A 144,179-nucleotide genomic window follows, 5' to 3' on the forward strand; every position below is an offset into this window, starting at 1 on the left:
GCAGATAATAAGATTAAAACTATATGGAATATTGTCAAACGGGAGACAGGGCAGCCTGACAGTGCACAGCATACCATAACAGTAAAGCTAAATGACGATGTTGTGAGTGATAATTCAAAAGTTGCAAGTATTTTTAACAATCACTTTCTGAATGTAGCAGCAAAAATAGGTTTAAAGGGTTCAGTTGAAGAAGCAAAAAAAATGTTAAAGGTGTCATTCCCCAAGACTTTAGGCCTGTAGGAATAGCACCAACATTCTCCACTGAAATTAAGGGCATTATAAATATACTGAAAAACAAGAGCCATGTGGTGTTGATGGAGTCTCTAACAGAATTTTGAAGTGTTGTTATAGTTTAATAAGTGGAGTCCTTAGCGATATATGTAATGCTTTGCTGGCACAGGGAATTGTTCCCAGACAGATTGAAATACACAATTGTTAAATCTCTTCATGAGAAAGGGGACAAGAGTGACTTAAGTAATTATATACCAACCTCATTGCTAACTTCATTTTCTAAAATATTCGAAGAGTTATGTTTTCAAGAGTAGTCTCACATTTAAGTGAAAATAGTTTACTCAGCATGTCACAGTTAGGATTCCTGAAGGGCTACTCGACTGAGAATGCTATCTACACATTTACCCATCAAAAAGTACAAGCCCTAAATAACAAATTATCACCAGTTGGTATTTTTTATATCTCTCCAAGGCATTTGACTGTGTGGATCATGTCACACTCTTAGAAAAACTCAGGTTTTATGGAATTGAAGGATATACACACAGCTGGTTTGAATCGTACTTAATGAACAGAAAGCAAAACGTTGTGCTGGAAAGCACAAATAATGTTGGGAGGGTGGTAAATTCTAGTGAATGGGGTGTTATCACAAAGGGAGTTCCACAGGGTTCAATTTTATGTCCTCTGCTGTTCCTTATTCATGTGAATGACCTCTCACTTAACTTTTAGTAAGCGGAACTAGTACTTTTGCAGATGACACGACTGTTATAATAAATCCCATTCCAGAAAAAGCAGCTGAAGATATTGTTAAGGATGTCTTTCAAAGAATTATTAAGTGTTTCTCAGAAAATTGACTCTCCCTTAATTTTGAAAGAACTCACTATATCCAGTTCTGTACACCGAATAGAGTCATATCGACAATTGATGTAGCATATGAACAGAGCTCAGTTAGCAGGGTAGATTTCTCCATATTACTGAGCTACTCAAACAACTAAGCTCAGCTTCTTTTGCTCTTCGTATAGTTGCTAATCTTGGTAATAAACAGATCAGCCTCCTAACGTACTTTGCATATTTCCACTCAAAAATGTCTTATGGAATAGATTCTGGGGTAACTCACCACTTAGATATAAAGTATTGATTGAACAAAAGAGAGCAGTGAGAATAATTGGTAGTGTTCACCGAAGGACGTCATGTAGGCACCTTTTTAAGGAGTTCGGTATTTTAACTGCACCATCAGCGTACATATATTCGCTAATGAAATTCGTTACAAATAATCCATCTCAATTCGCGAAGAACAGTGATGTTCATACGTACAACACTAGAGGGAAACATGACCTTTCCTATCCGCTATTGAAGCTGCTAGTTGCTCAAAAAGGAGTACATTATTCAGCAACAAATATCTTTGATCATTTTCCCAATAACATAAAGTGTTTGGCAGGTATCAGATCAAGTTTTAAATCAGGCTTAAAATCATTCCTTTTGGACAACTCCTTGTATTCCATGGACGAGTTTCTGTTTCGGAACTAGTAAACAAAATGTAGCTCTAAATGTAGTTGCATTTGTAGGAGTAAAAATTTCAGTAATATTAATGTTAGCACTATTCATGTATGTATATATATCTTGTAATCTTACTTGTTCCACAACATATCCATAAAGTATCGGGAAAATGATCGACGAAACATGACGTGTCCTACATCGTTTGTGCAAAATATGTACCTAAACACGATTTACAGGACCAATAAAGAAATACAAATACAAATATATAACTAAAACTAAACTAAAACGAAACTGGTTTTTGGAGAAGTGATTATGCATAGCTGATTATAGGCCTACACAAGACTCAACGAAATTATTATTTCTTCGTTGACTTTTAGTATATGTGAAACAATTTATAAACACTAGAATTACGGATATTTTATTTAATGAAGTGCAAGTGATGTATGGTGTGCTGAGAAGATGAGGAGATGATGTTCACTTTTGAGCCAGGTGCAGCTGTTGATCAGAATGATCGTCTTAAGAAATCTTCTGTATAAATACGGTAGGCTATTGGCAGTTCTGAATTGCTGAAGAATGCATTTAGCTATAGAACCTATTGGGGGTTCTTGAACCCGAACTGATGTTTGATCTGTGAAAGGTGACGTATCCGACAGTATTTACTTAGTTTAAAGACTGCTGGTCATTGGATGAAGTTATAGGCTGTAATTTTGTTCATGTCAGATAAGAAGTTAATGCAAGTTCGTGAAAGATTTGCTCTTTAATATTTTAGATTTAATGAAACCTTGAAAGCATATTTCACGCTCACTGATCGTAGGCCAATAATTGTATCGTCTTTGAACAAATGCTTTGAAGAGCGTCTGTTGGGAGCGACGTTTGGATTTTTGGTAAGATAAAGAATGACAAATTTATCACTGACAGATATACGCTAAATGGCATAGCTGCTGATATCTCATTTGCTGGAAGCTGCTGAGATAGCAAGCATGCGCCGGTACTGAGAAAAAATATATATTGTTGTGATGTGAATTAGTGGTAAAGGGTCAGGATAATAACAATAAGAAAATAAATGTCATTTATGATTGTATTCTAAGCTATGCTGGGACATTTTAACTATCAGATGGTTTTTTTCGAATACGCCGAATGCAATTAAAAAATGAATCGGACGTACAGAAACCTTTTTTTTTATATGCGATAGATATGCATTGTGAAATGAAGCGAAGGGCCCATCATAGGGGTTGCTGGAGGTGCTTATTACTATAACAAAGAAGGAAATGGAATCAAAATTAATTTCGTTATACGTACGTGCTACAGATACAGAATAAAGCTGTATTGTTTACATATTTGTTTTGGAGAAAATGAAGTAGTAAGGAACAAAAAAATCTATGTATAAAAATTAAGAGAAGGAATTTGTGCGTCTCCTGTGGATAGAACGATCTTTTGTGAAGACCTTTTGCTTTTAGCAACTTTAATTTATTATCCAACATTACATCCGAATCTGTGTTTTGTGGAGAATTGGAATATCCATTGTTCGATTGAAATCCTCAAAGGAGTTTGCTTTCGATCATGTCAGAACAGTGCTTTCATAAAGTGCTTATAGATCATCATAGGCTACTGCAAAACTGTATATGTACAATAAATTACCTGGAAATCGACACATTTTACAATAATGTTACCATTTAGAGATAAAAGTGCTAAATAGGAAATATATCTTCAATGTAGGACATTGATGATTAAACGCTTCATTATGTAGGTATTTTAGTATTCATTTACGGCTTCATTCTTTATTCATTAACTGTTTTGTTATTTACAATTTAGTTCATACTCTCATTGTCATCATCCATATGTGAAGGAGGGAGGGCAGTGTGGTTGGCAGCGGAAGCTGTTTGACTGATAACAGAATCTGATTTCAAACTTGATTTTTAGCTTTTGTGATTTAGATATTGCCTAAATAACTCTGTGTGACTGTCTTTTCATAATTCATATTGGCCTAAATGCCAACTATTCATTAACACTTAACAGAATCGAAAAATGTTTACATCAGCCAACTACTGATACAATTTAATGAGATGATGGTTCTGGATACATCTGGGATGCTATTATTATGTTTCAGTTGACCAATGAGATAAATACTGATAATTTTTTCTTTCACACCTTGTGACAAGACCTTTATGCCATTTTCCATTGGTTTGGATCCTTTTATACAAACTTATATGGACTTTTGGGCTCTGAATAGACATGTCAAATGAATAAAAATGCCAATAATTATGATTGTCAGTATTCCTGTATAAATAAAATGGTGGTGAAACTGGGCCTTTTAGATAATTTCAATATTGCTTCATGTATGCCTTTAGGCTAGGCTCGCATTATTTATTAATTTTTTTTTGGGGGGGGGGGGGGGTAGGAACAATTCCTTACAACCTTTTTGAAGTACAAACTTTTTTGTAGGAAGTGTGATCAGTCAAAGGGCACCATGAGTCGTCGAAAAAAAACGAAAGTTGAAATTCATGAAATGGAAGAGAAATATGGACAGTTAGTGGAGGAAGAGGAGGTTCCTGATACTCCAGAAAAGCACAAAGTTAGTGCTGCATTAGACAGTAAGCCTGTAATAACAGATACCTCCAGTGCGACATTTAAGAAGAAGACTGGGGGCTCTGCAACTGCTGAAGCAGCACCAAATGCAACACCTTCACAGGGTGGTCAGTCAGTGAAAGAAGTGAAAGAGGAAGAAATGGAAATGGATTCAGAATTAGATGACCCTACAGGTAAAGCTTTCTTGCAATAACTTATATTCTCTCTCTCTCTCTCTCTCTCTCTCTCTCTCTGTCTGTGTGTGTGTGTGTGTGTGTGTGTGTGTGTGTGTGTGTGTGTGTGTGTGTATTACGATGTTAAGCTGGTGGTTATATGTAAATAGCCTACTATTACAATTTTAAGAATAAGTAACTCGTTCCTTTAACTAAAACAATCAAGATAATAAGAAATTTGTACTTACATCATTGTAGGCCTATTTTATTTTGTAAAACGTGTGATTGAGCATTATATTTAATATTACATAAAAGGAAAGGGATATCCTTAATACTTTTTTTTTTTTGCAAAATAATTATAATCGCTTGGGCTAAACAAAATTAAGAAAGCTTTTGTTTCTTAATTGTGCTTCTCATTGTGTATTGGGAATTTTAGGTATTTATTTGATGATAAAATTCTCACTTTAGTGGTACTATTTATACTTTTAATACTGGAATAAAACGTGTGGTTATAATTAATGTTTGTTTTATTTAACTCTTAACTGAATGGTGTGAGAAGTGATCCAAGTTAAATGATGGAAGAGAAACCTTCATTCACACTTCCTAAATTAAGGTTGTGACAAGCTATGGCATAAAAATATGTGATTAATGACTACTATATATTAACCTCCTCTTTGTTACCACACGACAATCATTGATCCCATTTGTTGTGAGAACGCAGTACATGTGAGGTGCCTGGTTGTTTTCATCGCCCTGGAATACCACAAGGCACTCATAAACTACTAACTTTGTCCATTACCTAATAGTTTGAATCTCAAGCTTTCTTCTAAATATTTACAAACAGAAGAGGTACTGTTCACGTTCAAAAACAAGGTAAATATTATACCATATTTGTTTTTCTTGTTCTTTTAAGTATTTTTTTCTGCTTTCCTGTGAATTTCAACTCGTCAAGATTAGCCTTACATTGTGGATGACCATTTGCCAACAAGAGTCACAGAACTCAGGTTGTTGCTTTTGAAAAACACCAACCTTTGTAAGGAGTCTAGTTTTGAGGCCTCGTAACGTGACAGTAGATTGCAGATGGTGTTGACAATGGGTCTGTAAAAGAAATCATCCCAACATTTCATCTGTAGTGACACCGGGTGGGTCTGGAGAGGAACATTTGGAGAGCAATAGCAAATGATACTAATGTGTAAAAAAAAAAAAAAAAAAAAAAGGGGGACAGGTAGGCCTAAAAATGAGAAGTATATTGTTCTGTTATTAAAAGTATATTTCAAATTACGGTGAGAGTGAGTGAGTGAAAGAGCTGCAAGGATTTTCTAGCTTTTTTAGTCGTGTTACAAACATCACAAAGGTTTGGAAAGTAATTGCACATAATTTTTACCACAGATTTACTTCTGATGGAGTAGGTAAGGTACTGATGCCTAGTTCATAATCACTGTCTATGTAGCAATGCCCTGAGTCAAAGCTTGGATTTTTCCATGGTTCTAAGCGAGCAGCATGAGGGTATGATTGAGATGATGAAATCTCATTCTGAGGACTTTGAAATCCACACGTGACTACCCAAAATTATGCTTGCTGCCATTTCCATTGCTCTCTTACAACGACTGGCAGGATGGTGTCCTTGAAAGTGACACAATCAAATTCCTGTCCCATCATTTGTTTAGTCTGAATCACTGCTGTGTCAAATGGCCTTGTCATCCAAGTCTTCCATCCTTTCTATTTCTTAGTTTCTTTTTCAGTGCGGCATTGAGGGCATAATCTGTTATGGATAATTATTTGTCTGTAATATGGGGATTTTCAATTTTGTGGATCTTTTGACAGCTTTTGTTTTAGTTTTGTCCGTAGTAGACTATTATAGCACTTGATTTCAGATTGACCGATTTACGTAACATGCAATGATCAGGCATCATAGAGCTCACTTACATAGAAAACTCCATTTTAATTGCACAAAGGTAGGGAAGGCGTGATCATATTAATCAGAATTTTAGTTAGGACTACAGTGTGAGAGTGCTACATCATTTTTTTAAACAAAGTGTGGGACAATTGCTTTTATATTTGATATGTGTGCGACTTGTTTCCAGAAAGGAGCATATCAACATGAATGAAGGTGCATTATGGAAATGTCGTATAACTTTTACAATTCACTGTTAATTATAATGTTATGATAACTCTGTCAATCTCTCTGTGAGTTTTAGTATGAACATATTTTCTGTAAACATGTATCGGTTTACGACTTGATTAATCTATGATGCCAAGACTCACTCTCAGATAACTTTTATGAAGGTGGAGTTGTGGTGGTATCCATTGCTGTACTTCATAATTGCAGCTTAACTGTACTGAATGAAATTGATCGTTTTCGTTGGTATTTGCAGTATGTAAGCAGTAATGCAAGACATGAAATTTATTTGAAAATGTGAATATTGACGAACATCAGCTGTATAATGGAATGACAACAATGAAAATTTGTGCCAGACTAGTACTCAAACCCGAATTTCTCTCTTTATGTGAGTGACTGCCTTAACCATTTTGACTATTTGTGCATGACCCATGGCTTCCATATGGCATCGTTCCTGCATCGCAGCCTGTACTTGTATACACATCATGTAATCCGTATGTAGAGGAGGAAGTCACTACCTAGTATTGGTGGATAAATACAATACTGCAGTGCCTGTTTTGTTAAGAAGAAGGATGCAGTGTTCCTTTGGCCATGGCATGCATACTTTGTATTGATGGATAAATATGAATTTTCATTGTTGTCGTTCCATTATACAGCTGGCGGTTGTTAATATTCGCAACTGCGACTACATTTCATTATTTAATGCCAGCTGTAGTTGCTGCAGTGCCTGTTCCTTCAGACATGCATTTGTGTCCAAAGGAACATTGCATCATTCTTCTTAACAACACAGGCACTGCAGTATCATAGTAATACTAGCACTCTGAGAACAGCACTTTCTGATATGAAACAATCTCACAGCAAAACTTTGCTAGACAGATTCAAACACAGATCTATGCCATTCATGACATGTTTTAGCACCTGAGCATCCCTCTTGGCCTAGTGCAAAGCTTCAATCTGTCAGTATTCTTTTTCTAATTTGTTTAAGCTTGACAGAGTGCACCTTACTGGATTAGCACACCTGGTGAAAGGACATGACAGAAAAAAAAGCTTAGCCAATGCCTAATTGTCATCAATGGGACATTAACTCTAAATCTCTCTTCCTTCTGTCTTGAAGTGTAATTCAGAAGCAATCGTGTACTTTTTATTGTTTCTGAATTGTCCTCGGAGTGGCTTATCTTTCATTCTGATTGCTCTTTATCATTATTTGATTTCATTTCAGTTGGCTTCTCTTTGATTTGAGTTGACGAACATGTTAGGCATAATAGCCCCTATTTCATAAATTTCTGAGTGGAGGATTTTCCCATAGATAAATATTTATTTATAACTTATTTTATAATTATTTTCAGATATGTAATTAGTTTTTATTGTATTGTAAATAACTGCATCACATTATCAGTTTTTATCTCTTTGATCAATTTGATTAACCAAACGATTAATGCAGCAGGATTGGAAGGCGCAGCATTCCAGAGTCGCTTGCCATTTGACAAACTGACAGCAAATGAAGCATCTTGCTTCCCAGATGTAGCTCAAGGTCCTCCACAAACACAAAAAGTTTTTCTTCACATTCGAAATCGCTTGCTACAGCTTTGGCTCGAAAATCCTAAGCAGCAGCTACTTCTGGAAAATGCTCTACCAATGGTAAGTGAAGTTTATTGAATAAACTTTTCTGATCTGTTCATGTCAGTAAATAAGTTGTTTCCCAAGTAACTTTCATACTACATATTCCCTTTGAGTTATTGTTCGTTGGCCATTTTATGAAACGTTAGTGTCAATATATTTTATAGAAAACTCCTGCTTTGAAAGAAAAAATAAATGAACTTATTATGGGTCCAACAACCCCCCCCCCCCCCCCCCCCCCTCTTAGGCTTCCATGCTATAGAAAATTTCCCTTAGTAGGATTTCGTATTTCTCATCTCCACAACAATGCAAGTTAGTTTCTTGTTGGTTGGTATTCATGATATTCACAACAATAGGTTTACTTTCAGAGGAAGTGATTGTTGATGTCAGTCAGCTGTTATTTATCTTGTAAACTTGCAGTGAGTTAGTGCAGTTCCCAACACGTAGGCCTCCAGTAGCTTTGGTGTCCTACACATCAAAAACGAAACCAAGTAAGAACTTACTGATGTTGTCAACAAAACACCAAGATAAAGGCACTGTTGGAGGAGAGAAGAACAAAACCGAGATAAATGCATATTATAATTCCACTAAAGGTGGAACTGATACCATTGATCAAATGGCGCGTATGTACACCTACAAGAGAGGAATAAAGAGATGGCCTCTATCTGTATTTTACTCTCTCATCGACATTTGTGCTATCAATGCAACCACCAGATTTATCCAGCAACATCCAAGATGGAATGAAGAGAAACACAACAAACTGAAACTTTTATCTTCTGCAAGCTGGGATGGAACTAGTGAAATTGCAAGTAGAAGAAAGAAGTGCCAATGCAAGAGGGTTGTCTAACCAAATTGTTCAATCAATGGAGACTATTCTACAAAAGAAAATCAAAGAAGTGACAACAGAAGCACCTCATCCTCCTGCAGGGAAAGGTCGGTGCCATGTTTGTGTAAGAAAAGCTAAAACAAAGAAGCAGAAGTGCAACAATCTAAGTAAACCAAAACAATATTGTGGACAGTGTCATAAAAATGTGTGTAACCCATATTCAGAAAAAATTGTGAAGTGTGTCTCTTGCCTTGAAGTTGAGGCCTATCTATTGTATTTTGTATTGTAATATGTCAATTTTTTATTCACTCAATCCACTATTTATAACAATTAACAACATTTATGAACCGATGCCTTAGTTAAAATACGTAAACCATTTTGAAAGTTGTAATTTTTTGTCAGTAAACTTATTTAATACCTGTGGGCTCACCGAACCCCCCCCCCCCCCCCAGGCATCCAAGTTAGAAAAAAAGGCATGGGCGTCCTAGGGTTAATATTAATTGATTGATTTGTAATTTTTTTTCTTACCAAGACTGGAAAATCAGAATGAGAAAAAAAATATTAATGCTGTCTTAAGTAAAATCTACATCTTCTTACCAATTGCTGAATCGTGAACAATTGCGAGAGCATTAGTACATACATAAATTTGTTGTTATCTCCAAATCCTTAGCAGTGTCTTATGTTTCCACTGACCTTATCTTAAGGTGGATTAACAGCCTTATGGATAAAGTTATGGCAGGGGTAGGAGTATGATGTTTTTATGCTCTGCTGTAAGCTGTCACATTGGAATTTACAGCAGGCAACAGTTTTTACTCCAAATATCAGTATGACGTCACAAAGTGTTGATAGTTTTTTGCGCTGCTCATGAGTAGAATCTGTTAGTCTTAAGTTGCTGTGCTGCTACAGCTTTGTACTATCTAATTACATTCTGACTTCTTATAATGTAAGTGATTTCATGAATTTGTAAAATACTGAATTCACTGTGAATCTCAAAGGTTATTGAAAAAACATTCAGAATAAAAACTGGTGTACACCTTGATTCCTTGCATTAATTTGTTTCGAGCAGAGCAGATGTGAAACAAGTAGATGTGTTGAAGATTTTTTCTGAAAAGTCCATATACAGAGATAGATACATATGGACTCACACTTTAGCAGAAGGTGGCAACCCATCAATAAAGAGCATCCAATAATCCCCAGTGGTCTTGTAATTTCTTAATTATGACTAGATGAGTTGTTGAACATACAAAAAGTAATAAGAGTTCTAGAAGGGTGCACAAATTGTGATTGTAGCAGGAAATGAGTTGTTCTGTACAAAATGAAGCTTCTGTTAACCCTGCCTAGAGTCTTCAAAAATTATCACACAATGAATTACTGATTTAAAGACTTCTTTCAACAGCTGAAAATGTTGTGGTGGATATGTGAGTTGGCTGAATTAAAAAAGAATGGAACAAATTTAAGGGGAAAAAATCATACTGTCCATACATACAATTATCTGTCAGAATAGAATGTAATAAAAATCAGCAGCCTCCACATAAAAATCTGACATGTATTGTATAGTGTACATACACAAATGGAAGAATCATTTGTTATAACTTTTAATTCACTAATAATTTGCGTGGATATGCAAACATAGAAACAATAGTGAGTTTCATGCTACCAACTCCGTATCCCGCGGAGAAACACGAGAATATGGTCGAAAATGTCCAGGACGGAAGCTTGTGCGTGGAACGTCCCTCCTGGACGAGATGATGGGTGAAAACTCCGGAGCAGCCGTGCCGTGACATGCGGCTGGCGCCGTTCATAGCTAGGTGGCGCTCCCGCGCTCAGCCGAGCTGCGGAGCGCCTCTATCGCCGTGCTTGCGTACTGACGTAGCGGCACTTTTAAATCTCATGGCACTGTCACAACACTTTTCCCCCCTTGAAAAAAAAAAAGACACACTTCCTTGGAGACACGGACAGTGCGGAGACATCCATGGCCTCTTGGGAGACCCCGAGAAGATCCCGCGGAGAAACACGAGAATATGGTCGAAAATGTCCAGGACGGAAGCTTGTGCGTGGAACGTCCCTCCTGGACGAGATGATGGGTGAAAACTCCGGAGCAGCATCCATAGGTGTCGTGGACCTGGGGGTGTACTCCAGCGAGATGGGTCCTGGAGAAGGCGGCGTCGCGACTGGGGCCGGTTCCGGCGTACTCGGAAGCGGCAGCGATGTTGGCTGCAGCAACACGCACGGGAGATCGGCAGCAGCGACAGGACTGGCTTCTCGGGCTGGTGGAGGCGAAAGAAGGGGCGGTGGCACCGGTGTGGCCACCACTCGTGGGCGCATTTGGTCGTAATGGTGAACGACCATGCCGTCGTCCGTACATATTTCACAAAGCCGGCGGCCGCGAAGAGCCTTGACCACCCCTGGGATCCATTTAGGGCGAGATCCATACCCTCGTGCCCACACGTCGGCGCCCACCGAGTATTTTCCCGCACTAGGGGACACAGTACTAGGCCTGACAGGGTGAAGCAGGTGCAGTAGAGTGCGCGGTTGGCGGCCATGCAAGAGTTCAGCAGGGCTGCGATCACCCAGAGGCTTGAAGCGATAAGAACTCAAAGTGCAACAGAGCGTCATCGGTAGAAAAATCAGTAAGGAATTTTTTCATCTGGCTTTTGAAAGTGCGGACAAGGTGCTCGACGTCCCCATTCGATTGGGGATGGAAGGGCGGTGCTGTAACATGATGAATCCCTTGTCCAGTACAAAAATCACGGAAGGCCTGCGAAGAGAACTGAGGGCCGTTGTCCGTGACAATTGTGGATGGAAGACCTTCTAGCGCAAAGATTTTGGACAAGCCAGTGTCGTCGCCGCAGTGGTGGGCAACGGACATCGAACAACAAACGGGAACTTCGAGAAGGCGTCAATCAACAGTAGCCAATAAGTGCCGAGGAAGGGGCCGGCAAAGTCGGCGTGCACCCGTTCCCATGGCTGCGCTGGATCAGGCCACGGAGAGGGCATTGTACGGGGTGCAGCCAGTTGTTGAGCACACTGACCACACGCAGCGACCATGTGGGTGATGTCCGAATCGATACCGGGCCAATAAACATGCCTGCGGGCCAGGGACTTAGTCCGAGAAATCCCCCAATGGCCTTCATGCAATAGTTTGAGAACATCTTCGCGAAGAGAAGCCGGCACCACGACCCGCGGAGATGCGCCATCTGTGGCCAGAACAACAACCCCCTCACGAACAGACAGACGAAGGCGCAAGGCATGGTAGTTGCGAAGGGGATCCGATGCCCGGCCCTTGGTCCTGTCCGGCTAACCCCGTTGAACAAAATCGTTCATCTGACACAGGACCGGGTCCTGCGCAGTAGCCGACGCGACCTGCGAACCTGTAAGCGGAAAACCCTCGACCACACGACGTTCTTCCTCATCAATGTGGAAACAGAGTAGTTCATCTCGATCGAAAACCGGGTCGGGGCCCATCGGCAAACGCGACAACGCGTCAGCGTTGGCGTGCTGGGCCGTGGGGCGATAGTGAATCTCATAGTGAAAATGAGACAAGTATAAGGCCCAACGTTGCAGGCGGTGAGCTGCCTTATCCGGAAGCGACGCCGAGGGGCTGAACAGAGAGACCAGCGGCTTGTGGTCGGTGATGAGGTGAAACTTAGAACCATACAAAAAAACGCTGAACTTTTTTAGAGCATAAATGATAGCGAGCGCCTCCTTTTCGATTTGAGAGTAACGCCATTGGGCATCGTTGAGGGTCTTGGAAGCATAGGCGATGGGTCGTTCCGACCCATCCTCATACCGATGGGCGAGAACAGCCCCTAGGCCATACTCTGACGCGTCAGTCGCCAGAACCAAGTGCTGACCCGGACGGAATGTGGCAAGACAAGGCGCCGACTGCAAATGAACCTTCAGGTGGACAAAAGCCTGCTCACACTCGTCGGACCAACAGAAAGGAACGTTTTTGCGTAACAGCTGATGTAGAGGATGAGCCACCGCCGCCGTGGATGGAATGAATTTGTGATAATAAGCAATCTTGCCTAGAAACGCTTGAAGTTCTTTGACCGTAGACGGCCGGGGTAGAGCGGTAATGGCCGCAACGTGCTGACGTAGGGGACGTATACCCTCACGGGACAAGTGGAAACCAAGATACACAATGGAGGGCTGGAAGAACTGTGACTTGTCCAGATTGCACTTCAACCCAGCCGAATGTAGAACCCGAAATAATGAACGCAAATTGCGAAGGTGCTCCTCAGTGGAGGCCCCCGTGACAACAATGTCATCCAGGCAGTTGATGCAGCCAGGAACGGAAGCCGTGAGCTGTTCCAAAAACCGCTGAAAAATGGCCGGCGCGCTAGCGACACCAGATGGTAACCGCTGGTACTGATACAACCCACAAGAAGTGTTGATGACGAGAAATTCCTTGGAAGACGCATCCAACGGCAACTGATGGTACGTCTCCGATAAGTCAAGTTTGGAAAAGAACTGGCCCCCAGCGAGCTTGGTAAATAACTCCTCAGGACGGGAAAGAGGATAAGTGTCAGTGAGGCTCTGAGCGTTGACAGTGGCTTTAAAATCGCCACACAATCGCAGACTCCCGTTTGGTTTGGAAACCACCACGATTGGCGATGCCAATTCGCTGGAGGTAACAGGAAGGAGAATCCCTGAAGCTGTTAACCTGTCTATCTCAGCCTTGACAGGTGCACGCAGCACCATCGGAATAGGGCGTGCCCGGAAAAACTTAGGGCGAGCTGTAGGTTTAAGAGTAATGTGGGCTTCAAAATCCTTGGCACGACCCAGACCAGCAGAGAACACGGACGAGAATTCAGAACACAATCCATCCAGCTGTTGATACGGAATATCCTCAGATATGAGGTGCACATCATCATCAATGGAGAACCCAAACAACTGGAAAGCATCATAACCGAACAGATTTTCAGTGCCCGCATGATCCACCACATAAAGCGTGAGGGGCCGAACAACAGACTTGTAGGCAGTGGAAGCATCAAACTGACCAACAATAGGAATTTTCTGTTTATTATAAGTTCTCAGATTTCGCGTAACTGGAGACAAGGGAGGGGAGCCCAACTCCAAATACGTGCGAGAATTAATGAGGTTACTGCAGAGCCAGTGTCCACTTGCATGCGAATGTCTTTATCCAGAACACGAACAGTAACAACCAACTTATTTGTTTGAGGAAGCACACAGTTAACATCCATGTCCGATGCCTCATCCTCGTCGACAGGAACTTTAGCGGACTGACACACAGAAGCAATGTGGCCTTTTTTCCTATATGAATTACACTTGGCCCAACGTTTTGGACACGCGGCCCTGTCATGCTGTACGAAACAACGTGGACAAGAAGGGAGTGCGGAACAAACCTGCTTCTGTGGCTGCTGTTGTCGCTGCGAGCGTGGCGCTCCAACGCGACGTTGTTGACGTGAGTGAACTGCCGCCACATCGTCGGTCCCTTGGGAAACAGGCAAATTGTCCGTGTCGAAAGTGGTCTGTATAGCGCCTACATCACACCACGCGTCTACTTGCGCACCAGCAGCGTGAGACACTTCAAAAGATTGAGCGATGCTTAGAACTTCCGACGACGACGGGTTTGGCAGTTGTAAGGCACGTTGTCGAACTTCTTTATCAGGAGCATGCCGTAGAATAGCATCCCTAACCATTGAATCAGCATAAGACTCATGATGAGTGTCCGTGACAAACTGACATTTCCTACTCAGACCGTGTAGTTCCACCGCCCAAGCCCGGTAAGATTGATGGGGCTGTTTACGACACCGGTAGAACGCCACGCGGGCGGCAACGACGTGTGTGTTTTTTTGGTAATAGTTAGACAATAAGTCACACATTTCTTGGAAGGACAGAGAGGCAGGTTCCCGCAGAGGGGCTAACTGAGATAGCAGCTGATAGATCCGTGGGGAAATCCAAGATAGAAATAACGACTTACACATAGGAGCGTCGACAACGCCGAAAGCCAAGAAGTGTTGCCGCAAACGCTTCTCATAATCCTCCCATTCTTCAGCGGCCTCGTCGTAAGGAGGGAACGGAGGTGGAGAAGCGGAAGACAGACGATGAGTAAGTGACGTCGACAACACCTGAATAGCAGCCGTCAGCTGTATTTGTTGTTCAGTGAGCGCTTGCAGAAACTGTTCCATGTCTGCCCAGACACGAACGCACAATTCCCCAACACAGGAAAAAAAATATCCGACCTCGTTGCCAAAAAGTGTTATAACTATTAATTCACTAATAATTTGCGTGGATATGCAAACATAGAAACAATAGTGAGTTTCATGCTACCAACTCCGTATCTGTCACTCAACTGCCGTGCCGTGACATGCGGCCGGCGCCGTTCATAGCTAGGTGGCGCTCCCGCGCTCAGTCGAGCTGCGGAGCGCCTCTATCGCCGTGTTCGCGTACTGACGTAGCGGCACTTTTAAATCTTGTGGCACTGTCACAACATCATTGAAGAATTGTTAGAAAGTGTACACTTTTGATAGAAATAATTTGGTGAGTCTCAGACTGTATCATATCCTAAAAACTAAAATTTGCAGGACATGGATAAAGCAGCCCTCGTCTCCATAATTTGGATCATTAGTGTGTGCAGCCATGCCAACTGGACACCAGGATTTGTGCCACAGTGGCATGTTGTGCTGCACTCCACCTTGTAGACTTTAAGATGATCCCAGTTCCCTTTGAACGTTTTCACACTTTAGTTTTTCTTGTCTCGACTGATGCATTGCAGTGAGCAGATGAAGTATATATTTGTACACCTACAGTGTAGTGTGGCTACAGCGTAGTGCCAAAAGCTATCAAGTTTTCTTTCTTTTTGTGTGTGCCTGTTGCTGACTCGACACTTCTGCTTTTTGATAAATGGTCTTCTTTAATCCAAATGTGTTTATATTCTACCAAAATGTCCACATCATTCCATTATTAAGGTGTTTGACTATACCACAGCTGTGCGGGAGGTGTTAGTAAGAAATGTGAAAGAGGTAAAAGAACTTGAAGGTGAATTTAGTGAAATACTTGTAACTTGGGGTCCACATGGGGAATGTGTGCTATATCCATTGATTCAGTTAAGTGTAAATTTGAAAAATTACGGCATGTTAGGCCAGCCTTCACTGTTTAATTGGAAAGCTGCAATTGATGTGAGAAGGAGGCATTAAGTACTGGCTGTGTTTACAGTTCATCTGGCTCCCATGTGTTCCAGACAGACTAGCAAAACTCAAGAATGATGCATATAAGTGTCTTGTAAGCTACTTCATTTGCAGGATTTCCCAGAACTTTTTAATGAATTACTGCCTTGTGTTTGCAGTCTTGTCTAATTATTGTCTTAAGTTTTCTGTTTTCATATCACACTCAAGAATCCTACAGAAGTACTGAAATAATGACACTGGTTTGGTAAGTTATAATTGATTTGTTCTTTTCAACAAAAAAAAAGAAAAAACAGCATTCATGTATACTTCTGTGCAGTATTTTGACTTGGCTTGTGGTCTCCATATAATTCCTCATCTCTCTTGAGTCAGCTAATCATTCACTGTACATATCCTGTGTACACTTAATTATATATCTGCAACACTATAGTTCTTTAGTTGGTTGCAGTAGTGAACCATTTTCCAATATGTAATGATAAATGACAGTAACATTGTGTGATATTTAAACGTTTAATACCTTTTACCATTTCTGCTTCAGAAATTACTGAAAATATTCAACATTGAATTTTTTATATGCAGGTATTTCAAATTATTTTTTGTCAACGTAATACATTTTTACAGATGGAGCCACCGTACAATAGTGATGGACCTCTTGTAGCTCGGGTACATGCATTTCTGGAAAGGCACGGATTCATCAACTTTGGAATCTTTAAGCGGCTGCGCCCATTGCCTGCAAAGAAACTGGGCAAAATCATTGTCATTGGTGCTGGAATAGCTGGCCTAGCTGCTGCCCAACAGCTGCAGCAATTTGGAATGGAGGTGCAGTTGGTTACTGTTCCAGTCTTTAATTTACTAAAAATTATAATGCAAATGTGAGTTTGCCAAGGTGTATAATTGCAGGAAGCCTTCTGGTACCATATAAATGTTTGTCTGAATATTTCCCATTAAGAATGTAAAATTTTTATGGTCGAAAACACAAAACTCTGATTATTTTGGTTTTATTAGTTTCAGATTATGAAAAAGTAGAAATCGAAACTGATAAATCAGAAAAGTGATAATCCTCTTATGTGTTCATGTAAGACCTTTTTGCAAATGGTTGTTGTTGTTGTTGTTGTTGTTGTTGTTGTTGTTGTTGTGGTCTTCAGTCCAGAGTCTGGTTTGATGCAGCTCTCCATGCTATTCTATCCTGTGCAAGCTTCTTCATCTCCCAGTACCTACTGCAACGTGCATCCTTCTGAATCTGCTTAGTGTATTCATCTTTTGGTCTCCCTCTACAATTTTTACCCTCCACACTGCCCTCAAATACTAAATTGGTGATCCCTTGATGCTTCAGAACATGTCCTACCAATCGATCCCTTCTTCTAGTCAAGTTGTGCCACAAATTTCTCTTCTCCCCAATTCTATTCAATACCTCCTTCTAAGTTATGTGGTCTACCTATCTATTCTTCAGCATTCTTCTGTAGCACCACATTTCAAAAGCTTTTACGTAGTGTCAAATCATTTTAGGCTTGATATAGTAATAGTAAATTATGAAATTACGAATTTGGACATAGGTGGCCAGGGATTTGGGGAAGGGGGAGTGGGTTGACAGGTGACTCTACGTCATTCCTATCCTCCAAATGCTGCTACGGTTCTTAGTCAACATAAGCTACTTTCAAATACACATGCACAAGGAAGATTTTATCGCCTTCCTTTGGATTCAGTCAAGGAGAGATGTAGGGAGTGGGATGAAAGTTGCTCATATGGCAGAAATAAAGAAGTGTGGGTCACGAGAAATTATCAGTTCCAGTGAAAAGAAGTAGTATTTCTAACTAGCCTCTCTGTATATTTAGTCTGCTGTGGCACAGTCAGGGAGTGCATCGTGCAGTTGTGGTGTGTCCCAGCAACCAGATCCTGCCCTGAGGTAACCACATAGAGCACCTACTGCAAGAACTTCTGGCTGACAGCTGATGATGCTAGATTACATGCAGAAGGTTGCTGTATTGATGGAAGAGATCCATTTTTGTCTGTTGACTGCTGTGAGACAATTTTCTTCCTGGGATATTGGCAGCTTGTTAATCTCTTACCAGGTGTGTTCTCAGACAGTAAATGCAGCTCCACAAGTGAAAAGTAAATTATAGCTTTGTATTTGGACTGGAGCCATTTTTCACTAAACCACTAAAGGATATAGTTGCTACCTGTGACATGGTAGTGATTGAGTGTGATGTGTTTGTATGTTTTTTTGAATAGTGCATTGGACAAGGTTTCACACTGGTACACTGCAGTGTTTGTGAGGAAAGTGCTGCAAAAGATTTAGTTGGATTTGAAGGTGGTGCATCCCAACATAAAGTACATTTGAAAAGGCAAGTTGTTCAGGTGTCCACTAATGTTAGTAACACTTTCCTAAGAGAGCTGAAAAGCAAGTGCAGAGTCAAGGGTAATTCAGAGGGTCCTGTGTTTTTGGATTTTGGGACTATTGCTTATATACAGTGTAAAGAAGTTTCTCTTGCAACTCTTTTCTGGTCAAAAATTTGAAGCCTCTCTCATAGCTGTTCATGATGCAGTCCAAATCACGGTGGGGGAAGGGGGGTGTTGGAGTTTTATCTGTAACTATCACAAAGCTGTTAATACAGAGCTTCCGAAATGCACATGGTAGGTACAGTGAAACAATAACAGACAAAAGGGCAATTGAGAAGTCTTCAAAATATAATAAGAGAGAGTAGAAAGAGAGTAGAGAGAAGCTAAGAGCACTACAGAGTATGAAAACAAAACTCATGGAAAGTACTGAGAAAGAGGCATTTCAGGTTGAAGTAGTGGATCTATCACTAAAAACTACCTGCTTGTGACTTCACTTGATGTTCATGTGCATATCCTTATCAGACTAGTCTATTACTATTCCTTGCATAATCGTTTTGTTCAAAGTATATTTGAATTTTATTCTTAAGTCTCTTTGTAAGCATTGTACTTTTTTACTGAAATAGTAGATTATGTTCTTTGTTTTCATGCTGATGGCTCGTAATGTAAATGTTTATCAGTTATGTTATTTCCTTTGCAACCTAGTCTAATTCCAATTTTCCTGCAATTTATTTGTTCAAATTACATTTTACACTTAATTCTTTTGTCAGATACAGGTATGTTTATTTATTAGTTCATAAACCATGCTCAAAATTGGTTAGATACTAAGCACAGTATGACCCTGAAAAAATCAAAAATTGGCCTGAAAAACATGGGGCTTTTTATTTTTAGAAAATTGCTGGACAACCTGGCAGTAGTAGCTCAGCTACAAAGCCCTTCAATCCTTCCACAGTTTGATGGTTTAATTTCTGATGCTAATGTATCTGGCACATGCATTAAAGTTAGCTTCGGTACTCTTCTGCCTAGGCATCTTGGAGCCTTATAATTAGCTCCCATGAAAAAAGAAAAGTCAGTAGTAATAACTGTATTGTAATGTTCTTGGGGAAAGATTCTTAGAACTGGTCTAGGACTCCTTGAGTGATTAATATAAAGTGGCAATTTTTTTATACAGGCAGCATTTTTGATCAGTATAACAAGCTGTGGATGAAGCTCCTGTTTACTGTGCAGTTGCAGAGCTCAGACACACAGCTGGGAAACCCAGCATGGACATGCAAGAGTGAAATCTTCCAATGCTCATTTGTGTCACACACAGTGTAGTTTACATCTTTAAACTTCTTATAAGAGGATACTTGCACAGATAACTGCCTATAGCATTCAGTGCAATCTTATTGCTGTGTATTTGGTAGTGTTGTGATGTCCAGTGCAGGGTGAAACATTTCTGTGGAAGTGCGAATTTATGATATATCTCTGATATACATTGTAACATATATAGAATCTCAGATTTGTTGAACTTAATGTGACTACCATCCAAGTCAAGCACAAGCACTCTTCTACAGACCAATACACTCTGTTCAACATATGAGGGGAGATTTTATCAGCTGTGTCTCTAATTCATTATTAAAATTGGGTTATGTTGTTGATCTTTATGCCATGCACTTCAGCCTTGATAAACCTCCTAACAAAGCAATTACAGAGGGTCAAATCTGAGGAATGAGGGGCCCAAAGACTCTGAGAACGACATCCAATCCATCCACCAAGAAATGCTGCATCCCGGAAATTAGTCAATTGAAGTAAAATTGGGTGATGATTCATGCTGCTGAAAAAAAGAAAGGAAAAAAAAAAAAACTATGGCTCCAGAAAGATTTGAGATGTATCAAGGTATGTCTCCAGTACTTGTTTACTTTTCAAACCTAAAGGGTCCAGAGACAGTGGTCCTGGTTGTCTCTGATCACACATTCACATTTCATCTCTGAACGATATAGGTACTATTTTCCAGAGCCTGTAACAGATCATGTAACATGTAGCCTGTTGGACTGTGAACTCCCCATTTCTAGCTTGTACTGAATATGGTTGTTGTATGCAATTTCTTCGTTCTGTATCACAGGGTTTTCCAAACTGTGTGTTGTGGAATATCTAGTGTCTACTCAGTTTTCTGATAGATTCAGATATGCTTTGTGCAGTCTCATTCTACATCTGCCCCATTGTTTCTTGAGTTATGTGTGACCTCTCGGAATGTTCACCACCAACATTTGTTTACCAAATTCTTGATTTGTACTTTGTGGCACTGCCTTTCTTTCACTAGACTATTTTCAAGACTTACGTTTCCAAATGACAGAGCTACAGAACTATGTACACAACTGAGAGAAATACCACAAAACAAAGCACATAAACTTGAATGAGATGAGAGCTATTAATACACATGCATTAAGTGCATTTCATAAAGGCATAAGAAGCCTCTGAAATAAGGTAATGGATTTTTATTGCTGTTGACGCTGGAAAATGAAATGTCAAAAAGTAAATCTGTGGATGAGGTATGCTTTTTAAGACAGTAATTGAACCTCTTTGTGATCTGAATATTGTGATGTATTAATGGAGTTTGAAATGCTGAAGTTAGTTGTCCCAGCTTTAGATATGGCATCAGTAAAATAACTTTATGATATAGTAAGAAAATTAAGTTACATATTAGTAAATATTTTGTAGCAGCTGCATATAAAATAAATAAAAGAAATATGTGTTGAGTGATAATCAGTACAAGAGCAAAGAATAATTTACAATTCTTAACCTTTTTTTAATTGATTCTCTGTTTCTGCAACAGAAATGTGATGTAGATGAGTCTTTTATGGGAGTCACTCCATGTCAAGATACCCTATCTCAACCATCTTCCGTTTTGTTATGGTTTGCACAGAATGTAGCTAAGGTACTTCTACTGAGTTTAAGCTCCATCTGTAATATGATGCATGTACTGAGGCTGTTTTCACAAGAACCACTTTCTTTGAAACTGAAATTGTGCCAAAAAATTCCAAGTTCAGGAAGGTACTGTTGCTAATCTATAGAGCTACAATCCTGAAAATTGCCAACTTGACACAACTTTCAACGTAGAACACAGAAACAACTTAATTGAAGATCAGGAAATAATGCACATGAGAAAATCTCACTTTGCTGACAAATTCAGTCACAGAAATTTTTTTCCCATCAATATACAAGGAGTGGGTATTGAGTAAAAGATTGTTCGTCAGTTAATTTTGTGTCTGCTTGTCAGAAAATTAGTGAGTTACGAACTGTCTTACAATTATATTTTTTAGCAGCTTCTAAAGTTGCCAAAAATGCAAGATACCAAATTTTGCTTACCTTTAATACCATTTTCAGTGGTAACACCAGTTCCCGTCAGATCATTGAAGTTAATCACTGTCGAGATTGGCTAGCACTTGGATGGGTCACCTTCCAGGTCTGCCGATTGCTGTTGGCAAGCGGGGTGCACTCAGCCCGTGTGAGGTCAGTTGAGGAACCACTTAACTGGGAAGTAGCGTCACTGGTCCTGAGAACTGACAACAACCAGGAGAGTGATGTGCTGACCACATGCCCCTCCATATCTGCATCCAGTGATGCCTAAGGGCTGAGTATGATACGGTGGCCAGTCAGTACCATTGGGCCTTCAAGGCGTGTTTGAAAGGTGTTTGTTTAATACCATTTTTAAATTGACATCTTATTTTATAATTGTTAACGTTACTGAAAGACTACATTTGAATCTGTTAGAAACTTTTTCTTACCTCACTATATTTACAGTTGGTATTTACATCTGTTGATAAAAGCCCAAAATTTAAGCCCAGTTTTTGCACCTTAAGTGACATGACAAAAAATCAAATTAAGTGTTCGAGATGGGCTTGAGATATGCACTTCTCATTGGTGTAACTAATATAAAATCAGTGATGTCAGTTTTAAGACATGTGATATCAAATATAGGTAAAACATGCCCCCCCCCCCTCTTTTTTAGGCTGACAACATAGCAAAATTGGGCACACTTGCATTTTTGGTAACTTTAATGGGTGATGACACAGGAAATATATTTGTAGGAAACTCATAGTTTTCTGACAGGCTCACAGACAATGCATTGAGCAATGATTATGGTTCCAGTGTCTTTCACTCACTACCTGTTGTTAAAAGGAAAAAGTAGTTGTTAACACGTTTCAAGAGAGGAGCATTCTGGTCTATTGTTCTATTTCTGTATTGTGCACATAAAGTTGTCAGTATGGCAAATTGCAGGATGGTAGCTCTATAAGGTCAGGAATAATAGCTTGCCAAATTTGAGTTTTTTTCCATCTTTTTCCAGTTCGGAAGAAAGTGATTTTTTTGAAAATGGTTGTACCTCCTACAGCAAGTCACACAGAGACTCCTAGATCACATGATTGTAACATTCAGTTTAATCAAATCAAACTTCAGAAAAAGTGTTGAGTAGATTTTTATTGGTTTTCTAGGTGTTGGTACTAGAGTCACGAGACAGGGTTGGGGGACGCATAGCAACATTTCGGAAATCATCATATATTGCAGATCTAGGCGCTATGGTGGTGACGGGGCTTGGTGGGAATCCAGTTACAGTACTGTCAAAGCAGATTAATATGGAACTTCACAAAATACGACAGAAATGTCCATTGTATGAATCTTCTGGGTGCACTGTTCCTAAGGATAAAGATGAAATGGTGAGTATAAAATTTACTAACTAATCTGCTAAACTTTATCAGCTGAAATACTGTAAAATGTGTGTTGTGTTTTGCATTATTACTTGAATTAGCTATCTCCTCCCTTCTTAAGCAGTTTTTCTTTCTTTATTGTCTTAAAATTCTGTAAACATTTTAAAAAATTTCTGCTATTTTGATTTACAAGATGTAATGTATAATGGTAACTACTTGTAGAGAATCAGTTTCAAGTGAAATAAAAAAAGGATTGCTTTAGAGTACATATAGTTCTAACACTAAAATGAAAAGTTTCAAAACAAAGCAAGAATAAAAAAAATGTTCCTCTCTCCAGGGCTTTTTTTAGTGTGGGCAGGTCATTCGACATGGAGTTCTAACTGAGCTGTACAAGAACAAGGATGGTCCTCTGCAGATTATGTAAGGAATCGTCCTTACATATTTCTATAATTAGGAGCAACAAGAAACCTAAATTAGGTTGACCATAGGTGGATGTTAACTACCCCATCACCCTAATCTTTTTCATGTGCATTCATTCTCTTTAACTTCTGCTCTTTTTTATGTAGTTGCTGCTGTAGGAAAACATTCAGCAGTATGGTACAAATATACATAAAATATGTTAAACCTTATTATTGTAAATGTACATGTGACAAACATTGGAGTTACTACTATTACTACTACTACGAATCTTCATACAGCTTCTTGTATTGATTTTCTGTAACTTGTGTAGCTGCAGCATTTATATGAATTGTGATGGAATGCTTCTTGATAGACTATGTTTCCACAGTCAGCAACTTTTGTTAGGTACAACTATTTGTAGAACACTGTTGTCAAACTGCGATGTGAATCATTTGATAAAATTAAGAGCTTTCTGAAGGACTGAGTGGTGACAAAGATGAAAGGCAAGGGGATGTCATAGAGAGTAGGAGGTCAAAGAAAGTATACTTGTAAGTACTGTGACAGCTTCAGTCCAGAGGCAATGATGTAATGTGAAGAAAATAAAATAAAGGGAACAGTGATGTATGCACTCACTGCCAAAAAAAGTGAAGCACTCAAAGGGACACGGTTGGTTGCTAATGTAACTTCATACACATACACACCGTCGGCAGAACGTAACATGAACAGCGTCAGATGTTGAGTGATGACAGTGGAGGATACAGAAATGCTGCATACTGGTGTGAGATAGCATTATCAGCAACTGACAGAGTTTGAAAAGGGCCTCACGGTGGGTCTCCATTTGGTGAGTTGGGCAACATGTGCCGTATGGGTCATTCCATGTCAATTCAACCAATTTGAGAAAATGTTCCAGCCGATAGTCTCAGATTTGGCTGAACTTTAGCACACCAATGCTACCAAGTATGGAACACTCATGTACAAAATTTTAAGTTCCCCTACCAATTAGTTCCAGAATTATGGCTTGTGAAAGAAGGTGGCGTGACACGGAAATTGCAACCCGCATCTGGAAATCTATCTTCAGACCCAACTTCAGGTCTTAATAACTTTGGAACTATTCCGCACAGTCCAGTGAAATTTTTACAATCCAGTGGCATCCACTTAGAGAACACACACTATGAATCAAAACACCAACAACATATTTCTGAGGGAAAATAAAAAATTCTAAAATGTGATTTAAAAAATGTAATATGTTAAAAGGTACATATTGTACGTGCCCTTTATGCCTAATATAATTCACTCAAAAAGGTTATAAATTTTTTTGTGGTAAGCTTAATGTGGCCGAAACACACGCAGAACTCATCTTGCCCATATCAGTCACACAAACAGTTACATGCACACGAAAATACAAAAATTTGAAAAATTACCTGAAAAACATGGATTTTCTAAGTGTGGTAGCACAAAAGGGACAAGTGATATCCAAGCCAAATTTCAAACACTGCATAAGTAGACCATAATATAATAAATGGCAAAATTTCAACTTGTTATTGCAAGACATTTGTGTACAATAAAAGTTGACAGAGATGTATTTGGTTACGTTTCTTTTAACACGATTTAGCAAGTAATAGTGATGATGCAGAGAGCTTGTTTCAGATAAAGCTGCAGCAATTGTTGGGAACCATTAGGCAACAGAAAGTTAAACAATGGTAGTTTTCAGGGATAGAATGAGTCATTGTTAGGCAGGAACAACAAAGGAAACAAGCAACAATTATAAGTTACTCATGTTTTTAACATTCTAGTTCAGACTGGTCAGTACTGTTGTGGAAAATCAGTATGGAGGCAGAACAGTGTACTAGTGATGCTTTTGTTCAAAGAAGTTGCAGTATTTGTAGAGCACAAGCATCTGAATGTCATAAAACAACATATGGAACAAAATGTGGCATTCACTTTGTTCTGTATGGATGAATCGGACCAAGATTTGTTGCTATCGAGATCCAGGATACACCCTGTGGGCACAAGAAGTACAGTTCCAGGAAACTTTAGTGTTTGTTATCATCATATGAAAGTGTTTCTGGATAAGTATTCTTTCCTACAAAGAAGTTCTTTTGATCCATTTCGGAAGACAGTGAAGTGTAGCCTCAGAGAAATTGATATAAAATCAGTATTGAAAGTGAATCATTGCATGGGACTTAACATGAAACCAGGACAAAAGTTATGTTCCAGGTGTGTTACACTGCTAAAAAATGAAGAATGTTCTGATAATTTACATGACAGTGATGAAGAGTATCAGCCACCTACAACCACAGCGGATGCGCAATTAAATACTTCAGTGCCAGAGATATTGCTCTTGGTGTGTCTCCCATAAAGACACACAAAGTTGGAAAAAGAGACAGGCCCAGCTATGGTAGAAGATACTTACAAGAAGCTCAAATAGAATTAAAACACAAAAAAGCTGACACACTAATGGTGGAAGAGGAAGAACTATCTGCTCCAAAGGAACAGAAACCATGCCAGAAATGCTCTGATTTGGACAAAATTGTGCATGATTTGAAAGAAAAATGTGCCATATCCACACACCAGAAAAAAAAGTAGCTATTCTTACCCTTGCACCTTCCAGCTGGTCTATTGACAACACTGCAAAGGAATTCAGTGTTTCTACATATATGGTAAAGCAAGCCCCAGGAGTGCTTCCACAACTTCAGCAGGCTCAGGGCAAGTAATTGCATTCAGAAATAAAGGTGCTAGTGTCGGAGTTTTATGAAAATAATGACTACAACCAAATAATGCCTGGAAAAAAGTCTGTGTAACAGTGAAAATGGGAAATGTACGTGTATGTGTACAGATGCAAAAAAGACTGTTGCTATGCAACATATCAGAACTATATGTAGAATTCAAGGAAAAGTATCCCAATACCAAAGTAGGTTTATCATCTTTTTTCAATCTTCAGCGAAAATGGGTTGTGCCTGTAAGTGCAAGGGCACACACAATGTTTGTGTATGTGAAACCTATTAAAATGCTAAGCTGATGTTTGCTGCTATAAACAATTCTGGCCTGGATTACAAAGGTGCAACGAAGCTGCTAGTGTGTGACATCAGTTCCTACCAGTGCATGATACACAGGTGTGAAAAGTGTCCTGGTAAGGCAAATCTTGCAGAACACATGAATAACAAACTGTATGGTGAACTCCTTATGGATGACGACAAACTTGTTTCTTATAAACAATGGACACACATGACATGAACCTGTGCGTTTTTAGTGACTGTTTAATTCATGATGCCATTGCAGTTAATGCCCACATTCACACTGCCATGGCATTTGTGAAAAACAAGCTGCCTCACATGCATCTTGCGAAATACTTCGGTAAGGGGGCAGCTAGTCAGTACAAAAACTGTAAAAATCTCAAAAATTTATGCATGCATTACCATGATTTTCAGATTCACGCGGAATGGAATTTTTTCACAACAAGTCATGGTAAAAATGTATGCGATGGTGTTGGTGCTACCATGAAGCGCATGGTATCATGAGCTAGTCTGCGGCACCCTACAGAAGGTCACATTTTAACACCTCTTCAATTATTTACCTGGGTACAGAAAAATATCTCTGGCATACAATCATTCTATGTTTGGAAAGATGAGGTGAAATCAGTCGAAGAGTTGCTAAAAAGCAGACTAGAACATGTTAAAACTGTTGCAAGCACAAGGAGCCATCATCACTTCTCTCCAGTGGACGCTGACAAAGTGTAGATGAGCAGACTGTCCGGTTATAACTATAGGTTCATGCACATGTGTCTTCACAGTGTGTCTGACTCAGGATTCAGAGGCAAAAGCAGCAACATACAACCAGGTTGCTATGTTATTGTTGTTTATGATGACAAATGATACTTAGGATGTGTTGCAGAGTGCTGTGAAGCAGAAGGTGATGTATTTGTGAACTTCATGGCACCAGCAGGACCACTAAGATCATTTCATTGGCCACGTTTGGCAGACATATTCTTATGACAGTTTCAGTTCCTACCACAGTGTTAGGAAGACAGTACAATTTGCCACTCAATGTACAGAGTACAGTAGCTAAAGTGTGGGAGTACGTCTGTTCGAAGCACAATCGACTGGTTTTTAGCAGTTAAGGTGTAGTAAACATTAATGATAGGTTGTGTAAATCTGTCTATATGTTGTTGCTTAGTGATTAAACAGTTGTGGGAGAGGATAGGAAGAGGCTGAACAGTTTACGATATGTTTTCACAAAATTGTGTTGTGGAACAATGGCCACATCACCAAATACATCTGTCAACTTCCATTGTACACAAATGTCTTGCAATAACATGCTAAAATTTTGAGATATATATCATTATGGTCTACTTATGCAGTGTGTGAAATTTGGCTTGGGTACCACTTGTCCCTTTTGTGCTACCACACTTAGAAAATCCATGTTTTTCAGATAATTTTTCAAATTTTTGTATTTTAGTGTGCATGTAACTCAGTTTTTGTGACTGATATGGGCATGATGTGTTCTGTGTGTGTTTAGGCCACATTAAGCTTACCACAGAAAAATTTATACCCTTTTTAAGTGAGTTGTATTTGGCATGGAGGGCACCTACAATATATCTTTTAATGTATTACATTTTTTAATCACATTTTCTAATTTTTTATTTTCTGTCAGAAATATGTTGTTGGTGATTTGATTCATGAAGTGTGTTCTCTAAATGGATGTTACTGTGTTTTAAAAATTTCACTGGACTGTGTGGAATAGTTCCAAAGTTATTAAGACCTGAAGTTGGGTCTGAAGATAGATTTCCAGATACGGGTTGCAATTTCCGGGTCACACCACCTTCTTTCACAAGTAATAATTCTGTAACTAATTGGCAGGGGAAACTAATTCTTTGTACACGAGTGTTCCACACATGGTAGAATTAGTGTACTGAATTTCAGTCAAATCTGATACTATGAGCTGGAGCCCCTGGTTGAACTGACATAGAATGACCCAGGGTCTCCATTTGGTGAGTTGGGCAACTTGTGCCGTATCTCAATTTGTGGGGTGTTCGGATATGGCCCATAGAAGGGCTGCTTGGGAATGTGAGGGCAGGCATATTCTCGGTCAAAGTTCTGATCGACCATATCTGACCACCACAAGGGAGGATGTTTTGTAAACTGAGCACATGGTAACCACATCTGTGCCTGGAACCTGAGATCAAATGTTAGAATCCCTCCAAGATTCTGTGCTATCTTGCACCATTGGTCAGAACCTGGCAGCAGCCAGATTAAGGAATTGTCATTCTGTATGCAGGATGCCATTAACACCACTACACAAATGTCTGTGCTGGAGGGGTGACATGAGCAGGAAGCGTGCACTGCTGATGAGTGTCACACTGTGTTCAGTGATGAATTGTCTTCTGCTCTATCCTGGTACCCTGGATAATCATTGTTGCTGAATATGGTGGTGACTTGGAGAGTTGTCCCATTCTCTCAATGTTTTGGAGAGGCCCAGCAAGTATTACTCTTTGTGTCATGGTGTGGGGAACCATTGGACATTACTCCTGGTAATGGTTGGTAATAATTGAGGGAACTGTGACATCAGAACAGTACATGTGGACACCCTATGTCCTCAGTATTTCTCAACAGGGCAGTGCTCGTCCACACATGGCACGTGTGTGTGTGTGTGTGTGTGTGTGTGTGTGTGTGTGAGTGTTACCAGCAAGATCTTTATATCTGTCACAATCCATGAAGTTTCATTTCACTTCCTCCTCCCCATCTGGATGCTCCCCATTTTTTGGCAGACTGTGAGTGTACGTTTATGTTTTTCGAGGTGGACTGTTATATTATGCTCATTCATGTAAATAAACAGTATATAGTTTTCCAGTTTTGAAAGTACGATCCATTCATGTAAGATATTTGTAAAATGCTCTGATTGGCAGGTGGAGCGTGAATTTAATCGTCTTCTTGAGGCTACAAGTTACTTGTCTCACCAACTTGACTTCAACTATGCTGGAGGAAAGCCTGTGTCTTTGGGTCAGGCTCTTGAGTGGGTTATTAAACTTCAAGAGAAGAATGTGAAGGAGAAGCAGATACAGCACTGGAAGGCAGTGATTGCATTGCAGGTACTACAGAATTATAAATTTCAGTATTAAAAAAGGGCAGTTTGGTACCATGAATAAAGATGAGAAAACAAAGACATCAACAAGGTCAGTCAGTACTCATAACAATAGCCATTTGGGTGTTGAGATTCACAGACAATGCAGAATTCTTAAGCTTTTATTTATTTATTTTAACTGCCTTCAAAGTCATTTAAAAGTAAAAAGCAAAAAGAAGTAGAGAATTAATCCTTCAGTAAAATACAATTTCACATTTCTGTATAATGTGCTTTTATTTTTTAATATTATGAAGTATTTTATTGTGTGATTGTTATAGATTTCTTGCATTTTGGTTATGAGAAATACAGGGTGTATCAAAAAGAACCATCCGATTTTAAAAAATCATAACTATTACGTTATTTGAGATATTGGCATTAATAATGTACTGTTGGAAAGAGGAAACTCACAAGTTTTACATGGTTCCCGCTAGGGAGCAGCAGTGTGTCCGCTTCAGTTCTAGTAAAGATGGTGTCAGGGCAATGGAAAGCATTTTGTGTTCCACGTTTTGCACAGTGCGGGTAAATAACTGTTCAGCGTGACTTTCGTGCTAGGTATGGTGTGGATCCTCCTACAGCACAGAGCAGTAGACGATGGCATGAACAACTCTGAGAAACAAGTTGTTTGTGTAAAGGCAAATTGACGGGCCACCCCTGAGTGTCTGCATCCACCATAGTTTCACAAGTAGTGCGCAGACATCCATTCGCTATGCAGCTCAACAGCTTAACATGCTCCCAATGTCCGTCTGGTATGTGTTGCATCGACATTTACTCATGAAACCGTACAAAATTCACCTACTGCAAGCTCTTTATGAAGGTGACAAACAACAACATGTGGAGTTCTATAATTTTGTTCTTGGCAACATGGAGGATGACAGGTTTCTTCCACACTTAGTGTTTAGTGACAAGGCAACATTCCATTTAAAAGGAAACATGAACCATCATAATGTGAGAACATGGGGGTACAGAACAACCAAATGAAGTTGTACAACACGAGAGGGACTCCAAAATTTAATGTGTTTTGTGCAGTTGTACGGGGAAATGTGTATGGTCCGTTTTTCTTTGCTGAGAACACTTTTTCGGGAAGCACATATCTCTAAATGCTTGAGAACTTTCTCTTCCCAGCATTGGAGACTGATTTGAATGACTTCATTTACCAACAGGATGGGACACCGCCACATTGGCATAAGGAAGTTAAGGAATTTTTAAATCAAAGGATTACTGAATGATGGATCGGATGCTCTGGATCAAATAATTCAGCCTTACAATAATGGCCTCCACGGTCACCAGACCTGACTGTATGTGATTATTTCTTGTGGGAGTTTATAGAAGACTCTGTTTATGTGCCTCCATTACCAACAACAGTGAAGGACTGGAGACATCACATAACAGCAGCTGTGGAAGCTGTAATGCAAGACATGCTCGCTGCAGTGTGGGAACAATTTGAATACCATATTGACATATGGCGTGCATCTCAAGGGGGGAATATTGAACACCTATAGGAAAGTATGGGAAAACAAAAACTTTTTGAGTTTCCCAGTCATCAAAAAACACGATTCATTGTATATGTTTATTAGTTTCAGAAACACGGAGGTGCCAAATCGGATAATTTTGTTTGATACACCCTGCACATTATTTTATTTGTCACTTGAATGAACATAAATTGTCTTTGAGTACAGGAGAGGCTGGAGGCTAATCAGCATCAGATGTTGGCTCTGAAGGACAAAATCCAAGAACTGAGTCGCCAGTACAAAGAGCATAGTGAAAATAAAGTGGTGCGTGATATCACACAAGAATTTGTTGTAAGATCTGAACTGCGTGACCTCAAAATTGCCTGTCGTGAATGGGACCAACTGTTGGAGCAGCAGCGAGAAATTGAAGAACGGCTCCAGGTAAATATCACTCATTGTGCTCTTAAAAGTTTGCATCTACAATTTAACTCCATTTTTGTTTTGAGCTACTAAGGGGAGCTACAAAATAATTTTTTTTTATGTATGAAGCAATATGTAGCCTCCAGTTTTGATAATCCATAATTTTGTATGTCATTACAAACCAGCTGCTTCGTTACTTTGTAGATGGTGCCATTGTTGTGTTTTAGATCATAACTAATTGCAGAAAGAACACACTATGCCATGCTGGCAATAAACTGTGTGGCACAACTTTATCACACAAATGTGAGTTGCTGCCTGCACATCTTAGTGATTCCCAACTACATCTGAGACAGTGAATCTGATATTCCTGACACGTGGCATCGGAACTTCCGGCAATGACCGATGCTAGGTGGTCGATGCTGTGGCTGTGTGGTGCCCATGAGGAGAGCCCCTGCTAGGAATGGGTGGTACCAGGGTGGATGTTTGGCACATCAAATATGTTAAACTCTCTGGCAACTCTTCCACGGCTGTGTCTTGTCCTAGGAATAGTACTGTCTCAGTTCCTGTTTTTGCCGTATCAGCCTTTCCCCCCTTCGCTACCCCTGGGAGAAGGGTTGCACCCACTGGGTTGGGTCGAAACCCTTTCTGCGGTTCCTGGTCTGCACCAGGACTAATGGGGGAGACTTTGCCGCAACCAGACCCCTTTTCTTTGCGGAACACGTAGAGGACAAGTTTGGTGTAGTTGAGTCCTTAAGCAAAAATGAGATCTGGCTCTCTCTTTATAAAGACAACTTCTGCCAGCGAGTCGGACTCCCTCTGTGTCTGCAACCATTTAAGAGATATCCCAGTGAATATCAGTCCTCACAAGTTTCTCCGTATGACACAGGGTTTAATTTTCCATAGGAACCTTCTCCTCTAGTTCAGTGATGAATGTAGTGCTAATATAGAATGACGTGGCGTTAATTTCATCCAGAGGGGCCCTAAGGACCATCATCCTGGCATTGGAGGGGGGGTACTCTGCCCGAGAAGATCAATGTAATAGTATACAGATGCGACATTAAACCGTACATTCCACCTCACGTGCACTGTTTCCATTGCCTCACGTTTGGCCACATGTTCTTGTGATGTAATGCCACTCCCATATGTGGTGGATTGGGCCTCACTTTTCATTTGGGGAGCCCTTACACACCCCCGCCTAACTGTGTAGACTACTTCGGTCTGCATTCTCCCCACTCACCAGTGTGTCCACTGTGCACAAAGGAAATATGAATCCAGAAAATAAAGATCCTTGACTGTCTTAGCTGCCTTGAGGCCCAGATGGAGTTGGACATATTTCACCCTGTGAGTCCCCCATCTAGCTTTGTCTGAGTTACACCTTCCCCTCTTTTCTCCTCTTCCGCACTCCCCATCCTGTCCCCTTTCCCTTTCCTCCTCCCTGGCAGCTCCCGTCCCTTTCCCTCAAGGAACTGCTCCTCCTCCTCCTCCTCCTCCTCCTCCTCCTCCTCCTCCTCCTCTTCTTACTCTTACTCTTACTCTTCTTTCGTGGCCAGAGAAGACATCCTCTTCTCCTGCTAGGAACAGGGCTTCCTGTCAGAACATCCCTCCCTGCCTTTCTCAAGCTATGAAGCCTGCAACCTTAGGTCGAACGAGGGACCTAAGCTCCAAGGTCCCCAAAGCTGCTCACCCTCTGTCCGATCCAGACATCTTTGCCACCTATTCCCTTGCTGATAACACCTGCTCTCTCCCTCCATCCGAGGGAGAAGAAGCAACAGCTTGAGTCTAATGACAAGGCTTCCCCAGCGTCCCAAAGGCTTCGCCCCCTCCTCCTCTTTCCTAATCACAGTTTGTGTGGATGTCACCTATCCTCGTCGGTGACGACCACTGACCTGGTGACATGATCTCCCCTCGGCTTCTCTATGTCTAACCCAGACTCTTGCCACAGTGGGATTGCAATGGATATTACTGTCACCTACTGGAAATACAACTCATTTCCTCTTGTTCTGCAGCCTGGTTTGCTCTTGAAGAAATGCATTTCCTTCATGATCACTCTCCAACATTTTGTGGTTATCAGGTCTTCTGTTGGAACCGCGACAGTCCCGTAATAATGTATGGAGAGATCTACACTTTGGTTCTCACCATTGCCATTACTGACTAGATCCTCCTTCATACCAGCCTGGAAGCAATAACGGTACTAGTGCGAACAATCCCAGCAATCACCATTTACAGTGTCTACCTCCCTCCCGGTATGCCACTTTCTTATGTTGACCTGCCTACCTTAATACAGCAACTCCTTCCCTTGTACATCCTCCTCAGGGCTTCAGTGCACACCACCCTCTGTGGGAGAGTGCCATTTTTTACAGGTAGGGGTCTTGTAATTGGCCAACTTGTTACAGAGTTTGATTTGTGTCTCCTTAATAATGGTTCCCCTACCCACTTCAGTGGCACTCACATCACTTTTTCTGCTATCAATCTCATCATCTCCTCCTTTGCTATTTTGGGTTCATTATATTGGTCACCCCATAATGATCTTTGTGACAATGATCACTTTCTGGTGATTCTATTGTTCCCCTGCTGCTGCCAGGCAGACAGGCTCCCACATTGGGTATTCTGCAGAGGTGGTTGTCCTTTATATACGTCCACTGTGCGCTTGGACACCTCTTTCTCAGGTTGCATTGATGCGGTAATGCAAGACGGCTTTGCCACTCTTCTTCACACTGCTGGCACTGCTTTCCCCATATCCACAAATCCCGTTCATCACCAACCAGTTCCGTGGTGGACCAAGAACGTAGTTGTCAGTATCCAGGACTGCCAATGTGTGCTGCAACGATTTAAACGACACCCTTCACAAACCAACCACATCACTTTTAAGCATCTCTTTGCTAAGGCTCACTATCATATTAAGCAGAGTAAAAAGTAATACTGGGAGCGCTATGTTTTCTCCCTGGGGATTTATGCCTCTTCATCACAGATTTGGTCCAAGCTCTGTAGCCTTCTGGGCCACCAGTGACAATCAGCTGTCTGGTGCCTTATCCTACAGGTTGCTCTGTGTACTGATCCATCAGTCCATGCAGAACACCTTGCAACACACTTTGCAACAGCGTGGACCTCTTCCTATACAGCTACCTTTCTCTGGCAGAAATGTGAATTTGAACAAATCCCTCTATTGTTTCAACCCCCATCAAGCTCTAAAGCTTCACTGAATCCTTCACTGAATGGGAATTCTTGCAGGCTCTTACTTCTTCCCATGACACGGCCACAGGCCCGGATTCCATCCACAACCAGCACAACCAGATGATCCAACACATGGATTGTACCCAGAGGCACCGTCTCCTCAGGGTCTTAACGATTTGCGTCACAGCTGTCTTCCCCTCACAGTGGTCAGACAGCATAGTTATCCCCATCCTTAAGCTCGAGAAGAACCCAACCCCTCTCTATAGCTACTACTCTATTAGCGTGACCAACATAATTTGTAAACTGCTCAAGAGGATGATTAGCTTCTGATTATGCTGGATACTCAAATCTGTGTCTTTGGCCCCATGTCAGTGTGTCTTCTGGGAAGGATGATCTACAGTTGATCATTTACTCTGATTGTAAACAGCAATGCAACAGGCTTTTACTAACCAGCGGCACCTTCTCACACTCTCCTTTGACCTACATAAGGCATACAACACGGGTTGGCACTGTCACAATTTAGTTATCCTCCATGACTGGAGCTTTCATGGCCTTCTTCCAATTTTTATGTGTGAGCTTTTATCCCATCCCCTCTTCTGGGTTTGACTTGGTACTTCACTCAGCACCCCTTAGATCCAGGAGAACGGTATCCCATCGGGCTCTGTGTTAAGTGTTGCACTCTTCCTCATTGCCATCAATGGGCTTGTAACCTCTGCTGGGCCTCTAGTTATCCTGGTGTTATATGTCGATGGTTTTTGCATATGATGCAGCTCCCACTCAGTAGCATCTCCTGAACGCCAGCTCCAAGGCACCATTGGATGCGCCCTCTCCCATGACTTCAAGTATTCTTCCTCCAAAACACAGGTTACGCATTTTTGCCGTCGAACCACAGTACACCTCGATCTTGAAATTTATATTTAGGCAACCTGCGCTTAGTTGTTGCGTCACAGTCTCGTTTCTTGGTCCTTATTTTTGATAAAAAGCTGACGTGGCTGCCCCATATTCACCATCTGAAGATTACCTGCATGCAGAATCTGAATGCTCTCCACCTCCAGGCCCACATATCTTCGGGTGCAGACCATACTACTTTTCTCCATCTTTATTGCACTCTGGTTTTGTTCAGACTAGATTATGGTTGTCAGGTTTATGGCTCAGGAGCGCCGTCCACTCTGAAACTCCTTGGGTGCATCTGGCTATCGATGCCTCACACATGTTCTGCTGACAGTCTCCTTGCAGAAGTGGGGATTCCTCCTTTGCAAATATGATGGAGCAAACTCCTGGTCTTTTGTGTGATCACCATTCAATGAGTCCCTGATTATCCTGTGTACCCTGTCCTCTTTGCAAACAAGGGATGTCTCGCTCCTTATACCCACCCTCAGGTGGTATTGTCAGTTGGAATGCATCTCACTTCCCTCTGTCAGAATATCCATCTCCACTCATTGCAATGTGCCCCATGTATTTCCTCCCGAACTGCCCCTTGGATGGTGTTAAGACTAACCTATTCCAGGGTTTTAAGGTCTCTGTCACCCCTACCAAATTTTGGTATCTTGTACATTCAATCGTTGAGGAGTTCCAGGGTGCTACTATATTCTACACTGATGGTTGTAAAATGATAGATAAGGTGGGATACTCTTTCACATTTCCTAGTGGCATGGAATGCCATTTACTGCCAGGATCGTGTAGTGTGTTCACAGCAGAGCTGCTAGCCATTAACAGAGCCCTTCATTTTGTTTTCATAGGCCTTCCCCCACACTGTTTCAGTGAAGCTTCACTGATTGGGAATTCGTGCAGGCTCTTACTTCTTCCCATGACACGGCCACAGGCCCGGATTCCATCCACAACCAGATGATCCAACACATCACTACTCAAGGTTAAATCTAACTTTGGCTCAGAAGGGGGTAAATTATGCTGCCACAAAAGGCTTTGGTTACTTACCTAATAGCATCAAAAGTCTGACAGATAGCCATATAGCATTTAAAAGGAAATTAAGAGAATTTCTGAATGGCAACTCCTTCTACTCAATAGATGAATTTTTGGATATAGTAAGTAGGTAATTTCCCCACCCACCACTGTTGTAACGGCGACCGGAACGGTCGCGGGGTTTTAGTGACGGAAATGCGGCGGGACCCGCAGAGCGGTCCGCGAACAACAACAAAACGGGAGAGGAGGACACGACCAACGGAGGACCTTCCGGCACAACAAGAACAGACAACAGAGTCACGAACCAAACAAGACAACAACGTCCACTCGTATAGAAACACGAAAGTCAATATGCTGTCTGAGGCGATATGTCCTGAGACGCATGCGAGGTTAGACTGGCAAGTTGAGCAACAGGCAGGCGCTTAAGTACGTGATCGGGGATGCCGCTATTGGCCGCTGCAACCACGTGTTCCCCATTGGCGCCCTCACTCTAAATGCAGGCCAGGAGGCGTGCGCCGCCACAGTTTATGGCGCGATGGTACAGAGACCTCTGTGGGTCTTCGACGTCCAGCCCCCAAATACTAGACCCAGTGTTGAACCCTGTCTAGAACAGTTCCAACCACCTTCTCAAAGGGATCCTCCTCCCCTCCCCCAAAACCATCCCTTGCAGACATTTCAGGAATTCCTCACATCCAGTGTTGCCTCCCAGTCCTTCTTGAAGAACATCCCGACAACCCCCAACATCACCCCAGCTGAATCCTGTGCCATTAAGGAGCTGAAAATAGACCGCTCTATTGTCATCCTCCCGGCGGATAAAGGCTCCACAACTGTCATACTTGACCGTGTGGAGTATGTGGCAGAAGGACTGCGTCAACTCTCCGACACCTCAACCTACAAAGCTGTTACCCAGGATCCCATTCCCTCCATCCAGACTGAGCTGCAGAAAATCCTAAAAATCCAAGGTCCCTCACAAGGCCTCACAACGGCTTCCATAGACTTACTCACTCCACCTGAGCCACGTACCCCTACCTTCTACCTATTACCCAAAATCCACTAAGAGAACCATCCCGGCCGTCCCATTGTAGCAGGCTTCAAAGCCCCAACAGAACGTATCTCAGCTCTGGTAGACCAGCACCTCCAACCTATCACCCGCAGACTCCCATCCTACATCAAAGACACAAACCACTTCCTAGAACGCCTCAAATCCATTCCCATTCCTCTCCCACCTGAAACCTTTCTTGTCACCATAGATGCTACATCCCTTTACACAAACATCCCACATACCCATGGTCTCTCTGCCCTTGAGCACTACCTCTCCCAACGCCCACCCGAAGATCTTCCAAAAACCTTGTTCCTTATCACACTTACCAACTTCATCTTCATCCATAATTACTTCACTTTTGAAGGCAAGACCTACAAACAAATCAGGGGAACGGCCATGGGAAACAGGATGGCTCCGTCCTATGCCAACCTCTTCACTGGCCGCAAGGATGAGGCTTTCCTGAAGACCCAACAGCTGCTTCCCCTGGCCTGTTATAGGTTTATAGATGACATCTTTGTGGTCTGGACTCATGGTGAAGAAACACTCCTTAATTTCCTCCATAACCTCAACTCCTTTTCGAATCTGAATTTCACCTGGTCCTCCTCCAAAACCCAAGCCACCTTCCTGGGTGTTGACCTTCATCTTGTTGAAGCTCACATCCACACCTCTGTCCATATCAAACCCACAAACAAACAACAGTACCTTCACTTTGATAGCTGCCATCCATTCCACATCAAACGCTCCCTTCCCTACAGCCTAGGTATTCGTGGCAAACGTATCTGCTCCAGTGACGAATCCCTCAACAATTATACCAATAACCTGACCAGTGCTTTCCTCTCCCGCAACTATCCTGCAGACCTTGTCCACAAACAGATCTCCCGAGCAATACATTCCTCCCCGTCCAACAACAATGTTCCTACCCCCAGACCACACAGAAGCATCCCCCTTGTCACCCAATATTATCCTGGCCTCAAAAACATCAACAAATTACTCCGCCAGGGATATGACTTTCTCAAGTCAACCCCTGAAATGAGATCATCCCTTGACAAAATTCTCCCCACACCACCCAGAGTTGCCTTTCGTTGCCCCCCTAACCTCCGTAACATCCTTGTTAAACCCTACAATATTCCCAGACTACCTTCTCTACCCAGCAGTTCCTACCCCTGTAACCGACCCCCCTGCAAAACCTGCCTCATGCATCCCCCCACAACCACCTACTCCAGCCCCGCTACTGGTAAAACATACACAATTCAAGGCAGGGCCACATGTGAAACTACACGTCATTTATCAACTGACATGCTTGCACTGCACAGCCTTTTACATCGGTATGACAACAACTAAACTGGCTGAGCGCATGAACGGACAGTGTCGTCGTAACTGCTGCCTGCTTCACGTCTGCTGTGCAGCGAGCTACCTTAATTTAAGTATTAACTGTATTTTTCTTACTTGTCACTTCTTCTTCCGTGTGTATTTGCTTTTAGGAAGCTTTAATTTTCGAGTGCTCTTAATAGTGTTCCATAGATTTCGTGTTTGTTTTGAATACAGTCAGAGAGAGTCCCTTTAGTCAGCCATAGTGCCAGTAGTGTCAGTGTCGTCGTAACTGCTGCCTGCTTCACGTCTGCTGTGCAGCGAGCTACCTTAATTTAAATATTAACTGTATTTTTCTTACTTGTCACTTCTTCTTCCGTGTGTATTTGCTTTTAGGAAGCTTTAATTTTCGAGTGCTCTTAATAGTGTTCCATAGATTTCGTGTTTATTTTGAATACAGTCAGAGAGAGTCCCTTTAGTCAGCCATAGTGCCAGTAGTGTCAGTGTCGTCGTAACTGCCGTCTGCTTCACGTCTGCTGTGCTGCGAGCTACCTTAATTTAAGTATTAACTGTATTTTTCTTACTTGTCACCTCTTCTTCCGTGTGTATTTGCTTTTAGGAAGCTTTATTTTTCGAGTACTCTTAATAGTGTTCCATAGATTTCGTGTTTGTTTTGAATACAGTAAGAGAGAGTCCCTGTAGTCAACCATAGTGCCAGTAGTGCTAGAGTTTGTTTTCAATACAGTCCAGAGACAGGTAGTGCTATTTTCATTGTTTTCTACAAGAAGTGGCTAGCAACCACAGTTTAGTGAATAAGCAGCCGCCTTTAGTGAATTAGCAGTCTAGTTAAAGGTTGATTAACTCCCTTCAGTAAATTGTTTCCTTAGGATGGATAGGATGTGTGACTGCTGTGTACGGACGCAGGAGGAGCTGGCCACTGTTCGCGAACAGCTGAGCGTGTTGATGGCCACGGTCAGCCGTCTTCAGGCTGCTGCCTCGGAGTGTAGCGGCAGTGGGGAGTCTGGTGCGACGCAAGGTACACCCCAGGTGTTACATGCTTCACCCACTGTCCCTGCTGTCGAGACATCTTCGCGGGTACCGGGCGCGGTTGGGCCACCCTCTCCCCAAGGGGAGTGGCGGGTTCAGCGGCGTTCGCGGCGCACGAGGCGGAAGGTCAATGTGGAGGCTGGCCGTGTGGCATCGCCCGCTCTGCCTGTGAGGGGACATGTGGCTGCTCCTTCAGCAAGGTCCGAGCAGGCACACGGGGGGAGGGGTTTATTAGTTATTGGGAGCTCCAACGTTAGGCGAGAAGGTCGGGGAAGAAGGCCAGTGTTCACTCTGTCTGCTTGCCGGGGGGTCTCATCCGAGATGTGGAGGAGGCCCTACCGGCGGCGATAGAGAGCACTGGGTGCACCCGACTGCAAATTGTTGCTCATGTCGGCACCAATGACTCCTGCCGTCTGGGTTCAGAGGTCATCCTCAGTTCGTACAGGCGGTTGGCGGAATTGGTGAAGGCGGAAAGCCTCGCTCGCGGGGTGGAATCAGAGCTAACTATTTGTAGTATCGTTCCGAGAACCGATCGCGGTCCTCTGGTTTGGAGCCGAGTGGAAGGCTTAACCCTTTGTTTCCTGACATAAGAAAAAATTTACTTTTTAACATTTTCTTTGCAGAATTGATGCTATTGTGGCCTCAAATGACGGTTGGATTTTTTGTAAAATTTTATTTTATTTTTCACAACTTTTTTCTCTCCTGGTACTCAGAAGTACCGTCAGACTCCATGGACAGAATCACAATATGCGCAGAAAAATGCTCCAATTTTTATAACTTGTACTTTATTCCACATAAATATTAAATATTTTTACAATGGAAAATTAATTAACAGAAATATTATATTTCTGAATTTTTTTAAAAATTTCGCATAAATTTAGTCTAGAGCAACTTCACAATACATAGTAACTTAGCTATACATTTTTGACAGTATATACATATCACATATTTAGTGTTAGTGATACCTCATGAAATTGTAGGAAACAGTTCTTTTTCTCATTGTAGTACAAATACACTTTACATGTACTACATTGTGAATGTGGTGTCGACTGAATTTTATTTTTCGCACACATTTCGCATCGTCCTCTTTTACAACTGAACACTACAAAATGGTTTTCTTAGTTGCCAAGACGTACATTCTGCGGAACAGAAAAGTTATCCTTCCTTCTCTTTGGGGGAGTTATTTCATCTTTACCAGAGTTTCTCTTTTTGAGATTTGGCACTTGCTGTTCATTCATTACCCTAGTGCCAAAGCACTCCTGAATTCCAGCAGTGGCAGTGCCCCATGTAGATCACTGGAAATGACGTAAGCATTGACAAAAGCAATTTCTATTGCTCCCCAGAAGAGACGGTGCCACTGTTTCTTTGATCGCCTGTCAAGACCATAAGTTGAACGTAATCTGTCTGCATGATCCACACCACCCATGTGTTTATTGTAATCACATACAATAACTGGTCATGGTATAGTCATACTAGTTCCAGCTTTTTGTTGTCTTGTCACTACGCTCTGTTCAGTGCCATGGAAGTTTGACGCAAAATACACTACTTTATTTTCCCTCCATTGAAATACTGTCAGGTCTAAAGATGACTCTCTCTGATTAGATTCCCCACGGTTTAGACATTTTTCTTTAGGTAAATTCCCTGGCAAACCATTCCTGTTTGTTCTAATTGTTCCACAGGCAAATGTATTTACGGATTTCTGTGTAAGAAAAAGCGGACAGAACAACTAGTGAGAGGTAACGTATTGTTGCTACAATAAACTGTTCGCACAACCTGACGGTACTAATAAGTCCGCCTTATATTTTCCACTTTATCTCATTCACTTGTAACGTAATGCTTCAAGCTATTATAAAAAAAACAAAGAAGGTAAGTACGTACAATGGAAAACTCAACGGAAGTTTCAATAAACTGCACACAAATTCAGGCAACACCATGGAAACAAGCACATACAATCTTCTGTTTTCACAGCAGCGCGCGAAAAACAATTTCAAGCTCTGACCGCCAGAGAGGTCTATGTATTGCACAATAACATCTATGAAACAGTAGAGCAGAGTTACTGTTACGTACCGACAGGCTTTCAGATCACGAAACTGCACCACGAGAAAATAATGAGAGTCGAAACTTACTGGTACTTTTAAGTACCGTCAGGCAACAAAGGGTTAAACCAGAGGCTCAGACGATTCTGCGGAGATCTGGGGTGCAAATTTCTCGACCTCCGCTATCGGGTGGAGAAATGTAGGGTCCCCCTGAATAGGTCAGGCGTGCACTACACGCCGGAAGCGGCTACAAGGGTAGCGGAGTACGTGTGGAGTGCACATGGGGGTTTTTTAGGTTAGAGAATCCCCTCCCTAGGCTCGACAAGATGCCTCCTGAGACGCGGCAAGATAGGAGTAGGCAAAATGCAACAGGGAATCACAATATTAATGTGCTAATAGTAAACTGCAGGAGCGTCTATAGAAAGGTTCCAGAACTGCTCTCATTAATAAACGATCACAACGCCCATATAGTACTAGGGACAGAAAGTTGGCTGAAACCAGACGTAAACAGTAACGAAATCCTAAACTCATATTGGAATGTATACCGCAGAGACAGGCTGAACAGTGAAGGGGGAGGCGTGTTTATAGCGGTAAGAAGTGCAATAGTATCGAAGGAAATTGACGGAGATCCGAAATGTGAAATGATTTGGGTGAAGGTCGCGGTTAAAGCAGGCTCAGACATGGTAATTGGATGTCTCTATAGGCCCCCTGGCTCAGCAGCTGTTGTGGCTGAGCACCTGAAGGATAATTTGGAAAATATTTCGAGTAGATTTCCCCACCATGTTATAGTTCTGGGTGGAGATTTTAATTTGCCGGATATAGACTGGGAGACTCAGACGTTCATAACGGGTGGCAGGGACAAAGAATCCAGTGAAATTTTTTTAAGTGCTTTATCTGAAAACTACCTTGAGCAGTTAAACAGAGAACCGACTCGTGGCGATAACATATTAGACCTTCTGGTGACAAACAGACCCGAACTATTTGAAAAAGTTAACGCAGAACAGGGAATCAGTGATCATAAAGCGGTTACGGCATCGATGATTTCAGCCGTAAATAGGAATATTAAAAAGGGTAGGAAGATTTTTCTGTTTAGAAAAAGTGACAAAAAGCAGATTTCAGAGTACCTGTTGGCTCAACACAAAAGTTTTGTCTCAAGTACTGATAGTGTTGAGGATCAGTGGACAAAGTTCAAAACCATCGTACAATATGTGTTAGATGAGTATGTGCCAAGCAAGATCGTAAGAGATGGAAAAGAGCCACCGTGGTTCAACAACCGAGTTAGAAAACTGCTGCGGAAGCAAAGGGAACTTCACAGCAAACATAAACATAGCCAAAGCCTTGCAGACAAACAAAAATTACGCGAAGCGAAATGTAGTGTGAAGAGAGCTATGCGAGAGGCGTTCAATGAATTCGAAAGTAAAGTTCTATGTACTGACTTGGCAGAAAATCCTAAGAAATTTTGGTCTTATGTCAAAGCGGTAGGTGGATCAAAACAAAATGTCCAGACACTCTGTGACCAAAATGATACTGAAACAGACGATGACAGACTAAAGGCCGAGATACTAAATGTGTTTTTCCAAAGTTGTTTCACAGAGGAAGATTGCACTGTAGTTCCTTCTCTAGATTGTCGCACAGATGACAAAATGGTAGATATCGAAATAGACGACAGAGGGATAGAGAAACAATTAAAATCGCTCAAAAGAGGAAAGGCCTCTGGACCTGACGGGATACCAGTTCAATTTTACACAGAGTACGCGAAGGAACTTGCCCCCCTTCTTGCAGCGGTGTACCGTAGGTCTCTAGAAGAGCGTAGCGTTCCAAAGGATTGGAAAAGGGCACAGGTCATCCCCGTTTTCAAGAAGGGACGTCGAACAGATGTGCAGAACTATAGACCTATATCTCTAACGTTGATCAGTTGTAGAATTTTGGAACACGTATTGTGTTCGAGTATAATGACTTTTCTGGAGACTAGAAATCTACTCTGTAGGAATCAGCATGGGTTTCGAAAAAGACGGTCATGTGAAACCCAGCTCGCGCTATTCGTCCACGAGACTCAGAGGGCCATAGACACGGGTTCACAGGTAGATGCCGTGTTTCTTGACTTCCGCAAGGCGTTCGATACAGTTCCCCACAGTCGTTTATTGAACAAAGTAAGAGCATATGGACTATCAGACCAATTGTGTGATTGGATTGAGGAGTTCCTAGATAACAGGACGCAGCATGTCATTCTCAATGGAAAGAAGTCTTCCGAAGTAAGAGTAATTTCAGGTGTGCCGCAGGGGAGTGTCATAGGACCGTTGCTGTTCACAATATACATAAATGACCTGGTGAATGACATCGGAAGTTCACTGAGGCTTTTTGCAGATGATGCTGTGGTGTATCGAGAGGTTGTAACAATGGAAAATTGTACTGAAATGCAGGAGGATCTGCAGCGAATTGACGCATGGTGCAGGGAATGGCAACTGAATCTCAATGTAGACAAGTGTAATGTGCTGCGGATACACAGAAAGATAGATCCTTTATCATTTAGCTACAAAATAGCAGGTCAGCAACTGGAAGCAGTTAATACCATAAATTATCTGGGAGTACGCATTAGGAGTGATTTAAAATGGAATGATCATATAATGTTGATTGTCGGTAAAGCAGATGCCAGACTGAGATTCATTGGAAGAATCCTAAGGAAATGCAATCCGAAAACAAAGGAAGTAGGTTACAGTACGCTTGTTCGCCCACTGCTTGAATACTGCTCAGCAGTGTGGGATCCGTACCAGATAGGGTTGATACAAGACATAGAGAAGATCCAACGGAGAGCAGCGCGCTTCGTTACAGGATCATTTAGTAATCGCGAAAGTGTTACGGAGATGATAGATAAACTCCAGTGGAAGACTCTGCAGGAGAGACGCTCAGTAGCTTGGTACGGGCTTTTGTCAAAGTTTCGAGAACATACCTTCACCGAAGAGTCAAGCAGTATATTGCTCCCTCCTACTTATATCTCGCGAAGAGACCATGAGGATAAAATCGGAGAGATTAGAGCCCACACAGAGGCATACCGACAATCCTTCTTTCCACGAACAATACGAGACTGGAATAGAAGGGAGAACCGATAGAGGTACTGAAGGTACCCTCCGCCACACACCGTCAGGTGGCTTGCGGAGTATGGATGTAGATGTAGATGTAGATGTAGATGTAGACGAACTGTCCGCCTAGTAGATGCCCAATATCCAGTAGCGGAGCATGCCCTCCAGCATAATTCTAGGGACCTAGGAACCTGCTACACCGTATGTGCCATTTGGCTTCTCCCACCCAACACCAGTCCCTCTGAACTGCAGAGATGGGAACTTGCACTCCAACACATCCTTTCATCCCGCCATCCCCCTGGACTGAACCTACGTTAAACAACCTCACTCCCATTTACTCTTCGGTCTTCTCCTCTTTCCCTTTCCTCTTTAGCCATTCACGCATCTTTTCATCCTACATAGTTGTTTTTATCTTTATACTATATACCTCTTTACTTCTGTATGCATCCTCTTTGGTTTGAAGCTGGCACAGTACTTACAGTAGAATATCTTTGGCTTCCCTCTGACAACCATGCCTCCATCCTTGCTACCCTCCTTGTTTTCCTTTCCCTGTTGCTTCATAACCTGGGTTGTGAGTAAGTGAATCTACTTTCCCTTCTTCCCTTTCTTTCCCCTCTCTCCTCCCTGATGAAGGAACATTTGTTCTGAAAGCCCGTAAATTTCCGGTTCTGTTTTTTGTGTATCTATCGGCTGTACTGAGCTGAGGTAAGTACTGGCCAGCCCCTCTATCTCTTTGTTAGTATTTGTTTTAAAAATATTAAGAGTCATGTAATATTTTGTGTAATGTAATATCTTGTACAGACACCTTTTATTAACCTGACACATTCCACATCATTACGAATTGTCGTATTCATGGTCTGTGGGATAAGTACTAATCTAATCTAATCTAATCTGTACCTTCTCAGTGAGTAGCTTGCAGGCTACAGAGCGATGCTAGCTTGCAGGCTGTAGACCGATGTTACTCTTGTCACCCTTTGATCTCTTCTGTCCACGATATTCACTCTGCCTTTGGCCATCCCACCTGCTCCTTTGTCTTCCTCTGTGTCTGAAGTCATGTGGTCATCCCAGGAAATGAACTGACTGACCATTTGTCTTGAGAGGCAGATACTTACCCTCCATTCCCTTCCATGATTCAAGGTGCAGATATGTTGATACACATCAAACCTCTCGTTGCCCAAAAGTGGAATGACATCTAGTGTGCTACTGCTCTTCTTAATAAACTCTGCACAATCAAGGAGACTACTGCAGTTTGGTGCTCTTCCGTCTGTTCCTCTCAGAAGGAGTCCTCTGTCATGCCATCTGTGCATTGATCATACTAGGCTCACCCATTGTTTTCTCTTGTGTAACAAGCCACCTCCACAATGTGCCTGTGGAGCCAGACTGACCGTATCCCATATATTGCTGGATTGTCCCCTTCTTTTGGTCCTTTGTGCTAAGTATAACCTTCCAGATTCCATGTCTTTAATATTAGCAGAAGATTCACAGATGGTTGAACTGGACCTTAGTCTCTTATGTGAAAGTGGTTTTTATTTTCAGTTAAAAGGTTTTGTTTTGCTCCTGGAGCATGGGCAGGATGGTTGTGTTTGAAGCCTCTCTTTGTGTTTTCTAGGTCTGGGACCCATGGCCACTCCCCCATGCAAAGACCGCTATTTTATTCCTCTATTTTTCTAGTTTTTAGATTTGGCCTACCCTTTTATGCCTTCCCCTGCATGTATTTTAATTTCTTCACTTTATAGTTTGACCCCTCTGACTGGATCTGCCCACTTTTAGCGGACCCTCTATCTTACCCAAGAAACTTTTGAATCACAGGACTGATAACCTCACCATTTAGTCCCATAACCCCCCTCAATCAATCAGTCCCAAGCTGCATTTATTTTTGAGCAGGAATGTCAAAATATTTATACTACTATTTGTTACTTTATTTAAGAATCATGTTTTACATGATGAGCACACAAAGAGAACAGATACACACGTGGTGTCTTTAAAAAAAATCGAAATTTTGCTATAACACCTTTATTGCTTTTTGTACAACATTTTAAGCTCTGTTCCCCTTAATATAGTCCCTTCTACTGGCAATACACTGCTCCCATTGTCTCTCCCACTTTTGAAAAGCCTCCTGGAACACATTTTCTGGGATGGCACATAGGTCTGTTGCGCATTGTCTTTAACATCCTCAGTGGTTTGGAAACAATGCCTTTCAATGTGGTTTTAAGTATGGAAAACAAGAAAAAGTCTCCAGAATGAGAAGTTTCAGGAAAAAGTCTGCTAGCTCTATGTCTGGAGAATACAATGTATGGGGCATAATGGGATTGTGATGTATTGGTAGATAGTGCAATCAAGGAGTTAGCTAGATAGGGCAGTCAGAGAGTTCTCTAGATAGTGCAGACCAGGAGTGATGCAAGAGCCAGTACATTGTCATGATGCAACTTTCAAGTATGGTTTCCGACAATTCAGGTCTCTTCCTGTGCACAGCATCCCTCATGCCCATTAGGATTCATCAGCAACTTCTTGAACAGGTAAATGACAATTTCTACAAATGACAGCATGAACTCTCTTGATATGGTCATCATCTGATAATGTGGAAGGTTTCCGGCATTGAGGTTGTCACCAAATGATATTCTACACTGCTGAAAACGCTTAAACCATTCCTAATTCCTATCGCTGCGTCCAACTTGTACAGTCCTCACCGTATGCTTGGCTAAGCAAATTTTGCCTTGTTTACAGCAAAATTTCACACACACACACACACACACACACACACACACACACACACACACACATTGTTCTTTAAGTGTCAGTTTGTCACTAATCCGATGAGCAGCTTATGCACGTGCTCACTTCCATGGCTGTAGCTTGCTTACTAATGGTTTGAGCGAAATGCAGCAAACAGTAGTTTGTTGTCTAAACTACAGTAGTTTGTTGTCTAAACTACATGTTCTCAGTATGTACTCCCTCTGCCAGTTGACACGCTATTTCAAAAGCTTGGTGTCTTTTTGAGCACATCTTGTACGTCAAGTTAATAGCTTCAGACGCCGTAGATAGCCACAACCATCTTTTAGGAGTGACGGTGGGGGGGGGGGGGGGGATAGAAGAGGAAAGGGATAACATAGGAAAGACAGAAAAGAGAGTGGAAGAGAAATGCAAAGAAATATTTCAGAAAATAGTAAAGAGCAACATACCAGTATGAAACGCATTTGAATAGGAATGAAGAAGATTCAAAAGAACAATGGTGGGAGCAGCAGAAAAGAGTGTGGAAGAACCATTGATCACAAAAGATGGAAAAAGAAGAAGAAGTTGGGGAGAAGATGAAATGGATAGAAGAGTAGATGAAATTGATGGAAATGAGGGAAGCAAGGTGGTCGTCTATGAAATGATTAAGGCTAAGAAGAGAGGCATCATGTAAAATGTCAGGGTGATCAATAAAGAATGGAAGGGAGTTGAGAATGTCCAGGAAATTAATGTTAGGAATATTTGGAAGAGGTACTGAACTGCAATGGAAATATGGAAAAGTAAAATGAGCCACCTGGGGATGCTGAGAGGGACCTAATCTGGACGAAAGATAGAACAAAAAGACTATGAGAGGAAGAAAGGGGACTGAATGAAGTAAGTGTGGTGATGGTGAGAGCAGCTGCCATTGTAGGAATTCCTGACTCTGCCAGGTCATGTGAACAATAGGGAAAGAAAAGAGGACACTTGAAGACTGGAAATAAATAATCATAGTGTCAATTTTTAAGAAGGTTTGCAAGAAATTCTGTCAGAATTATAGGAGAGTTACTTTAGTTGTATCATGCTGTCAGTTCTGGAAACGAGACTACAGAAGGAGAGCATTGAGAGAGGAACAGTATGGGTTTAGACCAGGAAGGTCAACAGCAGGTCTAATTTTATTGTAAGGTAACTCCAAGAGAGAGACAACCAGTGTGGTGAGGATTTAGGAATGGTGTTCCTTGACATTGATAAGGTGTATAATAGTTTGAAAAGAAGCAGGATCTGGGAAAACCTTGCACGAAAGGGCATTGGAAGATTGACTTTGAGAAGAATGAAGGAAATTTATCAAGGAACAGTGAGTTGTGTAAAAACTGGATGAAGAAGACAGACTAGTTAGAACAGAAAAATGGATTGAAGCAAGGAAGTACACTATCCCCACTACTTTTCATCACTGTTATGAATGAGATAATAGCAGGAGTGGTAGCGTGTATAGGAGATGAAAATAAGAAATCAATGGTATTTATAGATATTTAATGGTTTCGGAAAGTGGAGCAGGAGATGTACATGAAAGGCTAGATGTGTGGTAGGAATAGTGGGACGGTATGGTGATGGCGCAATTATGTATCACCAAGAAGCAAGCAAATGTTAATACTAAGCATGTTATACTCCACTACTTATGTATCTGTCAGAAATGCAGGTAATGAAGAAAAGGCTTATGAGCAGGGTACATGTTTCCAAAATGAAATTTGAAAGAAACACAATAGGACTTACTAGAACGTATAGAGTAAGGAGTAAAATGGTGAGGGGAATGGTGAGAGAGAGAAGGCCACGCAAGACACAGAAAGGACAAGATTAACATGCTAAAAGAGTGGAAGTTGACAGGATATCAAGACAGTGTTGTGAAATAACAATAGAAGATAAGAGATCTAGAGGAAGAGTGAGAGACAGATGGATTGTAGTGAAGGTATTAGTGAATAAGATAGGAAAAGGCTGGGGTAGAGTTGAGGGGGGGGGGGGGGGGGGAAGTTGAGAGTACAGGGAAACATGAAAATAAATGAATCCATGTATCTGCACAAGATGGCAGTAACTCACGCATGTGCAGAATGGAGTACTCAGGAGTGTGCTGTATGCTTGTTATTTTATTGTTTGTTATTGTTCAGTCTGTAGTCAGCAGCTGACATCAGGACTTTGTACTGGAGCTTTCGCACATTTTTCAGTGCATAAATTCTCATAAATGCAGTAATTAGGCAAATCCAATATTTTTCCTGGAAGATTTCATGTTTTTTGAATTGCTATTGCGAAAAGCATTCTTTGTGCTGATGGCTTCATATTCTAGAAATGGAATGCAACAAACAAGGCTTGACCATTCTAATCCAGGTATACAGTGAGGATAGTTATCTGTATGATCCTCATGACCCTCTATATCATAATAAGGTACATTAGCAATAATTTATTTCTGAGTAAATAAGAATTTAACTTTACAACTGTGACTTTCAATTTGTAGCAATACAAAGCGTCTTAATTGACAAAAATTCATGTTTGATTAGACGGCATCTGTTGCTTTATTTCAGCACGCCAGGAAGGAGAAATTGGCAATAGTCGACAAGGGAGTTCAGTGACAAAATATGGAATTACTTTGCACATTACTGTGTCAGTTGAGCGAGTTCCTCCTGTATCATCGACAGCAACTTGTCAAAACAAGCTACATCTTTTCTCATGATGTTCCAAATTCCCACAGATCTTGGAGCTACAGTTCGTGCATTTAGCAAAGCTACTGTGCCAGGATGACATAGTGGTTAGCCCATCTGCCTAGTGAGCAGGAGGCTCAAATTTAAATCCTGGCCTTCGTACAAATTTTCATTTGTCACTTCAGTCTGCATATGCACATACAGAGAATTGTTAAATGGTTTGTGTGAAGTTTTAACATTGTTAAGAAGTATGAGTGACAACCTGGTAATGTTCTTTCAATAATGCTTCATCATCATCATCATCATCATCATCTATAGTTTCTAGCCATTCCTCCCAAACAGGGTCGAACCCAACTTCTGTCTGATTTTCATCATCGTCATTATGCCCCTCCTCTTAATTATTAAGGCCACTATCAGGGCGATGGCTCAAAAAAGTAACTGTCTCCTCCAAATGCGGAATGCTGTATAGATAAAAAATTATTTAAAAATGTGCTTGTGCAAGCAAGTGTCATTATATAAAACAATTGAGCCTCTGAAAACGATGTACAGTATGAGTGAAGAACAACTTTACTTTCCTGTTTGTCATTTCCATGAATATCTCACGTGTATCATGTAATCAGGTGACATGAACCAGTCTGTAGTTCCAAAATGTACACTTAGGGTACTGCTGCAGAGGTTTTGTCCGTAGGTGCATTATGTAATATGGGGCTTTATATTCCTAACAGATCCAGCCAGGAATGAAACTGTAGATGTAGATGATGATGATTATGTTTTATTGAAAGAACATTATCAGTTTGTCACATTGAAATCACATTTGTTATCAGTGTTAAAAATTCACTCAAACCATTTGACAATTCTCTGTATGCATTTTTGCAGCCTGAAGTGACAAATGAATATTTGTATAAAGGCTGGGATTTGAACCCAGGTCTCCTGCTCGCTAGGGAGATGCGCAAACCACTCTGGCACAGTGGCTATACACAACTGCACGGGCTACCCTAGCATTCCCCCTCCTCAGTCAAAATTCTCATTCATGCCTCAGTCCACTTGGTTCCCTGTAAACTCAAACAACATTTTCGTTCTTCGCTTCAGTTTGCATATTTATCATAAATGCTTGAGACTCAGAAAGGTCTCTGGAACCAATAGTTTATTTAATTCTCCATATGTTCTCTAGTAGTGAAGGCAGCAGAGGATCAAGTAGGTAAAAAGACAAGGGCTAGTAGAAATCCTTGGGTAACAGAAGAAATATTGAATTTAATTGATGAAAGGAGAAAATATAAAAATGCAGTAAATGAAGCAGGCAAAAAGGAATACAAATGTCTCAAAAATGAGATCGACAGGAAGTGCAAAATGGCTAAGCAGGGATGGCTAGAGGACAAATGTAAGGATGTAGAGGCTTATCTCACTAGGGGTAAGATAGATACTGCCTACAGGAAAATTAAAGAGACCTTTGGAGATAAGAGAACCACTTGTATGAACATCAAGAGCTCAGATGGAAACCCAGTTCTAAGCAAAGAAGGGAAAGCAGAAAGGTGGAAGGAGTATATAGAGGGTCTATACAAGGGCGATGTACTTGAGGACAATATTATGGAAATGGAAGAGGATGTAGATGAAGATGAAATGGGAGATACGATACTGCGTGAAGAGTTTGACAGAGCACTGAAAGACCTGAGCCGAAACAAGGCCCCCGGAGTAGACAACATTCCATTGGAACTACTGACAGCCTTGGGAGAGCCAGTCCTGACAAAACTTTACCATCTGGTGAGCAAAATGTATGAAACAGGCGAAATACCCTCAGACTTCAAGAAGAATATAATAATTCCAATCCCAAAGAAAGCAGGTGTTGACAGATGTGAAAATTACCGAACAATCAGTTTAATAAGCCACAGCTGCAAAATACTAACACGTATTCTTTACAGACGAATGGAAAAACTAGTAGAAGCTGACCTCGGGGAAGATCAGTTTGGATTCCGTAGAAATACTGGAACACGTGAGGCAATACTGACCTTACGACTTATCTTAGAAGAACGATGAAGGAAAGGCAAACCTACGTTTCTAGCATTTGTAGACTTAGAGAAAGCTTTTGACAATGTTGACTGGAATACTCTCTTTCAAATTCTAAACGTGGCAGGGGTAAAATACAGGGAGCGAAAGGCTATTTACAATTTGCACAGAAACCAGATGGCAGTTATAAGAGTCGAGGGACATGAAAGGGAAGCAGTGGTTGGGAAGGGACTAAGACAGGGTTGTAGCCTCTCCCCGATGTTATTCAATCTGTATATTGAGCAAGCAGTAAAGGAAACAAAAGAAAAATTCCGAGTAGGTATTAAAATCCATGGGGAAGAAATAAAAACTTCGAGGTTCGCCGATGACATTGTAATTCTGTCAGAGACAGCAAAGGACTTGGAAGAGCAGTTGAACGGAATGGACAGTGTCTTGAAGGGAGGATATAAGATGAACATCAACAAAAGCAAAACGAGGATAATGGAATGTAGTCAAATTAAGTCGGGTGATGTTGAGGGTATTACATTAGGAAATGAGACACTTAATGTAGTAAAGAAGTTTTGCTATTTGGGGAGCAAAATAACTGATGATGGTCGAAGTAGAGAGGATATAAAATGTAGACTGGCAATGGCAAGGAAAGCATTTCTGATGAAGAGAAATTTGTTAACATCGAGTATAGATTTAAGTGTCAGGAAGTCATTTCTGAAAGTATTTGTATGGAGTGTAGCCATGTATGGAAGTGAAACGTGGACGATAAATAGTTTGAACAAGAAGAGAATAGAAGCTTTCGAAATGTGGTGCTACAGAAGAATGCTGAAGATTAGTTGGGTAGATCATATAACTAATGAAGAAGTATTGATTAGGATTGGGGAGAAGAGAAGTTTGTGGCACAACTTGACCAGAAGAAGGGATCGGCTGGTAGGACATGTTCTGAGGCATCAAGGGATCAACAATTTAGTATTGGAGGGCAGCGTGGAGGGTAAAAATCGTAGGGGGAGACCAAGAGATGAATACACTAAGCAGATTCAGAAGGATGTAGGGTGCAGTAGGTACTGGGAGATGAAGAAGCTTGCACAGGATAGAGTAGCATGGAGAGCTGCATCAAACCAGTCTCAGGACTGAAGACCACAACAACAACAACAACAACATGTTCTCTATGTCCTGCCTCCGTGAAGCTTTATGCCATTGTTTTTAGGGTAGCTGATTTTTGAAGCTCAGGATATGACGTCACCGAGCTCTCAGCTCATTGCAGCATTGTTATGATTGAGATCAGGATTAAGTAGTATTTACTCTTATACAGATGAACACTTTAAACTCTTAGTCTGCTAATTTTTCTTGCTTGCACGTACCTAAAACCAACACAGTCGGTAATGGCATAACTGTTTCCCACCCCCCCTCCCCCCACCATCCTATAATGCACATGACTTTCAGCATGGAAGGATAGACTTTTTACACACACACACACACACACACACACACACACATGAAGAAGAAACTGAATGGATTTGTAATAAGACAAGGTATATATTAACAAAGTGGAACAGTGTAAGAAACTGATTTAATAATTAAACACAAACTGTTATAAACTATTTGTGATTACTCAAGCCAAATTTAAATAGTGAAATTAACAGGATGTTCAGTCTTCTGTTGAGCTTTGGTGTCTCAGTGCTGGGCTACTGCTGCTGCCACCTACGTCTTTTGTTTTTTTATTTTTGTATCCATACATTTAACTGTTTCGTATATTAATATTTCAAATCAGTCTAATCAAATCAAGGTACATAAAATGTTCTCTTGTAAGACTGACATGCTGCATTATTTTTTCAATAATTTTCACTTTTTTATGGAAGAAATTATCTACTGTGGATACTTATTATGTCCTGGCCTGACAGCATAAATATAAGAACAACAACACAGATTCGTGACATGTACAAGACAAATGATGAGCACAGACTGACTGGGGCAAGGTACAGAGTATGTTGTGCATATAGACTGCTGGTCAGAGCCGGAGCATGATGATATAAAGAGCATTTGCCTGCCAGGTGCTGCTGCCTCTCAGCTGCAGGTGATCGAGGCACTGGACAGTGATCGGTGACCTCTGTGGGGGCACGGAGCAGCCGAACAGTGCACTACTGAAACAGTGTGATGCTCGTTGTCGTAGGGGTGGTGAAGGTGTATCAATGTATACCTCCTTCCTTGGGAGGAAGAGTGACCAGATACCTGTTCCTCCAGTAGGTACTGATGGTGACACATCCGTAGTGTTGGAAGCTGCTGTCCTGGGTGTGCACAATTACGGGTCCCCCGCAGTCTCCTAAACCAGGGCAGCAGTGGAGTGACCCTGGAGGCATGGTTTAGGTGACGGCTGGGTGCTGTAAACTCGCCAGCCGCAGTATGCAGTGGGAGGGTAGGTGGCATCAGAAGGAAGTGACAGATGCCCACATCAGTGCAGAAGGTGCCCATGTCAATGTGGGAGGTGCCTGTGCCAGTGCAGAAGGTGTCTGGGTCAGTATGGGAGGCACCTGTGTCTCTGCAGGAGGTGTATGCACAGGGTAAGAGATGCCTGCGGAGGTGCAGGAAGCGCCTGCAGCAAGGTAGGAGGCACTTGCATTGATGCCGACTGTGCCTGTGTAGGTGCCGGGTGCATCTGGAGATGCTCACATCAGTACAGGATGTATCAAGTGGCTGAGCTGCATCGTCCGCACGGAGGTGGATGCCTGTCGAGAGGGTGGGTGGCTGTGGCCGTAGTGGTGTACTGCCATAGTGAACTGTGGTACTGGTGGGTGCCATTGCTGAAGCAAAAATTGATTGTAAAGATATGAGGTAAATAATTACTGTAGAAGGGAATCCTTCGACAGGAAAATGGAGGACAGTGCTGCAACAGTCGTGTCATCTGTGGGAAGTAAGAAAAAAATGACATAAGGAAACTTGGAAAAGGCATCAATGACCAACGACCGAAAAGTGACTAAAAAGTGTCCAGCAACATTGTATCAGTCCCTTCCCAAGGTAGCATATGTGCTGGCCAAGGCATAAAAACAGTGTGCAGTGCCTCCTGTTTGTGTGGCAAGTTGCGACGGAAGTGTTCACTTTGTAATCAGTGTAAGTGCTGGTTCTTTAGGTACTAGAGGTGTAATCCTGGAGCTAGCAGTGGTGAAAGCATCAATAGTCTATCGTGCTCCTGTGGCAAATGGAAGACACAACAATTCTTCCTTTGCAAACAATGGGTCTATCCCCAAAGGGCAGCTGAGTCGGGGTGTATATGACCGGGGAGATCCGGGAAAAACCTGGGAATTTTTTCATCCGGGAGAAAACCGGGAAGAACTCGGGAATTTTTTAGAATTCTGGGAATTTTTCATTGTTTTAGTTTTTGGTTACATTTTTGTAACTTTCACTAGTAAAAACCAATACTCTAACAAAGAATATTGCTGTATCTCGCTACTGCAGAATAATACTGCAGCCATAAAACACGAACGAGAGAAAAAAACGAAAATAAAACCTAAGTTGCAAGGGAAATGCGCCATATACAGGAACAAAACACAGTGCTCATACAAGCATCTGCCAACAGCAAAATGTGTCAAAGGCTTTAGGAAGACTATTCAATGTCTCATAACAAGAAATTGCCTCCGATGAGCGTTAACGTTAGATTCGTTTGAGTGGTTGCGAGTGAGCTTATGCGCATGTGCAGTTGAGTCACGTATTAGTAGTACCTTCTCCCGCTTCTGGCTACAGAAATGTAGCAGTTAGCTGTATAAACAATAGCAGCAAGTAGCCAGATGCTATCTGGAAAAATTTTACTTGTGCACCTAAGCTGGCAGATTCACGTATGCGCAACAGGCCCAGAACTAGGGGGCAGGGGCAAACCGGCATATCTATCTGTCCTCTGTCCCGGGCGGCAGTTTCAGGGGTGAGGGGCGGCACCAAATTCATATTATTGAGGAAAAATACCTTGTTTCATAAAGCGTCTAGCATCCAGCGCATGTTGGTCTATCGATTACTCATATGATTTTGAACGCATCCCTGTTGGTTTTTGAACATTTTTGATCAAATTCTAAGTTGATTTCTGAATGAATCATAAGCTTATTTTTGAATGCGTACATAGTGTACGTGATGTCTCTGCCAGGGGAATCCCCGTCGCATCTAGAAATAAACTTTTCTGCAGACAAAAGGGGGCGGGTCTATACGAGCTGAGCGAATAAAGCCAAAAGGGTGAATGACAATCACTGTTTATGTGGTTGACTGGGTTTGCAAATGATCAACATTGTTATAATTACTAGCGAATTCCATAGATTCAGGCTACCAGAGTGGAATTAAACGACTAACATGAATAACAGGCAACTAAGATTACATATTGTCTTCTGCTTGTATCCAAGAAAATGAAATTTTGACAGAAAATTTTTGGCCAGACCGGTACACTACTAAGGGCCAGTTATACAGTCCCCGGCTAGCAATCAGTTAAGTTCTATTCTGGGAGTAGCGCGGAAATTGCGTTGTACGAACACATAATAACGCGTAACCGGAGAACAAATGCGGGATAACTAAACTGTTGATTGTGGCAGGGTTAGTGAAGTTAACCAGAGAATAAATTTTGACACTGGCAGGAATAGTTACAGAATTAGTGATGACAAGATTGTTTGTTAGAACGAGGATGGAGAAGAAACGGAGACTCTCAAATTACGGAAGAATATGACGATTCCAAATTTATATAAAAATTTCGTACTACTACTACTTTTCGATCTCATGCTTCAGAAGCTAGAGAGTATGAATGAAATGTGAAACTATTTCCTCATATAAAACCTTTCACTTGCAGTAGGCCTAATAGGCATTTGATATGGTACTTCGTGAATTATATTCTGTCGTGTTATAAAAATGACCATTTGTTCCAAAAAAGTCTCATTTATTTGGTGTGTAACAATTGCTGCAATATTAGGCAGGCCTATTTCGTTTTATCTAACAGACAGTGACAAAATACACGTAATCAGATCGAGAAACCACAACAGTCTTCAGTACTATTTGTATTAACAGTTTTTCTGCGTTTTTACATGTGGCAAAATGTTGACGAACTTTGATGGCGTAATAGATTCTTTCCCAGAAAGGAAAGTACACCATATAAATCTGTGGCAAGATTAGAGAGAAAAAAAGCTAGGATGGATTGAAGAAATGTGTACTGTCTTGCTTGTCTCTTGTCTTTACTCGTTTCAAGTAGACTATGTTTAATTTTATGTCACACAGAACAGCAAGTTATGAGCTAGTAGGCAGTAAAGACTGAAAATTTTCTGAAGAACTCTTGTCCTCCCGGTTTACAAATAATCCCATACACTGCTAATTGCGAGATTTTTGTAAGAGGGTCAGGATGTCAAACCGGCCGATTGGGAGCAGGAGAGGCACCACAGGACATTTTAATTTCCACTTGCCTGAATATAGTTTGATGGTACCCACTACAAAATATTACATGTTAGAGTGAAATACAGACACGTGCGATGGAAGAATTCTGTGAAGAGGCATGGCACTGCACTTCGGTACACTTAACACCAAATAACATGTCTTACGTTCCCTCAATCATATATATATTATGTATCGGACCCTTCAGAAAGATGTGCGCTACAATATGAAGATATTTTTGAAAAGTCAATTTTTTAAATTTTTGGTGTCCTACCTCAAACGCTCGAGGGAGGGGGAGCGCCACTATCTAATATCGCCCCGGTTTGGAAATATCGTAGATCCGGAACTGATGCACAGAGCAGTCTGAGTTCTAGTGGGGAGGTGGTAGTCTCCACATGACCCATGTTTACGTTAAGTGATTTTGCTGTTTCCTCTTCGTTTATTGCTCTCACGTCAAATGAAAACAAAACGGATTTCTGTGGTCGGGAGCTATCAAGTGAATTAAAATACATTCACATAATTACGGAAGGCTAAAATAAGTTATTAGTTACAGATTTTATTTTGTTTCTACCTTTCTGACAGTCAAGCATTAATCGCCTTGTAGAACAATGAAGTTATATTTGTTGGTTTGTTAAAGAAATTTGACTTTTATTAATCTTTTCTGCTGAGGCAGTCAAATTATTTGAAATGAAGTGTTTAATTCCACACTATTGCCTAGTTTCAACTGTTTGCTACATTTCAAGTGCACATTTCCATCTTCTAGCACATATGGCATTATGCCATAAAAAAAAAAACCAAACATGAGTTAATGCGGTACTGGTACTCCAAGAAAATTTACATCTGAATGTGGACATATGAATGTGCACTTTTAAGCCGAATTATGCATCTTAGTAGGGTTCACAAAATTCCCACGCTCTTGGAGTATCCTCTAATGTCTTGTTTCTTTTGTGACACAATGTAAGATCTTTTAATGTTTTACACATATGAACATACGTCCTGCGTCACCGTAGCTGCACAAGCGCGGCGACGCCTGTTGTCTGGTGCAACTTCTGAAACGAATCTCTTTCTAACAGGTCACAGGAAAATATTCCGAACGGTTGTTTGAAAAGCGTCACTTTCAAGTAAGGTAAATTTCCTTTTACACAAGATGAACTCTGTCCGCCAGCCAGCCGGAGTGGCCGTGCGGTTCTAGGCGCTACAGACTGGTACCGAGCGACCGCTACGATCGCAGGTTCGAATCCTGCCTTGGGCATGGATGTGTGTGATGTCCTTCGGTTAGTTAGGTTTAATTAGTTCTAGTTCTAGGCGACTGATGACCTCAGAAGTTAAGTCGCATAGTGCTCAGAGCCATTTGAACCATCTGTCCACCAATGTCCGATGAATTTCTTAAATCACAGAGCGTTTGATTCTCATTCAAAATTGAGATCTTTGAGAATGGCCATTTAGAATATTTTCAAGCCCAGAATCAGACATTAATGTCGTTCCATAATGAGAAGGTAGGAAACGAGATACTGGCAGAAGTAAAGCTGTGAGACCGGGCGTGAGTCGTGCTTCGGTAGCTCAGATGGTAGAGCACTTGCCCGCGAAAGGCAAAGGTCCCGAGTTCGAGTCTCGGTCGGGCACACAGTTTTAATCTGCCAGGAAGTTTCATTTATGTCGTTGTTACAAATTTTACTGGCAGATTTGTGTGATGTATCTTAAAGTGTAACACGCGCAAAAAAGATCAACATTATGTGTAAAAGCTTAGCTTCTCTTGCAGCTTATTAATCTTAGAGGCAAATATAATAGGCTACGTGAAAGCTTTCATTTTCTTTTAGCAACACTATGTATATTAATTTAAACCATTACCTTTCCCTATTTGTGTGGTCGCGCAACTTGACAGTGATGTTGCTATTGGCTGACTACATCACGTGTCCTATGCTCTGAATGTCTGCTGTCATCAGCTGGTGGGATCGCTTGACATGAGCTACGACTGGCTTACAAATGCGCATCACAATCTCTATCTCAATCCTTCGGAAAGTAACATGTGGTGTTTGGTGGAATTCAAATTCATACTTTCGTAATACGAAATTTGCAGTGTACATATTGCTGCACATCAGACATCTTTCAAAAAAGCGTTTTTTTTCCCCCTGAGTTTCATTTTGTAAAGTGTCGGGGAAATTCTACGCCGGTGTATAAAACCACAACCATTGAAAGGATTGATAAGTTTTACAGTTCCGAGGAAAAGTATACTGTTACTTAACACGGAAAAAGTGTATTTTCGTCCGGGAGAAAGTGTATTTTCATCCGGGAGAAAGTGAATTTTTAACCGGGAAATCCGGGGAAAATCCAGGAATTTTTTTTCCTCATCCACGTATACACCCTGTGAGATAACATGATGTAGTGCAACATAGGGTGGAAAGACAAAGAGTATGTCACAGTAACAAAAAATTCAAAAGCAACAAAGTGACAAACAAATTCTCAGTGCAAAGAACATTAACAACTACATAAGTGCAGAGACACTGTAGATTTGTAAACTGTAGCATCGATAAATTAATCGGGAACAGGAATTTGATGTTATTGTAGCTTACCAGATAGCATTTTTCAGGAGGCAACGTTGGAAGCCCAGCCATGCATATGTTTCAGGGTTGAGGACCAGAACAGCTGCTTCAGTGTCCATATGCAGTTCTCATGTTGCACAAAGCTAGACGGTTCCAGGTGGAAATGCTGCAGGGTGCCCATGGTGTTGTTGCCAATAGAGTTGTTTGTTGCAGTGAGGTTTCCTGGTGAACTGCAGTGACTTTCTCTTGATGTGGCTTGTTGTTGTGCGCTGGTGTGGTTCACGGACGACATGAACCCTCCCTCCACACTGCTTTGATTTGAAAGCACAGAAAATGGCAGTCAAAAAGAAAGGAAGATTGGTTTAACTGTGTTTGTCTTTTCAGAGATGGCTGTGGGACTTGGCTGTTCGCTACAAGATATCAAATCGTACTCCTTTCAGCTGTTTAATGTCCAAACTTTTATTTTATTTGGCTACCAGTTTCGGCGATTTACTATGCCATCTTCAGGCCCTGACTGATGTTTAGGAAGATTCCAATCTCGGTTCGGGCCAATATGGGGATCAGCATTCAAATAATTGTACCTGTAGATTTCTGCTTGATACAGCGATCAGTTCAACTATCGTCTGCTGAGTTGGCAGGTGATGATTGAAGTGATATCTGTATCAGGCAGAAGTCTACAGATACCAGTGTTTGAATGCTGACCCCTATTTTAACCGGAACCGAGGTTGGAATCTTCCTACACTTCGTTCAGGGGCTTGAAGATGGCATAATAAATTGACAAAACTGGTAGCCAAATAAAATAACAGTTTGGAAGTTAGATGGCTGTAAGGTGTTTGGTTTGACGTCCTGGTTGGTTTAACATCCCATGATATCGAGGTCAGATGGAGCACAAGGTTGGATTGTGTCAAGAATGGGGAGGAAATGGGCTATGCCCTTTCAAAGGAAGCATCCGCGAATTTGCATGGAGCAATTTAGGGAAATCGCCGAAAAACTAAATCTGGATGACCGGCTGTAGGTTTGAACTGTTCTCTTCCCACATGGAAGTCAAGCTTGCTATCCACTGCACCACCTTGCTCAGTAACTGTGGTCAAGGACATATCTCAATACTAAAGGGTGCACTGACAAATCACTTCATTGAGCACTAGGCAGAAGATCACATCTCTAACTACAGAGGCGGCATAGGACATGGGAGAGGTCGTAGGCAGAAACATTTCAGAGGCTGATGTGGCTGCTTATGGTACTAGAAAAAATTTGACGCAAACGGCAAGAGCATGGACACATGAGCGATGATAAAAAGACAACCGAAGACCCAAGATGGCAAAGGTGAGTGAAGCTGGTTCTGAAGTGGGGGCTAACGAACAGAACAACGAAGAGAGGGAGGCCTTTCTTAAAAAGGAGGCCAACTAAGATAGCAGGAAAAACATGTGAGGAGAAATCATAGACAAAAGAAAACCTTACAAGTGTTCATGTTCATTACCCAAAATATGATGTACTGGCTGAGCCATGAGCAGAAGCTTGCTGAACTGCTGCAGAGTCATCGGATGGTTTGAAACAGTGGTAGTACACTGAGAGGCAGTGGAACCTGTAGTGCCAACATAGCCATGAGGTGGTCTAAGACGGCTGGAAGAAGTTGCTATTACTGTAGAAGAGATCAAAGTACCACATCCCTGGAAAAAACAGTCACCCCAGCTGCGCACATGAAAGTTCCAAAGTTGAGCACACCATAGTTCTGTAGTGGAGCACATGGAAGTTCTACCCATTGCTACCCGTGTTCTGACTCCAAACATAATAAAAGACGTGATCATGAGAAACCACCCTCTGTGCGTCTGGGGGTTAGAATAGGCCCAAGGTATTCCTGCCTGTTGTAAGAGGTAACTAAAAGGAGTCTCACACATTTCGGCCTTTATGTGATGGTCTCCTGTAGGGTTTGACCTCCGTTCTTCAAATTTTTCCAAAGAGAGAGCAAATTGGGGAAGGGCACCTTACATGGTGCATTGTGTCCATCATACACTGAGACCTCTCGCATCTTTTGTCGACATGATCTGCACTTCTGCCCGTTCTCCAGCTGTTGGGCAAGGTCACCCTCCTGGGTGCATTTTCCTCCATCCACTGTGCAGTATCGTTGTCTGCACTGACATTCATAATAGACTTCTTTGCATCTGATATCCAGCATGGTAGCCAGTCCGTTGTGGTGGGGCCGCCATGTACCCTGTTGTTTGTAGCCCCCTGACAACACAGGGATCGCTCTGCTCATGCCTTCATCATTAACTCCCCACGTATACCATGGAGTAGATGCCCATCTCCCTGGGGCATCGGGACTCCCGGCAATGGCCATCCTGCCAGGTGGCCTTTGCTGAGGCTGGATGGCGCTCCTGGGGAGGCCCCTGGTCGGAGTGGGTGGCATTAGGGCGGATGACATGCCATGAAGCGTACTAAGTCATCACTTACTGGTGGTCAAACACCAACAGTCTCTAATCGTTCACGGGCTCAATTTAATGCACAGACGTATGACCCCAAATCGTTCCCTCCCTGGCCACACCATGGGAGGAACACTAAGCTGAGAATGGCAGCACATCTTATTCGCCCTGGTACCTTGTATGTTCGAGAGCTGATGGGGAATCTTTCATTGCAATGAAGCCTCAGTTTTATGTTGAGCATTTAGAGGACAAGTTTGGGGAGGTGGAGGGATTGTCCAAAATGCGATCTGGGTCAGTGTTGATCAAAACAGCATCATCTACCAAGTCACGGGCACTACTCGCCTGTGACAAGCTGGGGGTGTTTGTGTTTCCATCACGCCCCATATTAGCTTAAATATGGTCCATGGTATTATATTTCACAGGTACCTTCTTTTGCAGTTTGATGACAAGCTGCGTGCCAATTTAGACCGACAAGGAGTTCATTTCATCTGGCATACCCACAGGGGTCCAAAGTATAATCAGATAGCTACCAGTGCCTTCATCTTGGCCTCCGAGGGTGACACATTACTCGAGAAAGTCAAGGTGGTGGTATACCGGTGTGATGTCAAGCCATATATCCCTCCCCCGTTGCGGTGCTTTAAGTGCTGGAAGTTCGGGCGTTTGTCTTCCCGCTGTAACTTCCAGCGTCACATGCCGTGACTGTGGATGTCCATCACAACCAAATACTTCATGTGTCCCGCCTCCCATCTGTGTCAACTGCGGAGAGCACCATTCCCCTTTCTCACCAGACTGCAGGATGCTCCAGAAGGAATGTAAAATCATGGAATGCAAGACCCTGGACCGACTGACCTACACTGAAGCTAAGAGGAAATTTGAATGCCTACACCTTGTAGGTATGATGTCGTCTTAGGCTGCTGCTACAACAGTTCTATACCCATCAGTTCCACCAACTCCAGTCACCTTTCAGTCAGAAGACTTCACCTGCCCCTGCTCCTGCGCCACCTACCTGGGGAGCACTGCCCCTCCCCCCCCAACCATCGGGGACACCAGTCCCCACTTCTCAGCCAGAGAACTGTAAGTCTTCTTCGGCTCCTCTCGCTAGGAAGGGGTCTCTTGGGTCACTCCCCTCCCAGGTTTCTACTAGTGGGAAAGATGACACCCACCAGGGGCTGAAGTGCCCAAAAGCAGCTGGTCATAGGGCTTCACGATCGTCCTCAGTCCCAGTGACTGAATCAGTGAAGCCCTCCCAGCCAGAGAAACCCAAGGAGCAGCGAGAGAAATCCAAAAACAAGACCCCCAAGACCAAGTGAATTGTGGTGGCACCCACACCACTGCTACCTGCAAGCTTTGCGTCTGAGGATGAGGTGAAGATTCTGGTGTCTGCTGAGGACCTAGATCTCGCTGGAACCTCAGACACAATGGATATAGACTGCTCAGGAAATAAGTTGGTGGCAACAGGTGACCCTGAGGAGTAAACTGCCTCATTGAATGTTCCATGCCTTCCCAGCCTCTCGATCATGTCATTCTCCAGTTGTGGCAGTTTTTTCCACCAACTGGCTGAGCTATGGCAACTGTTAAGCTTTACACCTGCTTTCTGCATTACCCTGTGACAGAAGACGCAATTCTTTGTTCTTTAGGGTGTCCCCAGCGAAAGTCAGTACCTTGGTGGTCGCCGGAAGTCGCTGAGGCAATTAAAGAGCGTCGGCGAGCTCTTCAGCGAGATATACGGCACCCTTCCTTAGAGCACGTAATAGCCTTTAAACGGCTCCTTGCCTACTCTTGCCGGCTTATAAAAAGACGGAAACAGGCATGTTGGGAGAGATACGTCTGGACGAATATCAGACGTGTTTTTGGGTACCAGCCCCAACAGGTGTCCCTGGCATTAACATCAATGGTGTGTTATCTACTGACGCAAATGCGATTGTCGAGCACTTTGCTGAGCACTATGCTCAAGCCTCTGTGTCGAATTAACCCCCAGCCTTATGCACCCTTAAACAGCGGATGGAAAGGAAAGTCCTCTTGTTCACTACACGCCACAGTGAACCCTATAACGCCCCATTTACAGCGTGGGAGCTCCACAGCGCCCTTGCACATTGCCCCGACACAGCTCCTGGGCCGGATTGGATCCACAGCCAGATGATTAAATATCTCTCGTCCGACTAAAAGCGACATCTCCTCGTTTTATTCAACCGGATCTGGTGCGATGGCATCTTTCTATCGCAATGGCGAGAGAGCACCATCAATCCTGTGCTCAAACCTGGTAAAAACCCACTTGACGTGGATAGCTATCAGCCAATCAGCCTCACCAATGTTCTTTGCAATGCGCTGGAACGTATGGTGTGTTGGCAGGTGGGTTTGGTCCTGGAGTCACGTGGACTACTGGCTCCATGCCAGGGCAGTTTCCACTAGGGTCGCTCTAACGCTGATAACCTTGTATCCCTCGAGTCTGCCATCCGAACAGCCTTTTCCAGACGCCAACACTTTGTTGCCGTCTTTTTTGATTTACAAAAAGCGTATGACACCACCTGGTGACATCATGTCCTTGCCACATTATACAAGTTGGGTCTGCGAGGCACGCTCCCAAATTTTATCCAAAATTTCCTGTCGCTTTATACTTTCTGTGTCCAAGTTGGTGCCTCCCATAGTTCCCCCCATATCCAGGAGAATGGGGTCCCGCAGGGCTCTGTATTGAGTGTATCTCTATTTTTGGTGGCCATTAACAGTCTAGCAGCAGCTATAGTGCTGTCCATTTCACCTTCTCTGTATGCAGATGACTTCTGCATTTCGTACTGCTCCAACAGCGCTGCTGAGCAGCGCCTACAGGCAGCCATCCACAAGGTGCAGTCATGGGCTCTAGCCCACTGTTTCCGGTTTTCAGCTGCGAAGTCGTGTGTTATGCACTTCTGTCGGCATCACACCATTCATCCGGAACCAGAACTTTACTGTAATTACAATCCACTCACTGTAGTGGAGACGTATGAGTTCTTAGGACTGGTTTTCGATGTCTAATTGACTTTGCTTCCTCACCTTCATCAGCTTAAGTGGAAGTGCTGTCAGCACCTCAATGCCCTCAGCTGCCTGAGCAACACCAAATGGGGTGCAGATCGCTCTATGCTACTGCAGCTCTACACAGAGCCCTTGTTCAATCCCACCTTGACTATGGGAGTCTGGTTGACCCAGAGCACCACTGTGTCGTTCGCCTAGCGACAGGAGTGTCCTGGTGGAGGCCAGAGTCCCTCCATTGCAGATCCAATGTGCACAACTGCTCGCTAGTTATGTTGCACACATTCGTAGTTCTCGTGAGCATCCGAATTACCGCCTCATTTTTCCACCCACGGCAGTCCATCTCCCAGGTCAGGGCCAACAATTGCGGGTCACGTGTGATCCCTTCTGTCTGAACTGGAGTCCTTCCCTTTACCACCTCTGCTTGAGGTCCATTCACGTACACCTCCATGTTGTACACCTCGGCCGAAGCTTCATCTGGACCTTTTGCACGGCCCTAAGGGCTCCGTTTACCCCGCCGCTCTACTCTGTCACTTCCTCTAGATTCTTGACGTGTTCTGGTGCTCTGAAGTTGTTTACACCGATGGCTCGATGGTTGATGGTAACGTTGGCTTCGTCTATGTCCACAGAGGCCATATTGAACAGCATTCCTTGCCCGCTGGCTGCAGTGTATTCACTGCAGAGCTTGTGGCCATACAAGCTATCGACCTGTGCTACCCCCACCATCCTTTGGTAGTGACCATCCAGGACTCCATCTCTGCCCTGGAACGGTCCAGTTGTTCAGTGATGTTCGTGTGGCTCCAGGACACGTCGGAATCCCAACCAATGAACTTGCTGACAGGCTGGTCAAACAGGCTGCCGAGAAACCACTTCTGGAGGTGGACATCTCTGAAACTGACCTGCGTTCTGTCTTACGCTGCAATGTTTTTCGGCTTTGGGAGACAGAGTGGCATAACAATATGCACAACAAACAGCGTGTCATTAAGAAGACTATGAATGTGTGAAAGTCTTCCCTCGGGCTTTTCGCAGATAATCAGTTGTCCTTTGTCGGCTCCATATGGTTACCTCCTCTGTCACGAGGACCCATCTCAGTGACGACCAGTCCACCTCTTGCTGGATTTCCCACTTTTAGCCGCTCTGCTGCGGACTTTTAATTTTCCCAGCACCCTATCTTTGGTGTTGGGCAACAATGCCTCAACAGCAGCTTTAGTTTTACGTTTTATTCATAAGGGTGAGTTTTATCATTTGATCTAAATTTTAGCGCATGTCCTTTGTCTCTCTGTGTCCTCCACCCTAGTGCTTTTGGCGTGGAGGTTTTAATGTGTTGCAGAGTGGCTGGCTTCTTCTCTTTATTCTCATGGTCAGACAGTCATGGTAATCTGCGTTCTTGTTTTAATTGCTTCTACCTATTTCTTGCATCACTCTCTGGTTTTCTTGTCCCCTTTTTTTTATTTGTAGTGCTTGTTGCCCTTCTGTCATTCTTCTAATTTTTCCTTTCTTCCAGCTTTGTTTTGTGTGTCTCGATTCTTTTACTCCCACACTTGTGGAATTATTTTAATCGGAACGAGGGATCAATGAATGGCCTAGCAATTTGGTCCCCCCCCCCCTTTTTTAAACCAACCAACTACACATATCCATCCACACGTACACAGACACAAGAAGTGTCTGCTTGTGTCTGTGTACGTGTGGATGGATATGTGTGTGTTTGCGAGTGTATACCTGTCCTTTTTTCCTCCTAAGGTAAGTCTTTCCGCTCCCGGGATTGGAATGACTCCTTACCCTCTCCCTTAAAACCCACATCCTTTCGTCTTTCCCTCTCCTTCCCCCTTTCCTGATGAAGCAACCGTTGGTTGCAAAAGCTTGAATTTTGTGTGTGTGTTTGTGTTTGTTTGTGTGTGTATCAACATGCCAGCACTTTCGTTTGGTAAGTTACATCATCTTTGTTTTTAGATATAACTATAATATGTTATATATTCACATGTTGGTTGCAGTTTCTTCCTGAAATTATTTCAACCATTGATTTATGACATCGCACATGAGTTATTACATTTCTTACACCAAGTTCGTTATCCTGCAGGAATTAGATGCTTCACCACCCTCGGATGTATACTTATCACCTCGTGATAGACAAATTCTGGATTGGCACTTTGCTAATCTTGAGTTTGCAAATGCCACACCTCTGGACAAACTGTCTTTGAAACACTGGGATCAAGATGATGATTTTGAGTTTACTGGTAGCCATTTGACTGTGAGAAATGGATACTCATGTGTGCCAGTTGCTCTTAGCGAGGGTTTGGACATTAAACTGAAAACAGCAGTACGCCACGTAAGATATACTACCACTGGAGTTGAGGTAAGACCAATAGACTAAAGAGTATAATGTAATATTTGCACTGTTTGACTGTAATAATAGGTGTACTAGCAGAAGTAGTAAAAAGAGGAGAAGTATCGACATAAGTATTGGGTTCTTATCAAAGTCCGGTACTTAAGATTTTGAGAGAAGAACTGTTTGCTAAGCATTTTTTATCATTAAAAAAAAACCTAAATTTTACATGAAACTAAAGAACTATTTTCAGTTTCATTAGTCAACATCTGTGTTTACTGATTATTAAGTAGAAGTACTTTTACTTAATGTGTAAACAAACAAATGAATGTTTTATTAGACATGACTGCGAATATAATTCACTGTGAGATGTAGCTTTCAGCACTGTCTATATTCTAGTAGCAGTGACGATAGTTTGTTGTCTTTTGAGAAACTTACTTGTTAAAAGATATGAACAGAAAGTTGTTTGGTGTAGTCATCCTTGCAGTAATGTCATAAGATTCATGAACTGACATAATATGTTAGATATCTACATGAGTAATACATCAAATGGTGATGCGTATAAATTTGTTTGTGAACATTGTGCTCTTTACAGGCAGCCTCATAAGAGTGTGAAAAAGTTACATGTTTCCCTTTTGTAAAATTGTGTTCGCAAATACTCAAGTAAGGAAGCTTTCTTCACATTGTTGGTGTAAGGCATTAGTAAGGACCTGTATAAACATCCATTCATATTTATGTGGCCACTGCTTATGTTAGATGTCAATGTGCAATAACAATTCACAGATGGCAGGTGGCAGCACTAACAGTGGAATGTATGTAAAGCATATATAGAGGTTGTGGAAACCAGAGCAGGCATTTTTTTAATGTGGAAATGCAGCGATGTATCTGATGTCCAAAAGGGAATTCTAATTAGCTTTCAGTCAAGGGTAGAAACAATCATGCTATCCAGTATGGGAACCAAGGCAACTGTGGTGCACTGTGTGCCGTAGATGACAGTTGCGAACAACAGCTGCAGATGCATGTAGGAGTAAATAGACATGCAACTGTTGAGCAACTGATGGCCCAGATGAACCTAAGGGCTACCAACAGTGTCTCCTCAACAATTGTTCATTGAATGTTGCTGTGTATGTCTTGCAGTGAGTGTCTGGTTCGTGCACCCATGCTGACTGCTGTCCATTGGTGATGAAGGTTGGAGTTTGCAAACCAATGCTGCAACTGGACTTCCACTGAATGGCAACATGTAGCTTCTGCACATGGACAGCTAGCCGTTGGAGTGTATGGCAATCATCAGAAGGGTCCAGGCCAGAGAAGGGTGCGCGATGGTCTGGGCATTGTTTTCTTGGAATTCCCTGGGTGATCTCATCATCCTGGAAGATGCAGTGGATCAATACAAGTATGCATCTATCCTTAGAGACCATGCCTACCCGTAGATGCTATTTTTCCTCGGCATGATGGCATCTAACGGGTCGACAATGCAATGTGTCACACACCTCATAGGATACACGCATGGTTCGAAGAGCACCAGGATGAGTTTACCATATTCCCTAGGCCACTGAACTCCCCGGACTTAAACCAAATCAAGAATATATGGGACCATGTTGATCAGACTGTTTGTGCCATGGAACCTCTATCGAAAAACCTAGTACAGCTGGTCACAACACTGGAGCTGGCAAGGCTCCACATCCCTGTTGATACCTTCCAGAGCCTCGTTGACTCTCTTCATGCACATCTCTCAGTGGTCTGTGCTGCAGGTTTTGATAGGAGGTCACATTAATGTGACTGGACAGTGTGTGTATGTATACACTCTGATACAAAAACAACGTATCAATTGCCCGAATGAGATGGAAATATCATGGATGTGATGCAGATTTACAGACAAACAAATGATTACTATTTCAGGAAAATTGTATGATTTATTCAAGAGAAAGAGCTTCACAAATTGAGCAAGTCAACAATGCATTGGTCCACCTCTGGCCCTTATGCAAGCAGTTATTTGCCTTGTCATTGGTTGATAGAGTTGTTGGGTGTCCTCCTGAGGGATATCATGCCAAATTCAGTCCATCTGGCACGTTAGATCACCAAAATAATGAGCTGGTTGGAGTGCCCTGCTCATAAATCAGACATTCTCAACTCAGGGATACCAACCTGACTCTCACCTGCCATTTGGCCTGACAACCAGGAGTCATGGTCTGGGATGCAATTTCATATCAGGGCCCCTTTGGTTGTTATCTGCTGCACCCATACAGCACAGTGATATGTTGACTGCCTTGCTTTGTTGCCCTTGAAGCCATCCTGAGCGTACATTTGAGCAAAATAATGTCTGCCTACATGTGGCATGATTTTCTACTGCTTGTCTTCGTGTTTACCAAACCTTATCTTGGCTAGCAAGATCACCAGGTTTCTCCCCAATTGAGAACATTTGGAGTATTACAGCCATGGCCCTCCAACCGGCTCGGCATTTTGACGATTAATGTGCAGTTGAACAGAATTTGGCACTGTATTCCTCCGGAGGACATCCACCAATTCTGACAATCAGTGCCAAGGTGAATAACTACTTGCATATGGGCCACAGGTGGACCAACGCATTATTGAATTGTTCAATTTGTGAAGCCCTTTGTCTTGAAATTTTCCTGAAATTTTAATCATTTGTTTACTAAACCTCACCAGTCATTTTCCTTCACTCTTTTTCCTTCTTCAAGCTCCAAAAGCTTGCAGACTTTAATACCTTTATATGTGTATTTTTCTGCTCCTGCTTGGTGAGTAGACTTTTTTATCTACATTAAATTTAAAAGATTGCTTTATTACATGCCTAAAGGCTAAACCTTAGTACTTGAAATGGATGAAGGAAATAAAAAAAAGTATAGTAAAAGAGAATGAATAGTTTTTATTGTGCATGGCAACAGCTCTTTGACAGGACTGTTTCATTTTACAAAAACTTTTTTGACATCTTCTTGTTTTTCTTCTTTTGGTTCAATTTTAAGTTTTCAACAAACGATTGTTACGGCCCAGGAGCAGCAGCATTATGTCATCAGTAAACAGAGTAGATTCAAGGTGTTTCAAGACATTATCTATCTTTTCCCACCAATTTGATCACTACAAAATCCTATTGTATGGCCCATACTTGACAATGCTACAGATAGAATTGGTAAGATACATGAGAGTTATTTTTGGTTGTACTACTACTCTGTTCATGCTTCATAGGGAGACTCTCATTGTGGTCAAAATACGTTGATCTCTTTTGTTTTCAAGTCACTATAGTGTGGGCAACATAATGTAACACTGAGGCACAAGTGTGAACAATCAAGAACTTTGATCGCCAGAGGGGTGAGGAGCAGACAGGGGGAAAAGGTTCCAGCTGCCTCTCACAGGGCAGCCAGTCTACAACCATAATTTACACTCCTGCAGAAGCAGAACAACTGACACATTGTGAGATTTTCACTCAAACCCTACGATGAAGCAGGATGAGTCTTCACATGTTTCAAAATAACAACCAAAAACTATGAGCACTACACAACACAAAGCAAAATAGAGAGCACAAAGTGTTTCATAATGGCTACCATGTAGTTGCTTACTGAGATAGGCAGCATTGTAAAAGAGGTAGCTCAGCCCTGACCTCTACCAGTTTCATACACAACTATAGTTCAAAACAACAACACCTAAAACTGTCATGTTAAAATGCCCCATTAATGCCAGCTCTAGCTAGCAGGCAAATGTAAGTGTTTCTTGATTCTAACAAGATGGAAAGGTCCCACAGTAAAGTCCTAGTTTGCTATACCATTCAACCATCCACAACTGATGTGATAGTAGAACATAACTTAAGAGTGCCATGATATAGTGTTGCGTTTATTTTGCAAACACCTTCTTATACGCATTTTCTTTTAAAGCTGGTCTTCACCAGATATTGTACAATATAAGTAAGCAGAAAATATGCAAAAAATAAAGCTGTTTCAAAAGACCTTTGATAAAATAGTTCTTCTGGATACAGTTCGCAATGAAATACCATTTATTAGGTAATTTTGTATTTTGAGGCAGTATTTGCATCTGTTGTTGTTGTGGTCTTCAGTCCTGAGGCTGGTTTGATGCAGCTCTCCATGCTACTCTATCCTGTGCAAGGTTCTTCATCTCCCAGTACCTACTGCAACCTACATCCTTCTGAATCTGCTTAGTGTATTCATCTCTTGGTCTCCCTCTACCATTTTTACCCTCCACGCTGCCCTCCAATACTAAATTGGTGATCCCTTGATGCATCAGAACATGTCCTACCAACCGATTCCTTCTTCTGGTCAAGTTGTGCCACAAACTTCTTTTCTCCCCAATCCTATTCAATACTTCCTCATTAGTTATGTGATCTACCCATCTAATCTTCAGCATTCTTCTGTAGCACCACATTTCAAAAGCTTCTATTCTCTTCTTGTCCAAACTATTTATCGTCCATGTTTCACTTCCATACATGGCTACACTCCATACAAATACTTTCAGAAATGACTTCCTGACACTTAAATCAATACTTGATATTAACAAATTTCTCTTCTTCAGAAACGCTTTCCTTGCCATTGCCAGTCTACATTTTATATCCTCTCTACTTCGACCATCATCAGTTATTTTGCTCCCCAAATAGCAAAACTTCTTTACTACTTTGTGTCTCATTTCCTAATCTAATTCCCTCAGCATCACCTGACTTAATTCGACTACATTCCATTATCCTCCGTTTTGCTTTTGTTGATGTTCATCCTATACACTCCTCTCACGACACTGTCCATTCCATTCAACTGCTTTTCCAAGTCCTTTGCTGTCTCTGACAGAATTACAATGTCATAGGTGAACCTTAAAGTTTTTATTTCTTCTCCATGGATTTTAATACCTACTCGGAATTTTTCTTTTGTTTCCTTTACTGCTTGCTCAATATACAGATTGAATAACATCGGGGAGAGGCTACAACCCTGTCTTAGTCCCTTCCCAACCACTGCTTCCCTTTCATGTCCCTCGACTCTTATAACTGCCATCTGGTTTCTGTACAAATTGTAAATAGCATTTCACTCCCTATATTTTACCCCTGCCACCTTTAGAATTTAAAAGAGAGTATTCCAGTCAACATTGTCAAAAGCTTTCTCTAAGTCTACAAATGCTAGAAACGTAGCTTTGCCTTTCCTTCATCTTTCTTCTAAGATAAGTCGTAAGGGCAGTATTGCCTCACATGTTCCAGTATTTCTACGGAATCCAAACTGATCTTCCCCGAGGTTGGCTTCTACTAGTTTTTCCATTCGTCTGTAAAGAATTTGTGTTAGTATTTTGCAGCTGCGGCTTATTAAACTGATTGTTCGGTAATTTTTACATCTGTCAACACCTGCTTTCTTTGGGATTGGAATTATTATATTCTTCTTGAAATCTGAGGGTATTTTGCCTGTTTCATACATCTTGCTCACCAGTTGGTAGAGTTTTGTCAGGACTGGCTCTCCCAAGGCCGTCAGTAGTTCTGATGGAATGTTGTCTACTCCGGGGGCCTTGTTTCGACTCAGGTCTTTCAGTGCTCTATCAAATTCTTCACGCAGTATCATATCTCCCATTTCATCTTCATCTACATCCTCTTCCATTTCCACAATATTGTCCTCAAGTACATCGCCCTTGTATAGACCCTCTATATACTCCTTCCACCTTTCTGCTTTCCCTTCTTTGCTTAGAACTGGGTTTCCATCTGAGCTCTTGATATTCATACAAGTGGTTCTCTATTCTCCAAAGGTCTCTAATTTTCCTGTAGGCAGTATCTATCTTACCCCTAGTGAGATAAGCTTCTACATCCTTACATTTGTCCTCCAGCCATCCCTGCTTAGCCACTTTGCACTTATTTTTGAGACGTTTGTATTCCTTTTTGCCTGCTTCATTTATTGCATTTTTATATTTTCTCCTTTCATCATTTAAATTCAATATTTCTTCTGTTACCCAAGGACTTCTACTAGCCCTCGTCTTTTTACCTACTTGATCCTCTGCTGCCTTTACTACTTCATCCCTCAAAGCTACCCATTCCTCTTCTACTGTATTTCTTTCCCCCATTCCTGTGAATTGTTCCCTTATGGTCTCCCTGAAACTCTGTACAACCTCTGGTTCTTGCAGTTTATCCAGGTCCCATCTCCTTAAATTCCCACCTTTTTGCAGTTTCTTCAGTTTTAATCTACAGGTCATAACCAATAAATTGTGGTCAGAGTCCACATCTACCCCTGAAAATGTCTTACAATTTAAAACCTGGTTCCTAAATCTCTGTCTTACCATTATATTATCTATCTGATACCTTTTAGTATCTCCAGGGTTCTTCCATGTATACAACCTTCTTTTATGATTCTTGAACCAAGTGTTAGCTATGATTAAGTTATGCTCTGCACAAAATTCTACTAGCCGGCTTCCTCTTTCATTTCTTACCCCCACTCCATATTCACCTACTATGTTTCCTTCTCTCCCTTTTCCTACACTCGAATTCCATTCACCCATGACTATTAAATTTTCATCTCCCTTCACTATCTGAATAATTTCTTGTATTTCATCATACATTTCTTCAATTTCTTCGTCATCTGCAGAGCTAGTTGGCATATAAACTTGTACTACTGTAGTAGGTGTGGGCTTCGTATCTATCTTGGCCACAATAATGCGTTCACTATGCTGTTTGTAGTAGCTTACCCACATTCCTATTTTCCTATTCATTATTAAACCTACTCATGCATTACCCCTATTTGATTTTGTGTTTATAACCCTGTAGTCACCTGACCAGAAGTCTTTTTTCCTCCTGCCACCGAACGTCACTAATTCCCACTATATCTAACTTTAACCTATCCATCTCCCTTTTTAAATTTTCTAACCTACCTGCCCGATTAAGGGATCTGACATTCCACGCTCCGATCCGTAGAACGCCAGTTTTCTTTCTCCTGATAACGACATCCTCTTGAGTAGTCCCCGCCCGGAGATCCGAATGGGGGACTATTTTACCTCCGGAATATTTTACCCAAGAGGACGCCATCATCATTTAATCATACAGTAAAGCTGCATGCCCTCGGGAAAAATTACGGCCGTAGTTTCCCTTTGCTTTCAGCCATTCGCAGTACCAGCACAGCAAGGCCGTTTTGGTTATTGTTACAAGGCCAGATCAGTCAATCATCCAGACTGTTGCCCTTGCAACTACTGAAAAGGCTGCTGCCCCTCTTCAGGAACCACACGTTTGTCTGGCCTCTCAACAGATACCCCTCCGTTGTGGTTGCACCTACGGTACGGCTATCTGTATCGCTGAGGCACGCAAGCCTCCCCACCAACGGCAAGGTCCATGGTTCATGGGGGGATTTGCATCTATATAGATTTGCATCTATATTCGCATTAATCACAAATGTGAATTTTTCATGTCCTTAAGCATTAGATATGTGGATGCAGCTTACGCATATATTTAAAGGTCAGTCTTTCTCTCTCTCAGCCAGACTGGCTTCAGCTGCCAGAGATTGGTCATGTGTGTGTGAGAGTTGTTTTGCCCGCGCGTGCGTGCGTGTGTGTGTGTGTGTGTGTGTGTGTGTGTGTGTGTGTGTATTTTCGACAAAGATCTTGTTGGCCAAAAGCTCATTTTTTGACAACCTCTTTGTTGCACTCACCTAAGACTCAGCATCTCTGCTTGATGGTGGATAGCAACTATCCTTTTCATAATACTGTTACATTCCACCATGGATTTTCCATCGTTTTAGTATTATTACCTAAACAAATTAGTTCTACTCAACTTTGACTTTTTTATTAAACTAACATTTTCTCTTGTCACACACAAGTAAATTGTGATTACAGGTTCTGGCAACTGATTCGCGTTGCCATGGAAATCCACTGACCTTTAAAGCTGATGCTGTACTATGTACCCTTCCTCTCGGAGTGCTCAAGCAATCAGCTTCTGCTGTTGCTCAGGATACTGGCAGACCAAATGTTATACAGTTTATTCCACCACTACCTGACTGGAAAGCAGCAGCAATACAGCGTCTTGGTTTTGGAAATCTTAATAAGGTATTGTACCAAAAAGTTTAAAATATGGGTAATATTCAAAACTGGTAATTAAGTACAACACAAATTTGATGCAGTAATGAACAAACATAATATCACACAAAGCCATGTACAGAATTCACTGTGAGAATTAGCTTTCAACATTGCCTATATTCTAGTAGCTAGTAGTTGCCACACAATTATTACTAAAAAATACTTCATTAATTTACAGAGTAATGTACAGCTTATTTTTACTTATGTATTACATTCAAGGGTGTAGCCAAAGTAATCAGATTGATCCCATTTGTTTAGACTTTCAAAACTTCAAAGGCATTGAAATGATGGTTGGCATGCGCTTCTTCTGTGCACCACATTTACACACACACACACACACACACACACACACACACACACACACAGTTCATATTTTTTACTCTTTGGAAGTCATCAAAAAAAATTAGTGACTTTTTGTTGAAAGAGCCAGTCATTGACAAGAAACAGCCTTGAAATGTGTGGGATAAAGATCCAGCTTATATTTGTTATTCCTGCTCTGTGTGAAGAATTGTATCAGGTAGAATGGGCAAAAGGAAAAAAGAGGGGGGAAGTGGGAGGCAGGGTTTGGAAAGGATAGTTAGTGGCTGGGAGGGAGAGGCAACAAGTGCATGGGATAGAAATGCATGGGTACTACACATGTGAGCTCATGAATGCATGTTGATGTGGAGGAGTAGATTTTGGGGGGGGGGGGGGGGGGGGATCGGTACAGACAAAATAGAGACAGGAAGAATTTGTGAGTGCAGGAAGAGTGAATTTTTCAAATTCATAACATCCTGTACTCGCCTTGGAGCATATATAACCCCCACCTCAATCCCTGATAGCACCCAGACCCTGGCTTGCTGAATCTTATCTGTCTATATTGACCTAAGACTATAGCTCAAGGGGGAAAAAAGATAGTTAAAATAACGTGAATCCTACGTGCCAAGAACATTGTGATAAAAAGGAAGGGGAAATAAATCTCTCATGATTTTCAGTGAATCAAACAATCGAAACTCATTTGGAATATCAACAATATAAGGAAAAGATAGAGTGCTACTAACCATAAAAATGACATGTTAAGTTGCAGACAGACACAACAAAAAAGATACTTATACGTTAGCTTTCGGCCAGTCTTCATCAGAAAAGGACACACACACACACACACACACACACACACACACACACTTACATACAAAAGCAAGCAGATGTCATGCACACGACTGCCGTGTGTGTGGGGGGGGGGGGGGGAGGGTTTCTGACGAAGGCTGTAGCCAAAGACTAATGTGTAAGTACCTATCTTTTTCTTATATTGTTGACTGTCAGTGAATGTTTGATAATAAGAGAAATGGTATGACAACATAGTGATGAGCAATCACTCACTGACGAGTATGAATGTCTTTTTCGAAACTGTTTCTATGGGATCTGAAGTGGCGGTAGAGGCCAATCCAGGGGTTGCAGATGTTTCCACGTTGTTGACACACATCTGTTGTAGCAGGGACTGGCTATGTATTGTAGCTTATCATTAGGAGCTCCCATTGTTTCCTACCATTGTACTTGTCAGGCTCTGTTTTCCGTCTCCTTTGCTAAAAACATTACAAAGCCTTCCTGGATGATGAAGTGCAGTAGTTTCGCAGTTTACCACCCTCAGGAGGCTCACACCTCCTTTGTGAGTATGTGCTAGGCCACCACGGGGCCCCAGACCTTGCTGTGCTACTCCCCTTTCTGTGCTCAAAGTGTATCCTTCTACTATTTGTTTTTCCTCCCTGCCTTTCCATTGCATTGTCTTCTTGGTGCCGATTGTACTTATATCTTGTTTGTGATTTTGAACACTTATGTTCTTCACATCTGGCATCCTCCAACTTTTTGTTCTTAATTGTGTGGTACCCATGTTGGGTTTGACTTACTACTCCTCCAAATTTTACGGAAGTGCAGACTATGCAGGGAAAAATGGCCCAATGCAGTGTTGATTCCAGTTTTTGTCTTTTCTCTCTTTACACTACCCCGTCTTTATTGTAAAGGTAATACACCCAAAACCTAGCACAGTAGCCATTCTGTTGTTCTGTTGTAGGGTGAGGGTGGTGGGGGAGGTTGGGGGGGGGGGGGTGTCCATCAAGTGCTTGCCTGGTGGTAGCCCCCCTGACAACACAGAGATCACACTGTTGGTGCCTGAACTGGAAACTCCCGATGCAAGACAAGGGGTGTGTGCCCATTATGGCTGAGGCTTAGTAACTCCAGGCAGTGGATTACTGGCCGAGCGGCTGTGGTTGTGTGGCACCTGTGGGGAGAGCCCCCATTCGGATTGGGTAGTACCATGCAGAAGATTTGCACATGAAGTGAAGTAAACACAAGGCTCAGCATTGTCTTCAGAAGGGAAAGGTTCATCTGCATCTCCGCAGATAATCCGCAAGCCGTCATACCGTCGAAAAGAATGTCGCCTTCCCTCCAGGGGTTCCCATTTGAATTCCCGAAGCATTTCCATAACTCTTATGTGTTGTATGTATCTACCGGTAACAAATGTAGCCACCCTCCTCTGAAATTGCCTTGACGTCTGCCTTCAACCTGATCTCGTGCATTTCCCAAACACTCGAACAGTGTTCAAGAATAGGTTGCACCAGTGTCCTACATGCGGTCTCCTTTACAGGTGAATCATTCTTTCCTAAAATTCTCCCAATAAACCGAAGTCAATCATTTGCCTTCCCTACCACAGTTCTCACGTGCTCATTCTACCTCATATCGCTTTGCAACATTATGCCTAGATATTTAAGCGACTTGGCTGTATCAGGCAGGACACTAGTAATACTGTATACGAACATTACAGGTTTGATCTTCCTACTAATCTGCATTAACTCAAATTTATCCACACTTAAGGCTAGCTGCCATTCATCATCAACTGGATATTTTTCTAAGTCATCTTGTATCGTCCTACAGTCACTCAACTTCGACACCTTACTGTACACCATGGCATCAGCAGCAAACAACCGTAGATTGCTGCCCACCCTATATAAAGAAAACGACAGTGGTCCTGTCACACTTCCCTGGGGCACTCCTAATGATACCCTAGTCACTGATGAACACTCACCGTCGAGGCGACATACTGGGTTCTATTATTTAAGAGTTCTTGGAGCCATTCACATACCTGTGAACTTATTTCATCTGCTCGTACCTTCGTTAACAGCCTGCAGTGAAGCACTGTGTCAAATTATTTCCAGAAATATAGAATCTGCCTATCACCTTCATCCCCAATTCTCAGTATGTCACATGAGAAAAGGGCAAGCTGAGTTTCGCACAAGCGATGCCTTCTGAAACCATGCTGATTTGTGGACGTAAGCTTGTCCATCTCAAGAAGGTTCATTATATTCGAACTCGAAATATGTTCAAGGATTCTGCAGCAACAGAAGTTAGGGATATTGGTCTGTAATTTTGAAGGTCCATCCTTTTACCCTTCTTATATATTGGAGTCACCTGCGCTTTTTTCCAATGGGTGAGAGATTCACAATAAAATCAAATTAATTTAGGGGCTAATGCCATAAAGTACTCTTTTTAAAAATCGAACTTTGATTCCATCTGGACCTGGTGATATATTTGCTTTCAAATCTTTCAGTTGGTACTATATGCCTGGTATGCTTATTATTATGTTGTCTGTGCAGGAGCCTGTCCAATGGTCAAATGATGGTATATTTGTACAGTTCTCCTGTTTGAATGATTTCATAATCGTGAAATTTAAAATTTCAGTTTTTGTTTTGCTATCTTCAACTGCCACACCAAACTGGTGAACAAGAGTCTAAATAGAAGCCTTAGACCCGCTTAGCGATTTTACATATGACCAGAATTTTCTCAGGTTATTATGATGTAGAGGAATATGACCCCATAATATTTCCTTCCCTGGCTACACTGTGGGAAGAGGGACAACCTAGTTCTCCGGGTGGGGAAGGGGGAGGCATTTTCCATCAAGTACCTGCACTTTGGTAGCCCCTGGCAACACAGAGATCACACTTTGGTGCCTGAGTGTGTCCATTATGGCCGATGTGTGGGGTCTCCAGACAGTGGTTTACTGGCCAGGTGGCTGTGGCTGGGTGGCACTGGTGGGGAGAGCCCCCATTCGGAAGATTCACACATGAAGTGAATTAAACCCTCTTCCCTAGTGGCCGCAAGGCCCCAGCAGTGTCTTGAGATGGGGAAGGTTATTATGACATATGACTCCGTAATGTTTTCTTCCCTGGCTACACTGTGGGAAGAGGGACAAGCCAGACACGAAATACTTCACCGAATACTTGATATGTACTTGGACTGATGGGGGATACTTTTTTTGCAACAAAACCATTATTTATTGTTGAAAACATTGAAGACGAACTTGAGGAAGTTAGGTCTCTGGGAAAAATATGAACTGGTTCGTTATTAATTAAAAGTTCCTCTGCTGCCCACTCCGTCGTTCTTTAGGCATATGATTGTCTACATGACATATCTGTTACCATTGCCCCACATAAAACATTGAATATTGTCCAAAGAATCATCCTCTGCAGAGATCTTCACTCCACACAGATGAGGAGCTGCTGAGTAATCTCCACCAGAGGTGTGAACATTTTGACAGATGTGTACAAAATGAGCCGAAAGATAATCATGTGGATACAGGCATCTTTATCTTAGCCCTCGAAGGGAATGTCCTCTTGGAGAAAGTTAACGTCATGGTGTACAGGTGCGATTCAAAACCCCCAGGTGCGATTCAAAACCATATGTCCCACCGTCTATGAGGTGCTTCAGATGTTTACGCTTCAGGCATATGTCATCCCGTTGTCTGGGAGATCCAAAATGTGGAAACTGTGGAGGGTCACTCCATGAAGACAGTCCTTGTGATCATCCGCCTTTGTGTGTCAGTTGTGTGGAGTATCGTCTATGTTCGCCAGATTGCCCAGTTTTCAAGAAAGAATAGAAGATCCAGGAATAAAAATCTGTTGACCACCTGTTGTATACTGAGGCAAAGAAGAAATATGAATGTCTGCATGGATATAATGATCAGTTACACTAATATCACAACCATCACCCCCTCCTCCTCCTCCCCCTGCTCTCAAACTTCCCCACACCAGATCTCCAACTGTCCCCCTGTCCTGTAGTTCCCACAGTACCTTCTGTGGGAACCATTTCCCGCACCATCCAGAAAAGCATTCTCCTTCTAAGGCATCTGCCAGTGACAGGGCTCCCTCTCAGAATCCCTCTCCCCAGCAGCCCCCGGACCGGATACCCAACAACAAACAGTGGCTGTAGAAGTCTAGGCCTGTGGCCCCAGAACTGTCCGCTCTTCATCTGTATACACACTTAGTACATATAGCCCCCTTGAATGAACCTTGCCAACAAGGAGAACAAGAAGAAGAAGAAGAAGAAGAAGAAGAATCAGGACAAGGGTCCTCCAGTATCCGTGGACGTGCCAGATCCCCACACCCAATAAGATTCTGAGCTGATGTTTGTGGATGTGGTTCCATCCCCTCTGGAGACAGGAGTGATCCTGCAGTGTGATTAGTCCTCCTGGGCCCTGTCAATCCTAACCAGTTACATGATCATTCAGTGGAATTGTAACGGATACAGCTGTCTCCTGCTGGAACTACACCACCTTATTTCCTCTTCTTGGAAACACTCTTCACTGATGATCATTCTCCTGTGGTCTATGGTTATCGTGTATTCTGTCGGAGCCACGCTGGTTACAAGGGCCATGTACTTTGGTTCCTACAGATGTAGTCAGTGAATGGATTCCCCATCATACCTCGTTAGGGGCACTAGCAGTGCAGGTGCAAACGATTTCAGCAACTTATTACCATTTGCAATGTTTACCTACCTCTAGACAGGCCACTTATGTGTGTTTAACTGATCACATTAATCCAATTGCTTTCTCTTCCTTTTCTCTTGATTAGAGTGTTTAATGCACACCACTCCCTGTGGGGGAGTACCACTTCATCTGGTAGAGGCTTTCTAATTGACCAGCTTCTCACAGATAATTATCTGTGCCACCTCGTCGATGGTTGTCCTGCCCACATCAGTGCCACCCAAGGCACCTTTTCATCTGTTGATTTAGTGGTCTACTCCCCTAATCTTGTAGGTTCGCTATATTGGTCACCATACAAGGACCTTTGCGACAGTGACCACTTTTCGGTGATCGTGTTGCTTCCTTGCCACCAGCAGACAGATCGACTATCGCAGTGGGCACTTCACAGAGCCATCTGGCCTTTGTATGCCTCTGCTGTTACATTTGCCACCTCTGTTGGATTGTATTGATGAGATTGTGCAAAGCGTTTCTGTCGTGGTCAACCAAGCCACTGGAATCGCTAGTCTTGTTTCTACAGGCCCCCCTCCCCCATTGTCGGCTGGTGCCATAGTGGATCAAAGACATTGCAATGGCTATTCAGGATTGTTGAAGAGCCCTGCAACGATTCAAACAAGATTCTTTTCTGACCAACCTTGTACTAAGGCTCATTATCCAATCAAACAAGTGAGAAAGAAGCAGGGAGCACTATGTTTCCTCCATGGGGATGAATGCCTCTTCATCTTAGGTATGGACCAAGCTCTGTGGTCTTATGGTCCACCAATGATGAACAGCTGTTCTAGGTCTTGTCCTACAGGATGGTCATTGTACCGATTTATCGGTTATAGCAGAACACCTTGTGACACCAGCAGCATCCTCTTCTTACCAGGCTACCTTTCTACTGTGGAAGCGACAAATTGAAGACATACCCTTAAGCTTCACTTGCGACCAAGCTGAAACCTGTAATGAAGCCTTCACTATCTGAGGACTACTCCAAGCTCTTGCCTTTTCCTATGACACAGCTCAAGGCCCTGTTTCAATTCTCAGTCAGATGAACCAACACCTGAATGTTTCTCAAAGGCAAGATCTTCAACTGTATTTTGCTTCAAAGAGCCTTCCCTTCACAATGGCAAGAAAACACAGATGTCCCAGATTCTAACCCAGGCAAGAACCCATCATCTCTCAGCGGTTACTGCCCAGGTAGCCAGACCTATGTACTCTGCAAACTGCTTGAAAGGATGGTTCCCCCCAAATTATGCTCAGTTCTTGAATATTGGAGCATTTTATCTCCCTATCAATGTGGTTTCCATGAGGAACATCCACAACCGACCATCTGCTTCTGTTGGAAGCAGCAGTTTGACAGGCTTTTTTTAAATACCAAAGCTTAATTGCAGTGTTGTTTGACACCTCTTGGCAACACCACAGTTTACTTACCCTCCATGACTGGGACTTTTGAGGCCCTCTACCAGTTTTAATCCAGCAGTTGTTCTGGGCCAGAGTCGGCACTTCATTCAGCTCCCCACCTAACCAAGAGAATGGCGTCCATCAGGGCTGTGTGTCGAGTGTAACTGTCTTCCTCATCACCATCGATGGGCTAGTGACCTCTGTTGAGTCCCTGGTGGCCCCTGCATTGCACGTTGACAATTTTGCCATTTAGCAGCCTCTGCTGAATACCAGCTTCCAGGTGCCATACAATGGGCCTGTGTGTGGGCTCTCTCCCATGATTTCCATTTCTCTCCTACAAAAATGAGGGTCATGCATTTCTGCCGTCGTACCACAAACTATCCTGACTGAGAACTCTACTTAGATACCCAACAGCTGGACATATTAACACCATCGTTTTTATTTGGCCTCCATATTGATAAAAAGTTGTCTTGGCTACCCATGGTTAGTTGCCAATGGCGGCAGCGTGTTTATTGTAGTAAAAACTTCGATAAAATCTAGCGAGGTTATCATGGATTCTGAATATGAATTAATCTGGGTGAAATTGAGTATCAAAGAACAGTCAAAAATGGTGATTGAATGCTTTTATAGACCACCTCGGTCAGGCTCTGTAGTTAGTAGTAGTAGTAGTAGTAGTAGTAGTAGCAGTAGCTTTATTAATCTGTAGATCTCTTTTTACAAGGATATAGGACATGTCAAAGTGTTTACAAGTTTAGACCAATTTAAAATAAGCTAATTCGTATACATATGCATTTACAGATTTCTAGTTAGAGACAATCATTAGATTTACTTCTGGTATACAGTCCTTTTTGTACAAATAACTTATTAAATAATGTAATGCCACACTGTACATTCATATCTCACTATCAGTCACTGCACACACTATACACACATTGTTTCATAACACTTCTCTCACTACACACACAAACAAAAAGAGCGCTTCAGACAGAACTCGCAGAATATCATCAGTAATTTTCCTGATCATGCCAAGGTAATAGGGGGTGACTTCAACTAGCCAGGTATAGATTGGGAGTGTTATGCCATCAAAACTGGTGCCAGAAATAGGGAATCGTGTGGCATTGTTCTGGACGTTTTGTCCGATAATTGTCTTTTGCAGATAGTTAGATAACCAACTCGTGAGGGTAACATCTTAGACCTCTTGGCAACAAACAGACCTGTACTTATCGAATCAGTTATCATAGAAGAAGGTATCAGTGATCATAAGGCTCCGATAGCATCTATGACAATGAGTCCTACAAGGAATGTTAAGAAAGGTAGGAAGATATATTTGCTCAGCAAGGGTGACAGGATACAAATTTCAGAATACCTCAGCAGTCAGCATCAAATATTCAGTGATGAGAACTAAGATGTGGAGAATGAAGAACAAATGGAAAAAATTCAAAGGCATCATTCAATGTGCACTTGACAAGCATGTTCCGAATAAGGTTTTAAGGGATTGGAAAGATCCACCATGATTTAATAACCGTGTTAGAAAAGTGCTATGTGAACAAAGAGCACTTCGTCTCAGATTCAAGAGAAGTAAACACCTAGCTGACAAACAAAAGCTGAATGTAGCGAAAATGAGTGTAAAGAGAGCAATGGGAGAAGCATTCAATGATTTTGAAAGTAAAACATTGTCAACTAACCTGAATAAAAACCCTAAGAGATTTTGGTCGTATGTAAAATCAGTAAGTGGGTCAAAATCATGTATTCATTCTCTCAGCGACCACACTGGCACCAGAATGGAAAATAACAGGGAGAAGGCCGAACTATTGAATTCAGCCTTCCAAAGTTGCTTCACCGCATAAGATTGTAACACTGTCCCTCCTTTCAATCATTGTATGAACATCAAAACGGCAGCCATTGAGATTACTGACTGCAGAATTCAAAAGCAGCTACAATCGCTTAGTAGTGGAAAAGCTTCAGGACCAGATGGTATACCTATAAGATTCTGTACAGATTATGCGAAAGAACTTGCTCCCCTTCTAGCAGTAATTTATCCTAGATTTCTTGAACAATGATAAGTACCTAATGACTGGAAAAAAGTGCAGGTCATTCACGTTTTTAAGAAAGGTCTATATCGTTGGCGTTAATCTGTTGTAGAATTATGGAACATGTTTTATGCTAAAAAATTATGATGTTCTTGGAAAATGAACATCTCCTCTTTATAATCAGCCTGGATTCCACAAACAGAGGTCCTGTGAAACTCAGTTCACTCTGTTCCTCCATGAGATCCACAGCGCAGTGAACAATGGCGCTGAGGTTGATGCCATGTTCCTTGATTTCAGTAAGGCATTTGACACCGTCCCGCATTGCAGTTTAATGAAAAAAATACAACCTTACAGAGTATCAGAGTAGACCTGTGATTGGATTCAAGACTTCCTTGCAGATAGAACTCAACACATCGCTCTTTATGGAACTAAATCGACAGATGTAAAGGTAATATCCGGAGTACCACAGGGAAGTGTGATAGGACAGTTGCTGTTTTACAATATAAATAAATGATCTAGTAGAAAGTGTCAGATGTTCTCTAAGGCTGTTCACAGATGATGCAGTTGTCTATATCAAAGTAGCAATGCCAGAAAATAGTAAGAATATGCAGAATGATCTGCAGAGAATTGATGGACGGTGCAGACTCTGGCAGTTGACCCTGAACGTAAATAAATGTAACATATTGCGCATACATAGGAAAATGCACTACTGTAGAACTACACTACTGATGACAAAGAGCTGGAGACAGCGTCTGCCGTAAAATATCTTGGCTTAACTATCCAGAGCAGCCTTAAGTGACTGACCATATAAAACAGATAGTGGGAAAAGCAGACACCGGACTCAGGTTCATTGGAAGAATCTTAAGGAAATGTAACTCATTCACGAAAGAAGTAGCTTACAAGGCACTTTTTTGCCTGATTCTTGAGTGTTGTTCATCTATCTGGGATCCCTATAAGGTAGGACTGATAGAGCAGGTAGAGAAGATCCAACGAAGAGCGACACATTTCGTCATGGGATCGTTTAGCTGGCGAGAGAGCATTAAGAGATGCTAAACAAACTCCACTGGTAGACGTTACAAGAGAGGCCTGCATCACGGAGAGATTTACTATTGAAAGTTGAGGACAGCACTTTTCAGGAGTCAGACAGCATATTACTTCCCCCCACATACATCTCGCATATTGACAACGAGGAGAAAATTTGAGAAATTAGAGCCAATACAGAGGCTTACTGACAATCATTCTTCCCATGCACTATTTGCAAGTGGAACAGGGTTGGAGGGATCAGATAGTGGTACCGAAAGTACCCTCCGCCACACACCATTAGGTGGCTTGCTGAGTATGATGTTTTTGTAAATGTAGATATGTGTCACCTGAAGACCAGGTGCATGCAGAAGCTCTGCTTCCTTGCTCCATATTTACCGGGACCCTGGTTTCACCCCAACTGGACTATGGTTGCCAGGTTTATGGCTCAGCAGCTCCTCCAGCATTAAAACTGTTAGACCCAGTCTACCATTGTGGTGTATGTCTGGCCAGTGGTGCCTTTTGGACTATTCCATAGATTATCTCTTTGCTAAAGTTGGGATCTTCCTTCTTCAGATTCAACAGTACCAACTCTCGGTCTCCTATGCAACCAGTATTCTTCAATTCCCTGAACATCCCACATATCCCATTCTCTTTGCATACGAGAGATATCGTTGTCCAGATACCTGCCCTTGAGTGGGGGTACCAGTTGGATTGCACTTTGCTTCCCTCTCAAGATCTCCGTCTTACCTTCCTGGACCCCTGGACTGTACACCCATGTTTTCTTCGGCACTCCTCCTTGGATGTTGCCCAGGCTATGGATTAGGATCGATCTCTTCCAAGGTCATAAAATTTCGATCGCCTCCATGACTTTCTGGTACCTAATAAGTCCAGTACCAGGGTGCTACCATCTTTTACAATGACAGCTCTAAAGCCGTGAATCAGATCTGCTGGAATGTAACGCCATTCATTGCTGGTAACATGTAGTGCGATTGTGGCAGAGCTGATAGCCACTAGCAGTCTCTTGACAATGCACCTCTTGACAATGTTTTAATATGTACCAGATTAGTGGGCTATTCTTGCCACACTTTGGTCTCTGCTATTCATGATCTTCCCACTAACCTTCGTCATGTTGCCTGCTCAGTTGTCTTTCTGCGCATCCCATGTCATGTGGATACCTGGGAAATGAACCAACTGACAATTTGGCTCGAGTACCACTTACTCGCTCCCTGTTCACTTTGCTGCTCCCAGGTGCAGATTTGCAGGTGCACATGACATCTGGTAAGCAACTGCCCCATCTAAAAAACTTTGCACAATCAAGGAGATTACTGCAGCATGGCACTCTTCCTTTCATTTCTCCCAGAAGGAATCAACAGTCCTCTGTCATCTTTGGCCTGATCATAATCGGTTAACCTTGTGTAGTAAGCCACCCCACATTGTGGTTGTGGAGACTTACAGACAGTGGCTCATATCTTGGAATGTCCTCTCTCTTTGGGCCTCCATGCTAAGTATTGACTTCCAGACTCATTACCTCTAATATTGGAGGACGGTTTGTGCATGGTTGGCATGTTTCTCAGTTTTCTCCATGAAAATGGTTTTTATTCTCAGATATGTGGTTTCAATGTATTGCTGTAGTGAGGGGAGGGGGGGCAGGGTGATTGAGGATTGCGTGTCTCCTGGTCTGGGGTTCACTGACCATACAGCCTTGACTAGGCTACTGTTTCATCCCTCTTTTATGTTGCTTTAATTGCTTTTAGATTTAGTTTGCCTCCTTTCTTCCACACCCAGTTTTCTGTTTTAGATGTCGCACTCTGTTGAGAAGTGGGCACTCTTGATTGTAATGGATCAGGGGTGTGACAGCTGTGGTGTGGGATGTTTCCCATAACATGCAGAGCTCCAGGGTTGCCCACCTGCTTACTTCCTTGCCTCCTTCATCTCGCTTTTATTATTGAATATACCACAGATGTTCATTACGTATTTAGCATTCTGCTTTTTTATGTCATGAATCTCCCTACTAGATCAGAAAATATTCTTGGAGGACATCTCTGCTTACGTATGCACCACTCTTGGATCAAGGGACCGATGACTTCTTTGTTTGGTCTCTGACCCCCACCCCCCGCCAGTCAACCCACTCACCAACGCAGTTATCAGTTTCAATTTGACACCTTTTCGTGTCGTCCTTTAATACATATTTGTTTCAGTTTTGTGGTCTTTGTAGTTTTCTCCGACCACCCTTTATCTGGGAACATATAATTTGTTTTGGAAGGCAGGATTCAGGTGTATGAACGATGGCCCATCCAACAGAGTTGATGCTTGATGATGATGGCTTCGGTGCTAGTAGAGTTTCCTTCTTCCATAACACTTATGTTAGTGTGTACATTTCACCCTTAGTATCCTTCTCAGAAAGTGCTGGTGATACTTTTCCAGACATTTTCTGTGCCTTATGTAAGTAGTCTAGACTTCTCACCCAAACGTAAAAGATGGTATATACATATAGCTTGATGGCAATGCTCATATATGCTTCTTCCGATACATTTAGGATTGCTTGCAGATCTCCTTAAGAGTTGGCAAGAATGACATTATCATCCACATATTGAAATTTAATGGTGATTGTCGTGGATATTTTAGTCTTGGCTTGTAGTCAGCTGAGATTGAACAAACCACTATCAGTCCTTTATTCTATTTCTATGTCCTTGGGCAGTTTCCCATTGACAAGATGAAGTATAGTTTCAACAAATATTGAGAACAGAGTGGGAGCTATCACACAACCTTGCCTCATACTCACTGTGATTTGAAAATTCTGTCCACAGGTGTTGTTGACAACAACCATGTCACTCATGTTGTTATGTAGCAGTCTAACAGTGTTAATGTACTTCACAGGACAGCCTGGCAATGCTTTGGCTAATGTTGTCTGCAAGGCATCTCTTTTGATTGAGTTGAAGGGCTTTGCAATATCTATGAATTACATCTGCAGAGAATGTTGTTCTTTGCACTTCCCCTGCATTTGTCTAGCACAGGAAATCATATCTGTAGTACTGTGATTAGGTTGAAATCCACAGTCTTTCAGACACACAGTCTTCAATGAGAGGTATCAGACAGTTGGATAGAATTTGATCATGTATTTTTCCAGCAGCAGACTGGAGGGATAGTCCACAGTAGTTAACACTGCCAGTTCTATCCAGTTTTTTGAAGGTAGTAACTATCAGTGCTCCATGTTTTGACAATGAGAATTAATGTTCGTCCAGTGAGGATTCGTCCACCTTCCCTGAAATATTCAGCAGGGATTCAACTGATCCAGTGGCTTTGTTGTTTTTAAGTTGCCTAATAGCTTTCTCAACTTCTTGTAGAGCAGGAACTTCATCAAAGGGTATGAGGGTTTTTACAGAATTGTGGAAGATGTTTCTTTGATCTGTGGATCTTTGTTCAAGAGTTTGCGGGAATGGTCGTTCCACCATTGTTATTGGAATTACTGTCCAGGAGAGTAGAGCCTTCCCTAGATTTAAATAGGTTTAGACATGGGCCATATATGGTTTTTGCCATGCTGAAGAAAGTTTGAGTGGTGTTAGTTTCTGCTAGGTGTTGCATTTCTTGAGATATCATAGTCGACCATTTGTTTTTCAGAGCACGAGTTTTCCTCTGCACTTCCGCCTTTGCTTCTCCATATTCTCTTTCTTGATAATTGACTTAGGATTGCTCTGCCAAACCTGGTGCGCCTTTCTCTTTTTGTTTATTAGTGCCTGACTTTTATGGTCATTTTCGTCAACGTAGAACACAGTACGCAACACAGAAAATCGGTAAACACTATACAGAATGTAGCAAGAATTATGAGACTCGGAATACCTAGTGCAGATGAACAGAACTTCCTTAGTTTCAACAACTGAAAAATGAAGTTGGAGAATACAAATGCGCACTAATTTTTCAGTCAAGGAATCATTCTTTTGTAATAAACACTATCTTAGTTTACATGTATATTCAAACTGATTCCTGCATTATTTGATCTGATCAATTTTCTGCTTAGCGAACTATTGTAGAAATGTAGTATAAGGTGTGTTGAATACCAAGAGTGGAAAACAACCATTAGACAGTGTAACCATGTTACTAGAACTGCGATGTCTTATACCTATAAAATGATTTTTCCCATTCATCAACCTGTGTTCAATCGTAGACTTTGATTCAGTTTGAATTGCGATACCTTAAAATAAAAGAAAATCTGATATAAATCATTTCTTTTTCAAGTCCTATGGATTGATTTTTTTTATGGGAAACATGTTCTTGCCCTCTCAGCAATGTATTAGAAGAGTGCTGTTCATAATATATCAGATGTCCAGCATTTCATTTGTATTGACTCCAATCAGATTTTGAGAAATGTGTATCCCATGTAGGTATGTGGATCTAAAAAATCTTGTTAAATAAAGAAATAAAATAATGGAGGAAATACACCTTGGAACTTCCTGACAGGTTAAAATGCTTGTTAAACCAGAACTCAAAACTCAGATCTTGTCTGCATGACAGTTTTAATGTGCCAGAAAGTTTCAAAACAGCGCACACTCTACTGAAGAGTGAAATATTGATTCTGAAAATACATCTTGCTTTTTGTCAAGGAGCTATGTAACAGGAAGAAGAAGACACGCACTTGACAAATTGATATTGTTGTGTCTCTTTCGATGTGTCGGATAGGTCATCTGCATAAAGTCATAGTTATGAGGTTATTGCTTGTAGCTTCATTGTGTTTCAAGTTTCACCTGTGCTTGACAAATATCAGCAAAAACTAACAGAATAATGGAACATACTGATGGAAGATAATGTTATGAGGAAAGGAGGGCAATGAGTAGTGGTCAGGTACCACAATGCAGTGGTTGTTACTCACATCTTGAACTTCGATTCTTTACTGGAAAGTGTGCAAGTTGTCCCACCCACCCCCTACAACACAGATGTGGAGTAGTTTTCACCTGATTCAAGAGAAAGCTTAGATGCACTGCACACATTTGAAGTATCACAGTTGATTTAATAACTGCAGTGTTGAAAATAGTTGTGTGAAATGAGCTTTATTACACAAATTATGAATAAAATTTTATTACTTCATATCTTTGTGTTTTTATTGCTCATATTGTGTTATTGCTTTGCATTTTTTAAATAATTTTATTGTTTATTTATTGCCACATTTTTGCAGGTGGTACTGTGCTTTGACCGAATTTTTTGGGACCCAAGTACCCATCTGTTTGGACATGTGGGAAGTACAACAGCATCACGAGGTGAACTGTTTCTCTTTTGGAACTTATACCGAGCACCTGTACTACTTGCCTTAGTAGCTGGGGAAGCAGCTGCTATAATGGAAAATGTTAGTGATGATGTCATTGTGGGACGCTGTATAGCAGTTCTGAAGGGTATCTTTGGAAACAATTCAGTTCCACAACCAAAGGAAACAGTAAGTCATTCTTTTAAATATTGATTTGCTAGCCACCCTTGTGTGACTATTGTCATGGAGTTTTCTAGACTAAGAATAGACATTATCTTTCAGGTGTAGAAATGTGCATACTACTTTCATTTGTGTCGCATAACTCCTCCTGGTTGATGCGATTTTTTTTTCTGTCAGTGTATATTTATTGACAGTTCAATCACCCATAATTTGGCAATCAAGTTAATAACCCGGCAGGTTTGTGGTTGTTTCAAGTATTTGTCTATCCCAGAAAAGGAAGGGAAGGGGCAGACCATTCTTACAATCGCAAAAGGACTGATGATGGGGTAAGGTGAATATTATAGTATGTGTACAGTGAGTGAAAGGCAGCCAACTTTTAAACTGCTCTGCACATCCACTTCTGCTAACTGCCAGCACCCAGTGAGATGTAGTCTCCATCTGGATTCCCTGTCATGAATATCACTGAATGTTGGTGACACCTCTCCTCCAGTCTGTGACACTTCGGAAAAACAATATGGATGGCAACCAAACCCAACACTGACGGCATATATTTCAGGTCAGTGTGTGTGCCTGCGTGGAGATAGAAGAGGCTTTGTTGATAGCACCAAGCAGCTGCTGGATATCATGAATGATAGTCTTTAGGACACTACAGTGGTTTTCATTTATTAATGCTGGGTTAATACCTTTCATGAGGCCACTGCTAACACATCTTCCTACATCCATCTTCACCTAGAATCTCTTGTGCCAGCCATATTGCATCCCATAGAAGACAAATGGAATTTAAAAAATGGATGGCCAGGACCATATACAGGAGAAGTCTTCTTAAGTAAATAGAACGGATGGAGAAATTGATGTTTGTGACATAAGTTTAAGACACAAGACCGCATGTTACAGGTATTTTGTAAAATGTCTGTGATACAGTTCTTTCTGACTAGCAAACTTCAGCACCTCATTGCTGATACACTGAAACAGGTCACTGATTTCCATAGCCATTGAAGTGTATAGATGTACTGCAGTTATTCTCTCCCACTCTTCATAAGTAGAGTATAAGTTATGATCACTCACGCTGGTGGTAATGAAGAGTCTGATGCAACAAAGAGGTGGTTCCTGAGGCCAGTGATGGCAGAGTTCCTAAAGTCAACAGCTAGCCAGAAACGAAGTCCAGATCATAGCAAAGTCCTGGTAAGCATACACAAACAGCCCAGGGAGCAATTAAAATCAAAAACAAGCAAGATCAAACACTACTGAGCAAAGGCACATAACTAAGGCTTCAGCAAACTAGCAAGATGGGTGGCAAATGTCAGGGTGCGGTATTTGCAGAAACACTTGCGTCAGTGGACACTTGCGACTGCAACAGTGTCTTACACGAGAGCAAGCTGTGACTGGAGTAAGTAGGCTGAGTATCTCTGATCTGTTCTCCATATCAATACTCAATACGAAAAAGAATGATGGAGGCCAAGTTTGAGGGGCAAGAGGGTGACCAAGAGCAAGATGGATTAACTCTCTCAAGATCAGTATAAGAAGAGGGAATCAGAAATGGAATAAAAGTTATAGAAGAAGGATGGGGGAAAGACAGGGTAAAATGGAGAAGTACCATAAATGCTGGATGAAGGGAAATGAAGACAACAATGATCTGATAAATAAGATAGGTTCCCACTTATATTTACTGTTTTTTTAGCTCATGAAACTAAAATTTTTGTTAAGAGCTGCCACTTAATTTGCAAAAGAGCAAAACTCAACAACAAGTACATGTGCCGTCATATTGCTCAAAAGATATCGGTACAACACAGCTTCTATATTGAAACTTCCTGGCAGATTAAAACTGTGTGCCGGACCGAGACTCGAACTCGGGACCTTTGCCTTTCGCGGGCAAGTGCTCTACCAACTGAGCTACCCAAGCACGACTCATGCCCCGTCCTCAGAGCTTTACTTTTGCCAGTACCTCATCTCCTACCTTCCAAACTTTACAGAAGCTCTCCTGCAAACCTTGCAGAGCTAGCACTCCTGAAAGAAAGGATATTGAGGAGACATGGCTTAGCCACAGCGTAGGGGATGTTTCCAGAATGAGAATTCCAATCTGCAGTGGAGTGTGCGCTGATATGAAACTTCCTGGCAGATTAAAACTGTGTGCCGGACCGAGACTCGAACTCGGGACCTTTGCCTTTCGCGGGCAAGTGCTGGCAGCTTCTATATTCCTGGAATTAATGTTTTTATGCCATTTACAACCTTTTTTTATTGGCCCTGTCAAATTTCCTGTGTTCACAATGTTAATTTGCACCCAATTTTCCATTAACATAATAAATTTCCCGTGATTTATGCTTTATGAAACATTGTTCATCAAAAGCAAATTGATGTAATAAACATTAAATGATGTAGGTGTAGTGTTTGGTAATGTTTACAAATGTTATGCAGGTAAGTTTCTTGACACAAGGTGAACTGATAAAAATCTGAGGAATTCGTGCTTTATTTCCCTCAGCTGCCAACATCTACTTGGCATGGTGGCTCATGAGGGTAACCTATGCTCATTCAAATAATGACCAATCACAACAGCTTTCAACTCCTACAGCACATGTACAACTTTGTGATTCTTGTGATCATGACACATCATTTCAAAAGCATATTTTATTCTTCGGCTGCTTCTCATGGTAGATGACACCTTTGCATTGTTCAAATGTTTCCGGTTTAAACAATGAAACACTGTACCAATTAAGTATTTTTTCATGCCTTGCAAAACGTGTTTCAAGAATTTATTCTCGTTGTCAAGTGCAAATATTTATGTAAGTATTTTTTGTGATATTTCATATACAAAAAATGTGAGTGATGGTCTCTCTCTCTCTCTGTCTCTCTCTCTCTGTCTCTCTCTCTCTGTCTCTCTCTCTCTCTCTCTCTCTCTCTGTGTGTGTGTGTGTGTGTGTGTGTGTGTGTGTGTGTGTGTGGGCACAGTACCTTATAGCCTCAAAAAGACAACTAGATTGTTAGAGACACAAAACAGCACATAAGCAAAAATCACTCAAAATACTGACGTAAATATTTGTGCTTGACATTGAGAATAAATTCTTGAAAAGCATCATGCTAAGCATGAAAGAATATGTAACTGGCGTGGTGCCTCATTATTTAAATAATGAATAACTAAATTGCAGGCTTTCCAAAAACAACGATTATGCTGAATGAAATTAAGTCGAACATTTCTCCTTCCTAGACAGTTATGCCAGTGGGTAAACATAAAACAAAATTCACATATCCTTTACCAAATAATAAATCGGTCTCTATCAAGTACTTTGACACCTATTATGTGCACACATAATAAATAAACTATGGAAATGCAAGGGGGGATCCTATATGTAACTTTTATCACTTAAAAATTTATTTCTCACATTTAACATTTCTCCACATTTTACATCATTTCTTTGAAGACCCTTCAAATGTGCAAAAGTGGTGTTTTAATGTATGTACATTTTAACTGAAATGAAACCCATTCAGATAGTGGGTGAGACAGCATGCATCTCTAGGTGTAAACTCCTTAGATTATTTTCTGAAGGCCTTCAAAAATTTGTGTGTCCAGTGGTGTAACACCACCCCCAAATGCCGATGAGACTCTTTTTGTGCCAGACAGTGATTCAGATTCCATTGTCGAGGTCTCTAATGCATATGCCAATATGGGTTAAAATATGTCGTGTATAGCACTTCTCTGCACATCATTGGCACCTCCCTTCCCCAGGCTAAGTGCCTCATACACTGATAAAATGCATTGCTCTGTTGCTGCGTTTTGCTAATTTCTGCCTACATCCTTGCATTCTCCTTAACTATTAATTTGTACGTTCTCTTCTCCATCTTCAGTAGTTACTGTTGTTGTTGTTGTGCATCCTTTACTGTTAGTTTCCTGCAACTCAATATTGTCACAAATAGCAATAACTTTATCTCCCTTTCTCTACAAGATTCTCCTGTCTCTTTGATGAATTCATCCATACCATTATATATGATAATGGTGACCCAACACTTCCTTATCGCAGCCCTATAAAGTTCCTAAACCAATCACTTTTCCTAACTTGGATCTGGACACAGCAAGAAGCCTGGACTCCAAATGGTCACATGGTACTACTATCATGTTTAGCTTACAGCTCTGATGCATCGTACTGCATCTGCAGCAGCAATTGGGGCATCAGTTGCTTGAACAACTTCAGTTATTTATTTCCAAACTTCCTTTCGCTCCAGGATTTGCATACCTTTTCTGTGGGAACAATGTCATATATCTTTACTAAATCAAGAAATGTCATCAGCAGATCTGTCCCACACTCCAAGTGCCTTTCCATCAACTGTCTCATATTAAAGATTGAGTCCAGTGTTGATCCACCATGTCAAAAGCCATACTGCTCCTCTTACAACTGACCTTCTACTTTTTCCTTCAATCTTCTTTTCACAAACCTCTCCCATTATTTTTGCTACTTGTTATATGAATGTGATCCCTTTACAGTTATCACATACTTTTTTCTACCTCTATTCTTGTCTGCTGGAATTATTATTATGTGTCCCTCTTCTTCAGGCACACAATTCTGTGTCCATGTGCACACAAGCAATCTATATAACCATTACAGCCCAATAGGTCCAGCCAGCTTTATCATTTCCACACTTTCATCTATCCTAGTGTCTTTAGTGTTTTCATTATTTTACCTGTTAGTTTGACTTCTAACATATCCATAACCAGGTCCCCATTGTTTGGTTGTTATTCTCTTTTCATCACTATTTTTCGTTTTCAGTAGTTTGGCAAAGTACTCTTTCAATCTTCCTCTTATCTCCTCTGGTTAAGTTGTTAGCTGTCTGCTCTTGATAGCTTTGTGTTAGTACTTTCATTCCTCTTACATTTTACTAGGGTAATCCCAAAAGTAAGGTTTCCTATTTTTTTTATAAGTACATAGACCTGTTTATTTCTACAATGGTTTACATTAGTTTACAGCTTGAACATTTAGCTATTTTTCGACATAATCACCATTTCTGTCGATGCATTTTTGTAGACGCTGTGGCAGTTTTTGTATACCCATACCAGCTCGCCACCATGCTGTTCAGAAACTTATGAACCTCTTCTTTCGCCTCGTCATCGGATCTGAATCGCTGGGACCACAATTAATGCTGACAGGTACTGTGAGACTCTGAAAAAACTCAAATGGACAAATCAGAACTAGGGAAGAGGAATGTTGAGCAAGGACGTACACATTCTCCATGACAATGCTCGCCCACACATCACTCAGCAAATCGTTGCTCTCCTGCAACAGTTTCAGTATAGTCCTGACTTGGCACCCAGCTCCCTAGGTTAAAAGAACATTTGGCAGAAAAACGATTGAGGATTGAGGGAGCTAATGTTCTTTTCTTCATTTTTTGTTCCTTCTGTGCAGATATTTACTGTCCAGGACTGCTGCACAACAACGTGCATGTAGCATTTACTTTAATCAGTCTTGGATCCCACTACAAGTTCATGTCAGTTATTTCTCTAGGGAAAGCTGTCCAAGTTCTCTATAGAGAAGTCCAAAATCTGTTTGGTTCTATGCCAGCAGCCATTCAACAGACTGCATTTGTTGGCTTTGTTCTTAAAAGTTAATCCCTGCACAATATTTCTGCGATGAGGACGAATGAGTTACACTCAAGCACCCAGTCAATTAACCACATGCTTGTTCTGTGTGCTATGATACTTGATGTATTGTGCTGTGTTTTTTAATGTGCGTTTTGTTGGCATCATAGGGGAATAAATTCAGGGTATGGTTTTGGTCAGAAAATTTAAAAAAGGAAAGGCTAGATTAAAGTTAGATAAGTTAGATATAATGGGAATTAGTGAAATCCGGTGGCAGGAGGAACAAGAGTTCTGGTCAGGTGAATACAGGCGTATAAATACAAAATCAAATAGGGGTAATGCAGGAGTAGGTTTAATAATGAATAAAAAAATAGGAGTACGGGTAAGCTACTACAAACAGCATAGTATAGTAAATGCATTATTATAGCAAAGATATACACAAAGCCCACACCTACCACAGTAGTACAAGCATATATGCCAGCTAGCTCTGCAGATGATGACGGGATTGAAGAAATGTATGATGAGATAAAAGAAATTATTCAGATAGTGAAGGGAGACAAAAATTTAATAGTCATTGGGGACTGGAATTTGATAGTAAGAAAAGGAAGAGAAGGAAAGGTAGTAGGTGAATATGGAATTGGAGTAAGGAATGAAAAGGAAGCTGCCTGGTAGAATTTTGCATAGAGCATAACTTAATCGTAGTTAACACTTGGTTTAAGAATTGTGAAATAAGGTTGTATATGTGGAAGAGGCCTGGAGACACTGTAAGGTTTCAGATAGATTGTATAATGGTGAGATGGAGATTTAGGAGCCAGGTTTTAAATTGTAAGACATTTCCAGGGGCAGATTTGGAAATTGACCACAATCTATTGGTTATGAACTTTAGATTAAAACTGAAGAAACTGCAAAAAGGCGGGAATTTTAGGAGGTGGGACCTAGATAAACTGAAACACCCACAGGTTGTAGAGAGTTTTAGAGAACGATTGACAAGAATGGGGGAAAGAAGTACACTGGAAGAAGAATAGGTAACTTTGAGAGATGAAGTAGCGAAGGCAGCAAAGGGTCCAATAGGTAAAAAGATGAGGGCTAGTAGAAATCCTTGGGTGACAGAAGAGATATTGAATTTAATAAATGAAAGAAGAAAATATAAAAGTGCAGTAAATGAAGCAGGCAAAAAGAAATACAAATGTCTCAAAAATGAGATCGAGAGGAAGTGCAAAATGGCTAAGCAGGGATGGCTAGAGCACAAATTTAAGGATGTAGAGGCATATATCACTAGATGTAAGATAAATACTGCCTACAGGAAAATTAAAGAGACCTTTGAAGAAAAGAGGGCACTTGTATGAATATCAAGAGCTCAGATGGAAAACCACTTCTAAGCAAAGAATAGAAGGCAGATAGGTGGAAGGAGTACATAGAGGGTCTATACGAGGGCAATGTACTTGAGGGCAATATTGTGGAGATGAAAGAGGACATAGATGAAATGGGTGATATGATACTGCATGAAGGGTTTGACAGAGCACTGAAAGATCTAAGGCGTAACAAGGCCCCGGGAGTAGACAACATTCCATTAGAACTACTCATAGCCTTTGGAGAGCCAACCATGACAAAACTGTACCATCTGTTGAGCAAGATGTATGAGACCAGCAAAATACCTTCAGACTTCAGGAATAATATCATAATTCCAATCCTAAACAAATCAGATGTTGGCAGGTGTGAAAATTACCAAACTATCAATTTAATAATTCACGGCTGCAAAATACTAACACGAATTGTTTACAGGCGATTGGAAAAACTGGTAGAAGTCGACCTCGTGGAAGATCAGTTTGGATTCCATAGAAATGTTGGAACATGTGAGGCAATACTGACCTTACAACTTATCTTAAAGGCAAACCTACGTTTCCAGCATTTGTAGACTTAGAGAAAGCTTTTGACAATGTCGACTGGAATACTCGCTTTCAAATTCTGAAAGTGGCAGGGGTAAAATACAGGGAGCGATAGGCTATTTACAATTTGTACAGAAACCAGATGGCAGTTATAAAAGTCGAGGGACATGAAAGGGAAGCAGTTGTTGGGAAGGGAGTGAGACAGGGTTGTAGCCTCTCCCCGATGTTATTCAATCTATGTATCTGGCAAGCTGTAAAGGAAACAAAAGAAAAATTTGGAGTAGGAATTAAAATACATGGAGAAGAAATTAAAACTTTGAGGTTCGCCGATGACTTTGTAATTCTGGCAGAGACAGAAAAGGACCTGGAAGAGCAGTTGAACGGAATGGACAGTGTCTTGAAAGGAGCATATAAGATGAACATCAACAAATGCAAAATGAGGATAATGGAATGTAGTCGAATAAAATCAGGTGATGTGCAGGGTATTAGGTTAGGAAATGAGACACTTAAAGTAGTAAATGAGTTTTGCTATTTGGGGAGCAAAATAACTGATGATGGTTGAAGTATAGACGATATAAAATGTAGACTGGCAAAGGCAAGGAAAGGGTTTCTGAAGAAGGGAAATTTGTTAACATTGAGTATAGATTTAAGTGTCAGGAACTTGTTTCTGAGAGTATTTGTATGGATTGTAGCCATGTATGCAAGTGAAACATGGACGATAAATAGTTTAGACAAGAAGAGAATAGAAGCTTTCAAAATCTGGTGCTACAGAAGAATGCTGAAGATTAGATAGGTAGATCACATAACTAATGAATAGAATAGGGGAGAAGAGAAATTTGTGTCACAACTTGACTAGAAGAAGGTATTGGTTGGTAGGATCTGTTCTGAGGCACCAAGGGATCACCAATTTAGTATTGGAGGGTAAAAATCATAGAGGGAGACCAAGAGATGACTACACTAAGCAGATTCAGAAAGATGTAGGTTGCAGTAGGTACTGGGACATGATGAAGCTTGCACAGGATAAGAGTAGTATGGAGAGCTGCAGCAAACCAGTCCCTGGACTGAAGACCACAACAACAACAACATATTGTGGGGCGGCGGGTGGAATAAATGTTAATGTTCGTATTATTTATTTAATGCTGTTGTTTGCCGTTCTCAACACTGGCTCTCTAACTACAATATTGGTAACCAGCAAAACGTGAAGCCTGTAATTAGAATTCTTAGTGCCCACTTCATCTGAGAAATACTTTTATAGCTACAGCTTATAGCTCTGAGGAATTAGGAGATTGTCTGGGATTCATAATCAAAAACCATTCTCTCTAAAATGTTCACTATATTCTGAAAGTCGCAGACCAAAAAGAATCCACACAATCCAATTACCAGAGCAGTTCAGAGTCTAATGCGCTGATGCAACTATAACTGTTCAAATTAAATGTTTAAATGAATGCTCGCCATAATTTGATGATAATGTTCATCAAACGTCACGCTAATAGTGGTAGAATGTCTTTCCTGTGGCGGCACGTGAAAATACAACATACACAAACTAAAGATAAATCATTAACGTCATCCCAAAATTAACACTTCACTCGAAAATGATTTCATGGTTACGCGTATCCCGAGTAACTTATTACTGCATCCGAGGCTGTTTATATCAATGATACCGACGCGACGCGACTCCCGGCACAGGTGGTGCGCTAATCAGCGTCTGGAAAGAACTGGGGCCTTTCTCTTTTCGCGCAGCGTTCTTACATATAAAGCCGCGGTGCGGACGGCTAAGGGAATGCCTGATCAAATCTGCTCTCCCGACTAGCCGCTGGGCTAGTAATGCACCACTTTAAGTTATCGAATAAATCATTGCTTCCTTTGCTGATGGCCGATGAAGCTTTCAATTTAATTGTGCAATCAGCGCACAAGTAAGTAATCATAATAAAAGTCTGACGTGGCTAAGTCAAATATTTTGGGCGAGAGAATTAATTTAATTACACTACACGCAGTAGACGAGCTCTGAACTTGCTCTTTGGAGATATGCTATAGCTATAGTTTTATAGTTATTCAGTTGAAACTTCTCACATCTTTATGATTATAGCGGATCTCCCTTCTACTTAAATTTAAACATCCTAGCTTTATTTATTCGCGTACTTAATCTATCTTGCTTCCTTAATTTCTAAGACAAAAACCAGAAAATCATGAATTTCAACTAAAATTTTAATTTGTGAGATCCAGAATACTGTTTCTACTAAATTATTATGCAAAAGGAACCTAAATATAAATTTTTAAGTTTCTAGCTCTTTTCTGTTGCGCCAATGATTTTTACAGAAAAACATCCAAATTTCGAAAATGGTTAAAGTTATTGAACTGATATCCAACACACATTGATTTTGTATTACTCCTGATATGCTAGAAACGTTTCAGGTTCTTTACTTCATTTTAAAGTATTGCGCAATATTTATGACGTCAGAGCTAGTTACAGCGGACTAGGCTGGCACACATTGGAAAGACTGATGTGAATTTTATAAGGCGTGAGTATGCTGCTTCCCTACAATATGATGGACTGGAACTCGAAGCTAGGACTTTTGTCTTTTGTGGGCAAGTGCTCTACTGAATGAGCTATCCAAACAATTCACAACTTGCCATCATAGCTTTACTTCCATCAGTAGCTCATCTCTTGCCTTCCAAACACACATGCACATGCACAACTACATTGTATTGGCATTGCAGCACTGTTTGTGTGATGAGAGAGAGAGAGAGAGAGAGAGAGAGAGAGAGAGTGTGTGTGTGTGTGTGTGTGTGTGTGTGTGTTATTGTGATTAGTTATGATTTATTGGAATTAGCAGCAAAGGCTGCATGCCTTGAATATATCTTTATTTCCTTGAACTCGTATATCGATTTGTGCTCATCATCAGCTGCAGAACCGAAAGTTTCGGATACCATTACAGACCAATAACAATGCACGTTCATGACATTCCATCTCAGTATGAAGGAGAGATATAACTGTCACTATGAAAATGTGTTGTGTAAGTCTGTGGTTCAAATAGTGCACATGTTTGGGTGTGTCAGATGAAAAACGTTTTGAGAAATAGGTAAAAGAAAACACATGTGGCATTAGCCCATAGGTGAGTCATTCTCAAGTGGGAAGTTTGGCAGCATAGTCACTGTCTGTAATGTGTGGGTAGCATACAAAATAAATATGAAATTTACACAACCTTTGCCATTAATAATATCAGAGTGAATGTTTTCAAAATATGTAATATATCTCTTGTTCGTTATGACCCTCTTGTATTATAAAGTAATGTCTGTATATTAATAATGATGATGAAGCTGTTTTAAAAAAGTAGTAAAGCCACTCTCTCCTCACAGATAAGGCATGAGAACACCATTGCTTGCTCTTTGACAATGTGTGTAAGTATGTTCAGCACTCGATTTCTGATTCACTGTGACAGGTTGTGACGAGATGGCGAGCAGACCCGTGGTCCCGAGGTTCCTACTCATTCGTTGCCGTGGGATCATCTGGAGCAGATTACGATATTTTGGCTGCCCCTGTTACTCCAGGCCAACCACAGCCTCCTCCAGTTACTCCTGCTTCACAGAGTGGTAGCGGTGGCTCCAATGGTAATTCTGCAAATCCTTCAGCCACTCCACCACCTGCTCAGCAGCAACAACAGCAGCAACCACCTCCTCGTTTGTTTTTTGCTGGAGAGCATACAATTCGCAATTATCCTGCAACTGTTCATGGAGCATTTCTTAGTGGATTGCGGGAAGGCGGAAGAATAGCTGACTACTTCACCGGATGTCCATACGCACCTCCAGCTGGTAGCACTACCAATTCACAATCAGCTGCAGCTTGATTATTTTCGTGCCCTTAGCCTGGCTTTACTGCTAGTAGAGTTGTAATTTAAAACAGATTTGTGGAAATTGAATACCAAACACATTACTTTCCCTTTGGCCAATCCTAAGTGAAACATGAAACAATCACTGATACAAATTGTCATCTACCTTACAGATCAGTTTTTTTTTTCATATTTTTATCTACTGTGCAGACATGGAATACATAAGTACATTGAAAGAAAATGAGAAGTGAAGTTGGAACTAATGAATGTAGTTTTAGATGTAAAGGACAAAGAATGATTTTGATGGAGGTGAGCTATATTCTGTTCCAAAATGATGTATGTAGATGAATGTGAGACTTTTTTAAATGGACCTTTGTGGTGTTGTGTTAGTTATCTTTGTATGTTACTCTTAGTGCATAAGATAAAAAAGTTAGAGGTGACATCAGTTAGTTTTCTTATTGGCAAAGAAATGTAAATATTTGTGTGTGTGTGTGTGTGTGTGTGTGTGTGTGTGTGTGTGTGAAATTATTTTCTTTCTTTTAACTTCTTTTAAATTTCCCGAAAGATGATTATTAAGTATAACTTGTCTTTGGTTAAGGAGTGACTGAATTTAGTGAATTTGTGTTCCCCACTTCGTGCTGTATAAAATTGTATTAATTGTTATTTTTGCAATATTTTGTCAATTAAGAAACTTTACTATCTAAGAAATACAGCTGGCTTAAGCAAAATCTCCACCTTATTTTGCACTCAGTAAAATAATGTGACTGGATGGTCTGTTAACAAGACCTATATTATAATACAGAGACTGGATTTAGTTATGGAGTGCTGAAGTTGTTGTTTGTGTGTACTATCCTGTTGGATCCAACTGTGCTGAGAGGTTATGATAGACATGATCATATGGAGAACTGACATTCAATAGCTAGCACCACCAAGTCAACTGTGCTATTGAGAGAATGTAATGCAAGCCACTCAGCCTCTTAAAGACAAATGACGTAGCTAGCTAATTGCATAGTACACAGGTCATAATTACAATCTCTCGCTGTGATGTCGGATGAGTCAGTGCTACAATTATATGTGGTGACTGTTGGTGGTGAACCAGAAGGTCCTGAGGTATGTGCCACAGAATGCTAACACCCGTGGCCACCTAGCAGCATGTGATCCAGTTAGATGTGCCACACTGTCTGCGAGTGACATCAGCATCACGGAAGCTGACTGGAACACTTGCAGAAGACATCAGCCCCCTGATGGAAATTCCTGTTTGTGCACCACTGTGCAGGTGGCACCACAGCGCTCGCATGATCATAGAGTGGGGGACAACAGTACTGCCCCAATCATGGACTGTTGCACTATCGGCAGGAGTTGAACTGCTGCTGGAGTGAGCCAGGAAAGACCCTCCAGTGGAGAGGCACCAAGTCTGGAATGTAGACTTGACATTAGAAGATAATGCAAACTTGATGCCAGAAGATGATACAGTTGTGGAAGCCCAAACCCATGGCAGGTTTTCGCTCTCCCATATCACTCAGTTGCTGGCATAGCTATCTCATCGTGGTAGCATTGCCAGAGTGTGGATATGTCTGCTAAAAAGTTGTTATTATTTATATGGGATAGTGGATCATTTCTTGGGCCAATGTACCATTTTCAGTCACTTTACTGACTACATTTTTGCAGTCATTCGGTGGAGAAACCACTTGACTTCTTCTGTAAGAACCCTTTCTTACCACTGTGCTGGCAGATTTGCAGAGCTGGGTCTTAACTGTGTCGCCAGCCATGTTGCTGTAGCAAGTATTAGGTGGCTTGAAACATAAGGCTACATCTGTGTTACACTAATTAACAGATCATTAGTTCTTGTTGTCATCTTGGCAACTTTCTATAGCCAACGAACACCTTAGCACTAGAGGTCTCGTGTCCTGCTCAGTAGAGTTACAACCTCCTAAACACTGGGAAATACATTTCTGGACACTACTTGCATTATGGTAACCGTGATAGCGTTACGGAGACGTTTAATAAACTCAAGTGGCAGACTCTGCAAGAGAGGCGCTCTGCATCGCGGTGTAGCTTGCTCGCCAGGTTTCAAGAGGATGCGTTTCTGGATGAGGTATCGAATATATTGCTTCTCCCTACTTATACCTCCCGAGGAGGTCACGAATGTAAAATTAGAGATTAGAGTGCGCACGGAGGCTTTCAGACAGTCGTTCTTCCCACGAACCATACGCGACTGGAACAGGAAAGGGAGGTAATGACAGTGGCACGTAAAGTGCCCTCCGCCACACACCGTTGGGTGGCTTGCGGAGTATAAATGTAGATGTAGATGATGCCCACACACGCACACAACAATTACTACTTCTATTTTCCACTTAACGTACAAACTAAGGATGATATAGCAAAACTCTTTTCTCTTCATAAATTATCTTTAAGAAATCTTTAACATTACATGGTCTTGAAGAGTTAAAAAAAGAAAGTACTTTTTACTTCAAAGGCACCCTCTTCCTCTGCTTCCATATCAGACGAACAAGTTAATTAGCTATGCATTTGTTAGACAGTGGGAGACCAATCAACTTGGTATGAAATATCTCAGGGGTGCTTCAGTTTCATTCAAAGAAATCAGTGATGAGAAAACTCGGTTAGCATTGGCTGATCGCCTTCCAATAATTCATCACCAACCTCTATTATTTGAACTCTGAAATAAAAATCTATAAGCACAATCAGTATTAATTGCATAAGGAAAATTCGGATGAGTGATGGAATTGTAATAACAGTTACGGCAGTTTATCAGATGTTACAGTAATTATTCAAGTAATTTAGCAAACATGCTGAAACTTACACATTGAGTATAAAACATCAGGAAGAAAGAATGAGTTAGTTCACAAGCTCCAGACAGTAGAAGTGTGGTTCTTCTTCCTTTTCCCCGTGATTTTATATATTTTCTTTACAAGAATCACACAGATTAGATACTGATGCAACTCTATAAAATGTTAGATATATGTTTTCTACATAAAGGTGGAACTTTCAAGGGTAAATGTGTGTGAAAAGTAGATTGACAACACTGCAACAATCTGTGTTCTACTTCTGTAGACCAGTGTGCTCATCCCTTGTAGATGCTCAGTCCCAGTTTCAGCTCCATACAGCAATCACATGATTTTTGAGAGTGCCATCAGTGAGGTTTTGTTTTTGTTTTGTGTTACAAAAGTGGAACAGCGGAATTTAGAGCAATGTTATGCCATCAAGTCTTGTGTTAAACTTGAGGAATTTGTGAGTGCAACCTTTGATATGTTGAAACAGCCCTACGAGGAACATTCCGTGTCAAGAGCACAAGTTTTTTCTGACACAGATCATTTTTGGAAGGCTGAGAACACGTTGAAGATGAACCTCACTCAAGTAGACCTTAAACCTCAAAAACTGATGAAAACATTGAACGTGTGCATGCTCATGTGAGATAGATCCTCCGAGACAAATTGTCAGCCAAGTGTTAAGTGCTCAAAAGGCTCAAAAAAGGGTGGATTAAGTGAGACCTGATTTTGCGGACAAGTGGATACTGGATTATGACAACAACCCATGTCACACGGTCACATCCATCACAGAATTTTTGTCATCAAAAGGCGTTCCTTTGGTTCCACAGCCCCCTATTCACCTGAACTGAGTCCCTGTGACTTTTTCTTTCCCAAAATTGAAAAATGTTGTAAAGGACGTCACTTTGGGACTCTGGAGAACATTCAAAAGAATGTGACTGACATGTTAAATGTCCTACCAGTTGAAGCCTTTCAGTGCTGTTACCAGTGTTGGTAACAGTGACTCTGCCAATGTTCAGCTGCCAAAGGGAACTGTTTTGAAGGGGACAATATTGTTGCTTAAAAAAATAAAAACTTTGATAGATAAAAAAATCAGTCTCGTTACTTTTCTCCCATACCACATATATCATTAAAATATGGGTTTCTTCTAATAATATTCCACTGCCCTCTTGTATACTTGGAGCCACTGTGGTAACAGCATACACTACAAGCATTTAGCTGTTAGAGTTGGGAGAGGGGAGAGTAATGTTCTTTTAACACAGCATATTCACATTAATTTTTACGGATGACTATTATATTTCAGACCTGTCTCTTATCCTTTGCCTATCCCTAGCCCATCCTTTTTCTTTTCCTTTCCATTTCCCCCACTTAACAGATGCTGGCGGTTAAACCACGTATAGGGTTGCAGAGGAAATGCCAAGTCCGTATACCAAACATCTAGTAAATCGGCAGTGCCTGGACGATAAGGTGGCAGCCCCACCAAGGCAATCGGAAGTGCTGGGCCAATCACCCGCCCTTCTTAAATAACATGGTTACTGAAACCGAGACGAGTATACACAACCAGATGTATAAATTGGTGATGACCTTTGGCATGAAAAGGAAAACGAAAATTGGTTTTTGGAATATACAAACCTTGAGGGAGAGTAGCAAGCTGAAACAAGTGACTAGGGTAGTGAGTAACTTTAAGCTTGAAAGGGTGGCGCTGGACTGGAACCCTCAAGGAGTTAGAAAACGTGGTCGTTCCAAATAGACCTGGTAAAGGACGATTGAGAGAGAAGCTGCGGAGGATGGGAAAACCTGGAGTGAAGTGAAAAGACTAGCTAGAAATAGTACCAGGTGGAGGAATTTAGTCACGGCCCTATGTTCCAGAGGGTACGACAGGAACTAAGTCAAGTCATTACATTTCACATAAACTAAGTTATGTGTGGTTGGTCTAGTTCAGGTTTCTGCCAGTATGATTAGTTTTTTAGAACAACATTAGTAATTGTTTTAGTACCAATAGGACAGCATTTTTAAATCCTGCCCCTCACCATTCAGGCATGGCTGACAGGGAAAAAAATGATGACCCATTGAAAAAAAACTGCAAAGAGGGGGAAAGATTTTCATGTGCCTTTGTCAGGTGGCACCAGTCAATGAACTCGTTGCTGTGGATGTCGAGACACAAGTCTGGCACAGTAAACATACTGGACACTTGACTACAAGCCAGCAGATTGGTTGACTAATGCACTTATCACCACCCGTCTCGGGAGTACATGAAACATTTGATCGGGCAGTATCAATGTTAGTGTAATGATTTGAAATGCGAAGCTGCCCTAACATAAAGTCACAAATCTTAAGATGGCATGTCTCCCTGCTGTGTTCGACACTACTGCATTAGCTTAAAGTAAACTATTCTCATGTTTCACACCTTATGTTCATTGTAGCAGTGTTTGTAGCTACACAAATGTTGACCACAGGCAGTGAAGAAATGTCACTGTAATACCGTCAAATACTGAATTTACACTGGATATCTTTTCTCACACCAACACAGTTTAAACGTACAATGACAATTGCCTTTGCAGTCTCATTCTTGGCATTCACCGACAAAGCAGTGGTTCAGTTTGTGACCATGGTTGCATTGTGTTTTATTTATTCTTATGGGTGTGTGGATTCATCACCACTTGCAGAATCTGCTGGGGACAAAAGGTGTCCATGGATTATGGATTAACTCACCTACCATCCAGTCTGTCTGAGGTGAATAAAATTGCACAGTAGGTTTTCATATGTTTTGAGTGTTTGCAGTTTGTGCACTTCCGAGTAACATCACTCGCATGAGTGTCCAATAACTTTTCATGGTAACCACTTGCTGGTGTTTGTAACACTCCATTTTCACATTAAGTCATTTGTAATTTTTCCACTTTATTTTGGCAAAAAATAATTGTTCTTGTTGTTATATGTACATACATGTGTTTCTGGTGTGTTATTCAATGACGTTGTTATTCAATGACGTTGTGTAAGCATGTGTTAGTTACCATTGTTCTACCTTTCCTGCTTATAAATGCCCCGATACATAACCACAAATCAAATTAAAGAAAAAGAACAAATAGAAACCAAACAAAATTGTGTATGTGAAAGGAAACTTGCATGAAAATGCTATGAAAAAAGTTAGAATGCAATGCATCTTGAATAATTTGTGGTCCATAATTACATCAAGAACAGTGTCATTTATAAATAAAGGATTAGGTAAGTTTGTAAAAAGATCAAGGGATCAAAATAAATTTGTCAATCTTATGCTAAGTAGAAAACCATGAAAACATACTTAATGTAGCATAATAAGTGTAAAAAATAATTTTGCCTTGCCCTCATCATAGTGTACTCGCTATTGATAATGAGTAGACAGACAAGATGTGACTTGAAACTTCCGGGCAGATTAAAACTGTGTGCCGGACCAAGACTTGAACTCAGGACCTTTGTCTTTTGCGGGCATTCAAGATGTGACTTAAGATGTGCTGGCCGTGCACCAAGGCATGTTTAGCCACAGGGTGATCCTCATTACCAACAAACACTGTCTGCCTGTGTCCATTCATGCGAATGGACAGTTTGTTGCTGGTCATTCCCACATAGAACGCTTCACAGTGTAGGCAGGTCAGTTGGTAAATCACGTGGGTGCTTTCACACGTGGCTCTGCCTTTGATCGTGTACACCTTCCGGGTTACAGGACTGGAATAGGTGGTGGTGGGAGGGTGCATGGGACAGGTTTTACACCGGGGGCGGTTACAGGGGTAGGAGCCAGAGGGTAGGGAAGGTGGTTTGGGGATTTCATGGGGATGAACTAAGAGGTTACGAAGGTTAGGTGGACGGCGGAAAGACACTCTTGGTGGAGTGGGGAGGATTTCATGAAGGATGGATCTCATTTCAGGGCAGGATTTGAGGAAGTCGTATCCCTGCTGGAGAGTCACATTCAGAATCTGATCCAGTCCCGGAAAGTATCCTGTCACAAGTGGGGCACTTTTGGGGTTCTTCTGTGGAAGGTTCCGGGTTTGAGGAGATGAGGAAGTGGCTCTGGTTATTTGCTTCTGTACCAGGTCAGGAGGGTAGTTACGGGATGCAAAAGCTGTTTTCAGGTTGTTGGTGTAATGATTCAAGGATTCCGGACTGGAGCAGATTCGTTTGCCATGAAGACCTAGGCTGTAGGGAAGGGACCGTTTGATGTGGAATGGGTGGCAGCTGTCATAATGGAGGTACTGTTGCTTGTTGGTGGGTTTGATGTGGACGGACGTGTGAAGCTGGCCATTGGACAGGTGGAGGTCAACGTCAAGGAAAGTGGCATGGGATTTAGAGTAGGACCAGGTGAATCTGATGGAACCAAAGGAGTTGAGGTTGGAGAGGAAATTCTGGAGTTCTTCTTCACTGTGAGTCCAGATCATGAAAATGTCATCAATAAATCTGTACCAAACTATGGGTTGGCAGGCCTGGGTAACCAAGAAGGCTTCCTCTAAACGACCCATGAATAGGTTGGCGTACGAGGGGGCCATCCTTGTACCCATGGCTGTTCCCTTTAATTGTTGGTATGTCTGGCCTTCAAAAGTGAAGAAGTTGTGGGTCAGGATGAAGCTGGCTAAGGTAATGAGGAAAGAGGTTTTAGGTAGGGCGGCAGGTGATCGGCGTGAAAGGAAGTGCTCCATCGCAGCGAGGCCCTGGACATGCGGAATATTTGTGTATAAGGAAGTGGCATCAATGGTTACAACGCCTGGAATCCCTACCCAGTCTCTTACCTCCGGAAACCAGACACACCCGTGTCTGTATATGTGTGGATGGATATGTGTGTGTGTGCGAGTGTATACCCGTCCTTTTTTCCCCCTAAGGTAAGTCTTTCCGCTCCCGGGACTGGAATGACTCCTTACCCTCTCCCTTAAAACCCACATCCTTTCGTCTTTCCCTCTCCTTCCCTCTTTCCTGATGAGGCAACAGTTTGTTGCGAAAGCTTGAATTTTGTGTGTATGTTTGTGTTCGTTTGTGTGTCTATCGACCTGCCAGCACTTTCATTTGGTAAGTCACAAACACAAACATACACACAAAATTCTAGCTTTCGCAACAAACGGTTGCCTCGTCAGGAAAGAGGGAAAGACAAAAGGATATGGGTTTTAAGGGAGAGGGTAAGGAGTCATTCCAATCCCGGGAGCGGAAAGACTTACCTTAGGGGGAAAAAAGGACAGGTATACACTCGCGCGCACACACACACACATATCCATCCGCATATACACAGACACAAGCAGACATTTGTAAAGGCAAAGAGTTTGGGCAGAGATGTCAGTCGGGGCGGAAGTACAGAGGCAAAGATGATGTTGAAAGACAGGTGAGGTATGAGCGGCGGCAAATTGAAATTAGAAATTAGCGGAGATTGAGGCCTGGCGGATAGCGAGAAGAGAGGATATGCTGAAGGGCAAGTTCCCATCTCCGGAGTTCTGACAGGTTGGTGTTAGTGGGAAGCATCCAGAAAACCGGACGGTGTAACACTGTGCCAAGATGTGCTGGCCGTGCACCAAGGCATGTTTAGCCACAGGGTGATCCTCATTACCAACAAACACTGTCTGCCTGTGTCCATTCATGCGAATGGACAGTTTGTTGCTGGTCATTCCCACATAGAACGCTTCACAGTGTAGGCAGGTCAGTTGGTAAATCACGTGGGTGCTTTCACACATGGCTCTGCCTTTGATCGTGTACACCTTCCGGGTTACAGGACTGGAATAGGTGGTGGTGGGAGGGTGCATGGGACAGGTTTTACACCGGGGGCGGTTACAGGGGTAGGAGCCAGAGGGTAGGGAAGGTGGGTTGGGGATTTCATAGGGATGAACTAAGAGGTTACGAAGGTTACCGTATTTACCCGAATCTAAGCCGCACTCGAATCTAAGCCGCACCTGAAAAATGAGACTCGAAACAAAGGAAAAAAAGATTTCCCGAATCTAAGCCGCACCTGAAATTTGAGACTCGAAATTCAAGGGGAGATAAAAGTTTTAGGCCACACCTCCAAATCGAAACAAAGTTGGTCCATTGTAATATGAGACACAATTTAGGTTGAATGAATGACGATACAGCTACAGTAGTTTGGTTCGAGTCGTAAGCTTTACCAGGTAGCCATTGCTATGCGTCAGGCGCTCCGTCCGTATTTATACGGGTACCCTTCCTTTTTCACGTGTTTCGTCTGGTTTGAATCGATTGCTTATTTTGTTTGATCTGATAAGTGCCGTTTTCTCTGTTATAGGTGTTTACGTCACTCTAAGCTGAAAATGCACCACTGTACTGTGTCATGCATTGTTTGTCGCATTCTGATAGTGCGTGTTTACGGCCTGTCGCCGTTCGCGGCATGGCTTGCTTTTGTGCGCGCTACCGCCGCTTACAACTAAAAAGAAGCGAATTGTCTCATTAGCGAAGCAATGTCTAGAGACTGCTATTTGTTGTTACTTACACTGCTGCTTTCTTTGAGAATGATCAACAAGAACTAAATAATAGGCTGTGTATGATAGAACATGTTCTGAACGAAAGTTAGGCGGAAATTTTTCTCCGTTTGAAAATCTTTGCGGCCGCTTCTTTAGTACATCAAATTCTGCACAGAAATTAGAGTCATCTTAGATTTAAAAATCTAGTCAGTTGCCGTGGTTCATTTCTGACTGTATCACTATTAGGCTAAGAATAATACGAATATAAACATGACACGATTAGTGTATTCTTCCGCGTTTGCTGTTGTCTCACTCTAGTTTCGTAGTTTATTAGGCAGACAGGATTTAAATGAGATAGCAACAAACACGGAAGAACACATGGCAAAATGTTTATATTCGTATTATTCTTATTGTGAATGGTGAAGAGAATACTGCTTGTGACTCACATTTCATCAGGTTACTATTAGCAACCATCTCTTCCCACAGGTAGGAAAAAATTCAGAACGTAGAGTTGGCCATATTGAAAAACATCCCGAACAGTCTTGCCAGTCGGATTTTCGTAGTACATTGAAATTCTAAGACATTCGAAGATGAACAATACGGAATTTGTATTTACTTCGTTGGATAATGTATGAAAATGCAGTGGTCGAAACTCGGGGCGGAGAAAAAAAAGCTCGTCTTCCACCTTTTTTTAAATTTATTTACTGACGCCAGTATTTGTCTTTGTGCCTACAAAGCATGTCTGTGTAGCGCTACATATATTCGACGGCAGAAGTTAGTTGTGGCGGCACCTACCAACATTTTTCAGAACTTCCGCTTGCTTTGCACTCGATTCTAAGCCGCAGGTGGTTTTTTGGATTACAAAAACCGGAAAAAAAGTGCGGCTTAGATTCGAGTAAATACGGTAGGTGGACGGCGGAAAGACACTCTTGGTGGAGTGGGGAGGATTTAATGAAGGATGGATCTCATTTCAGGGCAGGATTTGAGGAAGTCGTATCCCTGCTGGAGAGCCACATTCAGAATCTGATCCAGTCCCGGAAAGTATCCTGTCACAAGTGGGGCACTTTTGGGGTTCTTCTGTGGAAGGTTCCGGGTTTGAGGAGATGAGGAAGTGGCTCTGGTTATTTGCTTCTGTACCAGGTCGGGAGTGTAGTTACGGGATGCAAAAGCTGTTTTCAGGTTGTTGGTGTAATGGTTCAAGGATTCCAGACTAGAGCAGATTCGTTTGCCATGAAGACCTAGGCTGTAGGGAAGGGACCGTTTGATGTGGAATGGGTGGCAGCTGTCATAATGGAGGTACTGTTGCTTGTTGGTGGGTTTGATGTGGACGGACGTGTGAAGCTGGCCATTGGACAGGTGGAGGTCAACGTCAAGGAAAGTGGCATGGGATTTAGAGTAGGACCAGGTGAATCTGATGGAACCAAAGGAGTTGAGGTTGGAGAGGAAATTCTGGAGTTCTTCTTCACTGTGAGTCCAGATCATGAAAATGTCATCAATAAATCTGTACCAAACTTTGGGTTGGCAGGCCTGGGTAACCAAGAAGGCTTCCTCTAAGCGACCCATGAATAGGTTGGCGTACGATGGGGCCATCCTGGTACCCATGGCTGTTGGTATGTCTGGCCTTCAAAAGTGAAGAAGTTGTGGGTCAGGATGAAGCTGACTAAGGTAATGAGGAAAGAGGTTTTAGGTAGGGCGGCAGGTGATCGGCGTGAAAGGAAGTGCTCCATCGCAGCGAGGCCCTGGACATGTGGAATATTTGTGTATAGGGAAGTGGCATCAATGGTTACAAGGATGGTTTCCGGGGGTAACAGACTGGGTAGGGATTCCAGGCGTTCGAGAAAGTGGTTGGTGTCTTTGATGAAGGATGGGAGACTGCATGTAATGGGTTGAAGGTGTTGATCTACGTAGGCAGAGATGCGTTCTGTGGGGGCTTGGTAACCAGCTACAATGGGACAGCCAGGATGATTGGGTTTGTGAATTTTGGGAAGAAGGTAGGGGTGCGGGGTGTTGGTGGGGTCAGGAGGTTGATGGAGTCAGGTGAAAGGTTTTGTAGGGGGCCTAAGGTTCTGAGGATTCCTTGAAGCTCTGCCTGGACATCAGGAATGGGATTACCTTGGCAAACTTTGTATGTGGTGTTGTCTGAAAGCTGACGCAGTCCCTCAGCCACATACTCCCGACGATCAAGTACCACAGTCGTGGAACTCTTGTCCGCCGGAAGAGTGACGATGGATTGGTCAGCCTTCAGATCACGGATAGCCTGGGCTTCAGCAGTGGTGATGTTGGGAGTAGGATTAAGGTTTTTTAAGAAGGGTTGAGAGGCAAGGCTGGAAGTCAGAAATTCCTGGAAGGTTAGGAGAGGGTGATTTTGAGGAAGAGGAGGTGGGTCCCGCTGTGACGGAGCACGGAACTGTTCCAGGCATGGTTCAATTTGGATAGTGTCTTGGGGAGTTGGATCATTAGGAGTAGGATTAGGATCATTTTTCTTCGTGGCAAAGTGATATTTCCAGCAGAGAGTACGGGTGTAGGACAGTCAATCTTTGACGAGGGCTGTTTGGTTAAATCTGGGAGTGGGGCTGAAGGTGAGGCCTTTGGATAGGACAGAGGTTTCAGATTGGGAGAGAGGTTTGGAGGAAAGGTTAACTACTGAATTGGGGTGTTGTGGTTCCAGATTGTGTTGATTGGAATTTTGAGGTTTTGGAGGGAGTGGAGCTGGAAGTGGGAGATTGAGTAGATGGGAGAGACTGGGTTTGTGTGCAATGAGAGGAGGGAAACATTCCACGTGGGAAAAATATATCTAAAAACAAAGATGATGTGACTTACCAAACGAAAGTGCTGGCTCCCGGGATTGGAATGACTCCTTACCCTCTTGCTTAAAATCCACATCCTTTCGTCTTTCCCTCTCCTTCCCTCTTTCCTGATGAAGCAACCGTTGGTTGCGAAAGCTTGAATTTTGTGTGTATGTTTGTGTTTGTGTGTCTGTCGACCTGCCAGCACTTTCGTTTTTTTTTTTTTTTTTTTTTTTTTTAGAAGAAAATATATATACATAGATATGAGTTAGTAATTCCTACCCACCAGCTTTTACACATTGCAGTAATAGAAATTCTTCTGCAGAATAGAAGGAGTTGACAAGGAGAAACTTTCTCAATTTGTTGTAAAAATTTTCCTTTGCTGTCCGCCAGACATTTTATATCACTAGGTAAGTGATTCAAAATTAGTGTTGCAGCATTGTGCACCCCTTTTTTGGTAGAGACAACCTTAATGTGGATCAATGAATGTCATTTTTCCTTCCTGTATTGTAATTATGTACCTCATTGTTCCTTTTGAACTGTGGTGGATTATTTACAACAAACTTCATGGGAGAATAAATGTACTGTGAAGCCATAGTCAGAATGCCCAACTGCTTAAAAAGATGTCTACAAGATGATCGTGAGTGTGCACCGCATATTATTCTTACAGTTCGTTTTTGCGCAGTGAAGACTTTCTTTCTTAAAGATGAGTTACCACAGAACATTGTTCCAAATGATTATTGTTGATTTGTCTCTCCCCAAGATTTGCAATTGTTGTAATTGCTAATGTAGCTGAACTATATTTTTTTAGGATTTCCAAAATGTGTTTTTTCTAATTTAAATTCTCATCAGTATCACCCTTAAGAATTTTGAAGTTTCCACCCTATTACTTCCTAACCAATACACTTGTCATTGGTATAATACCTCTAGGTATGCAGAACTGAATATGTTGTGTTAGAAATTGAGGGTGAAGCCATCACAGAAAACCAGTTAGTGATACTTTTAAGAACTTTGTTTACCATTTCTTCTGTTATTTATATATGCTTGTATTCATTACAATACTAGTGTCATCTGCAAAAAGAACTAATTCTGCTTGTTTTATACTAAATGGAAGATCGTTTCCATATATGAGGAACAGTAGTATACCTAAGACTGAACCTAGGGAAACCCCAAATGTGATTTCCCCCCAGAGGACTCACCACTCTTTGGTGAGTGTGTGCTTGGCTACCACTGGCCTCATCCTTTGCAGCACCTTTTCACTTCCGTGCTGCATGTGTGTCCTCTTGCTATTCTTTTTCCCCTCTGTTTCTCTGGGATTTTTGGAATGTGTTCTGCATTTTCAGTAGCCTGACATCAGACTGTTTTTTTTGTTATTTCTTTCTTTCTGCATTCCCCTTCTACTATCCTTCCTTTGCTTTGGCGTTTGAGGTTCCTCTTTTTCGTCTTCCTGCCTGTGTGCTCCTGAAGGCGGGCCCATGTGTCTGATGGGTAACAGGGGACTGGGTAGTTTGTAAGTTTGTAATTCCCAGCCCCATGTCGACAGGTAGGGTTCACATGTTCCCCCTGGTACAAACCAGGCCCAGGGAGGAGTGAGTGCCTGAGCTGTTACCTTCCCAAATTGCCAATTAGTCCCTCTGTCAGGTGTTCAGGAGTTGTGACCTGAGGTGTGACTTATCATTTAAGACAAGTGAGTCCCCCCTCTGGGAGGGGTGGGGGGGGCAGTTGGAAGGAGTGAACCATCGGAGATGCTCGCGTTCATGGTGAATTTTCTCACAATGAGCCAGTCATCATCTTCACAGCCTACGTGTACTAAAAATAAACAGCTTGAGGCTAACGATTCAAAAACCCTCCCAGCTGCACCACCGAGCAAGGTGGCGCAGTGGTTAGACACTGGACTCGCATTCGGGAGGACGACGGTTCAATCCCGCGTCCGGCCATCCTGATTTAGGTTTTCCGTGATTTCCCTAACTCGCTCCAGACAAATGCCGGGATGGTTCCTTTCAAAAGGGCACGGCTGACTTCCTTCCCCGTCCTTCCCTAATCCGATGAGACCGATGACCTCGCTGTCTGGTCTCCTTCCCCAAATCAACCAACCAACCAGCTGCACCATGGTTCCTTGTGTTTTCATGTGCTGAAGACAGAATCCGTTTATTCAGAAAGGTGTTTATGCAGTTGAAGGCCCTGTGAAATCCTGATCTCATTCACGCAATGGCACTTCGCTTTTGGAGACTACTTCTGGTGCTCAAGCACAACTTCTTGCAGCTTCATCCCTGTCAGGGCCCATCGAACACTGAATTCTTTGCATCTTGTTATGTACGCTAGGCTGCTCGATGGTCTGACAGAGGCAGAAATCCAAACTTACCTCTCTGATCAGGACGTCATTGCAGTGCATCGGGCGATGGAAAAGGTAGATGCATCTTTAGTGCCCACACACACTCTTTTTCTCACATTTGATAGAGTAGTGCGTCCATCAAAGATCAAAGCAGGCTATGAAGTTATCACATGCTGACCATACATTCCAAACTTGATACACTGCTACCAATGTCATAGGTACTACCACAATCAAATGGCCTGTCGACACCTGGCCAAATGTGTAACCTGTGGTAGGGATACTCACGAGGGTAATTGTCTGCCTCCTCCACCCTGCTGTATCAATCGCAATGGCAACCATGCAGCCTCTTCCCGAGATAGTCCTGAGGATCTCAATGATTGGGCCACCCCAGAGATCCGCAAATTGTTGGAAACATTGAATTTTACCCTCTGGCACTTACTGTACTGTTCTTGCTACGTCTTGCTCCATGAAAGACATGGCCACACAGACATGCAGCCTCATATTCAGCACCATGGTGATAAAAGTGTCCAGTGTCACGTTAGCGTTCCCACCTCCTTCCCCTCCAGTCGTGTAACAAGCCACCAAACTTCCACCACATGAGGCGAAGTCACCTGCTACACAACTTGCAAGCCGGAAAGGACAGTTGGAATACTCCTGTGAAGACTTTATATGTCCCTCCAGCCAACAGACATTTGAACCGTCATCTGCCAACAGCAAAGGCTACAAGAAATCAAACAAAGACAACGGTCTTGTCCTTCATCAACTCTGAGATCCTCTTCAACAGTGTTGCCATGTGATACCCTCACCCGGCCGACCTCCATGTCTCCAGTACGTGCTGCTAACCATTTTTCTGCCCTGGACTCCGCAGTCCGATAAAGGGAGAACGCCGACACCTCTTTAGATCTCGTGGAGCAGGACCTCAGCATAGAGTCTTCAAAGGCTGGCACTTGACAGCCACCTAGGTGACACCCCTTCATTTTTTCCCTCCTACCCTTTCCTAATCATAACTCTTCTTCAATGAAACATTTGTGGCCTTAGATCCAACAAGGACGAATTACAGCTACTCTTGTTCTCTGTCTCTAGGAAACAAAACTGCGTCCTCACAACCACTTTGACCTCTCACATTTCTTTCCGGTCCGCTTCGACCTTCTCCCTGAGGATGGCATTCCTTTTCATAGGGGAGTCACACTTCTCATCCAGGAATTCTTTCATAGTCAAACCGTCTCCCTGAGTACACAGCTTCAAGCTGTTGCAGTCTGCATTTTCCTTCCTCACTTCACCTTTTCCCTTTGTACTGTTTACGTCCCTCAGACATTTAGTGTCACCAGAGCAGAATTCCTCCAGCTTATTGGCAACTCCCTGACCGCTTTTTGCTGCTCGGTGACTTTAATATGTTCAATCCCCTTTGGGGTTCTCCCAAAACCTGTCAGAGAGGTGGACACTTGACTGACCTTCTCAATCAACTCAACCTCATCTTCCTGAACACTGGAGCACCCACATTCCTTTCAGACTCCACACTCACCTATTCCCATTTGGACCTCTTCCTCTGCACTGCCCAACTTGCCTGTCATCTCAAGTGACACGTACTCAACCAGCCATTTCCCATGTGCTATCCCTTTGCTAATTCCTACCCCAGTTACTTGCACTTCCCAATGGCAGCTTTCTGAGGCCAACTGTAAGCTTTACTCCTCCCTGGCTATCTTCGACGACAACATTTCCCCATTTGTGATGACCAGGTGGAATACCTTACGATCATTATCCTTACCACTGCAGAACATCCCATTCCTCACACTTCATCGTTATTGCGCCATGATCTGATCCCTTGGTGGAATGAGGTGTTCTGTGATGCAATTCGTGCATGGAGATGTGCTCTCCTTATTTTGAACCGTCATCCTACGATGGCAAACTGCATTCGTTATAAACAGTTGTGTGCGTAATGTCATTGCCTTCTTCAGAATAGCAAAAAACCTAGCTGGATTTCATTTACTATTCCTCTTTAACAGTTCCAGTCCCTCTTCTGTCATGTGGGACAACCTCCAATGGCTCTCTGGGACCAAGGTCCATTCGCCAATTTCCAGCTTGACCATAGCATGTGATGTGAAAGCAAACCCTCTTCATGTCTCCAACAACCTCGGCCGCTATTTTGCGGAGATTTCGAGCTCCACCCATTGGAAATGAGTGGAGGAGGTTCAGGTGGTACCCTTCTCTTCTCAGAATTGTAAGTGCTACAATGCCACCTTTAGTATGAGGGAACTAGATCATGCTCTCATTTCATCCTGATCCTCTGCCCCAGGGCTGGACGATGTTCACATTCAGATGTTGCAGCCCCTTTCTCTTGCTGGCAAGCACTTTCTACTCCATACGTACAATCGCACATGAGCAGAGGGCGCATTTTCCAGATGCTGCTGTGAAGCTGCTGTTATACCTAAGCTCGGTCAGGACAAACAGCTTTTTTCTAGCGACCACCCCATTTCTCTCGCCTGTTGTGTTTGCAAGGTAATTGAATGTGTGATTTATGCACAGATGGCATGGTGGCTTGACTCTTGCAATTTACTAATCACTGCACAATATGGATCCCAAGCACGCATTTCTGCAGTTGACCATCTTGCCACTTTGTCAACCCATGTTATGAATGATTTTCTGCACGGAAATACCAGACTGTGGCTGTGTTTTTTGATTTGGAGAAAGCCTACGACACCTGCTGGAGGACTAGTATCCTCCATACTGCCTACATGTGGGGCTTCCGAGGTTGTTTGCCCCATTTCCTTCATGAATATTTAAAAGACAGACAGCAGAGTTTTCTAGGTATGTGGGTTCTGCCTTATCGGACACCTTTATCCAGGAAAACGGTGTGCCTCAGGGCTCCATCCTGAGTGTCGTCCTCTTTGCTATCGCCATTAGCCCAATTATGGCCTCTCTTCTGTTGGTCAACTCCGACTTCCTTTTTCTCAACAGTTTTGTGATCTATTGCAGTTCTCCATGGACTTGTCCCCTTGAGTAGCATCTTCAGTGTTGTCTCAATCATCTTTACTTTTGGAGCATCAACAGTGCCATTCGCTTTTCCACTGACAAAACTGTTTGTTTGAATTTCTGGTGGCACAGTTGATTCCTTCGACAGTCTGTACTTCTTGGGCCTGTTGCTTTCCATCATGCTGAAACTACAAAATTTCTGGGGCTCACACTCAATAGTAAAATTCCTTGGTCTTTGCACTTGTCTTACCTGGCAGTCCACTGTACCCAGTCCCTCAATGTACTACGTATCCTCAGCGGTACTTCCTGGGGAGCAGATCGAATCACCCTCCTCTGTTTGTACCGATCTCTTGTCCGTTAGAAACTAGACTGTGAGTGTTTCGTTTATGCATCTGCACATCCATCTATCTTACACCATCTCAATACCATCCACTGTTGTGGCATCCGTTTGGCCACTGGCGCCTTTTACACTGCCCCAGTTGAGAGCCTGTATGCAGAACATGCTGAACTACCGCTGTCATACTGATGTGATGTTCTACTCAGCAGATACAAGCTGCTTGTCTGCCGTGCCTGTCCACCTATCCTATGCCTTCTTCTTTGATGGCTCCTTTGACCGCCAGTGTGGGGTGCATCCCTCTTCTCTGTTACATCCTGGAGTTTGCTTTCAGCTATTGTTCCAGCAGCTTAACTTCAAAATACCTGCCATTTCCCTGATGGGTGCGAACCGTTCACCATAGACTTCATAATGTCACTACTCCAGACTTGTTCTATTGCCATAAGTTTCTCGACCTTTGCACAGAACTTTGCAATTGTACCTTTGTGTACATTGAAACACCATCAAAACCAGATGAGCGTTTATTTTTGAGAGAGAGTATAATTTTCTTAATTTCAGATGGAGAAGTTGGTGCTACATCCATATGATAGAATTTTACGGAAGGTTTGTTTTAACATACTGCTGTGATTTTGCTCTGGAACCATTTGTCCCTATGATTTGTACTATATTTAAGAAATGATTATTAAATGCATTTATTACCTGCACCTCAACATTTATAGCCCTTCCATTCAGTTCAATAATGATGTCTCGTTCTGTGGCTGGTTGTCCTGTCTTTCGTTTCACTGCATTCCATGTAGACTTAAATCTGTTGCCGGAAGCACTAATTTTTGACATTTTGTGAATTTTCTTTGATTTTTAATAACCTTTCTAACTAATTTTAAGTAATTTTTGTAGTGTGCAACTACTGCAGGATCTCTTCTTGTTCTTGTCAAAAGATACATTTCCCTTTTCCTTTCATAAGATACTTTAATCTCTCTTGTAATGGCTGTTAAGTATTTCTTCTGATTAACTTATGACCTGTACTTTTACTCTACTATCTCATAGCCTCTGCTTGATTTTATGTGAATGACATTTTTTGTGCCTTTTCTAAGTACAACAGATGTGTGTTTCCTTGTTAAACATAAAGACAATTATTCACAAATGAAGTTTTGTTATTTACAAAGAACATTTTTGCAGAAAAATACTAATTATCTCTCATTTTGCCAACCATGTTTCAATTATGCATAAACAAACAGAAATGCACAACATGTCAGTATATATTACTCATCTTAAACTTAAACAATGGAATATCCAGATAGGATATCAACAGTGTAAGAAAATACAGATTACTACTTACCATAAAAAAGGCACATTAAGTTGCAGACAAAAAAAATGGTTCAAATGGCTCTGAGCACTATGGGACTCAACTGCTGAGGTCATTAGTCCCCTAGAACTTAGAACTAGTTAAACCTAACTAACCTAAGGACATCACACACATCCATGCCCGAGGCAGGATTCGAACCTGCGACCGTAGCGGTCTCGCGGTTCCAGACTGCAGCGCCAGAACCGCGCGGCCACTTCGGCCGGCAGTTGCAGACAGGAACAATTAAGACACTCACATAAAGCTTTCAGCCACAGCCTTCACAAGCACAAGCCAACACACCTCATGCACACACAACAGCGAACTCTAGCATCTCGGGCCAGACTTCAGCTATCAAGTGAAATGCAAGCAACAATTGGGGGGTGGGGAGTGGGAAAGGAGAAGAGATAGTAGAGTACAGATGGGGAGAGAGACGAACACTGTCTGGTGTAGTGTGCAGGGACTAGAATGCCAACAAGTGTAGCGTCAGAAGATTGCAGGGCAGGGAGGTGGGGAAAAAAGGAGCAAAAAAGAGAGGGGTGGAGAAAGATGGGCAGGTTTTTTGGCAGTGGGCAGCAAATAAACAGGGTGGGAGACGAGAATGGGGAGATGATAGGGCAGGTGGGGTGGAAACTGTTGGGTGGAAGGTGTGGGGAAAGTATGCTACCGTAGGTTGAGGCTGAGATAATTACGGGAGCAAAGAATTTGTTGTTAAGATAACTCTCATATGTACAGTTCTGGAAAGCTGGTGGTGGAGGGATGAATCCAGGTGGTGTGGGTAGTGAAGCATCCATTGAAATAAAGTGTGTTATATTCAGCTGCATGTTATGCAGATAATTCTGTATGCACTGTGAATGTACACTGCACATTTTGTTGACAGCTTCGGAAGTGCCATTTTCGACTTTGTTATTTTGATTTGACAATGGGTCTCGGCCCAAAACTAGTCATCGGATGAAAAATAAAATATTTGCAACCTGGACTGGTTTTTCGGTCCATAGACACAAGACTGTTCCTCTCCCTTTCAACTTGCTCCTTTTCCCTCCTCTCTGCTTAGACATTTAAGAAGATCTGTAACTCTAATTTCCCCTTTGGGTTCCTGTCAGTGTAAATGCCATAGAATTTTTTGTTTCTGTTTTTGATTTGCCCTCATACATTATTTATAATTGTGTGGTCAGGTTTTTTGCAGTGCTGAATTGCATGTATTGTCTTTTACCTAAAGCCAGTGACAGTCCACTTGCAGAGAACCAGTTAATTTTCAATAAAATATGATGTACATTTTCAAGTTGTGATTATAATACTTGCAGAGTCAGCAAAGATAAAGATTTATGCTTCTTGGATATGAAATGTGACCAAAAAGTAAAGGAAATTTTTGTTTTTGTTAAAGAATCTCTATTTACCCATCAACATCAACTTTGACCCCTTGAAAATAACCAATCTCAGATATAATACACTTGTGCCCAGCACTTCTTGCAATCTTGGAAACACTTTGTAATGGTGTTCAGCTCTGTCAATGATTCTGTTTTTATCTCATCAATTGTGGCAAAAATTATGTCCTTTCATGGTTCTCTTTGGTCTCGGGAATAGAAAGAAGTTGTAAGATGCCTTGTCCAGTGAATACGGTGGCCAAGGCAACATGAAAGATTTATTTTTTCCCAACAAATCATGAACAAGCATTGAGATACGAATGGGAGCATTATCATGATACAATTTCCATGAGTGGTTTTGACACCATTCTGGTCATTTTCTTCAGATTGTTTCATGGAGACAGCAGATACCTTGCAGTTAATATTCCTTATTGACCGTATGACCATAAAGGAGAAATTCATGGTGCAGTATCCCTTTGTAATCAAGGAAAACAGTGAGAAGAACCTTAACATACGATTGAACTTGTCAAATTTTTTCAGTCTTGGCTTTTGGTGCAGTTTCCATTGGGACGATTGAGCCTTGGTTTTGATGTCATACCTATATACTCATGTTTTATCATATACTTCTTTAGAAGTTCCAGATCATTGCCATTTTATTCAGCAATTCATGACTAATGTCTACATGGCATTGTTTCTGGTCAAAATTCAACAATTTTGAAATGAACCTTGCTGTACATGTTTCATGCCAAAAACATCAACAACAACAACAAAAAATTGCCTGGCACGAGCCAGAGGATATGCTGACATCGTCAGCACCCTCTCTGATGATGATCTGTCAATTTTATAGAACCATTTTCTTTCCTTCTTCCACATTGTCATCAGTAATTGATGTGCTAGGGCATCATGGGCAATCATTGTCTTCATCCTGTCGACCCTCTTTAGAATGATTATCTTTTGTAAACTCATAGTAGGTTCACCAAAATCCACAGTCAACATTTTGAATATGTTACTCCACTTTATTCCATTTTTCAAGCAAAATTCTGTGATCCACCTTCTTTGAAAGTAAAAGTTCAATGACTACTCAAAAACATGTGTAACCTTTTTGACTGTCAACAATAAACTAAATATTCAAAACAGTTGAAAATGCAGACATATATCAGGAACAAGTGTAACAACAAGATAAAAGAATTTTGAAAATCGCATGTATAAAGCCTGCAAAATTAAAAAATTCCCATTACTTTAAGATCGTATCACATATATGATGGAAGATCATTTGTTATACAAACCATGAATAATAACAGACCCAATATTGATCCCTGTGATGCATCTGTAGTGATTAATCCTCAGTCTGAAGATGTTTTGTCGTGTACTGGCACGATATTTGACCTTCTCTAGATTAACGTGTATTTCACAGTGAAATCGTATTTTAAAGTCACAGAAAATACCAGTTGGCAGTATGGTATAAATTTTATATATTCTTACCTATAAATTGACAAAGGGCATCTTTAGTGAAGAGACCTTTTTGAAATCCAGACTGAGATTGACTAAGTATCGTACTTTGAGAAAAATGAGTTGCGGGCATAATCATTTCTATTCCTGTTAAGAAAGAGGTAAATAGTGAGACTTGTCAGTAATTATCATTTATCTGGATATAACCCTTGAAATAATTATGGCTGCATATGGAACTGGATACATTACATTTATGTGAAGAGCAGTATTTTAGTACTTTGCATGAGATATTGTTAACTCTGTGAAAGTTCTTGGTTTTGAAGGAGGTAATTACATTTCTAATTTCTTTAGCATATCATGGGCTAATTGTGATTCAGCTGTATTTGTGTGGCATTGGTTCTCGCATATATCCTCTAGCTTTAATTATCCATGATAATCTTCTGAGTTACTTAGAGAAAGTGATTATTAAATATATTGACTATCTGACTGCCAGCATTTATTATTTGGGTGTTTCCTTTAGTAACAAACTCTTCAAATTCCTTAACTTACTACTTGGTTTCTCTTTTAACTACAGCACATAAAGTTATTTTAATTATCTGAATTATTAGTTTGAGATATTGTACAGAAGTGTTTTTGGTTTCTGAATCCCTGTCCTTAAGATAGCAAAATGTTTCTTGCACGTGAAATCAATTTTACTTCTGTGTTCATTCGAGCTATTTCATACAATTTCCTTTCCCTTGCACATGATACCTTGATTCTTTTTGCAATCCAGGGTTTTTAATGTCTTATTAGTGCCACAGTTTCTTTTCTTGAGAGTTAAAGATTGTTAGAAACCCATCTATGGATAGATTAAGTTTTGACTTGAAATCTGTTGTGTTATACACATCCTTCCAGTCAGCTACCTTGAAATATTCTATTGTCTGTTCTTTAATTACTCAAAACTGATTTCCTTAGTAGCTCTTCATTCATCATCAAAATTCTGTGATCCACCTTCTTTGAAAGTAAAAGTTCAATGACTACTCAAAAACATGTGCCTATTAGCAAGTTCCTGACACTAAAGCTCTCTCCAACTGATCGTATTCCAGGCCAACTGCTTCTAAGTCTGGATTCTTCCTCTTTTCACTTCAGCCAGCATTTTTATTCTCCTTCCTATTTTCTTCTGTCCTTTGATTGTACCTTCAGTAGCTGTCGTTGGAATTCCTATTCCTCACAGTACCTGTGAACTGCACAACTTTTCCAGTTTGACCTTCTGTTGCTTTTATATTTTCTTTGTCATGTGCTCTCATCTCCTTAATTTTCTTTCTGTCGATTTTCATTCCACACTCTTGCAATTCTCTTCCAAGTCCAGATAGAGCTCTTTGAAGAAATGTTGTTTTATCCCCAAGCAGTACCACATCATCAACAAATCTGATGCAGTAGGTCTTTTGCCTTTTGCTATCCAACACTTATTCCTTCCTTCTGTACATCTAGCAGCTTGATTAATGAGTGTTTGATATTTGAGAGCATGCCTCTGAATTTTTCATAACTCTTTATGCTTTTTAAATAAAACAAATGTTATTGACATTCTATATCTTTATTTTCCGTGTCTACAAATTTATTTCTCAACATAGTCACTCTGGCAACAAACATATTTCTCCCAATGGGAGACCAGTTTGTTGAAATCTTCACTGTAGAAAGTTTTACTTTATTGACAGAGCCACAACCTTACCTCCACTTGCACCACTTCATCACTATCAAAGTGAAGTCCTCAAAGATGTTCATTAAGTTTTGGAAACAGATGAAAATTGGATTGGGCCAAGTCGGTATTGTATGGAGGATGTACAGTTGCTGGTCTGCAGAGACAGGTCGATGATATAGAATCAGTGCGTAGTGGGAATGTCCGTGTTACTGATAAGTCGCATATATGTACGGTATTTAATAATCACTTTCTGAATATAGCAGGTGAACTAAATAGAAACCTAGTCCCAACAGGGAATCATATAGCGCTCTTAGAAAAAAGTGTTCCGAGACTGTTACCTGAAATGCTCCTCCATGATACTGACAAGAGGGAGATTGAGTTAATAATTAAATCACTAAAGACCAAGAACTCTCATGGATATGACGGGGTATCTAGCAGAATACTGAAGTATTGTTCTATGTATGTTAGCCCAGTACTTAGCCATATCTGTAACTTTTCCTGTAGGAGTGGTCGATTTCCTGACCGATTAAAATACTCGGTAGTGAAGCCACTTTATAAAAAGGGAGACATTGATAATGTTGACAATTTTAGACCTATTTCTATGCCATCGGTGTTTGCTAAAGTTATCGAGAAGGTTGTATATACAAGGTTACTGCAGCATTTAAATTCACATAATTTGCTGTCAAATGTTCAGTTTGGTTTTAGAAATGGTTTAACAACTGAAAATGCTATATTCTCTTTTCTCTGTGAAGTTTTGGACGGATTAAATAAAAGGTTGCGAACGCTAGGTGTTTTCTTTGATTTAACGAAGGCTTTTGACTGTGTTGACCACAAAATATTACTGCAGAAGTTGGACCATTATGGAGTAAGGGGAGTAGCATACAATTGGTTCGCCTCTTACTTTAAGAACAGAAATCAGAGGGTAATTCTCCGCAATATTGAGAGTGGTAGTGATGTTCAGTCCCAATGGGGCACTGTTAAGTGGGGCGTTCCCCAAGGGTCGGTGCTGGGGCCACTGCTGTTTCTTATTTATATAAATGATATGCCTTCTAGTATTACAGGTGATTCAAAAATATTTCTGTTTGCTGATGACACCAGCTTGGTAGTGAAGGATCTTGTGTGTAATATTGAAACAGTAACAAATAATGTAGTTCATGAAATAAGTTCGTGGCTTGTGAAAAATAATTTGATGCTAAATCACAGTAAGACTCAGTTTTTACAGTTTCTAACTCACAATTCAACAAGAACCGATATTTTGATCAGACAGAATGGGCATATTATAAGCGAGACGGAACAGTTCAAATTCCTAGGCGTTCGGATAGATAGTAAGCTATTGTGGAAAGCCCATGTCCAGGATCTTGTTCAGAAGCTAAATGCTGCTTTATTTACCATTAGAACAGTATCTGAAATAAGTGACACTTCAACACGAAAAGTAGTCTACTTCGCATATTTTCATACGCTTATGTCGTATGGTATTATTTTTTGGGGCAATTCTTCTGATTCAAAAAGATTATTTTTGGCTCAAAGACGGGCTGTTCGAGCTATATGTGGTGTAAGTTCGAGAACCTCTTGTCGACCCCTATTCAAAAATCTGGGAATTCTGACATTGCCCTCACAGTATATATTTTCTTTAATGTCGTTTGTTGTTAACAATATTAGCCTATTCCCAAGAGTTAGCAGCTTTCACTCAGTTAATACTAGGCAGAAATCAAATCTGCATGTAGAATGCACTTCCTTGACTCTTGTGCAGAAAGGAGTGCAGTATTCTGCTGCATCCATTTTCAATAAGCTACCACAAGAACTCAAAAATCTTAGCAGTAGCCCAAACTCCTTTAAGTCTAAACTGAAGAGTTTCCTCATGGCTCACTCCTTCTATTCTGTCGAGGAGCTCCTGGAAGAGCTAAAAAATTAAGCAAATTCCAGCATTACATTGTTGATTATCTTCATTTAAACTTACGAATTGTCACCTGAATACGTTTTTTTTATATTTCATTTTATCTGTTTCTAATATCGTGTTATAATTCCATGTATTGACTCGTTCCATGACCATGGAGACTTCTCCTTAATTTGGTCCCACGGAACAATAAATAAATAAATTTAAAAAAAATTGACAGCCAATTCACATCTCTTCTAAGATGATTCTGCAGTAAACCACCTTGGTATTCACAAAGCAGATACCTCTGACAATTAGCACAGGTTACTGAGTCAAGAAGATTTAATGTGTAAAGGTTTTCTTTAGGTGTTGTAAAAAAAAATTTCTTCTAGCAATTTGCAGCCCCATTAAGTAAAACAGAAAATAAAAATGTTCAGTGCACTGGTATCCATTGCAATTAGAACTGACAACTCACACTGCTCTACCATTGCAAGGCATGGGTGGAACTACTGAGTTAATGAGATGCTGTCAGTAGCGGTTGTCTTTCATTGCAAATTTGGTCACCAAGCCTCGTAATGCTACACTAAAGATAAAAACAGTTGTTACTTATGTGGAGAACGGCATTCCAGGTGTCCAAACCTTAAATTTTCTACCTCATTGTCTCATCTTACATGATAATTATGTAGCATGAGTCATTAAGGTGGAAAGGGAATGTAAAGTCTATTTAGCAGGATGATTCAAGACCACATGTGGAAGTAAATGCACTATCACAAGGTTACTACATACTTGCAGTGATGTTGTCAGTTCTTAGCTGTCATAAAGGGCAGCTCTGTAACGAAATGCTTTCAGAGAGGAGGCACACATGCATTTGGTTTTATCTCCTAATAGTTTCTAATGTCAGCCTTTAGGCTATTTGTATTTAAGGCATTAAATTAGATTAAATCATGAATTACTCAATTTTGAAGCTCTCTGATGTGGAAGAAGGCTGTTGATGTTGATGTTACATAATTTCAGTGTAGGAACAGCAACGCTAGTGACCTTAGTTTCACTCATATGACATGTGAATTGTTGAGGTATATAATTTTCCATAACAACAACAATTTCCTCAAAGTACCTATGAATAAATCACTTACATTGATATTTTCCAATGAAAGCTTATTTCAATGGAACAAAAAGTGGTAACAAATCAACCTTGCCCCCACACCATAAAACAATAAGATGCCAAATCACATCGCTCCTTGAAACTGACTGTCGTTACGTGTAATCTTGTGCAGCATACAAACAGGATTTCATGAATTCCGTGGGAATGTTGAAATATTTTAGTGGGAATGGAAGCAGTACAAAATTCAGTTAACTAATGCAGTAAGCCCTTCATTCTAGGATTTAAAAGAGTAAAAAGTAAAAATTATGTTCATTAACACAGAAACTAAAATTGCAGATGTGGGCAATGTGCAGTTCTGCACCTTTATATGTCTTTCACTTTGAGTTCTATATATAATGTATACTTAGATGTTCCACTGCTTCTCTACCATGATATCAGTTGATGATGTGCGTGCTGACTGGGAGCTATGACTCGCTCACCTTATTATTACAGTACACTTGCGAGTATCCTGTAGTTGAACTTCATTTCTCGAAGTGGTGCAGTTATTACTGGAAGTCAAGATTACAGTCCAACACCCAATTCTTGAAACAAATATGATTCTTCTCATAAACAATGTATCATGTATTGTGCTGTTATTTACAATGACTGTACATAACAAAATTGGTTCATTATTTGGAAAATCACAAATACATTTATATCGACTATGTCCAAAAACAGTCTGTATTAGTTAATAGAGTGCATTTGAATATCTGGATAAGAAGTTATCTCTTGTCCCCAGTACATCGTAGGCATTGTCAGGCCACTCTTCCTCTTTGGCTTGTACTATATCTCCAAGGCAGGACCCGAAAACAAGGAATAAACCGTGCGATCAGCAGGTACCCCAAATGTAGTAAGATGTCTATCGTCATCCCAGTTCACTGATTCCATTCCATTATACAAGTGCATAAATAAAACATACAATTCCCCCCTCCCCCCCCCCCCCCAAACCGTAGGTAATACTAATTCATTATGAAAATGAACTTCTTATGGCAGCAGCCATCATTTGTCAGTTCTTCAGATGCTTGTGCATCACACCTGTTCACCAGAGTGATAAGTTACACTACAGTACTAATTAGCCTGTTGATTGCTTTCATAATGATCACCTCTTGTTTGGTCCCTAAGTGATGAAAAGAATCCAAGTCAATGATGGTTTGTTTCAAATCTTTCCAGCAACATGTTTTGTGTGTTGCTCGGTATTTGTAAAGCAGACAACCAAGTCTGCTCCCATGAGTTATTGGTTTGAGCTTGCCAGAAGGCTTACAAATTGTATTCAAAATTGAATGTCACAAGCGAATCATGCACTTGATTACTCAAAATTTCCACGTCAGTTTATGTAACTGCATAAATAAAAGCAATAATAGACCTTAATTTATCCACTGGCATAACTCATTCAAATAGCAGCAGAACAAAATTATCAAATATAGTATTCCATTTACAGTTGTAATACTATAACCAGGACCTGAGCCAATGATAAATCATGACTCTTGTCACAAATTCATATCTATCTGTAGCACTGACACAGTTCATACTACATATTCAACTGTTGAGTAATATACTGCAACACCAATTTACCTGTTGTCTCAGTGTTAAATGAACAGAAATTATTAAGCATATTGCCTGTGTCATCAATCTCCCACTGTATTTTCGTATTGGGCTTTACCTTTTGCTGTAAACACAAGGCACTTAGGAAAAGTATGAATTCTGTATGGTGAAACATCCAATATTCCCTTCTTCCATACGCATTGGTTGTGTGCGTTGGTACAGAGTAGGGAAAGGAAAGCTCCTTCAAATGAATGAACAACAATAATAATAGTGACAATAAGAAACTAATAATGAAGGAAGTTTATTGCATTACGCAAGAAGGCTGACGACAAAAAATTAAAATATATTGATCATGCAGTTGGCACAATGCAGAGGTTTTCTTAGCATTTTGGTTACTGAATTTTGTTCTAGCTATTTGCAGAGAAAAAAATGAAATGATATGAGAGGTATTAGAGATAAGTTAGTGAACTGCTTATGGATGTTGACTCTGAAATTATTGGTATATAAGAGCACCACATAAATAATTTGACAATTCAGAGGCTTCCTATACCAAGATACAGATCAGCTGGCTGTTTTTCAAGGAGATCCTTGCAGCATGGGGGAGTGGCTATGTACGTAAAAAAAACAGTATTCCATTTGAGTCCATAGACGTGTCACTGCACTGCACTGAACAGATATTTGAATGTTGGCAGGGACAGCTGAATTCAGTGAAAGTAAACTTCTAATTGTTTTTGTTTATAGGTCCCCTAACTACACTCCTGGAAATTGAAATAAGAACACCGTGAATTCATTGTCCCAGGAAGGGGAAACTTTATTGACACATTCCTGGGGTCAGATACATCACATGATCACACTGACAGAACCACAGGCACATAGGCACAGGCAACAGAGCATGCACAATGTCGGCACTAGTACAGTGTATATCCACCTTTCGCAGCAATGCAGGCTGCTATTCTCCCATGGAGACGATCGTAGAGATGCTGGATGTAGTCCTGTGGAACGGCTTGCCATGCCATTTCCACCTGGCGCCTCAGTTGGACCAGCGTTCGTGCTGGACGTGCAGACCGCGTGAGACGACGCTTCATCCAGTCCCAAACATGCTCAATGGGGGACAGATCCGGAGATCTTGCTGGCCAGGGTAGTTGACTTACACCTTCTAGAGCACGTTGGGTGGCATGGGATACATGCGGACGTGCATTGTCCTGTTGTAACAGCAAGTTCCCTTGCCGGTCTAGGAATGGTAGAACGATGGGTTCTATGACGGTTTGGATGTACCGTGCACTATTCAGTGTCCCCTCGACGATCACCAGTGGTGTACGGCCAGTGTAGGAGATCGCTCCCCACACCATGATGCCGGGTGTTGGCCCTGTGTGCCTCGGTCGTATGCAGTCCTGATTGTGGCGCTCACCTGCACGGCGCCAAACACGCATACGACCATCATTGGCACCAAGGCAGAAGCGACTCTCATCGCTGAAGACGACACGTCTCCATTTGTCCCTCCATTGACGCCTGTCGCGACACCACTGGAGGCGGGCTGCACGATGTTGGGGCGTGAGCGGAAGACGGCCTAACGGTGTGCGGAACCGTAGCCCAGCTTCATGGAGACGGTTGCGAATGGTCCTCGCCGATACCCCAGGAGCAACAGTGTCCCTAATTTGCTGGGAAGTGGCGGTGCGGTCCCCTACGGCACTGCGTAGGATCCTACGGTCTTGGCGTGCATCCGTGCGTCGCTGCGGTCCGGTCCCAGGTCGACGGGCACGTGCACCTTCCGCCGACCACTGGCGACAACATCGATGTACTGTGGAGACCTCACGCCCCACGTGTTGAGCAATTCGGCGGTACGTCCACCCGGCCTCCCGCATGCCCACTATACGCCCTCGCTCAAAGTCCGTCAACTGCACATACGGTTCACGTCCACGCTGTCGCGGCATGCTACCAGTGTTAAAGACTGCGATGGAGCTCCGTATGCCACGGCAGACTGGCTGACACTGACGGCGGCGGTGCACAAATGCTGCGCAGCTAGCGCCATTCGACGGCCAACACCGCGGTTCCTGGTGTGTCCGCTGTGCCGTGCGTGTGATCATTGCTTGTACAGCCCTCTCGCAGTGTCCGGAGCAAGTATGGTGGGTCTGACACACCGGTGTCAATGTGTTCTTTTTTCCATTTCCAGGAGTGTATGACTTCAGAGCATTTTTGCTCAAGCTAGAGAGGGTTCTTGATTCACTTTGTAGGAAGTACCAGAAATTAGTTATATGTGGTGACTTCAATATAAATTTCGTATATGATGGTGCAAGAAAAAGGATGTTGGCAGATCTAATAAATTCATATGATCTGATGCAGATAGTGTTTTTTCCAACTAGGGTCCAGGGGAACAGTAACACTGCCATAGACAATATTTTTATTCATTCTTCATTACTAGATGGGCATTCTCTTAGTAAAAGGGTGAATGGCCTTTCAGACCATGATGCACAAATTTTAACACTAAAACGCTTTAGTACTCAAACAAAAGTCAAATATAATTACAAACTATGTAGGAAAGTTAATCTAACAACAATAGAGAGTTTTTTAAACTTGGCAAGGAACAATCGTGGCAGGATGTTTATAGTACCAATAACATAGATGATAAATATAATGCTTTCCTTAACACATTTCTCATGCTCTTTGAGAGCATTCTAAGTGTGGTACTAGCAGTAATAGGGATCCTTACCAGGTGGGATTGACGGAGGACATCGAAGGGGTGCAAAAAAGAGCAGCCCGTTTTGTATTATCTCGTAATAGGGGAGAGAGTGTGGCAGGTATGATACGCGAGTTGGGATGGAAGTCATTAAAGCAAAGACATTTTTCGTCGCGGTGAGATATATTTACGAAATTTCAGTCACAAACTTTCTCTTCCGAATGCGAAAATATTTTGTTGAGCCCAACCTACATAGGTAGGAATGATCATCAAAATAAAATAAGAGAAATCAGAGCTCGAACAGAAAGGTTTAAGTGTTCGTTTTTCCTGCGCGCTGTTCGGGAGTGGAATGGTAGAAAGACAGTATGATTGTGGTTCGATGAACCCTCTGCCAAGCACTTAAATGTGAATTGCAGAGTAATCATGTAGATGTAGATGTAATAGGCAGCCAGGTTGGCTGACTAATGGGATAAGGATATCATGTAGAACAAAGCGGGAATTATATCAAAATGTTAGAAGTAGCTACAATCAAGCTACAGTAGCCTATTGCAAACACTATTTTAAGGTGCTTAAAATGGTATTAGGACGGCAAAGAGTATGTGGTATGCAAATAGAATAGCTAATTCACAGGATAAAATTAAAACCATATGGTCGGTTGTGAAGGAAGTATCTGGTCAGCAGGGCAAGGTCAGTGATATAAAGTCAGTTCGTAGTAAAAATATTTATGTTACTGATAAATCAGATATACATGCAGTATTTAACAATCATTTTTTGAGCATTACTGGTAAATTAAATAAAAATTTAGTTTCTGCAGGGAATCATATAAATTTCTTGGAAAATGCCTTTCCGAGATTGAGTCAGTAATTAAATCACTGCAGACTAAGGACTCTCATGGCTATGATGGAGTGCCTAGCAGAATATTAAAGTACTGTGCTGCTCATGTTAGCCCTGTTTTTAGCCATATTTGTAATTTTTCTTTTAGGAATGGTCAGTTTCCTGAGATATTAAAGTACTCAGTAGTAAAGCCGCTTTATAAAAAGGGAGAAAGGGATAATGTAGATAATTTTAGACCTATTTCTATGCCATCAGTGTTTTCCAAAGTTATTGAAAAAGCTGTGTATGTAAGGATAATTGATCATTTATGTCACACGATTTGCTCTCAAATGTACAGTTCGGCTTTAGAAGTCATTTAACAACTGAAAATGCTATATTCTCTTTTCTCCATGAGGTACTGGATGGGTTAAATAAAAGGTTTCGAACGCTAGGCATATTTTTTGATTTAACTAAGGCATTTTATGGTGTTTATCACAAAATATTACCCCAGAAGTTGGACCATTATGGAATATGGGGAGTAGCTCACAATTGGTTCACCTTTTACTTTAGTAGCAGACAGCAAAAGATCATTATTTGCAATGTTGAGAATGGCTGTGATGTAGGGTCTGAGTGGGGTACAGTCAAGTGGAGGGTGCCCCAGGGATCAGTGTTGTGGCCACTCATGCTCCTTATTTATATAAATGATATGCCTTCTAGTATTACAGGTAACTCTAAAATATTTCTGTTTGCTGATGTAGTTTGCTTGGTAGTAAAAGAAGTTGTGTGCAACATTGGCTTGGTTTCAAATAGTGCAGTGCTTGTAGAAAAAAACTAACACTAATCACAGCAAGACTCCGTTTTTACAGTTTCTGAGACACAATTCAACAAAACATGACGTTTTAATGACACAGAATGGGAATATTATTAGTGAAACTGAAAGTTCAAATTTCTAGGTGTTCAAATCTTGGAAAGCCCACATTCAGGATATTGTTCAAAGCCTTAATGCTGCCATTTTTACTATTTGAACGGTATCTAAAGTGAGCGATCATTCAACACGAAAATTAGTCTACTTTGCTGATTTTCATTCGTTTATGTCGTATGGTATTATATTTTGGAGTAACTCTTCCCATTCTAAAAGGATATTTTTGGCTCAGAAACGGGTGGTTCGGGAAATAAGTGGTGTAAGTTCACGAACCTCTTGTTGACCCCTGTTCACGAGTCTCGCTATTTTGACATTGGCCTCTCAATATATATATTCTTTACTGTCATTTCTTGTTAATAATATTAGCTTGTTCCCAAGAATGAGCAGCTTTCATTCAGTTAATACTCGGCAGAAATTAAACCTGCATTTGGATCGGACTTCCTTAAGTCTTGTGCGGAAAGGTGTGCAGTATACTGCTGCATCCATTTCCAATAAGCTCCACTAGGATCCAAAAATGTTAGCAGTAATCCACGCGCTTTCAAATCGAAACTGAAGAGTTTCCTCATGGGTCACTCTTTCTATTCTTTCGAGGAGTTTCCTGAAAAATTAAACTGATTCTTGTTGTATTGTTGATTGTGTTTACTTAAACTTAAGGACTGACTTTTTTGGGTTCATAAACATTTATTTTTATCTGTTATTACTTTTATGCTGTAATTTCATGTACTGACACTTTCCATGACCTTGGAGATTTGCTCCTCAATTTAGTCCTACGGAACTTGACATGTAAATAAAAATAAAAAATAAATATTAGTCTAACAATATCTGAACTGGCAACTACTCTCGTGTAAGGACACGAGATGAGCATGATACCAAGGAGCTAACATGACACTGCTGTGTTCATCTCTCTGCGATTGCTCTGGCAGTAGTTAATGGAGACAGTCCACAACATGAAATTCAAAACCAGTTGCAATTTAAGTGTGGAATGACCTTCCTAGGATCAAAAAATTTAAGTTATGATCTTGGTGTCATATAAACCTAATGATTATTTAGATTACTTCATCAATGTGAAAAGAGAATATTGTGAGAATTTAGCAGGATCAGTTAGCACCAATTCCAAAAGGGGGTGAATAGTCAAAGAGGTGCCAAACATTGTCAGCAGTACTGCCAAGTCTCAGCTGCACTAGGAATATGATGAACTTCTTGGACAGCTCACATCATCCTCACTGCTATCTGGAGCCTGCTTTGGCCAGCCCTCAGTGGAGCCATGCTGACGGACACAAATATAAGGAAAGTTTTAAACAGACTGCACCATTGAAAAATACAAATGAATTGCACATTTATCGTGATCTGTTTTCAGGTAAAGCTTATTTTAACAAAACTAAAAATGAGTGCAAAATGATCTTGTCCGCCAGCCGCTGTGGCCGAGTGGTTCTAGGCACTTCAGTCCAGAACCGAACTGCTGCTATGGTCGCGGGTTCGAATCCTGCCTCGGGCATGGATGTGTGTGATGCCCTTAGGTTAGTTAGGTTTAAGTAGTTCTAAGTCCAGGGGACTGATGACCTCAGATGTTTAGCCCCATTGTGCATACAGCCTTTTTACCTTGTCCAAAGCAAGAAAGAGTAATTCACTACACATTCTTGAGTACATATCAACTGTGTGTACATCTGTATTGTGTCATACACAACTACCATATTAGGAGTTTCACCAAATGTGGAGATATTTGAATAAGAGATCAATACATCAATAGTAAATTGTGAATTCACAAGAAAAAATTGTGTGTTGTCTACTGAAGCAGAAACAAAATAGAAAGACTAAGCAAACTGGCTGTTTTGCACTTATATATGCTTTCACCTTCTGATTTGCCACAGATAAAGTATACCAGTGAACTTGTTCATTGCTTCCTTAGTTTTTCCCATCTTGCTTGATACTGAGGTGAAGAATAAAATAAAAATTCATGTCACTGACAGTTATTTTTAATCTTTTTAGTGAGTTTCTCTTTTGTGGTTGGTAATAAACTGTAGTCAAATTAAGTCAGATGATGCTAAGGGTGCTAGATTAGGAAACGAGTGGTTGAAAATAGTAGATGAGTTTTACTATGTGGGAAACAAAATACCCGATGTCAGCAGAAGTAAAATGGATATAAAATGTAGACTTGCTATAGCAAAAAAAAAAAAAATAGCTTTTCTGAAAAAAAAAAAAAGAAAAACACACTAACATCGAATGTGAATTTGAGTATTAAAAAGACTTTCCTTAACGTATTTGTCAGCCTTCCTGCTGTTATTTAATTGTGTAGGTTGCTGTCATTGCACATAAACATTAGCTCTAGATAGACTTTGCCCTGTCCGCAGCTCGTGGTCGTGCGGTAGCGTTCTCGCTTCCCGCGCCCGGGTTCGATTCCCGACGGGGTCAGGGATTTTCTCTGCCTCGTGATGACTGGGTGTTGTGTGATGTCCTTAGGTTAGTTAGGTTTAAGTAGTTCTAAGTTCTAGGGGACTGATGACCATAGATGTTAAGTCCCATAGTGCTCAGAGCCATTTTTTTTTTAGACTTTGCCCATGGTCTGAGTCGCAGAAATAGGAGTAACACTTAGTGGGGTATTGTTAAGTTTTCTACTTTTTCTGGATACAAGGCCACACAGCATAAATCAGATCTTGAGAGCATGGTGTCTTGCACTATATTGGATGAATGGATCCAGTAACACATGCTGCAAAAATATTTTACTTCTTTATCTATTTATTTATCTAAAAACAAAGATGATGTGACTTACCAAACGAAAGCGCTGGCACGTCGATAGACACACATATTGGAATGACTCCTTACCCTCTCCCTTAAAACCCAAATCCTTTCGTCTTTCCCTCTCCTTCCCTCTTTCCTGACGAGGCAACCGTTGGTTGCGAAAGCTAGAATTTTGTGTGTTTGTTTGTGTGTCTATCGACGTGCCAGCGCTTTCGTTTGGTAAGTCGCATCATCTTTGTTTTTAGATATATTTTTTCCCATGTGGAATGTTTCCTTCTATTATATTCATATCTATTTATTTATTTATTCATTCATTCATTCATCTTTAAGCATTTGGTCTGCCCCGATAGCTGAATGGTCAGCGCAACAGAATGTCATGCAAAGGGGCCCGGGTTCGATTCCCGGCTGGGTCGTAGATTTTCTCCACTCAGGGACTGGGTGTTGTGTAGACTTCATTATCATCATCATCATCATCATCATCTCATCCACTGGGGTGGTGACAGGAAGGGCATCCAGCCATTTCTTAACTTAACCCTGCCAAACCCGACCATAACAGTGCCGACCCTGCGAAGACTGCGGGACACAGGCACAAACAAAAGAAGAAGAAGATTCATCTTTAAGCATTTGCATGCAATTGATGTTGTCATGAGCAATGTACAAGAGGTTTTATAAAGTATGATTGACATGTTAAGAAACATATTTACATTCACTATGGTACTACTCATAATTAAAGTACATGTAATAAAACAACATTCATGATTAATCAACATAGGTGATACTTCAAGAATCCTCCAAATGGTTAACAGGTAAATATGAAACCAAACATTGTTAAGTAAGTTCTTAAGTTTCACGCAATAAAAGAATAGAGGGCATACACAAATGTTTCACAGTTTGGTTAATAATCTGTTCACATGTACATAAGTTCCCTAATGATACTGTAATCATTGGAGGAGACTTTAATCATCCAACAACCAATTGGGATACTTATAGTTTTGTTAGTAGTGGGCATGAAAAAATATTCTGTGAAACGTTAGCAAAGGCCTTCTCTGAAAATTACCTTGAACAGATAGTTCAGAACCCCACTCACGATGAAAATACATTACATCTAATAGCAATTAAGCAAACCTGACCTCCTTGAGGAAGTCCACATTGAAACGTATCAGTGACCATGAGGCAGTTAGAGCAACAAGAATATCAAAACACAAAGGACAAATAAAACAAGCAGAAAGATGTATACATTTAGCAAATTAGAAAGAGGTAGAATAGAGTCATACCTCAATAATGAACTTGAAACTTTTAGCTGAAAAAGAAACATGAAGAGGAACTATGGCTCATGCTTAAAAGAATAGTTGACCTTGCATCGGACACATTTCTACCCAGTAGGCAGTTCATAATGGGAGAGGTCCTACATAGTATTCAGTTACTGTAAAGAAATGTCTAAAGAAACAGAGACTACTGCATAATAGGTGTAAAACAAAGCTATAGATAAAGAGTGCTTTAGATAAAGAGACATTGAATGAAATACATTTGGCAGTCAAGAGAGCATTCTGTGAAGCCTTCAGTGACTACCATAGCAATATATTGTCAAATGAACTTTCACAAAACCCAAAGGAATTCTGGTCATATGTAAAGGCTGTTAGTGACACCAAAGTTAGTGTCCAGTCACTCATGAATGAGACAAACTGAAATTGAGAGTAGCCAAGCAAAAGTAGAAATTCTTACCGCTGTTTTCAAATGTTACTTTACAATGGAAAACCCAGAAGTATTGCCCCAACTTAATTCTCAAAACACTAAAAAGATGAGTGAAATAGATATCAGTGTCAATGGCATTGAGAAACAGCTGAAATCATTAAAATTGAATAAAGACCCAGAGCCTGGTGGAATTCCTGTCAGATTCTGTACCAAATTCGCAGTTGAGGTAGCCCCTTTGTTAACTACAGTCTATCATAGATTCTATGAACAAAGAAAAAAGAAAAAGTGTGTCCAGTAGTTGGAAGAAAGCACAGATCTCAGCTGTCTAGAAGAAGGTTAGCAGAAGTAATCCACAAAACTACTGTCCAATGTCCTTAACATCAATTTGTTGTAGAAACTTAAAGCATATTCTGAGCTCAAACATAATGAGGTATCTTGAGCAGAGTGAACTCCTCCATGCCATCCAGCATGGATTTTTAAAACACAGATCATGTGAAACCCAACTCACATTTTCTCGCATCACATCCTGAAAGCCATGGATCAAGGCAGTCAGGCAGCTGCAGTATTTCTCAATTTCTAAATAGCACTTTACTTTGTATCACACCTACGCTCATTATCAAAAGTACGATTGGGTATCAGATGAAATATGTGACTGGATTGAGGATTCTTGGTAGGGAGGATGCAGTATGTTAACTTGGCTGGAGAGTCCTTGACAGATGTAGAAGTAACTACAGGCCCTTGCAGTTTATGTCATATATTAATGATCTTGCAGACACTATTAATAGTAACCTCAGACTTTTTGATTTGATTTTTTTTTTATTTTTTTTATTTATTTATTTTTATTTATTTATTTTTTCTTTTTTATTGCAGTTATCTAGAATGAAGTACAGTCTGCACGAAACTGTACAAATATTCAGTTAAATCTTAATAAGATTTCAAAGTGGTGCAATGACCGGCAGCTTGCCTTAAATGTTCAAAAATGTACAGCTGTGCACTTCACAAAATAAAAGAAACATAGTATCCCATGAATGTAGTACCAATGAGTCACAGGTGGAATCTACGAACTCTTACAATACTTGGGCGTAAAACTTAGTAGGGTCGTGATCAGACAGGCTCTGTCATGGATAAAGCAGGTAGCAGACTAGTTTATTAGTAGAATAATAGGGAAATGTAGTCAGTCTACAAAGTATATTACTTACGAATCACTTGTGGGATTGGTTCTAGAAGTGTGGGATATTGAATGTATACAAAGAAGGGCAGCACAAATTGTCACAGGTTTGTTTGAGCCATGGGAGACTGTCACTGAGATGTTGAAAGAACTGAATTGGTAGACTCTTGAAGAGAGACAGAAACTACCCCAGAAAGTATACTAACAAAGTTTCAAGAACTGACTTTAAAAGATGACTCCAGGGATATACTACAGTGCCCTTTACATAGCTCCCATAGGGACCATGACAGTAAGATTAGATTAATTACAGCATAGACTGAGACATTTAAATAATCATTTTTCTTCTACTCCATACATGAATGGAATAGGAAAAAGCCCCAATATATGGTACAGAGGGCTGTACCCTCTGCCATGCACTTCACAGTGGTTCGCTGAGCAGAGACTTAGATCTAGATGTAGGTGAACAGTAAAATATGAGCTACATACATATTCATTATATACATAATAGAAGGTACCAGAGTGGACAAAAGAGCATAGAAATACTGTACAAACAAGCAGTATTACGAGTTACTTAATAAATCAAGTCTACTTTTGAAGAGTTTTAAAATCCTTTCAGAGTGTAAGAAGCTTTCTCTTTCTGTGATTTTTGGTTCTTATTTTTAAAGATATTAATTGAGGCAGCATGTGCCTGCACAGGTAATGTGTTGAAAAGCTTTATTCCTCTATGTATGTAACTGCATTATGTCTTTCTTCTTTTTTAAAAAGTTGGGTTGTAGGTGTATCTATCTTTAATGCTTGAGAGTATATTATTATGAATGGACACCCTAAGTTTGTAACTGTTAAGGGCTTTTTTATGTTCGATAACTTTTCTTCTTGCCAGTAGTGTAGTCAAGTCTTCACAATGTAGTAGGCACTGTTTAGCAATCTTGTTGTCATAACAGTGTTTCGCAGGTGTGGGACTGATTTATCCTGTTAAATTTGCTTTGCTTTTTCTTGTCATCTGAATTAAATATTCTGGATAAAGGCCTGGCCAGACAGAACACAGCCAGTCTATACAGCCTGTGGCATTGAGCTTCAGTGACCAGGCCACACCATTGAAATGCTCATTATTGAATTGTGCTGGTCCCACAGAATTGGCTTTGATGTAGTAGCAACCGACCTGGTGCATACGTTGGCACTGAGTTGTCTCAGAATACAGATCTGCCCCAGGCTGAAATGGCTGAGTGCACCTTCTGACACATTTGACTATGTGTGGCAGTAGCTGTGGAAGCCAAATCTGTTGTACTACACTACACTACACTTGCAAGCTGCTAATGATGTGTTTGCTTCCACATTGTGACAGCTGATGCAGCAATGGCAGCTGCTATGGCCAGCCACTTAGTCTGTTTGGCATCCCCTGCCTTTGTATGTGCTGGCCATCCAGTACAGCATGAACTGCACTGGCTATCCGTGTTCTGTCTGACTAGGCCTAAATTCCCACTTAAGATATCACACTGCGGTAGTACAAGGGCATTCAATAAGTAATGCAACACATTGTTTTTTTTTTCTGAAAGCAGGTTGATTTTATTCAAGATTCCAATACACCATATTATTCCCTATTTTTTGGCTACAAAATGCTATTTTTCAACACAATCTCCATTGCATGTTATGCCCTTATGCTACCTGACTGGAAGGGCCTGTATGCCCACAAGGTACAATTTACTGGGAGGGCCTGTATGCGCACAAGGTACAATTTAGTGGTCAATGTTGCAGTCAACATCTTGCTGCATAAGTAACATCCCCATCATCCATGTACTGTTTTCCATGGAGTGCATCATTCATTGGACCAAGCAGATGGAAATTGGAATGTGCAATATCCGGGCTGTAGGGTGGATGAGGAAAAATAGTACAAAGAAGTTTTGTGAGATCTCCTCAGGTGTGCAGACTTGTGTGAGGTCTTGCATTGTCATGGAGATGGAGAAGTCCATTTTCATTTTTGTGGCAATGACATGCTAAAGTCATTCCTTCAATTTCCTGGGGATAGGGTAATACACTTCGAAGTTGATCATTGCACCATGAGGGAGGACAGCATACAGAATAACCTCTTCATAGTCTCAGAAGACCATCATCATGACTTTACCGGCTGAGGTTGCAGCTTTGAACTTTTACTTGGGAGGAGAGGTGTTGTGGTGCCACTCCATGATTTGCAATTTTGCTTCGGGTTCAAAGTGATGAACCAATGTGTCATTGCCTGTAATGATGTTCGACAAAAACTCATTGCAGTCAGCGTCATAACGCACAAGCAATTCTGCACAGGCCGGCCGGAGTGGCCGAGTGGTTCTAGGCGCTACAGTCTGGACCCGCGCGACCGCTACGGTCGCAGGTTCGAATCCTGCCTCGGGCATGGATGTTTGTGATGTCCTTAGGTTAGTTAGGTTTAAGTAGTTCTAAGTTCTAGGGGACTGATGACCTGAGAAGTTAAGTCCCATAGGGCTCAGAGCCATTTGAACCAATTCTGCACAGATGGTCCTTTGTTGTTATTTGTGGTATTCTGTTAGGTGACAAGGAACCCAGCAGGTACACACCTTTGAGTACCCCAATTGGTGGACAAGTGTATCAGCATTACCAACAGAGATGTCCGGTTGAGCAGCAAGATGTTTAATTGAGATCTGTCGATTGTCTCAAATGAGAGTGTTCACTTGTTTCTACATTGCAGTAGTCCCAGATGTGTTCTGCTGACTGGGATGCAGGAGATTGGCCAGGTTTGCACTACCGTGTTGCGATGATGACAGTCACCTTGACCAACAACTCCCCATGCTTATGTTCACTGCCAGGTCTCCATAGACTTTCTGCAGGTAGATACGAATATCTCTGATGCTCTGGTTTCCTCCAAAAGAAACTCAATGACAGGTCTCTACTTCAAACACACCTCCGTTACAGATGCCATTTTGAAGATTATGTATAGTGTCACCACCTATCAGAACTTCATGAAACTATAGGGG

The 144,179-nt window shown here is 41.5% G+C and overlaps 1 protein-coding gene across 3 annotated transcripts; it reads left to right on the forward strand.

Moving 5' to 3' along the window:
- Positions 1 to 2,457: 2,457 nt before the first annotated feature.
- LOC126101617 (lysine-specific histone demethylase 1A) lies at positions 2,458 to 103,911 on the forward strand. 3 transcript variants are annotated; one of them, XM_049912302.1, is made up of 11 exons: positions 2,458 to 2,609; positions 4,168 to 4,484; positions 8,024 to 8,220; positions 16,798 to 16,995; positions 22,983 to 23,204; positions 29,497 to 29,679; positions 31,388 to 31,600; positions 67,985 to 68,260; positions 76,034 to 76,243; positions 91,665 to 91,919; positions 102,797 to 103,911. In XM_049912302.1, exons 2-11 carry the CDS (start codon positions 4,193 to 4,195, stop codon positions 103,199 to 103,201), a joined length of 2,451 nt encoding a protein of 816 aa, XP_049768259.1. In that variant the 5' UTR covers positions 2,458 to 2,609; positions 4,168 to 4,192; the 3' UTR covers positions 103,202 to 103,911. The 3 variants fall into 3 exon arrangements, with proteins under 3 accessions (XP_049768259.1, XP_049768257.1, XP_049768258.1); XM_049912300.1 differs by having other exon boundaries at positions 2,603 to 2,713; XM_049912301.1 differs by having other exon boundaries at positions 2,603 to 2,713; positions 8,027 to 8,220.
- Positions 103,912 to 144,179: the final 40,268 nt, after the last annotated feature.

This window comes from Schistocerca cancellata, chromosome 9 (assembly GCF_023864275.1).
Source record: "Schistocerca cancellata isolate TAMUIC-IGC-003103 chromosome 9, iqSchCanc2.1, whole genome shotgun sequence".
NCBI lineage: Eukaryota > Metazoa > Arthropoda > Insecta > Orthoptera > Acrididae > Schistocerca > Schistocerca cancellata.

Bases quoted from the DNA above. Each gene is read 5' to 3' on its own strand.
- LOC126101617 (XM_049912300.1), top strand. The intron at 8,221-16,797 runs GTAAGTGAAGTT...ACATTTTTACAG, and splicing joins TGGAAAATGCTCTACCAATG to ATGGAGCCACCGTACAATAG. The intron at 91,920-102,796 runs GTAAGTCATTCT...TCACTGTGACAG, and splicing joins TTCCACAACCAAAGGAAACA to GTTGTGACGAGATGGCGAGC.